The sequence below is a fragment of the Corvus hawaiiensis genome, chromosome 22, assembly GCF_020740725.1.
Source record: "Corvus hawaiiensis isolate bCorHaw1 chromosome 22, bCorHaw1.pri.cur, whole genome shotgun sequence".
In the NCBI taxonomy this organism is placed as follows: domain Eukaryota; kingdom Metazoa; phylum Chordata; class Aves; order Passeriformes; family Corvidae; genus Corvus; species Corvus hawaiiensis.
This window is the reverse complement of record NC_063234.1, coordinates 5,360,273-5,501,756: the sequence shown is the minus strand read 5'-3', so window position 1 is coordinate 5,501,756 and position 141,484 is coordinate 5,360,273. Positions and strand designations below refer to the sequence as shown.

General features: G+C 47.4%; 4 protein-coding genes and 1 long non-coding RNA gene across 12 annotated transcripts; 3 read left to right on the top strand and 2 right to left on the bottom strand.

Annotated features, from left to right (window-relative positions):
- Positions 1-32,781: 32,781 nt before the first annotated feature.
- On the top strand, positions 32,782-84,504 carry LOC125336971. Its single transcript, XR_007207898.1, has 3 exons — positions 32,782-32,919; positions 82,952-83,054; positions 84,418-84,504. It is a non-coding gene; the product is annotated as an uncharacterized LOC125336971 (long non-coding RNA).
- FBXO2 (F-box protein 2) lies at positions 65,582-111,917 on the bottom strand. 4 transcript variants are annotated; one of them, XM_048326150.1, is made up of 7 exons: positions 111,793-111,917; positions 110,056-110,325; positions 108,836-108,962; positions 108,642-108,737; positions 108,171-108,306; positions 67,066-67,099; positions 65,582-65,870 (listed from the first exon to the last, which is right to left on the bottom strand). In XM_048326150.1, exons 2-7 carry the CDS (start codon positions 110,297-110,299, stop codon positions 65,788-65,790), a joined length of 720 nt encoding a protein of 239 aa, XP_048182107.1. In that variant the 5' UTR covers positions 110,300-110,325; positions 111,793-111,917; the 3' UTR covers positions 65,582-65,787. The 4 variants fall into 4 exon arrangements, with proteins under 4 accessions (XP_048182107.1, XP_048182108.1, XP_048182109.1 ...); XM_048326151.1 differs by lacking the exons at positions 65,582-65,870; positions 67,066-67,099 and adding an exon at positions 79,914-81,786 and having other exon boundaries at positions 111,793-111,916; XM_048326152.1 differs by lacking the exons at positions 65,582-65,870; positions 67,066-67,099 and adding an exon at positions 106,252-107,522 and having other exon boundaries at positions 111,793-111,915.
- Positions 111,918-111,924: 7 nt separating this feature from the next.
- LOC125336963 (F-box only protein 44-like) lies at positions 111,925-120,308 on the top strand. 3 transcript variants are annotated; one of them, XM_048326148.1, is made up of 7 exons: positions 111,925-111,975; positions 112,234-112,547; positions 113,171-113,297; positions 114,013-114,108; positions 114,444-114,579; positions 115,275-115,429; positions 119,748-120,308. In XM_048326148.1, the coding sequence occupies exons 1-6, from the start codon at positions 111,962-111,964 to the stop codon at positions 115,419-115,421; spliced, it is 834 nt and encodes a 277-aa protein (XP_048182105.1). In that variant the 5' UTR covers positions 111,925-111,961; the 3' UTR covers positions 115,422-115,429; positions 119,748-120,308. The 3 variants fall into 3 exon arrangements, with proteins under 3 accessions (XP_048182105.1, XP_048182104.1, XP_048182103.1); XM_048326147.1 differs by having other exon boundaries at positions 118,475-120,308; XM_048326146.1 differs by lacking the exon at positions 119,748-120,308 and having other exon boundaries at positions 115,275-116,255.
- MAD2L2 (mitotic arrest deficient 2 like 2) lies at positions 116,574-123,918 on the bottom strand. 3 transcript variants are annotated; one of them, XM_048326156.1, is made up of 9 exons: positions 123,839-123,918; positions 120,737-120,788; positions 120,388-120,506; positions 119,780-119,851; positions 118,823-118,923; positions 118,613-118,707; positions 118,437-118,510; positions 117,355-117,447; positions 116,574-117,054 (listed from the first exon to the last, which is right to left on the bottom strand). In XM_048326156.1, exons 2-9 carry the CDS (start codon positions 120,774-120,776, stop codon positions 117,013-117,015), a joined length of 636 nt encoding a protein of 211 aa, XP_048182113.1. In that variant the 5' UTR covers positions 120,777-120,788; positions 123,839-123,918; the 3' UTR covers positions 116,574-117,012. The 3 variants fall into 3 exon arrangements, with proteins under 3 accessions (XP_048182113.1, XP_048182110.1, XP_048182111.1); XM_048326153.1 differs by lacking the exon at positions 123,839-123,918 and adding an exon at positions 123,686-123,704; XM_048326154.1 differs by lacking the exon at positions 123,839-123,918 and adding an exon at positions 123,166-123,205.
- DRAXIN (dorsal inhibitory axon guidance protein) lies at positions 123,771-137,723 on the top strand. Its single transcript, XM_048326145.1, has 7 exons — positions 123,771-123,925; positions 130,349-130,827; positions 132,172-132,359; positions 132,744-132,855; positions 133,211-133,300; positions 133,544-133,633; positions 136,696-137,723. The coding sequence occupies exons 2-7, from the start codon at positions 130,365-130,367 to the stop codon at positions 136,806-136,808; spliced, it is 1,056 nt and encodes a 351-aa protein (XP_048182102.1). The 5' UTR covers positions 123,771-123,925; positions 130,349-130,364; the 3' UTR covers positions 136,809-137,723.
- The last annotated feature ends 3,761 nt before the right edge of the window (positions 137,724-141,484 follow it).

The window sequence follows — 141,484 nt, the reverse complement described above, 5'->3', positions numbered from 1 at the left end:
TCTTCTGTCAACTGCCTCAGGGATTTGAGATCCTCGTTCCCACGAAGCAGGTTGAACAGAGGGGCAAGGTCCTCAGTCGTCAGTCCCAGGAGCTGCCTCACCCAGTTGATGGACCCGCAGAGTTGATGGAGTTCCTGCAGAGTCTTGGGGTTATCTTTGATTTTTAACAGTTGGGGCACCACCATCTGCTCCTCTATTTTTAGTCCTAAATATTTAAAAGATGAGGTCTTTTGGACCTTTTCGGGATGGATTTCAAATCCATCAGCCTCTAAAGCCCTGATTACCTCCCCCAGAGTCCAGTCCAGGTACTGCTGCATGGGCGCACACACCAAAACATCGTCCATGTACTGTAGGATCACAGCTCCAGCTGCTCTTTTCCGGACAAGGGACAGAATGTGAGTGACATACCACTGGCAGATGGTGGGTGAGTTTTTCATGCCTTGCGGCAGAACTCGCCAGTGGTAGCGTTGCATGGGAGCCTCTCGGTTGAGGGAAGGCACCAAGAAGGCAAACCGGGGTGCATCGTCTGGATGTAGGGGGATCTGGAAGAAGCAGTCCTTGATGTCTATGACTGCTACCTTCCACTGCCTAGGGAGCATAGAGGGTGATGGCATTCCGGGCTGCAGGGGTCCCATGTCCTCAATGACCTCATTAATTTTCCGCAGGTCGTGAAGGAGTCTCCACTTGTCTGTCCCCGGCTTCCGGATCACAAAGACCGGGGAGTTCCAAGCGCTGTTGGAAGGCTCAATGTTCCCCTTCCCCAGCTGCTCCTCCACGAGTGCAGTGAGCGCTCTCAATTGGTGTGTTTTTAAAGGCCACTGATCCACCCAGACCCTTTTATCGGTGAGCCAATTCAATTTCTGAGTGGGGCGCTCCGCAGTGGCCCCTACTAAAAATCCCGGGGTTGAGATCCCATCTCAACCCAGGCTCCCCACTGAGACATGAGTTCCTTGCCCCACAGTGTAAACCCAGAGTCAATAACAAATGGACGGACTGTTGCAATCTGCCCCTCTGGACCCTCAATCTGGACAAGAGTCCTGCTTCTCTGGGCAGCCACGGATCCTCCCAAACCTGTAACAATACCTTCCACCGGTTGCAACCCCCAGTGTGATGGCCAGTTGTTGGAGGCGATGACCGTCACATCTGCCCCCGTGTCCATCATCCCTGCTAGGCTGATGTCCGAGCCCTGGCATGAAATCTTGCAGCTTAGCATCGGCTTGTCCTCCCCTACCACCTCAGCCCAGAAGATAGATGGGTTGTAGTTTTCTGGTGAACTTCTGGGCATGAGGATGGCCTGGGCGAGAACTTGGCCAGCTGCAAGGAAGAAAGGTGGATTAATATATTGCATGTTAATTGTAAAGAGTCCTTCTGGCCCTACTTGGACGACCTCTGGTGTTATTGAGATCTCTGGTGGTGTACGCGTGGTGTCTCCTATAATAAACAAGCAGCAGTCTTTCAATCCTTCACAACTCACGAGGACTCGTTGAGGTGTGATGGAGTCCATCGTGGTTGCAGTAGCGATAGTCACAGTTTTTCTGGTCACGGCTTCTTTATTTATGTCATCACACGGGGCTGCAGATCCGCGCTGGGTCCTCAGTTTCCCGGCTGTACCTCCATGTGAGTGGGTGATGGTACTTGCCCTGGGGAAACAGCTCAGGAACTTTGATTAATCGGGGCTGGAGCTCTGAAGTTCCGGGCCATATGTCCTGGTTTGCCACATCTATGACAAGTCCAGGTTCTGTTTGTCATCCTCTTGTCCTGAGGTGCCGTTGCCTCAGCGGCACCCGCAGCTCCTACCACATTCCCCCTCATTTTTAAATTTGGTTGGTCAATTGGAACTAAGGCTGTGCAATGTCAAATCATTTGCTTTAGCGTTGGTGAAGGATCAAGCGGAAGGCTCATAATCACTCTTTTACAAGGTTCATTTGTGTCTCGGTTTTAAAAGATAGGTGTCTGCTAAGGAAGGCAGAAGCCTCCCTTGGAATGGCAGATGCAACCCCTTTCCCTCTGAGTTATTATAATTTTGAAATCAAGGGGCTTTTAGGCAAAGATGTGGGAAATAGGAATAACAGTTCTTTACTATTATATATATAACCAGTCAAACAAACAACAATAACTATGGCAGTAACAGCAAACAATCACAAACCCAGTGCCAGCCTTCTCGGCTGTCAGGCTCTTTCCCCTTGGGTGCAGTTCCGCTTGCAGTGGGCAGGGGCGCTGGGGGCTCCCGGTGAGCAGGGCAGGTGCGATGGTTCCCCCGCGGCTGCAGGAGGCACTCCGGAGCGAGCTTGGGGAGCACGCGGCACCGGTGGCCTGGGATCCCGGGGAAGGATGGAACAAAGGCTTCACAAACCCCTGGCCGGACCCTCGGGAAAAGCAGGCTGGAATGGCAGGCTGGAGCGGCAGGCTGGAGCGGCAGGGATGAACACAAATCCCAGGCGGCAGATGTGATGTATCCAAGCGGGGAACCCCCCAGAGATCTGGGCAGGCAGGGTGAGCGTGGCTACAACGTAACGAAGGCTCGAAGCAATGGCAGGGCAGGGTGGCCACAGCCCGGCCTCCAGCGGGGCAGGGAAGGTGGCTTTGGGATCCCGGTGTTGTTTCCAGCAGAAAGAAAAGCGGCCGAAAAGAACCAACAGCTCTTCTCTCTCTCTCCCCAAACGAATGCAGAGAGCAAACTGACCACACACCCAGGTGAAACAAAAGGAGCAGCCAGGTCTTTTGTTTTCTCTCAAGAACCCAGCGATTTATCATCTTAGTAACAGAATAGGGGAAAATTCCTTTAACAGAAAAAAAAAAAATTAGACCTCTTAAAACCCCAACGGATGGGTTTGTCTTTGCTCAAGGCAGAATTAACCCAAACAGTTTTTCCAAGCATACCTCTCATGTGCACCACTGGAACCTTATCCCCATCTATTGTTTGTAGGGGTTCGGATTGGGCAGGGCCTGCTCGGCTGGTGGAGCCTCAGGTGTTAACTAACCAGGTGGCTCTTGCTAAATGCACCTCCCAGTTTTTGAAAGTCCCCCCACCCAGTGCCTTCAAGGTGGTTTTAAGCAACCCATTACACCGCTCAACCTTCCCAGCTGCTGGTGCATGGTAAGGGATATGGTACACTCCCTCAATGCCATGTTCTCTAGCCCAGGTGTTTATAAGGCTGTTCTTGAAATGAGTCCCATTGATAGACTCAATTCTCTCAGGGGTGCCATGCCTCCAAAGGACTTGCTTTTCAAGGCCCAGGATGGTGTTCCGGGCAGTAGCATGAGGCACAGGGTAGGTCTCCAGCCATCCTGTGGTGGCTTCTACCATTGTGAGCATATAGCGTTTGCCTTGGCGGGTTTGAGGCAGTGTGATGTAATCAATCTGCCAGGCCTCCCCATACTTGTATTTGGACCATCGCCCACCATACCACAGAGGCTTCACCCGCTTGGCCTGCTTGATCGCAGCACATGTCTCACAATCATGGATAACCTGGGAGATACTGTCCATGGTTAGATCCACCCCTCGATCTCGTGCCCACTTATAGGTGGCATCTCTGCCCTGATGGCCTGAGGCATCATGGGCCCATCGAGCTAGGAACACCTCTCCTTTATGTTGCCAATCCAAGTCTATCTGGGACACCTCTATTTTTGCAGCCTGATCTACCTGTTTGCTGTTACGATGTTCTTCGTTAGCCCGGCTCTTGGGGACATGAGCATCTACATGACGGACCTTCACAGATAGCTTCTCTACCCGAGTGGCAATGCCTTTCCACTCCTCAGCAGCCCAGATTGGTTTTCCTCTGCACTGCCAATTTGCCTTCTTCCACCCTTCCAGCCAACCCCACAGAGCATTGGCTACCATCCATGAATCAGTGTAGAGGTAGAGCTTTGGCCACTTCTCTCTTTCAGCTATGTCCAGAGCTAATTGGATGGCTTTGAGTTCAGCAAATTGGCTCGATCCACCTTCTCCTTCAGCAGCCTGTACAACTTGTCGTGTGGGGCTCCATACAGCGGCTTTCCATTTCCGGCTAGCGCCTACAATTCGGCAGGAACCATCAGTGAAGAGGGCGTATTGTCTTTCACTCTCTGGTAGCTCGTTATATGGTGGGGCTTCTTTGGCACGTGTCACCTGCTCCTCTTCTTCTTCAGAAGATAACCCAAAAGTCTCACCTTCCAGCCAATTAGTAATTATTTCCAAGATCCCAGGGCGACTTTTGTTTCCAGTTCGGGCGTGCTGTGTGATGAGGGCAATCCATTTACTCCAAGTAGCGTCGGTGGCGTGATACGTGGAAGGAACCTTTCCTTTGAACATCCACCCCAGCACCGGTAGTCGGGGTGCCAGGAGGAGTTGTGCCTCTGTGCCGATTACTTCTGAGGCAGCTTGGACTCCTTCATAAGCTGCCAAGATTCCTTTCTCTGTGGGAGTGTAGTTGGCTTCAGACCCTCTGTAGCTCCAAAATCCCAGGGGTCATCCCCGAGTCTCACCAGGCACCTTCTGCCAAAGGCTCCAGGACAGACCATGGCTCCCGGCTGCAGAGTAGAGCACGTTCTTCACCTCTGGTCCTGTCCTGACTGGGCCAAGGGCTACTGTGTGAGCGATTTCCTGCTTGATTTGGGCAAAGGCTTGTTGCTGTTCTGGGCCCCAGTGGAAATTGTTCCTCTTGCAGGTAACCAGGTAGAGAGGACTCACGATTTGGCTGTACTCGGGAATGTGCATTCTCCAGAAACCTATGGCACCTAGGAAAGCTTGTGTTTCCTTCTTGCTGGTCGGTAGAGACATCGCTGTGATCTTATTGATGACCTCAGTGAAAATCTGACATCATCCGTTTTGCCACTTTACTCCTAGGAACTGGATCTCTTGGGCAGGTCCCTTGACTTTGCTCTTCTTGATGGCGAAATCAGATTCCAGGAGAATCTGGATGATTTTCTCTCCTTTCTCAAATACCTCCGATGCCATGTTCCCCCACACAATGATGTCATCAATGTACTGCAGATGTTCTGGGGCCTCACCCTTTTCCAGTGCAGCCTGGATCAGTCCATGGCAGATGGTGGGACTGTGCTTCCACCCCTGGGGCAGTCAGTTCCAGGTGTACTGCACACCCCTCCAGGTGAAAGCAAACTGAGGCCTGCACTCTGCTGCCAGAGGAATGGAGAAAAATGCATTAGCAATGTCAATAGTGGAGTACCACTTTGCTGCTTTGGACTCCAGCTCGTACTGGGGCTCCAACATGTCCGTCGCAGCAGCACTCAGCGGTGGAGTTACTTCATTCAGGCCACGATATTCCACAGTCAATCTCCATTTCCCGTCAGACTTGCGCACAGGCCAGATGGGGCTGTTGAAGGGTGACTGGGCCTTGCTGACCACCCCTTGGCTTTCCAGCTCACAGATCATCTTGTGGATGGGGATCATAGCATCTCGATTTGTCCGATACTGCCGGCGGTGCACTGTCGAGGTGGCAATTGGCACTCGTTGCTCTTCCACTTTCAGGAGCCCAACTGCAGAAGGATTCTCTGATAGTCCAGGCAGGGTGTTCAATTGCCTAATGCCTTCTGCCTCCATAGCAGCAATCCCAAATGCCCACCTGAGTCCTTTTTGGTCTTTGTAATAGCCATTCTGGAGGAAGTCTATGCCCAGAATACACAGGGCCTCTGGGCCGGTCACAATCGGATGCTTTTGCCACTCCTTCCCAGTCAGGCTCACCTCAGCTTCCAACAGGGTCAACTGCTGTGATCCCCCGGCCACCCCAGCGATAGAAACAGGTTCTGCCCCCACATGTCCCAATGGCATTAAAGTACACTGTGCCCCAGTATCAACCAATGCATCGTATTTTTGTGGCTCTGATGTGCCAGGACATCGAATCCACACTGTCCAGAAAACCCGGTTTTCCAGTACCACTTCCTGGCTAGAGGCAGGGCCCCTCTAGCCCTGCTTATCATTCTTTCCCTGGGCGTACATGCTCGAGGTACCTTCAAGGGGATCCGACATATCATCCTCCCTTCTGTAATACCTGGCAGCTTGGTCACGGGAGGCTGAGGTTACTTTCACCTTAGCGGAACCCCCTCGGTTAGTGCCTCCCTCCTTGAGTTCACGCACCCGTGCTGCCAGGACAGAGGTGGGTTTCCCATCCCACCTTCTCATGTCTTCCCCCTGCTCGCACAGAAAAAACCACAGCTCAGCTCGTGGGGTGTACCCTCTCTCTAGCTGGGGGACGACGGGCTCTGATTTGGGGGCCTGTGACTCGCACTGGTGCCACACTGATCTTCCTCATCTCCTCCCTCATCTCCTCCCTCATTTCCTTCCTCATCTCCTTCATCTCCTCTTTGAGGTCCTGGACCACAGCAGAGACATGAGCTTTCAGCGGACCATTGAGCATACTGTCGTAATTCCTGAGCTTGTTGGCGACAGAGCCCACTGTTTCTCGGTTATTCTCAGTATCAATCGTTGCAATGAAGGTGGTGTATTTGGGTGGCCCTAGCTTTGCCAGGTTCCACATCATCTGTCCTGTGCACCTGACCTTATCAGGGTCATTATCATGCTGTCCATCCCTCCCCAAGAGTACCTCTAATACTGCCACCTCTCTTAGCTGCTGGATCCCTTCCTCGAGTTCTTCCACTGCATTCTATGATGGTACTCTTGCATTCTTTCTTTGTGAATGAACCTTTCTCTCACAGTCATTAAGAGCCACTCCCAGAGAGAAAGGGGCCCTGGCTCCCTCACAAATATCTGGTCCACACCTGGGTCCTGGGTCAACGATCCCAGATACCTTGCCTCACCACTATCCAGTTGCACACCTGTGCCCATAAGGTCCCAAACCTGAAGCAGCCAGGTTGTATAAGGTTCACGCCCCCTTCACACAATGTCTTTTCGCATACCACGGAGACTGTCGTACAACAGGTACTCAGTGATGATTTCCGGCTCAGACTCTCCTGCTGGTTTGAGGGCCCTGGTTCCCCATCATCATTAACTGGTCATACTGATTTGGTCTTACACTTCTTCCTTTGCACAGGGGTGACTGCTGCTGGCTGTGATTGTCCTTGTGGTTCAGCTGGAGCCTGGACGGTTGTAACATCCGTGGGTTCCACTGCTGCACCGTTGGACTCACCCTCTTTGGGGCAGAGAGAGGGTTTTTCACTAGCTGAGGAGGTGTATTCCCTTAGCACTTGTATTTCCTGGCGCATCTCTTGCATCCCCTTCATCAGTACCCCCAGCCAGTTTGGATAGTCCATTTCTGAGGCAGGCTGTTGGGCAGTATCAGGCTGTGGGGCAGGGTCTCTAGTGTCTGGGGCTGTGTCAGGCTCTGTGGCTGAATCAGGCTCTGGGGCCGGATCTCTAGTGTCTGGGGCTGGTGTCTGGGTAGTTATCCAAGCCAATCTCAATTTATTCTTAAGTGCTAAATAGAGTAGGCCTAACAGCACCAGTTGGTTAGTACTCAGAGGAAATCTAAACCCTTCGAAAGTTGGTGGAGTGGGCCCAAAGAACTGGTTGAGGGGTTGGGAGAAAACTTCCCCTGGTGTCATTTCCTCACAGAAGGTACCACTTTTAACATAACCCCAAAAACATGCACTTACTGTGTGATAACCCTTTATCCACGTGCCCACATTCCAGAGGAATTTAAAAACCCATTAATTCCTCACCTTCTTGACCCATAGCGCAAGCTGGATAACAGCAATGGTAGCCTTAGTCAGAGGACCCATATTCAAGTAAGGAGCTGCAAAGGGGAAGAATATAGCCACGACCACGTGCCACACAAACCAGGGTAAAGTAGACCACATAGTGCTGCCTAGCAAGGTTCCTATATCCAGCACACAAAATTAAGTTATCCAGGAGCTGTTATTCCTTTTTCACCTCTCTCTCTTAATGCCCTCAGGCCCCACGGTTGGGCGCCAAGATCTGTCTCGGTTTTGAAAGATAGGTGTCTGCTAAGGAAGGCAGAAGCCTCCCTTGGAATGGCAGATGCAACCCCTTTCCCTCTGAGTTATTATAATTTTGAAATCAAGGGGCTTTTAGGCAAAGATGTGGGAAATAGGAATAACAGTTCTTTACTATTATATATATAACCAGTCAAACAAACAACAATGACTATGGCAGTAACAACAAACAATCACAAACCCAGTGCCAGCCTTCTCAGCTGTCAGGCTCTTTCTCCTTGGGTGCAGTTCCGCTTGCAGTGGGCAAGGGCGCTGGCGGCTCCCGGTGAGCGGGGTAGGTGCGATGGTTCCCCCGCGGCTGCAGGTGGCGCTCCGGAGCGAGCTTGGGGAGCACACGGCACCGGTGGCCTGGGATCCCGGGGAAGGATGGAACAAAGGCTTCACAAACCCCTGGCCGGACCCTCGGGAAAAGCAGGCTGGAATGGCAGGCTGGAGCGGCAGGCTGGAGCGGCAGGGATGAACACAAATCCCAGGTGGCAGATGTGATGTATCCAAGCGGGGAACCCCCCAGAGATCTGGGCAGGCAGGGTGAGCGTGGCTACAACGTAGCGAAGGCTCGAAGCAACGGCAGGGCAGGGTGGCCACAGCCCGGCCTCCAGCGGGGCAGGGAAGGTGGCTTTGGGATCCCGGTGTTGTTTCCAGCAGAAAGAAAAGCGGCCGAAAAGAACCAGCAGCTCTTCTCTCTCTCCCCAAACGAACGCAGAGAGCAAACTGACCACACACCCAGGTGAAACAAAAGGAGCAGCCAGGTCTTTTGTTTTCTCTCAAGAACCCAGCGATTTATCGTCTTAGTAACAGAATGGGGGAAAATTCCTTTAACAGAAAAGAAACTAGACCTCTTAAAACCCCAACAATTTGCATTAGCTTTTGCTATTTGAGTGATTATGCTTTCTCTAATTCTTGTATCTTCCACTTGTTTCTCCACCACTAATTTTAATTTGTTGATAAAATCAATAAATGGCTCATTTGGAAGTTACCGAATTTCAGTAAAATTTAGTAGAGGCGCCAATTTAGGGGGCATCATTAAAAATGCTTGCTCCGCCGCATGCTTTACAGCATTTAAGACCCGCTCTGGGGTGTTTCGGGCCTGGTCTTGTGGCTTGGCCAGCAACCTCTCACCGGTAAGGTGGTCCATGGAAACCCCTGAGTTATTAGGGTCCTGCAATAGGATTGGGAGGACCTCTCTTAGTTGCTTTCTCCACCCGTCATCCCACATCTTGAATTCGGCTGGAGAAAGCAAGCAAGAAAAATGCTTTGGAGGTCTGCTGGGACCAGCACTGTATTAGTGAGGGTGGCCCGCAGGAGATTCCGGAAATATGGACTCTCCCTCCCAAACTCCTTCTGGGCTTTACAAAGTTCTTTGAGCCCAGCAGGGTCAAAGGGTTTCCAGGTGGGGTTGACACCAGCTCGGTTATAAGTAACCGGAGCGGCGAAGGGACCGGAGGAGGCTCCCAGTTCCAGGTTCAAAATGGCGTCAGTTCTGGTTTCCACAGTGTGGGAACCGGAAGACAAGGCGTGGGAACCAGAAGGCTCCTCCCAGTAGGCAGGGGCTGAGGACAAAGAGGAGTGGCCACGGGAAAGGTGGGGACTCCCAAAGCAGGGGGTGGTACTCGACGCGAAGGAGGAGCTCACAGTCATCACATTAGGAGGGGGCGGGGCCAGGAAAGAGTGAGGAGGAGGGAGGAGAAGAGGATTGTGGGAAGAAGAAGGAAAAAAGGCGGGCTGTGCCATGCGGTCTCCATTTTGGGGGAATGCAGGAACAGCAGGGAAAGGGGGCGAAATGGTGGACGAAGAAAAGCCTTTGCTGTCATTTTGAGGGCATCAAGACTGGGAACCGCTTTTTGGGCGAACAACCGGGGAAGACGGCATAAGAGAGCGGGTTTGGGTAGAAGCTGAAACAGCTTGGCCAGGGCTACTTCGGCGGGGTGGCTGAGAGGATCGAGAAGGGTCAGGGAGACAGTGGCAACCCTGTGCTTCTGAGCATTTTACACCTCCCGATCTTCTCAGCGATGGGGTAGTGGAATGAGGAACGCGAGGGGAGGAAGGAGGGACTTGGGAAGAACTGGGGAGAACTCAGGGCTTTTCCTTTATTTTCCGATTAGCTTTGTGTATATCACTCAAGGCCCAGACCATGTAGAGAAACCTCTCTCCAGAGGGATTTCCCCGTTGGTTTAATTCCAATATTTTGTCCCCCACAAATTGCCAAAACATGGCTGACTTCAAATTAACAGGGGACATCTGGGGAAAATAAAAGAAGACCCACTCAACAAACCTTTTCAAAAACCCCTTTGATAACTGTAACCCACAACTCTTCAGGGACTCCCCAACTTGGAGATAAACCTCCCGTTGAGGCTGAGAAAGCTTAGCTCCCATCTTAAATCTCAGCCTCAACTTCACCCACCACCAGCAAAAAGGAGAGACTAAAGGTAATTTCCCAGGGGCCGGGAATCGCAAAAATACTTACACACACGAGAAGAAGACACAGGTCTCCGGTCCTGGAAACATAAAGGCTCGGTGGGGTCCTCCGGGTCAGGCTGTTCTCCTGGCAGGAGTTGGCAACCTCCTCTCGGAGTGCAACTTTTAAAACAGAGCGCACTGCCACGAGAGGCGTCGGCGGCTCTGAATCGCTGACACTCGCAGCCCCCTGGCAGTGAGGACGATGCAGGAACTCACATGTGTGTAGTCGCTGTTTGGTGCGCCAAGCTAACGCAACCGGGGGCTTGCAATCACAAGCCTCGGCATGCCCTCGGGCAGAGGGGACGCAGCGTTAGCCTCCACCGCGTCCTCGCTGGATGGCTCAGTGGAATCAGCGTGAGATGGATGCATGCGCTGGCTCCTCCTCAGAGGAAGAACGTCGGGCCGCCGATGGATTAGGCCTGCATTAGTCCGGAAGCAAAGAAGGCGGGAGGGGCCTCTGGTGTGGGTTCCAACAGGTTTATTTGCGGGAGGGTCCAGGAACCAGAAAAAGCCCCAAGAAGCATTGGGCACACCATTTTATGGGGGGGTGGAACAAGGCGGGGAAAGAGAAAACAACCAGTGGGGTACAAACAGAGGGGAGGATACAATTTTTCCGAACAAATGGGGAAAACAGGGAGGTGGGAGTCACAACAGGAAACCAATTAACAACTAAGAAAGGGAGAACTTTCTGGAACAGGGGGAGGTAACTTAAGATTGGGAGCCACCCAGGGGGAGGTAACCTAGACCTCAGTGATCTCGTCTGGTCTGCCTTCCGATCCACTGTCCTGAGTGGGGAAATCCACCCAGTGGGCGGCCCTGGTTTGACTGACATTTGATGGTTTCAGCCTGAGAGTAGGCTGAGCCACCCCAACAGTCTGCAGGAAAGGACCACTGAAAATCTCACTGGTGAGTCCAGTGGGAACTTCGGGGAATAAAACATGGCAGGATGCCCAGAGGGGGCAGTAAAGTAAAGTTGAAAAAGAGTATCAACTATAGGGATGACAATCCTGAAATACCTCCAAAGAGTCCTTTTGGAGAATGTTGAGATTGTAATAAATGGTTAAAAGGGTTTTTTTGGTTAAAAAGAAATTAAAAGTTACTTGTTATATACAGTTAATAAGTTAATTATTATTGTGACTGTACGGGTGTAATGCTGCTATGTGATCGCTAGATGGTGACACCAATGGGGGAAGAGTGGTGGGTCTATAGAAAAGAGGGGAACGTTCTGGAATGTTCTTAAGATGACTTAATAATTTATGATGCAAACATCTTGAGGAATTATTGGTTAGGGGGAAAACCAATCACTCGACGCCCCAGAGACTGACGGAGCTGAACACCAATGAGGACCCTAGCAACAAGCCATCAGAGGGAGGATCGGAGCTCCACCAATCATAACATCAGAGAGGAGAGTGTGCCTAGTGGTGTCTGGCGAACGCCATCTTAATTTTTAAGAAACTGTCAGTGTCTCAGCCATTTTAAGATCTAGGCTGCAGAGGAGAGGTGTTCGGTGGCGTCTGGCAGGAGCCATATTAATTTCTTTTGAAGAACTCCCCGGAGGAGGGAGGGTTCCCCCCCCCACTCCAACGAGGGGTGGAGTTTGAAATTGGGTCCTAGACGGGCCGGAAGAGTCTGGTGGGGTTCATCCGGTTTCCGGTTGGGCCACCATTTTGATTGTAGTTTTTGGTAGGATTCATCCGGTTTCTGGGTGGGCCACCATTTTGGTTGTAGTTTTTGGTAGGGTTCATCCGGTCTCCGGTTGGGCCGCCATCTTAATTGTAGTTTTTTTTTGATCTCCGGTTGGATCTCCCACAACCAGTATATTTTCCCACGATCCCTTTGAGGTTCCTACATATAGGTGTTTCCTTTTCTCTCCCATATTATTGAAACGCTTTGTGTTATCATTTGAGACTGGCAGTCTTATTAGGTTCCCATATTAAGGGATTAATAACTTGAATTATTTTAGTAATTTATTAAATATTTAAATTATAATTCAATTTTTATATTGAGGAATTAAAACTTGTATTATTTTAGTAATATATTAAATATTTAAATTATAATATAACTATTATATTAAGGAATTAATTTAAATATAAAACTCGAATTATTTTGGTAATTTATTAAATATTTAAATTATAATCCGATTATTATATTAATAAATATTTAAATTATAATATTAAATATTTAAATTATAATTCGATTATTATATTATTAAATAGCTAAATTATAATCCAATTTATTATTGAATCATGGGTCAGTGTGCAGGGAAGAATTCCCAGAATACAAAGAAGGAAAAGAAAGAGATAAAAGACATTCCTCCCAACAGTCCCTTAGGGGAAATGATGCAACTTTGGGATGCTGATAAAAATTTAAAGAAATTGGACAGAATTAAAATGATCAATTATAGCGTTGAAATTTGGTCAAAGGAAGTGATTCAGGAAGGGCCTGTTTATTGGCCCTGGTACGGATCTAAAGAAAAGTGGATGTGCAGGGCCTTGAACAGACATGTTAACTTAAAAGAAAACCAAAATGAGGAAGTAATATTATATGCAGCCTGCTGGCTTGAAAATGAAATCTGGGATAAGAAAATAAGAGTATACAAAATGTCAAAAGAGAAGGAAGCAAATGAGAAAGAAACACAAGAAGCAGGAGAGAAAAGTAGTTCAAAAAGATGGGACCCTCTTGAGTGTCTCCCACCCCCTTCTCTGCCAGCAGGCTCACCCTCCTGCTCCTCTGGTGCTTCCCCCTGCTCAGCCAGTGTCTCTCCCACCCCCTTCAACACCTGCTCCACACGTCTCAACCCCTTCTGCTGCACCCTATTCTATCACCCCAGACCCCATCTGCTCCATCTGCTTCCCCTACCCCTGAGCCAACTTCTCCTGTACCCCAACTAATTATTGTGGTGAAGAGGGACACACAAAGAGAAACTGCAAAAGAAGTCTGGATGAAGCAATTGCAAGAGAACGAGATATATTGGAAAAGATTCAAAAGGAAAAATGATTAGGGGTGTCAGGGGCTCTTTGCTCTGGGGAAAGGTTTTGAAAATCACACAGAGCCCTTGGTAAATCTGGAAGTTGGCCCCCAGAGCAAAGAATATGAGTTTCTGGTTGATACTGGAGCAGACAGATCATGTATATCAAAGCTTCCAGAGGGCTGGAAGATAATAACAGGTTAGAAAATTGAAAGAAAAAACTGATAACTGCTCCAGTATTGAGTTTGCCTGATTTAGAAAGGTTATTTGAGTTATTTGTGAATGTTGAAGAAGGAGTGGCTTATGGAGTGCTTGTGCAGGAGTGGTGTGGAGTGAAAAAACCTATCGCTTATGTGTCAAAGTTATTAGACCCAGTGATAAGGGGATGGCCAACCTGTCTCCAGGCTGTCGCGGCCACAGTAACTCTCGTGGAGGAGGGATATAAGTTAACTTTTGGTAACAAGATTAGAGTGTACACTCCACATGATTTGAAAAGCATACTAAGCAAGAAAGCTAGCCAATGGATCTCTGACAGCAGGCTTTTAAAATATGAACTGATTCTAAACAATATGGAAAATTTAGAGTTAACCACAACCAGAGCAATAAACCCTGCCCAATTTTTATATGGAGAACCAGACAGGGGACTTGAGCATATCTGCATCGAAACCATTGACCTGCAAACGAAAGTCAGAGAGGACTTATTGGAACACCCCTTACTGGAAGGAGAGATCCTTTTTGTGGACGGTTCGTCCAGAGTAATAGAAGGAAAACAAGTTTCGGGGTATGCAGTGATAAATGGAAAAGACATGAATATTGAAGAAAAAGGAAAACTTTCAGGACAATCGTTGGCGCAGTGCTGTGAACTTTATGCTTTATTACGAGGACTGTTGTGGCTCAGTTATCAAAAAGGAACTATTTATACTGACTCAAAATATGCATATGGAGTGGTACACACTTTTGATAAAATCTGGACTGAGAGAGGATTTGTAAATTCAAAAGGAAAAACGTTAGTGCATGAAAACTTAATAAAAGAGGTACTTGAAGCTTTAAGAGGCCCAGTAGAGATAGCCGTAGTGCATGTAAGGGGACATCAAAGAGGACACTCCCTGGAGATAAAAGGAAATAATTTGGCCGACCAGATAGCAAAGAAAGCAGCCTTAGGAGATGAAGGAACCATCCTACATTTATCAAGTTTAGAAGACAATGGCAAAGATGGAGACATCCCACACATTAGGGAGAACTGAGTGTGAGGAAATACATACAGACTGTTGCAAAGACTCTCAAAGAACTGAGAGAAAAGGGATATCTTCCCCAAACCACGCCCATTGATTTCGATATTCATAAATTCCAGCCTGGTGATTGAGTATTAATTAAAACTTGGAAAGATCAGCCATTGACCCTGAAATGGGAAGGCCCTTTTCAAATTTTGCTGACTGCAGCAACAGCAGTGAGAACTCAAGAAAAAGGATGGACTCATGTCTCCAGGGTGAGAGGACCTGTACAAGCCCCATCTGAGTGGACGGTAGTTAACTCGACCGACACCAAGCTGACACTAAAGAAGAAGCCATGAAAGGACAGATAAAGATGGAGTTTTCTTTAAGATGATTTATAGTTATTAACTGTTTTAGTGATATAAGTTTTAAGAATTTGAAATTGTTCATTGCATGATTAATACTTGTTAATGCTTAAAGTTTAAAAATAGTTACTTATTGAGGAATTTAAAAGAATTTTTTAAAATTTGTTTGATGTGTCTCATTACAGATCCAAAGAACTCTGAAGGAATAGAGCATCCTCCCACGCACCTAGCAATCAGACCCTAAAAGGAAAGAAAATAGGTTGACACAAAAGGGAGATTGTCACCGCAACAAGAGGGTAACAATAGCCAATGGGTAAGAATACTGCAAGGGGGCAAGACCAGATCAGGATACACTCTTGCCACAGAGAGTCGCGGATCCTCTAATTGGGATTAGAGGGGAGACATGGGTGGGAGAGTGCCCTGTACCAGACCCCTGCTGATATGGGTTCTCCTCATGATTAACATCCAAGCGGGAGGAGCACCATCTTGTGATAAATGTTACTACCCCTTGTATGCGGGAGACTCTCGGACGGCCATCCTAAGAACCCATTCAAATCCGAGCCCTAATTGTGCCAACTTTTTAGAGCTGCAAACTTGCATAGAGGATGGCCGAACCTATTGGCTTTTTGACAATGTAGGGACTTTTAAACAGAAATTGCTGAGAGAACGCCCTATGAAGGAGAAATGGATCTGCTGTGAGAAAGACCTGGTAAAGCAAAAAGAAAAAGCAGGAAAATGGGAGCCAGACTTGGTTAGAGAAAAGGAGGTAAAACGGGTAATTAAGAAGGGACCTGAAATCAGAATGATGGGAGGAAAGAACTTGTTCCTAGATCTGGTTGAGAAAATAAGCCATGAATGGAATATAACTGATTGCTGGATTTGTGGAGATACCCAGATGGCAGAGGTTTGGCCTTGGGAGGGGATTGCTTTGACCCCACAGGAGACCCTAAAGATAATGGAGAAGGAATCATCAGGAGCAGATGAGAGGGAGGAAGAAGAAACTTGGAGCTTGAGGTCGGGAGTCATTGGAGAAGAATGTCTATGGAGGAGAGGTCCTAAATATATAGCATATGTGGGTGAGCTTCCCTGCAAAAGGTATTTTGTAACAAATGGTACACATCAGTGGTGGATCCCTAAGGCTAAGGATTTATATTGGGCAAGAAAACAAAAACAAGGGTGTACATATGTGGAACAAGAAAAGTTATATGAATGTATTACCAGGGAACCCAACTCCTTCCAAGATGAACCAAAAATTTCAAAATTCTGGAGTAAGATTGGCATAAACAATGTAAAATTCCATAATTATTGGCAAGCACCAAAAGGACTCTTCTGGTTATGTGGGAAAATGGCCTGTGTTATGCTCCAAAAAGACTAGGCTGGAAGCTGTACCCCTAGGCATAATTAGACCCTCCTTTTTCCTACTTCCAAGAATTGAGGGGCGAAGTCTTGGAGTTCCTCTGTATGATGAACTGTCACGGAGAAAAAGGGACATCCAGATAGGAGGAACCCAGAAGTGGGGGGAGGATGAGTGGCCACCTGAGCGGATCATAGCTACCTATGGTCCTGCAACTTGGGCCCAGGACGGATCATGGGGGTACTCCAATATATATGTTAAATAGAATTATCCACCTTCAAGCATTGGTGGAAATAATATCTAATCAATCCACCCTAGCTCTGGACTTACTTTCTGCAAAATCCAGACAAATGAGAAATAGGCTGGCCCTAGATTACCTGCTAGCCAAGGAAGGTGGTGTGTGTGGAAAGTTTAATTCGTCGGAGTGCTGTGTAGAAATTGATGACCACAGTGAAGCTATCAAAAATATAACTACTAACATCAGAAAATTAGCCCATGTCCCTGTACAAAGGTGGACCCCGCTGTTTAAATCTAATTGGTGGGACAACCTACTAACCGGAGAGTGGTGGAAGAACATTGATAATTGTTGGACTCTCATTTGCTGGTTTCCTATTCCTGCCATGTTTAATCCCCTGTTTTGTTAGACTTATAACTTCTGTTGTGCAGAATATGCCCCTCATTCAGGAATTACAGACACAAAACCAGGAGAAAATTGCAAGAATTAAAGTGCTGCAAGCGGATGAATTAGAAGAGGATCAGGAAGGAAAGGAAGCCCCTGAAGCGGCGAAAGAAATTTATAAGAAATAACAAAGACTGCAAAAGATTTATAAGAATTATGAGGACACTGCCTAATTAAAAAAAAACCTGTAAAACTGTGAGATGGTTGATGTGGGCAAAAGCCCGATCAAAGTTTTAGAGGGGGGAGTTGTAATAAATGGTTAAAAGGTTTTTTTTGGTTAAAAAGAAGTTAAAAGTTACTTGTTATATACAGTTAATAAGTTAATTATTATTGTGACTGTACGGGTGTAATGCTACTATGTGATCGCTAGATGGTGACACCAATGGGGGAAGAGTGGTGGGTCTATAGAAAAGAGGGGAACGTTCTGGAATGTTCTTAAGATGACTTAATAATTTATGATGCAAACATCTTGAGGAATTACTGGTTAGGGGGAAAACCAATCACTCGACGCCCCAGAGACTGACGGAGCTGAACACCAATGAGGACCCTAGCAACAAGCCATCAGAGGGAGGATCGGAGCTCCACCAATCATAACATCAGAGAGACTATAAAACGGCCCCGGGGGCTCAGCCCCTCGCGGGGTCTTCCTGAGGAACCTGAGTCTGAAGGAACGCCCTGTGCGTCGCACTGTTGTTTTTTTTCTGGGTTGCCGAGTGGGACTCGGGCTTATCTCGAGTCTCCGCTCCTGGTTTTTCTTTTTAAATAAACGAGCAGACTTTTACTCCACCCAAAAAAGTCCAGGCTCCGTTTATAACAGCATGGTTTGCACATTCTCTCAGAGGTAGTTAAGGACATGGACACCCAGAGGGGGCAATAAGGGGAGTCGAGAAGGGGTCTCGGCAACGGTGGACAGATGGCGTTGGTTTGGGAAAGGATTGGTTGAAGGGGAGTGTGAAGGAATATGGTTAAGGCAAATAGCAGTGGGAGACTATGTGGTAAGAAAAGAAAAGAGAAACAGTGAGGATTGGGATGTTCTCTGCCTTATCTTCAAAATCTGTAGCCTAATACAGAGCTGCCTGCATGTTCTTTGTATTCTCAGCTTCCAGGATAGGGAAAACAGGGAAGTATTGTTCCTCCATCCCCCACCCCTCCCCGGGTCATTATGGAGCCAGGGTGGAGGATTTGGGTTTGTGCACTTACTGCTCAGGACTTTTGGAGGTTTCTCTATGGTGAGGAGTGCTGAGGCCAGGTGTGAGAGTGCAGGACCAGTGGCACGGGCTGGGGACCTGTGGGGGAAGTGTGGGACCAAGTCGAGGCTGTGGGAGTGCCGTGGACTCAGCGCTGGGGAGTGCCTGACCCCGCCACCCCCACAGGCAGGGGCAGCAGTGGACCCCAGGCCCCCATGAAGCTGGCGACACATCCCATCCACCTGCTTGTTGCTGTGGCGCTGCTGGCCATGGCTGCCCGCTGAGCTGCGCCAGCACCTGGTGCTTTACAGAGCTTCTGGTGCTGGGAGAGTGGCCCAGGGGCCTGGACAGGTGTGCTGGGGGGGGGATGTGTCTGGACACTGCAGCAGGACGGGGACCATGTTTGGTGTACAGTGTAAGGTACAATTTGTCACCAAAGTCTGGCCTGATACAAGAAGGGATTTTGTTTGGGTCACCAAGGAGGTGAGTTGGTTTTTCAGAAAGTTTGGTGGCTATGGGAAGGTGAGAGCCCACAAGCAGCGGGAGCAGAGGCTGGAGAGGTGGCAGAGTGGGCCCTTGCAGGAGTTGGTTAGAAAGGCACATCAGGTATATGTAAGAAGGGATGGGGAAAAGGTAAAGGTAAAGGCAAGGATAGTAGCACAGTTTTTGCAACCCCTGACGGGGGAAGAAAGTGTAAGGAGCCCCAGGACCAAAGGGAAAAGCAATGGCCACCAGGACAGTGATTGGGAAGGAATCAATGTGCCATTTGTAAAAAAAAGAGAACATTAGAAATAGATTGTTAAGGGTGTCAGGATCTCCTATTGTATCAGGGGCTCACCCCACTGGAACCCTTCATAACATGCAGGGTGGGTTTGGACCGAGAAGTGTGTTTCCTAGTAAACACGGAAGCCTCTCTGTCTAATTTGAATTTTATGCCAAAGGTTGGGCAATTGTCCAAATCTTCTTTTGACAAGTGGAAAGATGAGCAGGTGCATTTTATTCAACCACTACTGGTGAATGTGGGAATTGGGTTTGAAAAGCCTAAGTTCCTGTTTGTTCCTAGTTGTGACTATGGTTTGCTAGGAGGGGATTTGATGACTGAAGAAGGCGGGTTAGTGTTGTGGGGGTGATGGAGAGGCTAGCACTGTTGTGCTGATAAAGCTTATTCTAAAGTGAACCCAGAAGTGTGGGTAGTCCCAGGGGAATGTGGAAAGCTGGATACGGAGCTTCTCCAAATTACTCTGAGGCAACCAGGGCCAGTAGTGTCTAAAAAGCAACGCCCTCTTTCAAGGGAGGAAAGGAAGGGGTTGCAGCCTGTTGCTGAGTCTCTGCTAAAGCCAGGTCTGTTGGAGCTGTGTATGTCTCCCTATAACACTCCTATCCTGCCAGTTATCAAATCAGATTGAACCTATAGAATGGTGCAGGACCTACGAATAATAAATGAGACTATTAAACCCAGGCACTCCACAGTCCCAGATCCTTATACCATCTTGAACCAGGTTCCCTCCTCACACTGCTACTCTTCAGTACTTGATTTAAAACATACTTTCTGGGGATGCCCACTTACAGAGCATAGTAAGCAGTATTTTGCCTTTGAGTGGGAACAAGAGGGAGAAGAGAAAATAGTAAAGACATGGATGGTCCTTCCACAGCGATATACAGAAGCACTGGTCTTATTTGGGCAAGGTATTTTTTACTCCATCCCTAGGAATTACGTTATTGCAGTATGTGAATGACTTGTTCCTATCAGGAGAACGGGAGGAGGTGGTAGGGGAAGCCACTACGAAATTGCTTAATTTTCTGGCTGGAGGGGGGCTTGGAGTGTCTAAAGGGAGGGCACAGGTGATGGAGAGAAAGGTTGAATATTTGGGGCATATTTTGGCTGAAGGCTGGCAGTGTGTTGGCCCAGAGGGGATCCAGGGAATCTTGGAGGTGCCATTGCCCAGGACTGAAGAGAAGCTGTGACAAATTTTAGGATTAATAGGATATTGCAGGACCTGGATTAAGGACTTTTTATTCTGTGACCTTTTTAAAGCCAAATAGCCCCAGTATTGTGGTAGGGACATGAGAAAGAGAGCAAAACTTTAGCCAGACTTAGAAAAGAATTTGAATTATATGTGGATGTTAAACAGGGCTGTGCCAAAGGAATTCTAGTACTAAAATGTTTGACGCATTGAGAAGGGGTGGCCCCATTATTTGATACCCCTCGGCCAAATGGGGGAAAGGTGTTTATTGATGGCTGTAATGGCAACTGAGGCTTTGTTGTCTACAGAGTTGTGCAGCTTTGATGGTAACTGATGGCAGGAGGATCTCTTATTGTTAAAATTCTGGCAGCAAGCTCTAAATGGATGACCAGCACTAGATTGTTAGAGTATGAAACCTGTTTAATGGAACAGGAGGGCTTAAAACTGAGAGGTGGGGAAGGGTTTAACCCAACCTCCTGTTTAACTGGTCCTGAGGAAGGAGACCTAAAGGAAACTTGTGACTGTATCCAGGTAACAGATCTCCAGAACTGAGCTAGGGAATATTTACAGGATACCCCTCAGCCAAATTGGGGAAAGGTGTTTATTGATGGATCTTCAAGAGCAATAGGAGGAAAACAAGTTACAGGATATGCTGTAGTAAAAGGAAGGGAATTGCAAGAAGAGGGGAAGCTACCAAGCACATGATCAGCACAGACCACAGAATTGTATGCCTTAATAAAAGCCTGCAAATTGTATCAAGGAAAAGTGGTGAATATATTTACAGATTCAAAGTATGCATGTGGGGTGGTACATGCATTTGGAAAACTGGGAGGAAAGAGGTTTATTAACCACAAGGGGAAAACGTTCACTCATGAGACCTCAGTTGCCTGTTGGAGGTGGTGAATTTACCAAAAAGTAGAAATAGTACATGTTAGGGGACATCAAGCAGGGTACTCAGAAGAGACAATAGGTAATCAACTGGCCAATGGAGATGTTCAGAAAGCAGCAATTTTGCCAGAGGTCTCCAGGATCCTCCCTTTGCTCACTGTGGCTCAGCCATTGCCAGGGGGAGGGGGGAGTGGTGGTGGTGGTGGTGATGGTGCTGTCTTTTCCACCAGAGGAGTTGGAGATCATTAAAAGTGGTGAGGCAGAAGAAAGAGGGGAGAATTGATTTACATAGGACAGTAAACAGTGGATGCCAGGAGCTTTGACCTCACAAATATGAAAACAACTCCATGGGGAGAGTCATTGGAGCTTTCAAGGATTGGCAGACCTTCCTCAAGATGAACTGTCTCGAGTCTTCTTTTTTTTAGCAAAACGAGCTATTGAGGGTTGCCTAGCTAAAGTTAATAGCCAGACTACAAAGGAGATTGCAAGGCAAGGGGGTTTTTGTCCTTTTGTCCTGGCTAATTGTCCTTTCCAAGGATGCCAGGTGTATTTTGCTGAGATGCCCCAGGCAAGAAGGCTTAAATATGTTTTAGTAGTGGTATGCTGGCTGGCAGGGAGACCAGAGGCGTTTCTGGTTGCTTCAGCAACTGTTTGGGTCAATTATTAAAGTATTTTTGGAGCAAATAATTCCAGGATATGGGATTGTGGGGGTAGTGGACTCGGGTGGGAGAACTCATTTTACAGGAGGATCCTTCAAGGGATTATGGCTGCTTTGGGAATTCAGTGGGACCTCCATAGCCCTTGGCAACTTTAGAATTCAGGTCAAATAGAAAGGATGAGTGGAGAAATAAAGAAACACCTTTTGAAGCCAGTGACAGAAACTATGATGCCATGGGTAGGGCTTTTGCCATTAGCTTTGGCAAGAGTAAGATCCAAACCCCGAGGAGATAGTCAATTATTCCTCTTTGAGTTAATGTTTAGTATTCTTACTCTGTTAATTTTCAATGTGGCAGGGAGGTGAAGATGTATATTTCAACCAGTATGTGGCCAGAACACTGTGTCAATGAAATCTCTTTGACAGGAAGCCCAGTTAGCCCAGACGCTGCCCTTGGACTCTGCTGTTCATAACACCCAAACAGGACCGCAGGAACAGCAGTCAGGACAGCTGAACACAGGTGGACCCATCACACTCGAGTCAAGGTCTCTAAAACCCCTGAGAAGTCCAAATCCAGAGATTTGGACTTCTCAGCAGGAGGGAAAGGATGGGAGACCTCAGCTATCAGTAACTGCGGATCATCTACAAGGACCTCTAGTGATTAGTGGGCTAATACTGTTAGAAATAAATTCACCTTTGGATACAATTAAGTCCAGACAAAGTCTTTGAAACAAAATAAAACTGTTTATTTATACCGAAGCTAGCTGATTCAGGTGCGTGTCTCTCCCCGGAGAGGTGAACACACACCCTTCAACAAAATGGCAACATTTTATACCCTTTAGCGGCCAGGGGCAGTCCCTGTCCCCTTTCCCCTTGGATGGGTACTCAGGAATTTACACTCTCTCCCAACTGCCTACCTTTCTGTCCCCTCCCCTCTCATCTTTCTTCCTATTTTGGTCCTGTCTTCAGCCCCACCCCTCTCACAGTTCTCAACTACCCCCAGCAGATTAACCAGAACAAATCCAAACCATAGATAACAACAAATAGGGAATAGAACGAACAAATTTCATTATTTTACTCAATAATCTTTTTGGCTGTAGTAAAATATTACTACATGTCTCACAATACACCCTTTCCTTTTATTATCCTTTTTTGCTGAAGCCCTTGATTCAATTGTCCTGTCTGGCCAGCATAAACTAATTTCTTTTGCAAAGTAGTTATAAATAAGATTTAATCAGTCTTTCATTGCTACAGCGGGGATTACTGTAACATGCATATATCAAACCAGGAGTCCTGTGGAAAGGAAATATATATGGACTGATTCTTGGTAGATGTTTCAGAGATGTTTATTTCTCCAGCCTCATGGCCGGGGCTCTGCCAAGGAACTCATACAGTCATGGGACCCGAGGGTCCTTGCCCACACAGGGGAACACAAACCAACCAATGGGGAATGAGGCTGACCAGGGGCAGGGAAACCCCGTGCCTCCCCTCAGGGCCCCTCTCCCAGGGCTACATGGCAGGGGGAGGAGACCCCAACATCTCACCCGTTTTATTTTAATAAAAGGAGAATGGAAACAACTGGGTAAACATAACAAGAACAGTTTCAAGACAAAACAAGCCACCCTCCTGAGTCTTTAAATGTCCAAACAGATTCTGTGGAACATCTTAGGGCTGACAGAAGGGAGACAGAACTCTCCGGGCATGCTTTGTGGGGAAACTGAGGCAGGAGAGGGTTTAATTTCTTCCCTCCCCCTTTTCATCCCCCCCCTCGGCATCGGAGAGGAATTGTAGGGAAAGGGAATTGTATAGGGAAGCCATGGGGTGAAAAACGGATTAGGAATAAACTGGGGATGGGGTAAATTTAGGAAAGGGTTCGTATTGGGTATAGGGTAAAAGGGGAAAGTAGGCTGTGGGTAGGGAAGTTGCTGGGATGGATATTGTTTACAATTTTGTGCATAACGGCTGCCTTTGACGGGAATACCTCCAGGCCCAGTAACATTTGCTGCTTGTAAACGCTTCTTTCCTTGCACTATATCAAATTGTACAACTTCCCCATCTCCTACACTTTGCAGGTAATTTTTAGGGTTATTCCTTTTAATGGCAGTTCTATGGATGAATAAATCTTCCCCTGTATTATCTCGTATTATAAATCCATAGCTATTTTTTACATTGTACCATTTCACAGTTCCTGTGATTTTCATTGCTATAACTTCTCCTATCATGTGCTTGCGTGTTTGTCGTGGGTGCCGGTCCCGCATGGCCGCCTCCTCGCCGACTCCGATGTCTCGGCCGGGCCCTCGCGTTGCGGCTGCTCTGTGCCCTCTGAGCAGTGCTGCTCTGGCGCGTGTCTGGGCTCTGCGCGGCCCTGCGTTGCCATCGCTGCCGGCCCCATGCCCTGTGAGTGGTTCCGCTCCACCAACTCCATGCTGCTTTGAGAGCGGCCCCATTTCGGCTCAGCGCTGCGCGGCTTCTCATGTCGCTGTGGAAACCACCGCTTCTCCCTCCACAGGGCTCTCCGAGCCGTGTGCTCAGAGCGGGCTTCCACGCTGATGCCTGGTTCCTGGCTGCTCGTGGCCCACGACACCCGCGGCGCCTGCGGCATCACTCCCTCACTCGTGGTTGCGTGGCCGGGGACCCCGAGACAGGGATGGGGTCCGCGATAAGGCGCGTGCTCCCGAGGGGGCCGGACGCATCCAGCACAGGCACCTCCACTGGTACAGCTGCAGTCACGTGCTCCCGGGATGGCAGCCGCACGGTCTCGGCAACGGGATTAGTATGATCCTCTGCTTTAGGGGTAATGGGACCATATAAATGCTCCTTGAGCTTCACTGATTACAAGGGATGCACAGAGAGCTTCTATCGCTAGTCCATGTTCTGTTTGATCCCTTACCTTATCCCAGATCTCGTCCCAAAAACACCCATGACTAGTTCCAGGAGGTTCAATATCAAAAAGTAAGTCTTGAGAAATATAGAAGAAACTTTTGAAAAGCCAGTTAAAAAAATGTTCTAGATCTCCCGGTTCCAATACCTTTTTGTTTTGTTCTTCAAGGATTCCTTTAACTTCTAGATACATTTTTTTCTGTGGCTCGGAGAGCCACATTTCCCACGATTCTTCCATAGTCCAAAGAGAATATCCAAACCAAGATGAGAAGAGAGAGATCTAGAGTGGTTTTTACTCACGAGTTTTCTGTCCTTAGGGATCGGTGTCCTGCCCGCATTATCCACCATTTGCTACAGCGGGTTTTACTGTAACACGCATATATCAAACCAGGAGTCCTGTGGAAAGGAAATATATATGAACCGATTCTTGGTAGATGTTTCAGAGATGTTTATTTCTCCAGCCTCATGGCTGGGGCTCTGCTGAGGAACTCCTCCAGTCACGGGACCCGAGGGTCCTTGCCCACACAGGGGAACACAAACCAACCAATGGGGAATGAGGCTGACCAGGGGCAGGGAAACCCCGTGCCTCCCCTCAGGGCCCCTCTCCCAGGGCTACATGGCAGGGGGAGGAGACCCCAACATTTTATTATGTTTGTTTTAAATTCAGTCTATTTAAAATGTTCCTAAGTTGTCAGTTCACATTGCTGCTCATAGCTCTCCTCCAACTTGCATAAAATAAATTGTATCTCCCCCTGTTGTTCCTCCCTTTTTCTATCTCTTTTCTTCAGGATCATAATCCTTTGAGCTCCCGTTCCTTGGCAGCTGGTTGTTGCATTAGGATTGACTGGCACACTAGTTATCTGCATTCCTTCTATTACACCATTAATTAATCGAATGAAACATAGGATAAGACAGGGTAAAAATAATAATCTCGCAGTTGCACACAAGAATATAAAGCCTACCTTCTTCCACCAGGCCATTCTGAATAAATTGTCCCACCATGTAGAGTCTATCATGTACTGGTACTTGGGTAATTTTTCCTTTTTTGTCCCTCCTTGCGAAAACACACCCAAGGCTCTTCTTTAGGATAACACCATCTTCTTCAGTATCCATACCTGCTTCCTAGGTTCTGTGCAATCCAATAACTTCACATTCCTTGCTGACATTCTGCAGACTTACCAGAATAGCACACTGTGAGGATATGGAGGTGATGCATATAGGCTGTAACACTCTGTCCAGCAATTTCCAGAGTCTTAGAACATCGAGGGGTACAAGGGCCAATCAAGACAGAGCTACTTATCATTAAGATTTCAATCCCAATTATAAAAATCAGATTCTTCATTTTTCTATTCCTCTTTTTGTCAAGGTCTGGTATAACTTATATTTCCACTGCTCAACGCCTGAGGCATTGCAGCCCACAGTGGAGCAAAGATCTCTCTGGTGGCAAATAGAGGGGTCAATCCAATCTTGCCTTTGACTGTTTACTGTTAAATTATCTTTTGAAGGTTAACTTTAAAGGGTCACTTCCCTGTACCACTGTCCAAGTTTGGGGAGGAGGTTCCACTGGTCCTTTAACTTGAGAGGCATGAGACCACCCCTTTTCTGCAGTTCTGATTGCTGTTTCAGTTGTTAAAAGTACCTGAAAGGGACCTTCCCATGGTGGTGTTAAGGTGTCATCTTTCCAAGATTTTATTAGAACCCAATCTCCTGGTTTTATCTGGTGTATGTGAAAGTCTAGAGGTGATTTTTGGGGTAACAACTCTTTCCTTCTAAGATCCATGAGAGAAAGTGTGATTGCCTGCCAATAATTTCTGAGATATAAGTCATCGGTTTCAGTAATCGGCAACCCCTCCTCCTTTCCCAGATAAGGTAACCCATATAACATTTCATAGGGAGATACTCCTATATCCTTTCTTGGAGCAGTCCTAATCTGTAATAATGCTAGAGGTAAACATTTAATCCACGATAATCTGGTTTCAATCACTCATATAGTAATATGGTTCTTAAAGATAGCATTAATTCTCTCCACACATCCACAGCTTTGAGGGTGCCACAGGGTATGAAATTCCCAATTTATGTCTAATGCAACACATATAGTATGTAAAATCTTTGAGGTAAAATGCATTCCTTTATCTGAGTCTATTCTTTCCATTATCCCATATCTGGGAATAATTTGTTCTGATAGAATCTTAGCCACATTTGAGGTAGTTGCAGTTGAGGCAGGAAAGACTTCGACCCAGTGAGTAAGGTGATCAATTATTACAAGAAGGTATTTCCATCACTGTATTTTGGGGAATTCAGTGTAATCTATTTGTATATTTTGAAAGGGTCTAAGGGCTAGGTGTTCAAATAGCGTGCTCCACCTGTCAGATTAATTAATTACGAGAGATGGTACTATGCGACTAATTGGATTTATTGCTCAAAATAACAAAACACATCAGTCTCAAAGCGTGAGATTTTACAATACCTCCAAATAATGGCGAAAATCACGAGATTTAGAGTTACATCGTAATTTATAACTTTCTAATCCAATAGGCACTTAAAACGACACTTTGTTTTGACTTTATGACCTATCACCTGTGCTACTTTTCACTGCAGTGCAGTTGTGTCGTAACCAATAGCTTGTCATGTCACGTCCGCACAGAGACTTCCATTATAACATCTAAATTCTTAACTTAAACTACATAAAATTACACTATTATATTTAAAACCCTTCACCAAAAACACCCATTTACCTATAACTATAGGAACACAGGCTTGTGATCCTTTTGCTTAATGGTCTATAAATCTCTGTCAATTAAGCCAAACCTAGTCTCTTCCAGGGTTGTAAATCAAAACCTTCTTTAATTCCAGGAGTTTCTACTCCTCTGTCTTCCACAGCTAGGGCTCTTCCCCCACTAGGATGTTTTCTCATTACTTTTCTATTCACCCTTTGACAGATCAAACATCATTCTGTCACTTGCTTGGCTATTGCGTAGATTCCCATAGAACCATAAGTTCTTGAAAACTGATCACATAAAGCTTCTGTTCCCCAGTGTGTTTCCTTATGTAATCTGATTAAGACTTCTCTAGTAATTGCTTTATTCACTATTTGCCTCCCATCTGGTAAAAACTACTTGCCCTCCTGAGTTCTTTCACCTCCCAACTTTCATAACCACTCTTCTTCTTTTGTAAACACCAGGAGTTTTACCTCCTCTGCCTTTCCACTAGGTACTAGTACCAGCATCTTTATTTCCTCCTGCTCTGCAGCCTCTTTACCTGGCCTGTCAGCTAAATGATTGCCCTTTCTTTATAAAGTTCCTCCTTTCTTGTGTCCCATTATATAAACCACTGTGATTTCTTTGGGTAATCCCAGGGTTTCTAGAACTTCCAAAACCAATTGTTCATGCACTAATTCCTTCCCTCTGGAAGAAATTAGTCCACATTCTTTCGATATTTTTCCAAAAATGTATTTAGAATCAGTGTATTTAGTTCAGTTTTTTCCTCTGAGTAGTTCCAGGGCTCGTTTTAGTGCATATAATTCACATGTCGGAGCTGACCAGTTATTGGGTAATTTCCCTTTCTCTAACAGACTGCTTTGCTCACCATCCACAATAGCATAACCACTACAGTGTTTCCCATTTATAAATCGAGATGATCCATCAATAAAGACTCTTCTCCCTTCTCCTAAGGGAGTTTCTTCTAGGTCCTCTCTAACCTTTGTCTGATACTCAATAATCTCCCAGCAGTCATGTTCAGGGACTTCTGCCTTCCCATATAAAAATTGAGAAGGATTTAAACTTTTGTCTGTAATTAATGTTAAATCCTCCTTCTCCATTAGGATAGTTCCATATTTCAGAATTCTAGAATCTGTCAGCCACCTCCCAGACTTTTGATTTAAAATTGTCCTGACTGTATCCAGAGTAGCTACAATTAAAGTACCCAAAAGTTAGTTTTCTGCTCTCTTTTACTAATAAGGCAGTAGCAGTTTTCACTTGAACATAGGTGGGTCATCCTCAGGATACTGGATGTAACATTTTTGAAAGGTATGCCACAGGTCTTTTCTGCCCTCCCCATATTTGGGTTAACATTCTGTAAGCTGTCCCCTCTTTTATGTTGACATACAGATAAAGTTTTTCTAAGGAAGGGAGTGCTAAAACAGGTGCTTAGATTAATTTCTTTTCCAGATCTTCAAATTGTTGCTGATTCCTAGCCCACTCAACTTTTTCTCCTTCCTCTTATAGTTTTTTATACAAAAACTTTACATGCTGGGTAAAATTCTCAATCCATTAAAATGGCAATATCCGAGCAAACTTAAGATTTTTCTTACTTCTCGTTTGGTTTTAGGAAGGTGCATAGCAACAGTGCCAGAAATATGTTCTGGGGTTATCCTCCCTCACCCTTCACTTATCAGATGCCCAAGATATTTTACTTCTTTCTCCACAAATTGTAATTTTATCTTAGAGACCCTTAGTCCATTTTCTCCCAAAAGGTTCAATAGCTTAATTGTGACATCTCGGACTTTCTCTTTCCCTGATATCAGCAAATCATCCACATAGCGTAACAACTTTGCCTCTGGATTTAGATTAAACTCTTCAAGCACCTGTTCTAAAATTTGTCCAAGCAGATTTGGAGACTCTGTAAATCCCTGTGGTAAAGAGGTCCATCATAACTGTTGCTTTCTCTCAGTAGTGGGGTCTTCCCATTCAAAAGCAAATATATCTCTGCTGTTTTCTGCTAGTGGACATGTCCAGAATGCATCTTTTAAATCAATCACACTGAACCACACATGGTTATGGAGAATCTTACATAATAAAGTATATGGATTAGTGACTACCGGGCAGTGTACCCAAACAAGTTTATTCAATTCCCTGAAATCTTGAACAAGATTGTATGTCCCATCCGGTTTCCTGACAGGTAAAATGGGGGTATTATAAGGGAACATGAAAGGTTCTTACAATCCATCCTTTAAAAGTTGCTCAGTTATAACTTGTAATCCCCTTTTTCCTTCCAAAGTTATAAGGTATTGTTTCACACAGATGGGTTGGCTCCCTTCCTTCAATTTTACTTCCAGGGGAGAGATATTCAGCCCTTTTCTATTATCTTTAGCCACCCACACCACCAGATTTATTTCCCTCTCATCCTCTATAGTCAATTTAAATAGCTTTACCACCGTTCTACCCTCTTCTGGAATTACCCCAATCCTTAATTGCACTTGTAAATCTCTTCCTAACAAGTTGGTGCTGGCCTCTGGTATTATTACAAAACTAGATGTTATTTCCTTACCATTTCCCAAAACTTTTACTTGTTCCATTATGGGGGCATGGAATCCCTCCTCTTTCACTCCAATTATTCTGGTTTGCTTCATCCCTTTCACACAGCCACAGGGGATTTTAATTAAACTTGCTCTCTCAGTTCCTGAATCAACCATAAACACATATTCTTCTTCTTTAAAATTCTTAAATTTTATATTTATCAAGGGCTCTTCATGCTATTTGGACCCCCAAAAAATAGAGCCCCTAACACCCCTAATCCTGTGCATAAGATTCTGATTCCATCATCTGGAAGTTTTCAACCTCCCTCTGTAGTTCTGGGCATTCTCTTTTGAAATGTCTCACTTTTCCGCAATAGAAGCATTTCTTGGGGCCTGTCTGCCAAGTGGTCACCCCCTGTCCTCTTCCCTGGAGTCTCCTAATGTTAGGCTGAAGGCTTCCCTTGGTTACTCCTCTTCCTCTCCCTGGCCTTTCCAGCATGTGATTTGGTGGGAAAAAGGGATTTTATACAAGAGAGGCTGAGCCCTGCTTGAACAGAGGAAACCTGGAGTCATGGGGCACCACTACAGACAGCTGGTACTAAGGTGCCTCTCTGCAAGGTAGGTTGGGGCTCCCTCAACACCATGAGAGTATCACCACTGATCCTGGCTTGTGACAGATACCCTCACTCATGGAATTGTTTGTGAAGACATTAGTACACATATTTCCTATTAACAGGCTGAGGAAAAGGGCTTCAGCTCCATACGCTGCTGTTCCGTGTGCCTCCTTACTTGGTACTTTGAAGGAGAAGAAAAACAAACCCAAAAACTCCCCTTGCCATTAGCCTGGCTGGCTATAGTGGAACCAGAATGATAATTTTTCCCTGCATATGGAAACTGGGAAGAGGGATTTGTTTCCTCCCTGCATTGGAAACTCCCTGGGTCACAATGATCTGGCAGGCAGCACTGTTTTCTTCCAGCAGCTGCAGCAGATCACTTGGGGGATGGACCTGGGAGCACCTAGCTTCAGAAGGGCTGATAATAGACCTCCTGTTTCTAGTAGTTAGAACTTCTGTTATCATCTTCAGAGACTCTGGAGAGAGACTATGGGCCTAAGCCCACAAAAGCACTGAGGCTCGCAATTAAGGAACTCAAATGGGAGTTTGATGCCTTTGCTGGGGACAGCCTGTGATTGAAAGGCCTTGCCCCTCGATGTTATCTGTAAGTATCTGTCACTTGCTAAGCTTTTCGAGAGTGGGAGATAAAACCTCTGATTAATGCCTCCAGGGAGTTTCTGCAATATTGTTTTGCAAGCAATTGTCATTTAACATTAAGGTAAAATACCTTGCATCTATGAACTAGAAAGCCATCCTTTTGAAGACAGCGTCTTGGCTTTCCAGGCTCTCCAGCTAAAAAGTTAAAACTGTTTAATCTGCCAGTGCTGAACCAATCTGCTGGAACCCCAAGCTGGCCCTGAGCACCACGTGGTCACCTCAACAGGTCGGGTCCTGCTGCCATGGCTGGGAGACCTGAGGGGGGGGGGGGAACGGAAAGGAAGAGTTGTGCTTTTTATGCCCATTTTACCCCTCATTGGAGGAGACTGATGCTGAACTGGCACAGGCTAATGCTGGTTGGCTGGATATGTGAATGAATAGACTTTCATTGGGGATCTTGGCTATATGAAAACACCCAGGCTCAACTGTTAATACCTATGTTTTCCCTGAAGAAGTTTTCTCCCTAAACTAATAATTTACCAGACTGGTGATTTTTACTTAGGAAAGTAGCTTGATGGGGGAGACACCACTCCTAATGTTTTTCCTTCATGTCTAATTTATGCAAATCCTTTTCATTACTACTGCCTTTCTGAAAAGCTTAGCTTCCAGCTTTCCTTGGTCTCTTTGCCTCATCTGGTTCTTGCTGATTCAACCAAGCTGACTAATCTGGTAGCCAAAACTTGCAACATAATCCTTCCTGCCATTCTCTAATCTAATAAAATGTTTTTGGGGTGGTCACTGCATCATTGCAGGTGATAATGGTACCACTGTGTGCCCTGTACCCCTGTCAAGGTGGTGGCAGTTCTCTCCTATGAAGAACAACAGCCTCTCATTTTTCTAGCAATCCCCAAAAGCCAGAAGCCTTGTTCAGGCTCCTTCACAGCAATGCAATCACCATTGCATGAAAGCCACGGCTGCCCATGCTTTAACAGCATTGCAAATTACACTCATAAATTCAGAGTGCAGCTAATTGTTGTTTTATGGAGTAGATGTTTTTCTGGGGGAAAAAAAAAATTAATCTGTAAACACTCTGATGCCTTGCTGAGCAGAGGGCTATATATCTTGGGTGAGGAATAGCCTCCCAGAGCCATGTACAGTGGATCAGACTTTTCAAGGGCACTCACCTCCCCCTGATGTTGTTCTGGGCAAGTGTGATCTGCAAGAGGTTTTTTTTTTAATGTGGGGTTTCACCTGCTGCTACAGTAATATGCCCTGTGATTACAGTGTTATTACTTTTTCTGGAGACTCGTCTGGCCTGGCTGAGATCAGGGCTCCCCTGTGCTGCCCACTGCCCTTGTGAAGGGGAAGGATGCAGTTGGTTTGAAGGATTACACTCTTAAGTGGATGTGACTGGCAGGGGACAGAGGTATCCAGCTCATTCTGCAAGGGAAGTGAGATGCTGGGCAGACTCTGCTTTGTTTACCAAGATACTGTTGTGTGGCATTTGTCACCATTAGGAGGTGCTATGAGAAGGTTTCTGCTCTTCATCTATCTTGAGGATTGATGGGAGAGCCAGAAATGAGCTGCTCTGGAGACTTGGCCCAGAGCCCTGATCTTCAGTGGCCTCATCCTGCACATGGGGAAATTGGTGGTGAAGCAGCACCTCCCCCCCTCCCCCCCCCATTTGCTTGGGAGTTGTCCAGGCTTCCACCGCTGCTGGAAAGACCCAAGTTAGGTTTCAGCTCCCCACATTCAGACCCTAACGCTTGTAGGTCAGCCAAAACCTGCCAGTTCTTGTGGTGACAGTCCCACTCTCAGACACTGCTCCCGTATCCTGCCAGTACCGCGCTCTGTGTGCAAATGTAGCCTTTTAAAAAGGCTACTTTGCTGAGCCCTTGTCTCTATTCCTAACTGGATCTTCTATACTCAATTGTCTTCATCTGTGGAAATGTTATGAGGGTGAGTTTTCAGCCCTTTTTTCTTAGGTTAGTTTATTGTATTTTAGTTTTGGTTTCAGTGTGTAGTGACTTGGCAGGATATGTGATTTATCAGGAGGCAGGGAGTGGGAGGTTTTATAAATAAAAAATCTGCATCTGTTCCATCTCCCTTCACAACCAGGGGCTGATCTTTGTTGCACCAGGACAAACCTCGAAAGCTTTTCACTAAAATTTAGGGTAGCAGCAGCAATGTGTGAGTGTAGCAGAGATGAGAATCTGAGTGCATGTAAATTGTCAAGGCTGTGGCTCTTGGGGCTCTAAAGAGCCAATGTATGTGTATTTTAATTACTGTAGCCTTTACAGCAAGCACTGTTTCTGCTGAATGTGCAGAATGTAAACCTGCAATACAATAGCTGTGGTAGGTCTTGATAAACTGTTTGGACTGGGCTTTGCTTTGCCCCAGGAGGCTGTAAGGAGACTTTGGAAGATAATGATATGCTAGTGTAGAATTCAGCAAATAACAGCTTTTTAAAAGGTCCTTGTTTGGTATGGTAAGAGATATCTCTAAAAACAACACTTTCACTGGTTAGACCTACATAAGAGAATGTATTTACGCTGAACTGGGACGCTGTAGTTACAAGTAGTAACTGTGCTTTGAGCTTTGCAAATGTTCTTTATAATCAAAATGCTTTTGTCCTTTCCTTGTAGCGCTGAGGTGAAGCACATAAGGACAGGAAAATTTCCCTTGCAGTGCATGGAGACAGCTCTGAGAGCTGTGCTGAAAGTGCTGTCTTTTGCCCAAGTCCAGCTCCAGAAAAGGACTCGGATGCTGTGAGGAGCTTTGGTGTAACTGCCAAGGTTGGCATATGTCTAGTCCTCAGTGAATGCTGCTGTACAGCCTGTCTAAGATCTGATATTGTGCCAAATGGGGCCTAGTGGGAATCAGACCTTTAAGCACATAATCTGCTTTATCAGGCTCTGTCACCAGGGGGATTTCTATTGTAGCATTACTTGTTTAAAGGGGAAAAGTGAGCACAAGCATTTTGAATGTAAGGGTTGAGCCAGGCTTTCTTGTAAACAATGTGCCTTTCCCCTTCAGTGTGTGGAGGCTTGTATGGAGTGCCCACTTGGCTGACAGCCCTGGAAGAGCTGATGGTGGGGAGGTCTCCTCAGGAAGTGCAGTGCAGTCTCGCTGCTGCTGCTGCTGGAGTCTGATCCAGCTACAGGAGAAGCAGGAGCAAAGAGGAATGAGAATAATAGTGAAGCACAGGGGTGCTTTCCGAGTGCGGGCTTGGCTCTGCTGCTGGAGGACCTGGGGCCTGACCTCCTCTCGGAGGACCTGGACTGGAGCACCTCAGTTCTGCTGCTGAATCAAGGGTTGCTTTGCCACGGGGTGCAGGCAAAGGCTTCAACTGGTGCTATGCTGTGATTGCCAGGCTATGGAACATGTGTTAGTGTGAAAACTGTAATGCTGGCTCTTGGCAATCAGTCAGAATGACCTGAAGGGGAGAAAGATCTTTCATCCACTCCAACGCCAACCATTATTTAAAGGAGTCAGTGTCTTGGTTTAGAGACAAATTTAGGAGATGAAGTTCTGGAATGAGTGTTTTCTCTAAAATGAAGGGCTGCAGTATTCTCCCCTTTTCTGCCAATGAGAGACGTGAATACCAGTGGGTAAAAGTGAAAAAACCCAGTTTATTAACAAAACAAGGTACCCACAAAGAAAAGATTGAATAAATGCTAGATATTGAACTTTCAGAAGCTTACGCTCCCCCCTCCCCCCAGCAGAACAAAAAAACCTCAAAATGCCAGGGGAAGAGACAAAGACTGACTGACAGTGTGGCAAAAAAAGGGGGGCAAAATGGCAGCTGGACCCTTTGGCTCAGTGAAAGGAAAAAAAAGGAGTTCCCACAGCAGCTCGGGCAAAACAGATGGGAAACTGCTGAACCTCTGGGGTTGGTCTCATCCTCACAGCAGATGAAGCTGGTGGATTTTGGTGTCCTTTGTCTTGTTGGTTCAGCTTTTCCGAGGTCTCGAGCTGGCTGGAGCGGCCCCTGCTGGTCCCCCACAGGTCCCAGATCGACTGCCTCGGCGACCGCCTGGCTTCAGACTTAGAAACCAGGCTGAGCAGTTCAAGAGAAAACGAAACAGAAACCGCCAAAAGGATTGCTCCAGGCCAGGGGAAGGGGGGAAAAAAGGAATCTTCTTGCTTAAGCTAGCAAAAAACTAATCTAGCGAAAGCAACAATTTAATGTCAGATCTACACCGCAGCCAGCACACTCCAGAGACAGTCTCTGAAGAAAGCCCGCGCAGGAGCCCAGGGCTCGCTGCCCTTCCCCCACATTCACCTTAAAGCTAAAGCAGCCATTTCTGGACATAAAGCAGATGATTACGGAATAAAGTATCATCATAAATTCACCCCAAGATAGTCAGTATTTATTTCTGGTCTTACGTGAGCTTATTCTGTCACTGTGAGTATGCTCAGCTAAGTTTGCATGTAGTCCCTCTTGCTGCTGTATTGGGACCCCTTGGACTTCCCCTACTGCACCTCTGCAGCTGAAATCTCAGCTGTAACATATTTACATTTCTTGGCAAAAGTTTTCAAGTAGAGCACCAGGCTTTGCAGGCAGTGTGTAGGTGAATGTGAGCAAAGCCAGCAAGGTGTTCAAATTCAAGTAGGTCAAAAGAGGGAAAGAGAAAGCGGACTTTCGGCAGGGGAAGACATGCAGACAATCAATGATTGATAAAGCAAGCTTCGTTTATTAGCAATACAGAGGCACTTATATAGTATCAGTTTATATACTTGTCAGTTCTTGATTGGTTTAAGCTTACAAAAGTGCATTCTTACTTCTACATAATTAGGTTAGATAAAAGACTACATTTGGCAAGCTTCTATTATTTATGTTTTGTCTTGAGAGATCAAAGATCTTCCTCCTTTCTCATGGTCAGCACATCTTTATCAGAACAGCACTGTACTTCCTAAAAACTCCCTTTTGGTTCTCAGGCCTGTTTCTCACGCAGGCATTTTCTCATGGAGGCTTTTTCTTGTGCAGGCTTTTGCTTGTACAGTTCTGTTATTAATTTGTACCCTTTATCAATAATCCATGTCCCTGATCCTCTAACCATCCTCCAACAATTCCCCTTTTTTCTTTTTGTAAAAGCAACACTTGATTGGCTACAAATGTAGTAACTTTGTATATCATCTTTTGCAAGCATTGGCACAGGCAAGGTAAGCACACTATTATTAATAATATTACTAGTCCTACAGTAATCAAATGCTGCACGAGTGAAACTAGCCATGATCCTAAACCTAGTGACTTTAACCATCCTTCTAAGCTGAGACTATCTTCTTTCTGTAATTGTGTGGTTAATTGATGTATCTCACTTATCTACTTGTAAATTAGGACAGAAAGATTCATACAGCACATACCTTGGAACTCTTCACAGCTGTGGCTGTGAACTAATAGTAGAAAATCAATGGCTACTTAATTTTGTAATATTGTATGTCTAACACTAGTAACATCTACGCTTAACTCATCAAGCATCTGCGAAGTTATGTTTAACTTATCCCTCTCCCAGCAAGCAAGTTTATGCAAAATTGCGTAAGCCCTGGCTACTAAAGCACCGGGTAAAAACATAAATGCTAGCCAAATTGACTGCCTTCACTCGATCTAAATGGGCGGACAGCTGATTGAAAATAGCCGCTGATGCTTTTGTCTCCAGACAGTCAAAAAACTAATTCCCTACTCTATTTCTGTGTCTGATGCTATACCTAAAAATTTATGCAACTCTCCTTCTTAGTTTTGTCTTTGGAGAGGGTTCCCCAACACCCACCACAAGTCACTAGCAACTACCCAGGGCAGCTGTTACATTCGCCCCAGAGTCTCGCTATTTCTCCTGCTACGGAGAGTGGTGGATCTGGCAAGTCCTCAGCTCCTTCACTCAGCCACGTCTGCAGCCTCTCCCAAGGCTTCTCGGGACGGAGGTCTCAGAGTTCCAGCTGTTGAAGTAGTGGCGTCACTTTCCTCAGGAGCTGATGCTGACTGCGCCTTCTTGCTTCGGGGTCTTGTATGCATAGGACTGCACCACTTGCTGGGCACCCCTCTGGTCAGTGCTGCGGCAATGACTTGTCCCTGTTGTTGCAGAACATTCTGCAGTGTTGCAGTAAAAGCAGCTGTTTGAGATGACTGTTCTGCACGGGTAGCATGTACGAGCATCTCGTCTACACCTGCTCCTTGGGGCAGCATAGCAAGAATTGTCTTAGCTTGCCTATTAGCATTTTCAAAGGCAAGTGTTCAGAACATTTGCTCCTGGAGCTCTTCAGAGAGCTCAGTTGCATCCTTTAAGGCTGCTGACAAATGGTCGATGAACTGACCATATGGCTCTGACAGCCCCTGTCGGACTGCTGCATACGAGGGAGACTTCTTCTTTTCAGGTACTGACAACAAGGCTTTGTGGGCAAAAGTCTGTGACAACTGATGAATGACTACGGGCATGGTCAGCTGTGTTACTGTCGCCCCATAACCTCCGCTCCCAGTTAGCATGTCAGCTTGGCGTGCATACAGTGAGTCTTGTGTTCAGAGTCTCAGATTATATCCACGATGGGATGCTTGCTTCCTCCCTCTGGGTGGAGCATTTCACAATGGGGTAATGAGTCATGAGGCCAGGCATTGATTAGGCTCATTAACAGAAGATAGTCCGGAGGGAGTTATCTATGAGTCATGTGGCAGGACAATGATGGGCCATTAACAGAAAGATAGTCTGGGGGGGAGGAGGCAAGGAAACACTGCCCCACCTGATTTCAACAGCTCATGAGGATGGTAATAGAATACACTGCAACCCAGGACATATACATACCCTTGGGCATGTGGTCTGGGTGCTTTCTGAGCAGGACCACAATGTACAACCCCTGGTGAAGTTTATCTGTAGGAACAAAAGGGTCTTTTTCCATCCCCTGTCACTGCAGTTGCTGCAGTGTGAGTGTTACAGTGCTGTGGGGGTGGGCGGGAAAGAAGTAGGGGGAATGTGCATCTGTGTGATCACAAAATTGAATTCATTCTGTGTATCTATGTGGCAAGTGTCATTTTCTTTGCGCAAAAGAGAAAGTTCAAGAAGTAAGAGGTTTAACTGAAGTCATCAATACAAAAGAAATGCCTCGGGTTGTACCACTGTAAACAAATTAAGCTGAATGTCTCTCTAAACAACCGATAGCTCAAAGGCAAGTAAATAAAAACCATTCAGGATGTGACATTTCTTCAAGGGGACCTTAATGTTTTGATTTACCTTCACTAAGGACCCAGAACTTGCTCCAGCATGTTTTTGTGAGCACGGAGCATTGGCTCCAGGGAAAAGGGACTTTGCTGGAGCTGGCTGGTGAGGAGGCTCTGTGAAAATCGCTGCAGAGGTGGCACTGCTTCTGCCTAGCTCCCTCCACCTCTGTGCATCCTTCCTGGGACCTTTCAGGGTTTGGCAGGTTCCTGTGGATGCTGTGGCATTGCACGCAACTTGAAGAGCACAGCTGCATTGCCATTATTGAGAGTCTGTGTGCAGAGAGGAGCAGCTGTAGGTGTAGCTGAACATTGGCACAAAGATGGGATGTGCCCAGTCGCACGGTGGGAGTGAGGCTGAGACAGGCACAGGAATTGGAGGGCTGAAAAACGTGCTGGGAGCCCTCAACCTGGTTTCATCCATGGCAGCACTCTGGTTACCTCATGGAAAAAGGTTTTGGCTGACTATCTGTGAAGGCACACATGGACAGGATTGTCAGGGCAGTGTCTGTCTGCTCCATGAGCAGGGACTGGGAAATGCAGGTATTACCGCAGGCCTAGGCCCTAGGGTATATCACTGTGTCCCGCAGCCACAGGGAGGAGGAGGAGAGAAGATCCAGCAGGCAGGAATTGTGCAGCAAGATTGATTTATTTAATTATTTTACAAACTCTTCTATAGACTTTTTTCTTCATAGTCTAACTGGACAAGGATCAGCCACCCCTTGGGGGTGATTGGCTAAAGTCCTAAAACATCCATTGTCAAAATATTTTTCTACTGTACCATAAACAAGACTTTTCAAGGTTGCAGGTGGTTTGGTTGTTTACATAACTCTGCTACCTCTTCTGTGAGAGAGAAAAGTCTCTCACGGACTTAGAAAATAGCAAGAAAATCCTTGCCAGCAGCATTTTTGTATCTACATGCAGGGAGCTGAAAAACCAAGTGCCTCTTTGACATTTCCTTATCGTCCCTCCTCAGGCACTGAAAGTGCTGGTTTATGGCTATGAATGGCAGGAAGCACGGGAACCATTTCTCCTTTGACGTTTAAACTACAGGCAACAGTTCCAATTAAATTTCTCCGGTTTTTTAACTAGATGTTGGTTTAGATGTATTAGCCTCTTTATTACTGTTGTTATCTGTCATTGAGGCTGGTCTAGCGATGCAGAATTTGCTGACATTTTGGCAGAAAGACTTCAGAAAGCATTGTCTGCTCTTAACCTTTGGGAATGTGTGAGACTCTGCTGTTGGGCATCTTGCCAAAGCCATGGCCATCTTAAAAGCTCTACGAAGGATCTGCAACCCCAGCAAATTCAACACATTTTGGAAATCCCAGGGCATCTCTGCCTAGCCCTTGGCTATGGCTTATATGCTCTCTGTCCAGGTAGAAAGATGGTGGGGCCTCTGGGAAGGATGCACAGGGAAACCCCAGACCCACTCATGGAACTGCCTCCCAGAAAGGTAGAGATAGAGCTGAGCCCAAATATTTCCTAATGGTTTATCTTTTAATCTGTTTCATTCTGCTGGCTAGATAAAGGTTTTCTTATCTTAAGGAGAGATGTTCTTTGTCAGGGTTCTTAATCTCTAAGGCTGTGCAGATAAAACTACAGACCTGGAAAGACAGGCAAGAAGGAGGATGTGGATAGTCAGGGAGAGAGGAGGATACTGAAGATGGAGCAGTGGGAGGAAAGAGAGGAGGGGGAGAGAGGTTAGGAGAGGGTAAGCTGTGTCACATTTTTAATTTGTATTACTTGTCCTATTCTTCCAAGATGTTGTGAATTGGAACAGAGTCAGCAGAAATTTGGTCTCTCAGCAGAAGCATCATGAGATAGCGTACAGGAATTTAGCCATATGATGCTTTTATTATTATTTTATTTTACAGTGCACTGTGGCTGGGCTTTAGCTTGGAATAGCTTTTTTAAGACACCTGCAAGGCAACAGTCGTAGCATTACCCAGAGTGCGCAGGAGCTGCGCTGGGATCAGCTGTGTGGCTGTTTCAGACTTTAGAAGTATATTGCAGGGATTTTGCTTTGTGGAGAGCTGTGTAGTTAAATCCTCTTCAGCTATTTTATAACTGGTGCTGCTCATGTAAGTTACTTTCTCTTCTGATAGCTATGGTCCTTGTGTTACAGGAAAGGAATGCCCATAGCTTCACAAGGTGCTGAGGGCTAAGGCAGCTACCTTTTCTGGTTATTCTGAAGGCATTTGGCTTGCAGGATGAAATGGGCTTGGCTGCCTCTTACCAGAGTGCCAACAGCAGTGGTAGTGGTCTGGATCTGAACTGGAAGAGCTGATCTCCAGTTCCTGGCAGGTCCAGAGGCTGTGTGCTAGGTGGGTATGTGGGAAGATACGTTTTGAGGCTCCTTAATCATGCTCACTCCTTACTGATCCAGGGTGAAGGGTAATTGAGAGCAGCACTGCTCCCCAGTGACTCTCTTAGCAGAGCATGCATGGGACTGTGTGACTTCCAGCAGGAGAGGTTTGGAGCTTGTTGGGGTTTTAGGAGCTCTCCTGGTTTTTTTTCTGTTAAAGGAATTTTGCCCATACATGTTGCCAGGGGGACAAATGGCTAGGTACTTAAGAAAAACAAAAGAGCTGGCTGCTCTTTTTTGTTTCACCTGGGTGTGTGGGCAGTTTGGCCTCCAGCGTTCAGACAGAGAGGGAGTCTGTTTTCTTTGGCTGCTTTCCTTCTGCTGGAGAAACCCCGGGATCCCAAGCCCGCCTTCCCTGCCGCACTCGGAGCCGGGCCGTGGCCGCCCTGCCCCACCGCTGCTCTGAGACTTCGCTACGTTGTAGCCATGCTCACCCTGCCTCCCCAGACATCCGGGGGGGTTCCCCGTTTGGATACATCTCATCTGCCACCTGGGATTTGTGCTCATCCCTGCCGTTCCAGCCTGCTGTTCCAGCCTGCGATTCCTGAGGGTCCAGCTGGACACCGGGATCAGCTGCCCAGGGGTTTGCGAAGCTTCTTTGTTCCATCCCTTCCTGGGATCCCAGGGCACCAGCACCGCGTGTTCCCCGAGTTTGCTCCGGAGTGCCCCCTGCAGCCGCGGGGAAACCATTGCACCTGCCCTGCTCACCGGGAGCCCCCAGCGCCCCTGCTGGCTGCGAGCGGAACTGCACCCAAGGGGAAAGGGCCTGACAGCCAAGAAGGCTGGGACTGGGTTTGTGATTGTTTGCTGTTAATGCCATAGTTATTGTTGTTTGTTTCACTTGTTATACGCATATAGATATATAATATAAAGAACTGTTATTTCTATTTCCCACATCTGTGCCTAAAACCACCTTGATTTCAAAATTATAATAACTTGGAGGGAAAGGGGTTGCATCTGCCATTCCAACAGAGGCGTCTGCCTTCCTTAGCAGACATCTGTTTTTCAAACCAAGACAGAGCTTGATATGTGTAGCAAGAATTAAATACTATTTATGAGAGCATAGATTTAAATGAATAGGTTCACTGTCTTGGTTTGAAAGACAGGTGTCTGCCAAGGAAGGCAGGAGTCTCCCTTGAAATGAAAAAAAATGCAACCCCCCTCCCTCTGAATTATTATAATTTTGAAATTAAGGAGCTTTCAGGCAAAGATATGAGGAACAGGAATAACAGTTCTTTACTATTATATATCTATATGTGTATAACAAGTCAAACAAACAACAATAACTATGGCAGTAACAGCAAACAATCACAAACCCAGTGCCAGCCTTCTCGGCTGTCAGGCCCTTTCCCCTTGGGTGCAGTTCCGCTCGCAGCCGGCAGGGGCGCTGGTGGCACCCGGTGAGCAGGGCAGGTGCGATGGTTCCCCCGCGGCTGCAGGGGGCACTCCGGAGCGAGCTTGGGGAGCACATGGCGCTGGTGCCCTGGGATCCCGGGAAGAGGTGGAACAAAGGCTTCGCAAACCCCCTGGGCAGCCGATCCCAGTGTCCGGCTGGACCATCGGGAACAGCAGGCTGGAACAGCAGGGACGAGCACAAATCCCAGGGCGCAGACGAGATACATCAAATTCTGGAGCTGCAGTGGGAACCCCTAGAGGTCTCAGCAGGCAGGACATGCAGGGCTACAGAGTAGCGAAGGCTCAAAGCAACGGCAGGGGCAGGGCGGCCGCAGCCTGGCTCCCAGCAGGGCAGGGAAAGGCGGGCTTGGGAATCCCGGGGTTTCTCTGGTAGAAGGAAGGAAGGCAGCCGAAAAAGCAGAAGCCTGCCGTGCTGAAAAATTCCTTCCAGCCTCTAGCTCCGTCCAGACTGGGAACTAACAGCGCACAAGCCCAAGTGAAAGAGAGTAGCCAGATGGACCCCTCCTGCTGTGGCCAGGTCTTTTGTTTTTCTTAAGCACCCAGTAATTTGTCCCCCTGGCAACATGTATGGGGAAAATTCTTTAAGAGAAAAAGAAAACAGAAGGAGAACTCCGAAAACCCCAACATTATCAACCCCGAATTTTTTCCCATACTAACATGTTACATGAAACTTAACTGTTTTAACCATATACATACATGCATCACCCAAATTATATACATATATACATGCTGATACTGATACAAGTACAGAGCCATGGGTTGTTCACCCTAAAACAAGGTCCCCTTGCGGTATGCATCGGGTCTCTCCATCCCTTTGCATCACCCACCAGGTGCAACCTGGTCCCTGAGCGAAGACAACCCCACAGATGGGTTTGTCTTTGCTCAAGGCAGAATTAACCCAAACAGTTTTTCCAAGCATACCTCTCATGTGTGCCACTGGAACCTTATCTCCGTCTGTTGTTTGTAGGGGTTCGGATTGGGCAGGGCCTGCTCGGCTGGTGGAGCCTCGGGTGTTAACTAACCAGGTGGCTCTTGCTAAATGCACCTCCCAGTTTTTGAAAATTCCCCCACCCAGTGCCTTCAAGGTGGTTTTAAGCAATCCATTACACCGCTCAACCTTCCCAGCTGCTGGTGCATGGTAAGGGATATGGTACACCCACTCAATGCCATGTTCTCTAGCCCAGGTGTTTATAAGGTTGTTCTTGAAATGAGTCCCATTGTCAGACTCGATTCTCTCAGGCGTACCATGTCTCCAAAGGACCTGCTTTTCAAGGCCCAGGATGGTGTTCCGGGCAGTAGCATGAGGCACAGGGTAGGTCTCCAGCCATCCTGTGGTGGCTTCTACCATTGTGAGCACATAGCGCTTGCCTTGGCGGGTTTGAGGCAGTGTGATGTAATCAATCTGCCAGGCCTCCCCATACTTGTATTTGGACCACCGCCCACCGTACCACAGGGGCTTCACCTGCTTGGCCTGCTTGATTGCAGCACATATCTCACAGTCATGGTGTGAGGAATGAGACAATTCTTGGTTCTTAATTGAAATAATTGAGAACAATTTATTAAAAGAACAATCAGCAAAAAAAAAAAAAAGCAAGTACAAAATAATTATAAAGCCAAAAAACCCCCTGGGTCTGCAGTGATTAGAGACCTTGTTGGTCGAACCAGCTCAAAACTCCCAAGGCAGAGACCTTCCAATGCTGGGGTGACTTCAGCTAGCCCAAAGTCAGAATGGTTAAATTGCCTTTTGAAAGAGGTAGAGTGTTACAGTGGGGATGCTGTAACACGCGTATCAAACAATGAGGAAAAGAAATATATATGGACTGATTCCTGATAGATGTTTCAGAGAGATGTTTATTTTCCCAGCTGCATGGCTGGAGCTTAGCCGAGGAACAGTTCAATCATGGGACCCGAGGGTCCTTGTCCGTGCAGGGGAACACAAAACAACCAATGGGGAACGAGGCTGACCAGGGGCTACGGAAACCCCGTGCCTCCCCCCCAGGGCCCCTCTCCCAGGACTACATGGCAGGGGGGAGGGCCCCAACAGTAGAGGCCTGTGCTCCCAGCATCAGGCTTCACCAGCAGCTAATCTGAAGTGAAAATGGCACCTCTGATCTGGTGTCCAGCAGTTTTATAGAGTCTGGGTCCCGCCCATGACTGCCCACTGTCCAGCCTCCATGGTCCTGGATGATTGGTGGTATCTTGATGTGAGGTAATCTCAGTCTGCCAATGCCTCGCTGTTGTCTAGGGGAAAAATTGTCATTGGCTCCAAAGGCAGAAAAAGTCCTCATTAAAACTCCAGGTTGCCATGGTGCTGAGTTGCAGGCCAACAGCTAGGTTCTAAAAATAGCTCTCTGTCAGTTAGAAGGCCTGCTTTTTGGCAAAGCTTAAAACTGATTCAAAACTTAAAAAGGTTAAGAACACTTGGTAAAAGGTCTAAAACTGGGCTATAAGTATTTCAGAGAACTCTTAAAAACAGGGTAATTAACTTGGACACATACAGGAATTAAGACATTGTGGGTTTTTACACTTTTTAGGGACTAAAGAGGGGAACAAACTTGTGGAACTTTATTAACAAGGGATTTTTAATGAGGAATTATGTAAAACACTCTTTAATCAACTAATCAGGGGAATAACTTTGGAACTTAATAACTCTCAACTGGGTTGATGGGTCATTTGAATAAGCAATAATTAAACAATCAACAATTAAAAGTTGAAACACTTAATATGCAAAGGCCAACACTCCATTTCATATATGACAATGGATAACCTGGGAGATACTGTCCATGGTTAGATCCACCCCTCGATCTCGTGCCCACTTATAGGTGGCATCTCTGCCCTGATGGCCTGAGGCATCATGGGCCCATCAAGCTAGGAACACCTCTCCTTTATGTTGCCAATCCAAGTCTATCTGGGACACCTCTATTTTCGCAGCCTGATCTACCTGTTGTTACAATGTTCTTCATTAGCCTGACTCTTGGGGACATGAGCATCTACGTGGAGGACTATGTATGCTAAAAGGCAGGAGCAGAGGAATTTTCCAGCTGCTGAAGCATTTGTGAAGATTTTCCTTTCTCATGCTTTACCTGAGAAACAGAGAAATCCAGCTTCTCACAGCTTCTCTGTGAAAGCTTTCGTTCTCATGCAAACTGGATGGACAACAGTTTGAGAGAATGTAAATCATTTCTACACCTGCAGGCTGTTGTGAGAACTGTGGAATTGTTTTCAGTCTTGTGAGAACATTATTTTGAAATGGGTGGTTATACCGCTCAGCCACTCACTGTGGTGGGTGCCTAGCCAAAGGGCCAATCATGTAATTACTCTTTTGCGATCCATGCTATAAAAGATGGGGTTTTGGCATTAAAGGAGGCTTAGCTCTGCTTTGGCCATATCATCTGACCTGGACTTAGGTCATGATTTTGCCATGTCTCTGGGGATAACAGCAACAGCGGACTTTCACAGGTAGCTTCTCTACCTGAGTGGCAATGCCTTTCCACTCATCAGCAGCCCAGATTGGTTTTCATCTATGCTGCCAGTTGGCATTATTCCACCTTTCCAGCAAACCCCATAGAGCATTGGCTACCATCCATGAATCAGTGTAGAGGTAGAGCTTTGGCCACTTCTCTCTTTCAGCTATGTCCAGAGCTGAACAAAGCTGGACGGCTTTTGAGTTCAGCAAATTGGTTCGATCCACCTTCTCCTTCAGTAGCCTGTACAACTTGTCGTGTGGGGCTCCATACAGCGGCTTTCCATTTCCGGCTAGCGCCTACAATTCGGCAGGAACCATCAGTGAAGAGGGCATATTGTCTTTCACTCTCTGGTAGCTCGTTATATGGTGGGGCTTCTTTGGCACGTGTCACCTGCTCCTCTTCTTCTTCAGAAGATAACCCAAAAGTCTCACCTTCCGGCCAATTAGTAATTATTTCCAAGATCCCAGGGCGACTTGGGTGTCCAATTCAGGAGTGCTGCGTGATGAGGGCGATCCATTTGCTCCAAGTAGCATTGGGTTAGGGAACTTTTCCTTTGAACATCCACCCCAGCACCGGTAGTCGGGGTGCCAGGAGGAGTTGTGCCTCTGTGCCGATTACTTCTGAGGCAGCTTGGACTCCTTCATAAGCTGCCAAGATTCCTTTCTCTGTGGGAGTGTAGTTGGCTTCAGACCCTCTGTAGCTCCAAAATCCCAGTGGTCAACCCCGAGTCTCACCAGGCACCTTCTGCCAAAGGTTCCAGGACAGACCATGGCTCCCGGCTGCAGAGTAGAGCACGTTCTTCACCTCTGGTCCTGTCATGACTGGGCCAAGGGCTACTGCGTGAGCGATTTCCTGCTTGATTTGGGCAAAGGCTTGTTGCTGTTCAGGGCCCCAGTGGAAATTGTTCCTCTTGCAGGTAACCAGGTAGAGAGGGGTCACGATTTGGCTGTACTCGGGAATGCGCATTCTCCAGAAACCTATGGCACCTAGGAAAGCTTGTGTTTCCTTCTTGCTGGTCGGTGGAGACATCGCAGCGATCTTATTGATGACCTCAGTGAAAATCTGACATCATCCGTTTTGCCACTTTACTCCTAGGAACTGGATCTCTTGGGCAGGTCCCTTGACTTTGCTCTTCTTGATGGCGAAATCAGATTCCAGGAGAATCTGGATGATTTTCTCTCCTTTCTCAAATACCTCCGATGCCATGTTCCCCCACACAATGATGTCATCAATGTACTGCAGATGTTCTGGGGCCTCACCCTTTTCCAGTGCAGCCTGGATCAGTCCATGGCAGATGGTGGGATTGTGCTTCCACCCCTGGGGCAGTCAGTTCCAGGTGTACTGCACACCCCTCCAGGTGAAAGCAAACTGAGGCCTGCACTCTGCTGCCAGAGGAATGGAGAAAAATGCATTAGCAATGTCAATAGTGGAGTACCACTTTGCTGCTTTGGACTCCAGCTCGTACTGGGGCTCCAACATGTCCGTCGCAGCAGCACTCAGCGGTGGAGTTACTTCATTCAGGCCACGATATTCCACAGTCAATCTCCATTTCCCGTCAGACTTGCGCACAGGCCAGATGGGGCTGTTGAAGGGTGACTGGGCCTTGCTGACCACCCCTTGGCTTTCCAGCTCACAGATCATCTTGTGGATGGGGATCACAGCATCTCGATTTGTCCGATACTGCCGGCGGTGCACTGTCGAGGTGGCAATTGGCACTCGTTGCTCTTCCATTTTCAGGAGCCCAACTGCAGAAGGATTCTCTGATAGTCCAGGCAGGGTGCTCAGTTGCCTAATGCCTTCTGCCTCCACAGCAGCTATTCCAAACACCCACCTGAGTCCTTTTTGGTCTTTGTAATAGCCATTCTGGAGGAAGTCTATGCCCAGAATACACGGAGCCTCTGGGCCAGTCACAATCAGATGCTTTTGCCACTCCTTCCCAGTCAGGCTCACCTCAGCTTCCAACAGGGTCAACTGCTGTGATCCCCCCCAGTCACTCCAGCGATAGAAACAGGTTCTGCCCCCACATGTCCCAATGGCATTAAAGTACACTATGCCCCAGTATCAACCCATGCATCATATTTTTGTGGCTCTGATGTGCCAGGACATCGAATCCACACTATCCAAAAAACCCAGTTCTCCTGTGCTTCTTCCTGGCTAGAGGCAGGGCCCCTCTAGCCCTGGTTATCTTTCTTTCCCTGGGCGTACATGCTCGAGGTACCTTCAAGGGGATCCGACATATCATCCTCCCTTCTGTAATACCTGGCAGCTTGGTCACGGGAGGCTGAGGCTACTTTCACCTTAGCGGAACCCCCTCGGTTAGTGCCTCCCTCCTTGAGTTCACGCACCCGTGCTGCCAGGACAGAGGTGGGTTTCCCATCCCACCTTCTCATGTCTTCCCCCTGCTCGCACAGAAAAAACCACAGCACAGCTCATGGGGTGTACCCTCTCTAGCTGGGGGACGTCGGGCTCTGACTTGGGGGCCTGTGACTCGCACTGGTGCCACACTGGTCTTCCTCATCTCCTCCCTCATCTCCCTAATCTCCTCTTTAAATTCCTCTTTGAGGTCCTTAACCACGGCAGAGACATGAGCTTTCAGCAGACCATTGATCATACTCTCATAATTTCTGAGCTTCTTGGTGACAGAGCCCACTGTTTCTCGGTTGTCCTCGGCATTAATTGTTGCAATGAAGGTGGTGTATTTGGGTGGCCCGAGCTTTGCCAGGTTCCACAACATCTGACCTGTGCGCTTGACCTTGTCGGGGTGTTATCATGCTGTCCATCCCTCCCGAAGAGTACCTCTAATACCGCCACTTCTCTTAGCTGTTTGATCCCTTCCTCAAGTGTCTTCCATTGCATTCTATGATGGTACTCTTGCATTCTTTCTTCGTGAATGAACCTTTCTCTCACACTCATTAAAAGCCGCTCCCAGAGAGAAAGGGGCCCTGGCTCCCTCACAAATATCTGATCCACACCTGGGTCCTGGGTCAATGATCCCAGATACCTTGCCTTGCCATTATCCAGTTGTGCACCTGTGCCCATAAGGTCCCAAACCTGAAGCAGCCAGGTTGTATAAGGCTCACGCCCCCTTCGCACAATGTCTTTTCGCATACCATGGAGACTGTCGTACGACAGGTACTCAGTGATGATTTCAGGTTCTGACTCCCCTGCTGGTTGCGAGGGCCCTGGTTCCCCATCATCATTAACTGGTCGTACACTTCCTCCTCTGCACAGGGGTGACTGCTGCTGCTGGCTGTGATTGCCCTTGTGGTTCAGCTGGAGCCTGGACGGTTGTAACATCTGTGGGTTCCGCTGCTGCACCATCAGACTCTCCCCCTTCGGGGCAGGGAGAGGGTTTTTCACTAGCTGAGGAGGTGTATTCCCTCAGCACCTGGCACATCTCACGCACCTCCTTCACCAGTGCCCCCACTTAATCTGGGTGGTTCATTTCTGAGGTGGGCTGTTGGGCAGTATCAGGCTGTGGGGCTGGATCTCTAGTCTCTGGAGCCATGTCAGGTTGTGGGACAGGATCAGTCTCTGGGGTAGGACCTCTAGTCTCTGGGACCGGTGTCTGGGTAGTTATCCAAACCAATCTCAACTTACCTCTGTGTGCTAAATAGAGTAGGCCTATCAGCACCACTTGGTTAGTATCCAGAGGGAATCTAAACCCTTCGAAAGTTGGTGGAGTGGGCCCAAAGAACTGGTTGAGGGGTTGGGAGAAAACTTCCCCTGGTGTCATTTCCTCACAGAAGGTACCATTTTTAACATAACCCCAAAAACATGCACTTAGTGTGTGATAGCCCTTTATCCACGTGCCCACATTCCGGAGGAAGTTAAAAGCCCATTAATTCCTCACCTTCTTGACCCATAGCGCAAACTGGATAACAGCAATGGTAGCCTTAGTCAGAGGACCCATGTTTAGGTAAGGAGCTGCAAAGGGGAAGAATATAGCCACGACCACGTGCCACACAAACCAGGGTAAACTAGACCAGATCGTGCTGCCTAACAAGGTTCCTATATCCAGCACACAAAATTAAGTTACTCAGGAGCTGTTATTCCTTTTTCACCCCTTTCTCTTAATGCCCTCAGGTGGCCCACTGGGCGCCAAGATCTGTCTTGGTTTGAGACACAGGTGTCTGCCAAGGAAGGCAGGAGTCTCCCTTGAAATGAAAAAAAAATTCAACACCCCCCCCCCCCGAATTATTATAATTTTGAAATTAAGGGGCTTTCAGGCAACGATATGAGGAACAGGAATAACAGTTCTTTATATTATATATTTATATGTGTATAACAAGTCAAACAAACAACAATAACTATGGCAGTAACAGCAAACAATCACAAACCCAGTGCCAGCCTTCTCGGCTGTCGGGCCCTTTCCCCTCGGGTGCAGTTCCGCTCGCAGCCGGCAGGGGCGCTGGCGGCTCCCGGTGAGCAGGGCAGGTGCGATGGTTCCCCCGCGGCTGCAGGTGGCGCTCCGGAGCGAGCTCGGGGAGCACGTGGCACTGGTGGCCTGGGATCCCGGGAAGAGGTGGAACAAAGGCTTCACAAAACCCCTGGGCAGCCGATCCCAGTGTCCGGCCGGACCGTCGGGAACAGCAGCCTGGAACGGCAGGCTGGAACAGCAGGGACGAGCACAAATCCCAGGGCGCAGATGAGATGTATCGAATTCCGGAGCTGCAGTGGGAACCCCCGGAGGTCTCAGCAGGCAGGACATGCAGGGCTACAGAGTAGCGAAGGCTCAAAGCAACGGCAGGGGCAGGGCAGCCGCAGCCTGGCTCCCAGCAGGGCAGGGAAAGGCGGGCTTGGGAATCCCGGGGTTTCTCTGGTAGAAGGAAGGAAGGCAGCCGAAAAAGCGGAAGTTTTCAGTGCTGACGAATTCCTTCCAGCTTCTCTCTCCATCCAAACTCTGGGAACTAACAGCGCACAAGCCCAAGTGAAAGAGAGTAGCCAGATGGACCCCTCCTGCTGTGGCCAGGTCTTTTGTTTTTCTTAAGCACCCAGTAATTTGTCCCCCTGGCAACATGTATGGGGAAAATTCTTTAAGAGAAAAAGAAAACAGAAGAACTCCGAAAACCCAAACATTCATTTATAAAACCAACTCCTTCAGGCTATTTAGCTTTTTGATGTCTCACCAGTGTTTAATTGTCTTAACTTGGTCTTAAAATAATTTTTAGGTTTTATATCTCTGTAGATCTTGATTTATTTCCCAGCTCTCAGTTTATTAGCCTGTGGCAACACTTTTGCTTAGCTTTGATTTGGGGGGAGGGAAGTTATTAGACCAGCAAGTTTGTTCTGCATTAGTAAAGGGAACAGTTCTTAACCAAATCATCTATGTTTTGTGATGTAGGTTAAGCAGAACTATGGCAATACTTACCACACTGGATGCACTGGATGTTATCTTGATGAGTTAATTATTCTCCTTTCCCATCTTGGAATGACCTCTGTCCCTCAATATTGCATATCTGAGTCTGAGGAAAAAAACCTTTTTCAAGCATACCTGTGAAATGAACTTTTGAGCCAAAGCTGATGACAGGAGGGTGAAGTGAGGCAGGAAGATAATTATTTTAAGTTTCAGAATTTGTGTTTTTCTGAAATGCTTAAGTATGTTTTAAAACAAAGTCTTTATTTTTGTTCTGTTTGATACAAACCAGGATTTTCTGGACTTGAACCAAGAGGAAATTTCACTATTCACATCTTTTTTGGTCAATTACTAAGTTAAAGAAAACAAAGAAATGTAGTCACTAATCAAGTCCTTCCCCAGGCTGCCAAGGTTTTGGCTGAGAAAGGAGAGATTGGTTCCTTATCCTTGGGGATTCTGCTTTTTAGAGAGGAGGGTGGCCAGCAGCAGATTGGAGAAGGCATCTTGGCACACCAATGAATTTAGCTCAAAATAACAGCTGGGGTCAGTGACAGCTCTGTCTGTAGCTGATAAGTAAAAGACCAAGCTCAGAACTGCAGGTCAAGAAACAGCAGCTGTTATTACCTTAGAAGCCCTGATAACATAATCCTTTAATAATACCGACATAATACCAGCAGCTGAGGGCAGGGGAGGGAGGGGAATGCTAGGAACCCTGGCCCTGCATTTGGTGTGGATTGACATGAGAGAGGACAGTGTGTGCCCAAATGGCTGGGGCACACTACGGGTGAAGGTGGGTCTCTCTGAGCACAGGAGGTGGCTTTACTAGGAAGGATGCATGCCTCATAATTGCTGTTGGTTTTAACTTTTTCCCCCCTCCAAAGACAGCAGTAAGACTTGCTCCTATTCATGCCCTGAACTAACGCTGCAGATGCCTGCTGGGAGAGGAGGAATCCCCTTTGGAGCTGGGGATCTTCATACTTGAAGACCTTGGGATGAGAGGGCTGTGGTGAATCTTTGCAGAGGAGGGCCGTGTCCTCAGGCATTGCAGCTTTTCAGAAGTGAGGATTTTGTGCAGAACACTGAAAATAATGCAAAAAGTGTAGCTTGGCTCTTATGGGATGTGTTGTCCCTCTGCCCCCACTTAAGAAAATATTGCCCTCCAAATTCAATTCTGTAGCCCATTATTCATGAGGTCATTACTGTTTAATTTAATCACCAAATGTCAGCTGAATCCCATTTGTTCTGCCAGCTCACTAGAGATTTACCTATTTATTTTACATTTCAAATGAATTACTCATTATTCTGTCATTCTGAAATTTTATTTTGTAATTTATTTTGTGGGCCCTGACAAGTTGAAAATGAACCCTGGTTCTCTCCTGTCTTGCATGTTAATTTTCAAGTCCATGGTTCAACTGTTTGCTTGCAGGACAGAGGAACCTGACCCAGTATTCAGGGAGGGAGGGGAGCCAGGCTGTGTAATCCCACAGCTACTGGTGGTGATTCAACTGTGATAAAAAGGAAACACTTTTACTCTTTCCTCCCCCCCACGCCTCTTGGGTCAATGTCAAAGGACAAGTTATCCTGTGCAACTTGCCGCTGAAATACATCACGGCAAATCAAAGGTGTGTAGTGTCCTTTATGGTGTATGGGCATGGGTGCGGGTGTGTCATTGAAGTCCTGAGAGCAAAGGCCGTAAAAAGAAATGTTGGAGAGAAAGCAACATTTGGGGTATAAATCCCAATCTTCTTTTAATGAGGTTAGGGTGAAATGGTCCTCAGTAAGAGACAGTCCTTACACTAGCTATTTCTAGCTGCAGTTTTCTCTTCTTTGCTCTTGTTTTTGGCTAGTGTTGGTGCTGGAGAAGACAGAACAGTGCTCTGTTCCAGCCAGCCAGGTCTCAGCCTCCTGTGGTGCCCCTTCACCTGGATGAATTCTGGCTTTCTCTGGTAGTTCCAAGCTCACAGATCAGCTCCTTGTAGACAGGTTGTGCTTGTGTGTTTGATGGCTGTCCTAGGTTACAATGTAAGATGTGCCCACAAGCATGTATTCTATCACCATCTTCATGAGCTGTTAAAACCAGGTGGGGCAGTGCTCCCTGCCTCCTCCCTCAAGACTATGTCCTGTTAATGGCCCATCAGTGCCTTATCTCATGACTCATCATTCCATTGTGAGATGCTCCACCCAGAGGGAGAAACCAAGCATCCCATCCTGGATATAAACTGCGATTTTTGAAGACCACAGGCAGCCTTTCCCACTGGATTTCCAGGGGACAAGAGCTACATACCTACCACTGGACCTTCTGAGGAAGACCAGAGCTTTCTACACAGGATCACTGCTTCAACAGAACCACATCCATTCACTTCAGGAGGACTGCAGCCACCACCTTATCGGACTGCTACTGCTACCCTGACTAACAGGGTCAGGTCATATCTGACTCTGTCAGTTTAAATCAGTTTTTTCCCCTGCCTTGTTTATATATATATATATATATATATATATATATATATATATGTGTGTGTAACGAACTGTTATTCCTGTTTCCCATATCTTTGCCTGAAAGCCCTTTGGGAGGCTCTTGCCTTCCTTAGGCAGACACCTGTCTTTCAAACCAAGACAATGGTATATACCATGATTGCTGTATACAATCTGAGCCCCATCTAGCCTCTTTTCGTTTTCCTTTTGCAGAATGCACAATATTATGGAAAACCAATTTTCTGTCGGGATTAGTTCTTTATCTGCCAATTGAGTGATCTGTGCTTTTTCTCAGTTGCCCTGTAAGCTGCTGGTACCTATGGGCCCTGCAATTTGCCCCTTTATTATCCAGTTGAAGAGCAGCTCTTCTGTGTTGGAGAGGAGACTTGTTAAGAAAATTCACAAAAGGCCAAAGACACTGGCATGCACTAGAAAGAGAAGGAGGAGGAATTTGGAGGATATGAAGGGGGATTTCAATCTTCAGGCTCCTTTCTTGGTGGGATATAAACTGAGCATGGTCTCAGTTTGATTTGAGCAAATAGCTGAGAAAAAGTAAAAATCCATTGCATTTGTCTTTGATGCTTTCCCTGTCGCTGACACAAATCCCAAGCATCTCATTGATTTTCTGCTTTGCCCAACCTGAGATCAGTAGTGTGACATTGCTCCTGTTTGCTGGGCTGAGTTACTGCCTGCTGCTTCTAGTGAACTTCCCTGGCAGGTTGTGAGAGCTGGATGAAGTAAACCTGTTTGGCTGTTCTTCTGAGATGTTCTTGGACATGGTATTTTCCCACCCCACGCAGCCTGGGCAATCAAGGGCATGTTTTGGAAGTCAGTGTTTACAGGACTGGAAAAAGCTTTCTTGCATCTGCCTCACTGTCTCTGTGAAGTAAGCCAGTGCTCCTGTAGCCCTGCTAGGAAACCTAAGGTACTGTTAGTAGCTCAGAGTGACCGTAGTCAAACTGTGCTTCCTTTCCTGCATGTCTCCACTGCTCAGTGTGTCTCTTCTGGTGTACTGATATCCAGGGCAGTGGCTAATGGATATTTTGGGGCAGGTGGCTCTGCAAGCCAGGCTGGTCCAGCTGGGGTCTTCCATGGTCCCACTGTCTCTGTGCAGATCTGTGCTGGCTGTGGGGTGGGTGAGTGACGAGAACAAGCTCTCTGCCTCCTGATGTGCACTCGTGGTCTAAGCTGCTGCAAGCAAGGAGCACTTTTCAGTCCCACTCTGCAGGAGCAGGGGCTGAAACAGGGCCTTTTGGACATGGCTGGGGTATGAGCAATTGCAAAACACACATATTTTATATGTGTGACTTGCTCAGGTGTTGTTTCCTGGGTTTCTTCCCTCTTCCTGTGCTCTGGTTTGACCTGTGTCTTCACTGGGGAGGAAGCCTCCCAGCTGATGGGTAGGGAATTGCCTGGCTTGCACTTGCTCAGTGCAGGGAGGAATGGGGTGGCCAAGTGCTCAGTTCTTGCTCTTGTGAACAATGGCTCAGAAAGCATAATTGTCTATCCAGATGTCAGGCATGTTCATTTCGGGATACTTAAGTACTCTTGACTTGGCCCTAACTGAATTTGTGTCCTAGCATTTTTCTTAATTGGGTTCTCTGATTCCTCTATGTCAGTGTTTAATTTGAGTTTAATTGGGAAAAACAGCAGTACACATCCTGCTAGGGTAAATGGATCATCTGCCTGTCTCCTCCATGCTCCTGGCAGGCTCTGGGGAGGATCCTAGCTAAATTTTGGCCTGTCCTCCCCTTTCAAGGTTATGGTCTCCTCTGCTTCCCTCTCTGTTGCCTTGCTGATGCCAGGGAGGATTTCTGAGTCTCTGGATTGGTAGCAGTCCTGAGTGGGGTGGCTGTGCTGAGAAAGGTGACGGGCTGAGCAGGCTCTCCCGTAAGTCCCTGCAGCTTGGCTCTTTGGGGTGTGATGGGGAGGGGTGTTAGATCATCAGTAGGTGTTTGGTGGAAGCCCTGCCTGGTTGGATCCTGGCAGACGAAAGACTCTGGAGCACTGCTGAGCACTCCTGGCTCTGCCTTCAGTTGAGCACAGGATGATGAATAGAGGTTATTGCTGCAAATGCTCTTTCCACCCATTAACAAGCAGTTAATAGTACAGAGATGCAGTAACAATCCCTCAGACTGGCTCCAGAGCTTGTATGGCAGTGTCCCTGCCAAACAGCATCTCTTTGTTTGTCCTGTGTCTGGGAGAGCAGTGAAGGGGATGAGGGAACCACGAGGAGAAGCTTGAGCTCCTCACTGCCTTCAGAAGGTGAGTGTAACCGTGACTGACACAGATGTAGGGGCTGGTGGTGTCTCTGGTAGCCAGGGAATGCAGGTCTCAATCACTGACAGTGCTGCAGGCAAACACTTGTTTTCAGCTCATTTTCCCCACAGCTCAGTGTTCCCAGAGAGTTCAGGGAAGGCAAGGAGAAATCTGCTCAATTCAGTAGGCTGTGCATGGGTTGGGGTGGCTGTTTGATGTTGCAGAGCTCCTTGTACCTTTTAACTGTAAAAACTCTGCTGCTTTTGAAGCTGCATAAGCAATCCTATTACTGAGAGTACTAAGTAGAAAATAAGAGCCCCCTCCAACATCTTCCCCACCGGTAAGACATTGCAAAACACTTCCTTTCCTTTAAAAAGGAGCGAAGAGTCTTGCTTTACTGTCAATAGAAGATGAATTTCTCTGGCAAATGGCATAAAATAAATCTATTTAAATACAGGTAATTTGGTGCAAAGGAATCAATTTTGCCATCATGGTATGTTGGATAACGTAATTTCTTCTTTTTTTTTTTTAATCAAAAGACTGTGGGGCAGATCCATAGTTTGTTCCTGTGCACAGCTATATAGCTGTTTCCCTCCATGTTTTTGCAGACTGTCTCAGAGGGTTGTTGCTATGTGTCCCTCCTGACAGGTTTTGTTTTTCTGTCCCATTTAGCGTGAGAAATTCCTGGCTAGTTAGTCCAGCCCCATACTCCAGAAATGCTCATCTTGAGGGATCCCATTTCTAGAGGAGATGGAGGGTAGTATAGAAATGGCAGTAGTAAGCCTTTAGACACACATTAATTCTTGGCAAAAGATGGAGGGGTTTAGACCATCTGGTAATTGCTCCACTGGTTACCTGCAGCTGGGCACTAAATATGAGATGTCTAAGGAAAATAGATATTTGGTCAGCTTAGGCTGTTGAGCTGTAGAATTGGCTCATTTTGTCTCAGCTCTTTCCCTCTTTATCAATAGGGTGCTGCCATGGTTTAACCCCAGCTGCAACCTAAGCACCACCCAGCCACTCACTGTGGCATCATCCCTCCAGTGAGATGGGGGAAGAATCAGAAAAGGTAAAGCCTGTGGATTGAGATAAGAACAGTTTAATAATTGAAATAAGGCAAAATACCATAATAATTGAAGTGAAAAGAGAAAAAAAAATACTAAGAGAAAGAGAAATAAACCCCAGGAAAACCAAGTGATGCACAATACAGTTGCTAAATTCCCAGCCCATCTCTGGGCAGCAATCAGCCCTTCCCAGCTTGGGCAAGAGGCTTTCTCTTTTGCCTCAATGGACACTGTCTGGAGTGAGGGTGCAGAGAGCAGAGCCCTGGCAGGTGTTGAGCAATGGGGATAGTGGGTAGGGATGGAGCTGACTCGAGGTTTCTCCTTTCCTTGTTGCCTGTCAGTCATAGCATCCATCAGACTTTTAAGGGTAGGGGTAAGATGTGAAGGGGAGGATTGAATTATGGCAGGAAAACCACCAGATTTCTCAGTTTTTATCTGGAAACTTATGTTCAGATTTACCTTTGTGGCCTGGGTAGTCTAATAATGAATTGATTTCTCTGTGCCTTGGCACAAATTACAGAAACCCTGTCAATATAACGCACTTGATTTAATCAATAAAAAATGGGCTGGGGACTTCAGTCTCTAATTTAATCATTGCAACATTTCTGGTGACATTTCAAGTGACAGATTCCCTGTGGAAACCCAGAATGCAGAGAATACTTCTCTGTCTGTTTTGAAGGGTTCTACCCCCTGGACAACACTGGTTTTGACCTTTGTCAAAAATTGCCTACCCTCTGGGAAGAATTAGAATCTACAGTGGTCTGAATTAGGTGATAGAATACTACGTAAGATTGTCACAGGGTGAAAAATTTAGAGGTTTTGGGTTTATTAATATAGTAAGTAGATAAAAGCAAAAAACATCAAAATGGAGAATTGTTGTTGTTCTCCAGACCTTCTTCTTCTTCTTCATCTACTCCGTATTCTGCAGTAGAAGTAGTCTGGGATGATTGGATAAAGAATTCTGCAGTTCCTGTCTGCGTGACTAGATAACTTATTAAACATTGGTAGAAAAGTGAAAATATCTTTCATTTTAAGTTTTCATTGGGCGATTTACCTTTAAAAGGCTGTGTAATCTTGATAATTTGGCTTTTCTTGCATTCTCCACTTCATGCTATGTCTCGGTCACGTCAGTGGCTTGTATTTCTCTGATAAGACTTAATAAACAACTACAGAAGAAAGAGAAGGTTAAAAGTCCCGTTCATCTCTGACTCCTGGAAAAGACTCTAAAAAGCCTCCCCCATCAGGGGAGACACAATTAAGGGGGTGGTTTGTGTCAATTCCCCATTAACTTGGGGTATCCTGTTCAGCTTGTTCCTGCAGTGTCCTCTGATCAGCTGATGTTTGGGGGGAAAGCCCTGCACTGACACTACTGTTTGTGAGGGAGCTGAGCAGTGATGGGGAAGAGTGAGACTCCAGACTGGGATGGTGTTGCTGCCTTAGCAGATGTGCCGCTGGCTCTGTACTTACATCCCACTGTTGTGCTGCAAACTTAATAATGTTTGGCAGCAATTAATTAACACTGTAATGAATCAGGGGAAGAGGGGGAAGCAGAGGTTAAATGATTTCCTAAGAAGCTGTTTGTTAAAAGCAATGCATACAGCTTGCTCAACACTTATTGTGCCTACCAAAGCAGAATGAGAAGATATAAGACTATTGATAAAGGGAAGGAATCTTGACCAAACATCCTGTTTTCGAACCTAAAACTAACTTAAACCAGCCTTAAAGTTTGGACTTGGGCCAGGGACATAAAGAGCATGTGCAGGGAAGCAAGGTGAAAAGTTCAGAATGAGGAAGACCCTTTACTTCATCTCAGCGACCCCTGCCCATGACGACCAGACGACACTGTGCAAGCACAGCACAGATGTAAATGACTTTTGGGCTCATTGTAATACGAGGTGAGACTAGGCAGGGCTAGGTAATGAATATATATAGGTGTATTGGGAAACTTAATGAATATGGAGCTTGTAACCCGATATATACCAAGCTGAATGCAGCTGTTGGCATGCATCCCTTTGGAGGAACTATCCCCCATGCGTTCCAGCACTGGAATAAACTTACCTACTTTACTACTTATTCCAGTAGTGGAGCCTTTTCCGTGTATCAGTAACAACTATTTTCTGCCAGGAAATTGCACAGGTGCTGCAGATCAGGATGCTCTGCCCTGCTGGTGGGAGGCTGGGGCCAAGATGGGACATGGGACTTTGACCCCAGTTTCCAGTAACAGCAATGCTGCTATGCACCCCCAAAGCTGAGGGAAGAACTCTCCTTGCTTCTGAGGAAAGGTCACTGCTTGCAGAGGGTACAGCCTGTAGCCACAATGGAGAGTTGTCAGATACGGAAAGATAAGTGAACTGTCTCTTTCCCTTGCTCACGTTTTTCAGAAGCACTGCATTGTGAGACACTGTTGGTCAGAATTTAGTGTATTCTCTGTATGTGGCCAGTGTGCTGTCTGCATATGGGGTGGTTATGACCTGTCCAACTGCATCTTAGTTCTGGTAGAAATGCTGTTCGGGCTGGGGTTGATTTGTACTTGGAGGCGGAACATAGTTCTGCAGAGTTAGTAGCTGTTCTGCAGTGGTGGATCTCCTGCCAAGCCGGTGAAGTCTATGGAAACCTGAGACGACAGGAGGCTCTGGAGTGTGAGGGTGTCCAGGAAACCACACTTCTCCATCTCCCGTCAGAGCCAAAGGGGTTTGAGGCATTGAGATTGTCCCCGCAAGGACATGTAGCTTCCCTTGTTATGTCATCTGGGTAGGGAGCTGTTGCTTGCTTCACTTCATCAGTGGTATTTCCCTCAGACTTGAGGCTGCCTCTGTGAGGCTCAGTCCAGACCCTATTCCCCATGCTGTCACTGTGCACTGTTCCCTTGGCTGCTGTGGGAAGAGATCACTCTTCGTTGCTCCAGTGGAGCTGAAATGCTGCCAGCTCCTCCTGGGCCTGGAGCAGCAGTTGCTGACAGCTCTGTCTTTCACAAGAGCCCTTTCTTCTCAGCAGGGCAGATGGAAAACACATGACCCCCTCTGCTGGCAGTCATCTCCCATTGAAATATAATTTCAAGCCAATACAAAATTCATTCACATTATCACTGTGAAATGAAAAGGCAAGGGGTTTCCTTGCTTTTCCCATTAAGAATAAATCTGCCCTCTGAGACAGCCTGCTTACAGCCTTAAATGAGCCTCCCTGTCTGAAGTAGGATCACTACCTGCTCTGCAGGATGAGTCATGCTTGCTGAGCACCCTCTTGTCATACTGTTCCTCCTGCTTGTAGGGCTGCTTGATGCCATGAAGATTTTTGCCTTTTCTTTTATACCCCTGTTATACCTTTTTACAGCTTCTGTATTCCTAGTGCTTTTTGCCTACATTCTTGGACTTGTTTGTTAAGCTAAGAGACTAAACATTTTAGAAGCTTCGTAGCTAGGGATCAGTGTGCCCCAGACCCCAAGGTCCTCTCCAGAACATATTCTGTAAACCAAGATAGAACCATCCAGGGGAAGATTCCTTGGGGAGGGGGGGCTCACTTGAGCCTCTCATTGGGGAATCTTTGATAGATATGCTAATTAGTAAAGCCTATAATGTTATACCCAATGTTGGGGGGAGGGGGAGAAGAAAGACAGAGACACAGGGAAAGACTCGGTAGGGTACATCTTGATGCATATGACCTGGACGTGTACACCTAAGGATCCTTAAAAATAAATACCAAGGTAAAATCCCTTTTCCCCTTCTAACCGTGTATGCCTCTTGATTTTAAGGGAAAAGGCATCATGCTGGGACTCCCTCCCTGGGACTGGCAGTATTTCAGCCCTGCTGCTGACACTGGGAGTTTTGTCTGGCTGGGGCAGGCAGATGGTGCCAGGACATAGTGTTGAGACTACCTGAAACTTCAGAAAGAATTTTTGTTGTTGTTGTTTTAGTGAAGAAGGTTATTCTGCTAATTTAATTGAGGGCTCTCAAGGCTATGGGTTGAACTAATCTGTATGTTAGCTGAGGCAGAGACAGCCGGTGGTATGGGGTCTGACATAGGAGCACTTGCATGGGACAAGCTGCAAGACAGTAAAACACTTCTCATCCCTCAGGAGGCCCTGAGCAAAGAGGGTGATGCTGTGGAGCCTTCCTTGGGTCAAGGCTCGGAGGTATTATGATTTGGTCTGGGCTGGCACAGGCAGTTCTGTCAGTTTCACTGTTCAGTGTTCACCATGAAATGCAGAGCCTGCTTGGGTTGACTTTGATGGGTTCTTGTGATATGAAGGGCTTACACTCGAGACAACCAGAGATTGTCTAAATGGCCTCTTCCCTGCCTCACCTGTGCTGGATGGAGGCTCTGCAGAGCTTGGTGTGCAGCAAACTGACAGTCAGCAACTGGCTCTGCAATCTGTGCCTGCCCAGGGCATATCCTGAGGGAGCAGCCCAGTGCTTAGCCCAGGTTTTTTGGGTATGCTAACAAGCACAAGCCACTTTGTGCTTACACTCATATAACATTGTTGAAGGAAACCACTCCCCTTGCTGAGGTGATTTTCCAAGCATGGTCAGTAGGGATGGCCAGTCCTTATCTCCTCCTATCCTAACAGTGAGCTGAAGTTTCACAAGTCTGAAAGCTGCTTATTATCTGTTTGTGCTCCTTGGCATTGCCAGGAGAACAAAGGCCTTGTGGTCAGTAAAGTTGTTTCATCTTTGCTCTATGCTATGTTCTCCCTTTAAACCAGTTCCCTGAGACTGGAAATTACCTGGTCACTGATTATATGGGCTATACAAATTTTCCCTTCTTTGCTAGCACTCAAAGATTCTGTCACAGCCAATCCCGGCAAGAGGCAGAGGGTACTTGTAGGTAACTGGTAGAACTGGAAGAAATGGGGATCTGGGCATGCAACATGTGATGAGATAATCTTCATCCTGTGCTCAGGTCAGAGCTGGAGGAGACAAAGGAGCAAAGGGCTCTGCTCAGCAAACTGCTGGGTAAAAGCAGTGTACATTTTGCTGCCTATGGAAACTGGATAATATCCTGAGCTGGCACTGCTCGGCTGTAAAACACTCTTCTTTGACTTGGCCTGGATTATGAAGGAGGGTGATGCATGTTTATATATCAGCTGTGCTGCTGACCTAGTAACTAGGAAGTAGGGGTTTTGTTTGGTGGGGGGGTTTTGTTGGTTGGTTGGTTGGGGTTTTGTTGTGGTTAAAGGATGGAATTGGTCCAGTTTGGGCTGTACAAAGCAGCTTTTTAAAGCTGGTCCTGCTGTGTGAGTTGAAAAAGTGTTGAAATAAAAAGAAACAACAGCACCTTCATAAAGAGGAGATCTTGAAGACTTTATCCTAATCATATGGATGCTTTCTGCATTAAAGCATTACCATAATGAAAATGTATTAAAGGCTTTTCTGGAAAAGCCATTCAAACAGATTAGTGCATCTATCTGCACCATATAAAAGTCCTTTTAGTAGGACTGCCCATAATTCCAGCTGCCACAAACAAGAGACTCCTGAAATGCCCTGTGAGCAGCCATTAAAACTGGGGAAGACTCAGCCACATGATCTTGTTTTGATTGGTTTCAGTGCAAAAAGTACTTTGACCTTTGGGCTGTCATTGCTGGGGAACCTCTGCCTAGAGGAATTAATGAACCCTCATTATACCAAGATAATAGTCACCTCATTTTCCAGCCAGCTGTGGGGAGGAGGATGAGGGCAGTGCTATGGGATGTGCTGTATCATGTGGCTTTCCCTTGGTTCCCTGACCTGTCCCCACCTCCCTGAACACAAATGTGAGCTGGTCAGACAAAGGCTGATGTGACTCAGGGCCTGAGAGGGGCAAGCTCCAGCAAAGCTGGGGAAAAGGAGCTTGCAGAGATCCACATAGAATCAGGGACACTAGTCAAGGTGGGATGAGAAACTTTGGAGCTGTAACAATCAGAACATGATTTTTCACTGGAACAACTTTGATGTCTATCCACATCCCCACCTCTAACAAATACCTGTGTTTTCTAAAAATAACCTCCTCCCCCACCTCTGAGACTTTGGCTTAGGTGAAGTTACATTTTCACATGAAAAATATGATGAGGAGAAATATCTTGCCGCATTGGCCATGGTTTCTTCCTCATCCCCAATGAAGTAATGGAGATAAAAGGACAGATGCACAGGGCTAAAGGAGCTGGGGAGTATATGAGAGACCAGAGGCAGGATTATATTAGCATGAATGCATTTGAGTTTCTGTCCTAGTAACAATGCAGACACCAATCCCCAGATCCTTGTTTTGATCCTTTTGAGCTGGGAATATAAAAGGAGTGCTCTTCCATATTCAACAGATGCATCTGAAGAAGGAACAAAGGGGAGAGAAAGTGCCAGATCCTTTAAGTTCTTTGAGAAACTTATTTTAAGGGGGGAGGGGGAAGGAAATTAGCAGGGTTTAAAAATACAAGAAAGAGAGGGAGGGGAGGAAAATCATAATTTTAACCTGTAACTGTCCTCTCTGCTCCTTTCCTTTGCTGAAGCCCCAGGTTGTGTGTCAGATAAAGGTATTTGGGATGATATCTGTCTCTCCATTGTTTAACAGATGTTTATGCCATCTGAAAAATATACATTTCATTCCCAAGCAAATCGCCATGGCTTTTGATGAGTGAAGAGGGGCAACTGTGTTTGGGGGCATCTGTGATCTTGTGATAATAGCTGCTGGTTTAGCAGTGAGACTACATTTTTCTTCAGTGGTTTGACTGTATATATAAATTATAGTCCAGTTTTCTCCATCAAGATTTGTTGGGGAATTCTGTTTTTGTTTATCCATTCTTTTAATGATGGGGTAGGAGGGTGAGTAGCTTTTATAGTACATGCAGCTATGGAAGTGGACACTTAGCAGCAACAAGGTTTGCAAGGGGTCAGATTGTTTTAACAGAGATGCAAATTACTGTTGTTCTTGTATTGAATCCCAGAGCGGGTGGAATCCTTTCTTCCTCAAGAGAAAATGCCAAGAAAAGTCACATCATGGCTTTACTATTACTGCAGAGCACTGAGCAGTGACTGTAAAATGCTGCTGCATTTTATTTGTTTCCATTTACAGTCAATTGGCTGACCTGCACTCTCCAGGAACAGCCATGGGATTAGAATTTAATGAGTCGGTGGCAGGGAGGAGAGAGACAGGTGTCTGTCTCCTCTAAGCATGGGTGAAAGGCCCATTTATGTGTCTTATGAATTATGTTAAAATCGATGGCACTAGATAACATCCAAAGTACACTGGCATTTAAAAGTGTTCTGTGGCTGTTAATGGTCACCCAGACAGGCACCTTGTAGGCCCTCTGGGGCTGATGCATGTGCTCTGAGGGCTCAGTCCCAGTGGGCAGCTGGTGTCCTGGCACAGGTGGGAGGAAGCTGCTTAGGTTTGTCCTGTTTCTGTACCAAAACAGCTTGTGCATATACAGTGATCTGCTGTGGAGTGATTCCAGAGGGACTATTCCAAGGGCAGAAGGCACTGCCACAGACATATCGTGTGGTTTATGCCTGTGACAGCTTTGTTTGTGAAGTGTGGAGCTGTGCATTACTTCCAGGCTGCCTCTGTTTGGGGAAAAAGCACCAGGTACCAGTCCTTCAGAGGCAATTCACTTTCACAGGACATCCTGCATAGGCACAGTGCCAGGCTGAGGGCTCAGAGCACCCCCATCTCATCCTTGCTAGAACCAGCCTTGTAAGGACCTGCACAGCCCAGATCTGAGAGTGATCCCCTTGGTACAGCTGCTTTGTAACATAAAATAAAAATAAGCCATTTTCTATATGTAGAAGCCTGCAAGGTAATTAATATCCTAGCCATTAAATTCCACTGCAGTATATTCAGTGTTAATAAGCTAGCTAAGAGCTCTGCTTGAAATTAATAAGTTGCAAATGACCTAAGGGCCACTGCTTCGTGCTTGCTTTTTTCCCTGTGTACCCACCCAAAATTACAGAATTTAAATAGAAAGACAATTTTCATTTATGAGCTAGTACCATTATTCATAACTGGAGAGTTTTAAGGAATAAAAAGCCTTTCTGGTTAATTAGAAACTTCTGCATCTCAGGGAAACTAGGAAGGGAATAAAATCTGGGTTTGACTGAGGTGCACAAATATAAAGCACAAATCAAATGGAAGGGTAATGTAATTTCTGCAGAATTTTTAAATGCGTGATCCTAGGGGTCCAGTTGTCTGTGCAGAGAATATGAAGCACGCCAGAGGTACAGTTGCCACATTTCCAGAGTATTTCCCCAACTCCTGGCTGCTTTCAGGAGAGGAAGATGAGGGATGTGCTCCAAGGAGGAAAGGGGGAGAGGAACAGTCTGATCAGTTTCTGATCTGAAAGATCAAGTCCCTTTTGCTCATCCAGCCATGCAGCTCTGGAGCTCTTCTGGCACTGACCTGCTTGGTTTGCCTTTAGCTGAGCTGCTTGGGAGACATGAGAGAGGTGCTCAAAAGGAACAGGAGCAGAACTGGGCAATTGCCCTTGCAGTCACAAAGCTGAGATGACTGGGACAAAATCTCCTCTCCCCTTCAAAAAAGGGGCCATGGTGGGAGAAACTTGGAATGCTTTTATGTATAACTGGCTTTTTTTCTTGCTCACAGAATGGTCAGTCTGCTGTCACCTAACAGCAGCAGAATCTCCAATAAAAACAAATTAGGACAAGAAGACCTAGAAGTATAGCAGTGCTCTGCTAATTATATGGCTTGTTTAGCAGGAGAGCTGGACTGTGGTTTTGTTCCTGTCTTTTCTAAGAGAAGGTGGCATTGCTCAGAGATGCTGAGGAAAGGGAGAGAACAGCCTTGGAAACTCGGGTTATTTGTATCTGTCTTGGTTTGAAAGACAGGTGCCTGCCAAGGAAGGCAGGAACTTCCTTTAGAATGGAGAATATGACCCCCCCTCCCACCAAATTATTATAACTTTGAAATTAAGGGGGGTTTTAGGCAAAGATATGAGAAAAGGAGTAACAGTTCTTTACTAGTATGTATGTGTGTAACAAGGCAAACAAACAACAATGGTAACAACAATTGCAAACAAGAACAGCAAACCCAATAAACCGTTTCTTCTCACTCCTTGAATGATTTCCCCTCGGTGCAGTTCCGGTCACGGCTGGCAGGGGCGCTGGTGGCTCCCGGCCGGGCAGGGCAGGTGCGGTGATTCCCCCCCGGCTGCAGGGGGCGCTGTGGCGTGAGTTCGGCTGTCTCTGTCTCCACATGGCAATGGCAGACGCAGCCGGCAGGAAGGGATGGAAAAGGGGCTTCCTTTACCAACCCGCAGTGGCAGCCGATCCCAGTGCCCCCTCTGGATAGTGAAAGGAGCTGTAGCAGGGACCTCGGAAGCAGCAAGCTGGAACGGCAGGGACGAGCAAAATCCCAGAGTGGTAAACGAGATGCATCAGAAACTCTGCAGCTATAGCTGGAACAGCGGGGCATCCCGGCAGGCAGGGGGTGTGGGGTTACAGTGTAGCAAAAAACTTGAAGCAGTAGCAGAGACACAGTGGGGCTGGGCAGTGGCAGCCCGGCTCCTGGACATGGCAGGGTGAGGCTCCGTTGGAGAGGGAAAGGGCTCGGGGTCCTGCGGTTTCCCCTGAGACACCCGAGCAGATGGTGAAAGTCTTTTCTTAGTAAGATAGGGTGTTAATAAGGTCCCCGTTCAGTGGTTGCTCTCACGAGCAAAAGCTCACCCCACGGCAGAAGAAACAGGACTGGGCTGGGCTCTAGAGGCAGCAGCAAATTCCACCCCCCAGGCAGCAGCTCCGACCGTCTTATTCCGAAGCCAAGAGCCAGAGAGAGGTAGGAGCTGCACCCAATTCTTTTTCCCCAGCCCAGTTCTCACAGTATCTCTGCCCTTCCCAGAGAAAACCCCAGGTAAAAAGAGAGAGTAGCCAGCTGCACCCCTCCCCTGAGCTGTGGCCACTCCTTTTGTCTCTCTTAAGTACCCGATCGTTATTGTTTCTTAGCAACACATATGGGAGAAAATTCTTTGAGGGAAAGAAACAAAAGGAAAACACCTAATTTTCAACAGTATTCCTTATATGTGTGTGGATTGCCTCTGTGCCAAGATACCGGCATGATTCCTGTTTTCCTGTTTTTTAAGCAGTTCTTTCCACACTCTGGAAACTGGGTGCTTCTACTGTGCCGCTGTGTCCAGAAGCATCACTAATGTGTACAATGTCCCTGTAGCTCCAGGTGCTCATCTTTTCTTCCATCCCCACCCTATCTCTTAGGCGCAATTAGGGAAGAGCTTCTAAATTCATAATTGTGGACCTTCTCAAACCTAGATTAGTTCCTCCAGTCTATCAGATGAATACATATTTATAAGTGTTCTTAAAAATGCACTATCCTTCACTCGATGAGGTGTAATGAATGCATCATGTAAATACATGCTCGGGTGCAGAATGGAAAAATCCTTAGGGTATTTTTTAGGATTAATAGAAAGATGTTCTTTGAATAGCTTGGCTTTTTTCAAAAGTGATAATAAAAGTGAATTAACTATATACAGTGCACAGTAGTAAGTTAAAAGAGCTTAAGGAATAACTCACCTATGCTGCTGAGATCAGACTCTGAAGAGTGCACCTTCCCATTATAAAACAAAAAAAAAAATCAGTTATTGATACAAGAAATTGTGTTTGGCATATATGAATCTGAAATTTCTTGTTATCTAGTCCATTTTCTGCTATAGTAAGACTTAACCATTTTTGCATTTCTAGTTTTCTATGGAACATGTAGTAAAGACTTTCTGAGGATGCTGAGCTAGTAGAAGTTTTCCCAGTGCTCTCAGTAGGGACATGAATACCTGATGCTAGAGTCTTCTGTGTCTCAGGTAATGCTTGAGGCATGGCAGGTAAAGCTAGGTGTGTTCAGGAGCCTGCTGACCAGCAGAGACAATTTGGTTGTGGCAGGGTGAGAGGAGCAATGTCATCTGGCGCATGGTAGCAGCTGTGGCCTGGTGTCCTAGGTTACAGTGTAAGATGAAACCAAAAGCATGTATTCTATTATCATCTTCACAAGCTGTTAAAGCAGGTGGAGCAGTGCTCGTTATCTCCTACCATGACTCATCCCTGATAACTCCCTCCGGGAGCTATCTCTGTTTAATGGACAATCAAGGACCCACCACATGACTCATAGAATTACATCAGCCCATTCTGAGATGCTCCGCCCGGGGCAAGGAGCCAAGCATTCCCACCTGGATACAATCTGGGGTTTGGAACAGCACGAGCGGCTTTTACCATGGGACTACCAGAGGACATGAGCTACACCACTGGACCTTCAGGTGAAGACCAGACCCTGTTCTACAGGATCACCGCTTCAACAGGACCACTTCATCTGGACTGCTACCACCACCCTGACTAGCAGGATGTCAGGTTGTATCCTGACTCTGTCAGTGTTCTTGTACTATTACATTTATTTTAAGATTCCTATTAAATTATAATTCTGACTTGAGATCTCCCACTGGTTTGTTTTCAAACTAGCACACCTGGTGGGGCTAAAGGAGGATATGTGAATCCAGAGTACGTTTACTCATCTGAGCTCCACAAGTCATGTACTGTGTGACTGGGGGGAAACCGCTACTTCTCTGTGCCTTAGTTTCTCTGGTAGAAATCCAGGTCCGTGAACTACACAGGGAATATTGGCTGTGGAATTGGTGAGTCTTACTGGGCTCTGATGAGTGCACTCTTGGCAACATTTTAGACCTCCCTGGGTCTGATGTGATTCGTGTTGTTTCTGTCTTTGGAGAAGGTGGTACTTGAGAGGGCTGAGGCTGTGGAGGAGAGTTTATAGTGATTGCTGCAAAGGGGGGCTTGCAGTGAGGGTTGGGGTTTGTGACTGTTCCGCTGCTCAGTAAGATTTTTCTTTCTTCCTCCATGTGAGCACTTCTGAGCTCTGCTGTGGGAGACGACAGTGGATGAGTCACCTCTGTCCTAAGGCAGGTGTTGGGTCTGGTCTGATTGGGAGCAGGCTGAGGAGAAAGCTCTGGGGAGATGTCATTGCAGCCTTCCAGGACTTAAAAATGGCTTATAAAAAAGGAGGGAGAGTGGCTTTATGTTGGGGTGGCTCAGCCCACTCATGAGCTGAAATTGTTAAATGCCACTCAAGCCAGGGCCATCCATTGGGTGGATTTCCCCGCCCAAGACACACCCGTGGGTCAGAGAGTGGATCATGGGACGGCTCGGAGGTCTAAGCCAGATTCCCCTGGGTGGTTCCCAGGCCCAAGTTACCTCCCTCTGTTCTGGAAAGTTCTCTTTTGCTCGGTTGTTCATTGGTTCCCTGTTGTGACTCCTGCCTCCCTGTCTCCCTTATTGGTTCTTGTTAAATTGTATCCTCCCCCTTGGCTGTACCCCATTGGTTGCTTCCCTTTTCCCCACCTTGTTCCACCCCCCTATAAAAAGGCGTGCACAACCCTCCTTGGGGCCCTTCTGGTCCCTGGACCCTCTGGCAATAAACCTGTTGGAACCCACACCAGAGGCCCCTCTCTGTTCCTTTACCTCTGGGTTGACGCAAGCCCAGACATTGGCTGCCTGTCGTGCCTCCTCTGAGGAGGAAGCAGCATGCGTGTTCAGTTTGTGCCCTGCCTTTCCACCGAAGGCATTCCTTGAGGACATCGTGGAGGTGACGCTGCATTCCCTCTGACCGAGGCCACACCAGAGCTCGGCCTATCGAGCCAGCTCGCGTCAGCTTTATACATGGGCAGATAGTGATAGGACAAGGAGGAACGCTTTTAAACTAAAATAGGAGAGCTTTAGATTAGATGTTAGGAAGAAGTTCTTTACTCAGAGCAGGGTACAGGCCCTGGCACAGGTTTCCCAGAGAAGTTGTGGTTGCCCCATCCCTGGAAATGTTCATGACCAGGTTGAAAGGGGCCCTGAGCAACCTGATCTAGTGGAAGATGTCCCTGGCCATGGCAGGGAGGTTGGAACTAGATGGTCTTTAAGGGCTCTTCCAGCCCAGGCCTTTCTATCATTTTGATTTGTGTGCCCATCATTGTCACACAAAGTGGTGCTGACTCATGGGTAGCCTTAGACAACCATGTCTGTTTTCTTTCCTTGTACTGCAATTTCTCTGTCTGCAGAATCAGCTTTTATTACAGTTTTGAGTATTTAGTTTAGCATTTTTCTACTCACAAATATATAGTAGTGAATCTTAAAATAACACCAGGGCATGTCTCTGGGACATACCTGTGATTACAGTTAATCAGGGCTGTAAGTGCTTCATTGGACTGATGCCAGGGTACTCAAGCACACTCAGAGTCAAGCTTGCCTCTCAAATCCTTCTGCTGTGAGGCAGAAGAACACGCTTCCTCCAGGTTACTGTGTGCCAGGGAAGGGAAAATTCAGTATTACAACTGGAAGTGAGCTTTCCTCATCTCAGGTTAGGAAAACTTGCAGACTCTTATCCTGCTCCTAATTAATAGAATCTATTCTACTTTCATTGCATGAAACCTAACTCCTTAGAAAGGAGAAGACAATTATTTTGGAGCATTAACAACTTTCCTAATTTAATGTTGCATGGAATAGCTGATGCAGAAAGAAACCTGAGATTTTATGTCTACAACTCTCCAAAGTCTGCCTACCCAAAGGGAAAAGGCTTTTTTACCTAGGACAAGGGGAGGAATGAGTCAAGAAATAGATAAAGGGCAAAACATTTTTCTTCTATGTCTCTTTTCCCACAGATTCATTAATTCCTATGTGCCAGAAGACAGCAGTTGGTCCTTGTCATACTAGCAGGGGGAAAATTGTACCCTCAGCCCAGATATTTGCAGGTGAATCCTGTGCATGTGGTAGCCTTTGATGCTGAGTTACCTCTATGCCATGATATAATTTACTACAAACCTAGAGATGCTACAGACAAAAAGTTGTGCATACCTTAGGGAAACTTTGCATGTTCTAGTCCAGACTGAGTTGTGTGAGTAGTCCTCTCATGTAATCCATGAGGAATTGGGTAGGTGCTGCATGTTACCAGTTGCCACTAGTCATAGGTCTCAGAGGCTTAAAAATAAAAAAACCTGGTGACCTACCCAAGCATGGGACTGCTGGTCAGAACAGAAATCAGTGTGCAGAGTACCTCCTTTCTTGCTGGCATACTTTTTCTCCTAAACAATATACCTGTCTGTTGGTTCTCTGTTTTAAGCCAGCTTGATGGTGCTGTGGTTCTCCTACAAGGCTCTGATACTCCCCCGCTGAGCTCTGATACAGAGAATTACTATTAAATGCCTTTCTAAACTTTGATTGATTGTAAGCACTTGTGGGACTGTGTATTTGGGATGCTAAAGCTGAGGCACTGCTAGGTGGAGGTGTTCCAGCTGTTCAGGTGTGGCCTTTCCAAGGGCCCTGTGCCTATTTTGGTGAGACTGGGGTGCAAAGCACCTGTAGAGGGTCCAATCCCTGCCCACCTTGTGCTCCTGGGAAACTGCCAAGACTGTCACTGGGGATTGGCATGTTGCTGATGGATAAGATCAGCTCCTTGGCACTGACTGCCAGCAGATCCTTCCCCACTGATCTCTTTTCTCCTGTAGTGTCCTTTTACGTTTTTCTTTAAACCATTTCTAATGTTACAGCCTAAAGATATTGTTTAACGCAGTACTTGTGCTCGAGGCACGAGCTCTGGCGAGCCCCTGGTCAGAGAGGGTCCAGCTGCGTTACTTCTGTGTGTCGCTGAAGCGACTTCGGCATCAGAAAAAGCGCTGCTGACTGAGCTAGCTAGCTGGCATCTTTGCAGAGGGAGACACGGCAGAAGCCGATGATATCGGCTCACGTTAGCTCGGAGACAAAGGAAGAGAGAGGCTGTTCTGGTCTGACGCCGAACAGGTTTATTGTTAGAAGTATCGCAACCCGAACAAGCTCGGAAGGGATGGAATGCGATGGGATGCTCTCCCGAGGCTTGTCCTCAGTTTTACAGAGAGCTTGAAAACCCGTAGTGAAAGGGGAAAACAACCAATGAGTTACAAGCCAGGGGGAGGATACAATTTAACAAGACCACTGGGGGAAACCGAGAGGCGGGAGTTATAACAAAGAACCAATGAACAACCGAGTAACCGAGAATTTTCCCAGACCAGGGGAGGTGGCTTGTAGCCGGGCACCGCCTGGGGGGTGTGGCTTAGGCTTCTGAGCCGCCCATCGACCCACCCTCTGAGTCTGCCTCTTCAGGAAACTCGATCCAGGGGATGGGCTGGGATTGATTGGCATCATGCTGCCCCAGACCCACAGTGGGCTGGGTCACAGCAACATGGGACCAGATGGGATCCATCCTAGGGGGATGAGGGAGCTGGAGGAAGAGCTCACCAAGCCACTCTCCATTATTTACCATCAGTCCTGGCTCATTGGGGAGGTCTCAGAGGACTGGAATCTGCCCAATGTGACCCCATCCACAAGAAGGGCTGGAAGGAAGATCCAGGAAATTACAGGCCTGTCAGCCTGATCTCAGTGCCTGGCAAGATTATGGAACAGATCATCCCGAGTGCCATCACATGGCACCAACAGGATGGCCAGGGGATCAGATCCAGGCAGCATGGATTTAGGAGGGGCACGTCTTGCCTGACCAACCTTTTCTCCTTTTATGACCAGGTGACCTGCCTAGGGAATGAGGCAAGGGCTTTAGATGTCTACCTGGACTGCAGCAAAGCCTTTGACACAGTCTCTCACAGCATCCTCCTGGAAAAGCTGGCAGCCCATAGCTTAGACAGGTACATCTTCACTGGGTGAAGATGAACTGGCTGATAGCCAGGCCCATAGAGTGGTGGTGAATGGTGCTGCATCCAGTTGGTGGCCAGTCACTAATGGTGTCCCCCAGGGATCAGTGCTGGGCCTAGTCCTGTTTGATATCTTTACTGATGATCTGGATGAGGTTGAGTCCACAATCAGCAAATTTTCAGATAACACCAAGATGGGAGTGTGTGTCAATCTGGTGGAGGATAGAGGGGCTCTGCAGAGGGACCTGGACAGGCTGGATCCAGGGGCAGAATCCAACAGTATGAGGTTTAACAAGACCAAGTGCTGAGTCCTGCTGCCCTTTGGCCACAACAATCTCTGCAGCACTACAGGCTGGGGACAGAGCGGCTGGACAGCGGCCAGGCAGAAAGGGACCTGGGGGTACTGATGGACAGCAGCTGGACATGAGCTGGCTGTGCCCACATGGCCAAGAAGGCCAATGGCACATGTATCAGGAATAGTGTGGCCAGCAGGACCAGGGAAGTCATTCTCCCCCTGTAATGGGCACTGTTGAGGCTGCACCTTGAGTGCTGTGTTTGATTCTGGGTCCCCCAGTTTAGGAAGGATGTTGAGGGGCTGGAGTGTGTCCAGAGAAGGGCAACAAGGCTGGTGAGGGGTCTGGAACACAAGTGCTGTGAGGAGCATCTGAGGGAGCTGGGGCTGTTGAGCCTGGAAGAAGGGAGGCTCAGGGGAGCCCTCATCACTCTGTACAACTCCCTGACAGGAGGGGACAGCCAGCTGGGGGTCGGGCTCTGCTCCCAGGACACAGCGACAGGACAAGACACAGCCTTAAGCTGTACCAGGGGAAGTTTAGGTTGGACATTAGGAAGAAATTCTTCACAAAGGGTGACTGGGCATTGGAATGGGCTGCCCAGGGAGGTGGTGGAGTCGTCGTCCCTGGAGTGTTTAAGGGGAGACTGGATGTGACACTCAGTGCCATGGTCTGGTTGACAAGGTGGTGTTGGGTCATACATTGGACTTGATGATCTCAAAGGTCTTTTCCAACCTAGCCCATTCTGTGTGAAATTACTCTCTATAGCCCCTTTCATTCCCACAGCCCAGAATGCTTTAAGCTTCCCAAGAAGTATAAATGAGGTAATTAAATGACATTGCTCCTTGGAGGTGAGAGAAGGGTATTAAGAGATCTCCTCAGACCCCAGTGAAATAGATTCACCTCTAGATGGAATTAGGAGCTGGGAGTACAACAAAACAGTTATGCAGACACATTTTGCTTCCTAAGACTCCTCTAAGTTTTGACTCAGGACTTTCTCAAATTATGGTATTTGAAATTAAGTTTCCACCATAAATACTATGAACAATTTTTGTAATGTGACTGCAGGAATTAGAACTCCTTGCTATTCTGATGGCAGGTAGGAAGCAACTTTCTAAGTCCTGGGACTTAGATCCACCACAGCTCATAGATGTTAGTAGAGCTGGTATTCTCATCCTGGCTTCATATTGTTCACTTCATTGCATGTCCCTATAGGTCAGCTCATCCCCCCACAAAGTTAAAAATCAAAGCAGTGTTCTGGATATTTAACGCAACTGGGGGCTTGTAATCACAAGCCTCGGCATGCCCTCGGGCAGAGGGGACGCAGCGTTAGCCTCCACAGCGTCCTCGCTGGATGGCTCAGTGGAATCGGCGTGGGATGGATGTGTGCGCTGGCTCCTCCTCAGAGGAAGCACGTCGGGCAGCCGATGGATCAGGCCTGCGTTAGTCCGGAGGCAAAGAAGGCGGGAGGGGCTTCTGGTGTGAGTTCCAACAGGTTTATTTGCAGGAGGGTCCAGGGACCAGAGAAGCCTCGAGAAGAAGTGGGCTTGCCCCTTTATGGGGGGGTGGAGCAAGGCAGGGAGAGAGAAAACAACCGATGGGGTACAAGCAGAGGGGAGGATACAATTTTTCAGAACAAATGGGGAAAACGGGGAGGCAGGAGTCATAACAGGGAACCAATTAATAACTACAAAAGGGAGAACTTTCTGGAACAGGGGGAGGTAATTTAGGATTGGGAGCCACCCACGGGGAGGTAACCTAGATCTCTTCTGGTCCACCTTCTGATCCACTGTCCTGGGTGGGGAAATCCACCCAGTGGGCGGCCCTGGTTTGACTGACATTTGATGGTTTCAGCCTGAGAGCAGGCTGAGCCACCCCAACAGATATTAAAATTCACCACTACCAAAGTTGTTCACGTGTTTTTCTACACCAAGCTAGTTGCTCAGGAACATACCTCATAGGGGATAACTTCACAGTTTGCTCCTCTTCCTCCTGGCCCCCTTGTCCACTCATATCATGTCTCAGCGTACATCTGCACATGCCAGCAGGGTGTGAGGGACTGGGACACTCAGGCAGGCAGTGCCTCCCCTCCCCTCATCACCCTCTCCCCTTTCTTCTGGAACAACTGCAGGCAAATTTGGCTCACCATTTGCCACAAATCAGGGAGCCAGGACAGACAGCAGGCAATAGGGATGTTCTGGAGCCCAGCTGTTAGGGTCAGCCCAGCCCCTGTGCCATGGAAAGCATCAGCCTTTCAATGGAAATGATCAACTGTGCAAAGCAGTTTCCACAGGGAAGGGGGAAATTAATTCCTCCCTGATCCCCCTTCTGAGCTCAGCTTATCTCTGAAGCATGAGATTCAATTACCCTTATCATTATGGTAGTTTGCCTTGCTAGAAATGTTATTAGCGGTGATGAAATTATCCAGCCCTGTTTTACGCTGGAAAGAAATGCAGAAGGCTCCTCACGACAGCTACAAGGGAGCGAGTGCTCTCTTCAGCAGAAGGGGAAAGGCTCTTCTCTAGGTGCCATAGCAGCCCCTCCAAAGGAAGGACCAGGACCTTGGTCTCAATTTATGCAACACACTACTGTCACTAGCTAAGGACCACAAGCATATGATGGCCAAGTTGTCCTGAATTACACCCTCAGAGAGCTGTGACATCCAGGCCTGTTATGTAAACCCAGGTATTGACATTGCAATTCCCTTTTTGAGCTCTGGCCCAGGCGGGACATTCCCAAATTGTATTACTTGAATTGGGCTTCCTTCAGTATCACAAGTGATACTTGACCTGAAGTTGTGCTGGGCAGAGCTCCAGATGTTTCACCTGGGTATGGAGGTAACAGGAGATGCTTCTGACCTAAGGGACTGTGAGCTCTGCCACAGAGGACTGGAAACACACACATCTCAAGAAAATTCAGGCAGGGTTTCACCCATGGAGATCAGGAAGTGATCTGGAAGATGCAGCCCTGTAGCTTTGTCTTGGGTTATCTTTGTGCCCACAGGCCACTGCAATTCAGAGGGCCAGGCAACACAGGCTTTGGAGAGCAGCATTTCTCCCAGATGTACAACACAACTGGGACACTGCTTCCCTTCCTCTACTGCTCCCTGCCTTCTCTTGGGAGAGACCTGGAGGCAGGGCACTTCTCAGCACAGGCAGACCCTAGCAACAGCAGCTCCCAGGGCCCATAAGGACATGCAAACAAAGCTCAGTGTATCACCAACCAGCACATCCAGTAACTAATAGGGAAAGCAAGGTAGAGCCAGCAGGGAGACAATTTTGAACCAAATCAGTAATTCCCACCATGTTCTTTATAGTCCTGTTAAGTTTGTTTTTAAACAGAGGTGGAATCAGCCTCAGCCTTGCTTGGAAAAAGCAAGCAGTAAACATTGAGAGCTCATGAGTGTAAGGGGATTTGGGGTGCCCTGGTAAAGTGGGAACATAGATGTGTAAAGGGATAGGAAGGACAAGTGTGGGCCTGTGTGGAGCAAAGGAGTGCAGGCAGGCAGGCATGCACACAGGTAGCTGGTCAGCCACAGAACACACAGGGTGCTCAAGTCCAGCTGTCACTCTGTTTGGAAGCAACCGAGTTGTGACTGCATGTCCATGCATGTAGGCACACAAAATGACACCTGAGAGCAGCAACATGATGAGCACCCTGTGCACAAATCTGTGCTGGGGGAGTTTAACATTCACTCAGTCTCTGGCTTCCCCCTGCCTGCTCAGCAATCCCTGAAGGGGCTTTCCATTTTTCAGCCAGCTCTAATCCCTTCTTGGTTTCTTCTCCCTTTAGAGCAAGTTTTAAATTCATCACTGCTTTTAAGGAAACACTTAAAGAACAAAGCAGAACTGATAGCTAAATTAAACCTGCTGAGAGTGCTTGTTTAATTGAAAATGCCATCTGTAATTTAAATGTCAGGGCTGGGGTGGTTATTAAAACCCTCCTTGATTACTGCACCTCATTTCAGAGTTTCAAAACAGACAAGAAAAAGCTGCAAGTGGGTCATGTAAAGCAGAATCACCAAGCAATGAATAAGCCTCCCCAACACACACCAGTGGGGCCAGGCCAGCTTGTCCTCCATGGCAAGGCTGGCTCTTGCCTCTGTCCAGCACAGGCTGTTGGGATATCATCTTCCAGCTGCAGCAGATCATCTTTTCTCTTGGAGGGTGCACAGGAGAGCCAGACAGACCAAGCAGTTCAACTCTTCCAGGCCCAGCGGGCAGGAAGCTCTTGGAACACTGGGCAGAGTAGAGTCCCCTCCAGAGGCTCAGCTGCTGACTGGAGAGGCAGCTCTGTGTCCCTGCACTGGCTCTGCCCAGCTGCCAGGCATGTGCTGTTTGCTGCCTGCTCCCCGTTCCTTCCCTCAGCAAAACCACTGGCACTCATGGGGCGCTACCCAGCTGTCCCCAGTCACTTACCCAGGGTTTTCCTGCTTCTCTATGCAGTGCTCTCTGCCCTATATCTAGCTCTTCCCAAGGCAAGAGGGAGAGCAGGTGGCTGGTGGAGTGGGAGGAAAAGGAGAAAGCTCATGCTGAGATCAAGGTCAGAGAAATCACTGCCTTGTCCTGATCCCAGCAGGCTCTGATGCAGGGGAGGGAAGAAAACAAATCAGCAGCTGCTGAGGTAGCAGCACCAAAGGCAGGCTTGCATTAAAGAAGTGCCATCCATCATTCCAAGACTACAGTTTATTAACCATGGGGCCTCAGTAAACTACAGGAGGAGCCAGAGGAGCATGCAGGCCACCATAAGCACAGGCTGCAAGCCATCCCCTTCCTGCTCTCCTGGGGCAGATGAGCTGCCAATATCCCCCCCACTGCTTGCTGCCAGGGAGGAAACTTGTCCCAGCAGAGCTGGATTCACTGACACCCAAACTTGGGTACAACAGCACACCTGACTCCTTAGCCACTGGTCAGGCTGGGGGTGTCCTCGTGCCAGCAGGGCACCTGCATGCTATGCACCCTTTTTTGTATGGGTACTGTATGCCATGGCAAGGCTGGTTAAATTAATCAGTACTGCAGTGGGGGCACTGGGAGCCATTAATTAGTTATTAATGGTCATTGTTAGAGTTGGAGGAGATTTTAATGAGTACTTGGCCATGGGAACTAAAGCCAGGTGCCTCTTTTCATCTCCTCTACTCTCTCACTTTACCTCTAGGTTTAGTCAGTGGTTGACGTTAGGGCATGAAATCCATCACTCCTCTGACATCAGGAGCAGGGAAGAGAACAGGGATCAGTTGAACCAGTGCAGAGTTCTGTGCCCCAGCCCTGGATTCCGTGCTGCAGCAACAGAGCAGTAAAGAATTGCAGTTGATGAGGTTTTGCACACAACTCCCCCCACCCCAAACCTTGATCTTCCTGGTTGCTTTTAATTTACTCATTCGCTTCACAATGCAAAGAATGTAAAAAGAAATAATTGAGACATTAGAAAATGTATCAAGAGATGAGCTAGGACAAAGGGTAATTAATATTGCCCCTCAGCTACCTCCATGAAGTCCACTGCAATTGGATGGTAAAGCAGTCTGCTTTATGTAATGAAAAAAAGGAAGAACAGACTTGCATTCCAGAAATCTCAGCCCAAATTTAAAATTACAGTAATCAAAGCCATAATGAGCTGTAACATTTCGTGAAACTTTTCAACAATTGTTGCTGTAACCCAGCCCACTGTGGGTCTGGGGCAGCATGATGCCAATCAATCCCAGCCCATCCCCTGGATCGAGTTTCCTGAAGAGGCAGACTCAGAGGGTGGGTCGATGGGCGGCTCAGAAGCCTAAGCCACACCCCCCAGGCGGGGCCCGGCTACAAGCCACCTCCCCTGGTCTGGGAAAATTCTCGGTTACTCGGTTGTTCATTGGTTCTTTGTTATAACTCCCGCCTCTCGGTTTCCCCCAGTGGTCTTGTTAAATTGTATCCTCCCCCTGGCTTGTAACTCATTGGTTGTTTTCCCCTTTCACTACGGGTTTTCAAGCTCTCTGTAAAACTGAGGACAAGCCTCGGGAGAGCATCCCATCGCATTCCATCCCTTCCGAGCTTGTTCGGGTTGCGAAACTTCTAACAATAAACCTGTTCGGCGTCAGACCAGAACAGCCTCTCTCTTCCTTTGTCTCCGAGCTAACGTGAGCCGATATCATCGGCTTCTGCCGTGTCTCCCTCTGCAAAGATGCCAGCTAGCTAGCTCAGTCAGCAGCGCTTTTCCTGATGCCGAAGTCGCTTCAGCGACACACAGAAGAACGCAGCTGGACCCTCTCTGACCTGGGGCACACCAGAGCTCGTGCCACGAGCACAAGTACTGCATTAGTCCCACAGATTTGTGAGCATCTAAGTGCTTCCCCCTGGATTACAGGGGGGCTATTCTGCTCCCTGTCCCCATCTCCTAGCTCAGGAGGCCAGTTGTATTGAGGATGACCTGTCTTACTGTTGAAAACTAAGGCAAAGAAAGTCTCCGAGACCTTCTTTGTTAAGTAGCTCAGCCTTTTCTTCATCTTCGGTAACTTTTTTATTTGTTAAGAATGAACCACAGAGTGATGCAGCTCAGCCATAACGAGTTTTCAGACCTTTTTGACAGGGTGGGAGCTCCCACTAGAAAGACCTGGCTGACTGAGCTGGAGAGAGCAGATGTCTGGCACACAGTGGGAGAAAAATGTCAGCAGACATCTGCTGTGGGAGACAGAGGAGTAGAAACTCCTGCAATTAAAGGAGGCTTTGATTTACAACCCTGGAAGAGACTAGGTCTGGCTTAATTGACAGAGATTTATAGACTTTAAGCAAAAGGATTACAAGCTTGTATTCCTATAGTTATAAATAAAATTGTACACTGGGTGTTTTGGTGGAGGGTTTTAAAATACAATAGTGTGATTTTATATAGTTTAAGTTAAGAATGTAGATGGTATAATAGAGACATCTGTGTGTACGTGACATGAGAAGTTATTGGTCAAGATACCGCTGCATTGCAGTGGGAAGTGCCACAGGTGATAGGTCATAAATCTAAAACAAAGTGTCATTTTAAGTGTCTATTGGATTAGAAAGTTATAAATTACGATGTTACCCTAAATCTTGGGACTAGTCGCCATTACTCGGAGGTGTTGTAAAATCTCACGCCTGGACTGATGCCTTTGTTATTTTAAACAATAAATTTGTGTAATTGCATAGTCCCATCCCTTAAAGTTATTTTCCTCCGACACATGAAAGCACAAGAAACGGACAATCTCCCCTAGTCCTCTCACTGTACTTCATGACTATGCCTTTAAATGGATTTATTTCCCCCAGTGCTTGATTTGGATAGGAACAGGTGGTAGAGTTGTTTCAAGGTCTGTAAGTGGGCATCCGAGACCTTGAAAGTGAATTGACATGTTCAAGAGCTATGCAGGGAAACCATGCAGAACAACTTTTTTTTTCTTTTTAATTTTTATTTATTTATTTATTTACTTCTAGGAGAGAAACCCCTATGCTCAGCTATGCTAGTCCTGGAGGATGGTGTGGTGCGGGCACAGGGGAAGGGGCTGGAGGCAGGAAAGCATTTCTATTCATTTTTTTCCTTGTAGCAAGTGTGAATTATTCATGGAGCTCCACTGACTTAGTGCAGGGAAAAAGATTTCCTGTTCATTATTCACTGATCTCTTCAGGAACGTGACATCTTTTCTTTTTTTTTTAAACCTGGAATCTCTCTAGGAACAGGAGAAGTTTGGCCCCCTGGACTTTCAAGGAGTCCTTTGTCATGTACCTTAGTTATTTATTCTTTATAATGAAGGTGCTAGAATTAATTCCTAAGGAAGAGAGTGTAAAGAAACATCCCTGTCATTAAACAGTCTTCAGAGCTGTGGTTAAAAGATTTCCAAGTGGCAAATAAATGCCCCAGTGGACTCTATGTCAATTAACTCATTATGTGATTGATGGTGTCTAGTCTTGAATTGAAGCTGTCCTTGATGTCTATCACCTGGTTCCTTCTCTGGCTGTGAACATGGGATGAGAAGACTGCAGTGGGATACACAAAATTCCTGGTGACCATGCTGGGAAGAAGTCCAGCAGCTCAGCCTGGGACTAGATCTATTTGAGGTTACCAATCCCCAAAGTACCAAGGATATTGAAGTAGTACCATCAGATTTTTTGGCATTCACTTGCATTCCTGCACATGCCAGGAAGAACTCTGAGTTTGCTTTTCACTGGAGTTTTGCTCTTTTATCTCTTTTTCTGGCCCTAGCACTCTGTACAAACACAGGTGTTGCAAGCCCTGCATGTTGTTTCTTTATGGGACATTTGCTGTTTTCTAAAGGTTCTGTTCATCCTTTTCTAGTAATTTGCAGTTACATACAGGGTAATTTCTCTCCAGATCTCTTTCCAGGCAGGACTGTGATAGTATCAAGTATTTAATTGGGCTATGTGGTCTCTGAGACCAACCTCAGACTCCTGATTCCCTGTGCAGGTGAGACAGGTGCTGCTGTGCATATTGATGAAGAAGAGCTTTCTGTGGGAGCAGGCCAGGATGGGTTGGGATGATGAGCAAGGAAGAAAAGACCCAGAGAAAGGAGTGATTGCTGGTGTCATGATCAGGATAGGTCAGAGGGTGGGACTTGCACAGCGGGCATCGCTGCAGATGTGGCTGTGAAACAGATGCTATGTAGCACTGCTCTGGCAAGCAGGGCAGTGTCTGGAGCAGAGCCCTCTCTCTGGGACACTTAAGAGTGGAGAGGAGACACTGTGGCTCTCTGTGTGGGTCTCTATATATGTCTCTATTGGTATGCTCAGGCTGTTGTAAGTTACATCCCATTATTGTGCTCTATCTACTTTGTTTTGTGCTTGCTGTGCAAGCTCTGCCTGCAAGAACAGGACAGCAGGACTTGTTCCCAGGAAGTCTTCGTAAGGACTTTTGAAAGACCAGAGAAGCAAAGTGAATTGAGGCATGAAGCATATGTTCACGGTCCAAAGGAAGGTATCAGTTCATCTGGACAGGAATTGCTTCCAGCTTGGCTATCCCATCTTCTCCTATCTGACATCATTCATGATTAGTGATTAGACTTATGAAGGAGTGAATGCAAAGAAGGGGTTTGAAAGCAGCCTGGTAGAGCTTGGCTGGGGTCATGGCATACAAGTCATTAGGAAAATAGCAGCACTTCTGCCTCTTGGTTGGCTCTAATGCTCTCTGGAGATGCAGGTGAGCTGCCTGGCCAGGCTGCATAGTAGGGAGGACAGGAAAATGGCCATAATTCAGTTATTCAGGCGGGTCAAAGGTCTCTGCAGGCAGCTGCTCCTCATGTATGTGTAGGGGAAGATTGTAGCATTGCTGATGAGTGTCACCTGTAAGGAAGGAAACTCAGAGTGTGTGGCTGAAACCTGGTGGTTCTGGGCCCAGGGTGCTCATTGGCACTGAGCCAGGGGCTGGGCAGTGCAGGATGGGCTTCCAGTGTCTATCCAGACAAGTCCCTAGCCAGCACTGCACTGCTCTCTGACAACAGGCAGTGTGGTCTCCTTTTTTTGCTTCATGTGGCAGACACTGTCCAGACACCCCTGGGTACTTCCTGGCTGTTTCTCTGCCTGCTGGACATAACAACCCTTTCAGAACTTTCTGCCACACAGGGGTGTGCAGCAGGATGTGCTCAGGGAGTGAGAGCTTGTGTGCATTCCCATCTGCCGGGAATTGTTATTGAGGGAGGTAGACCTTGACACTGGAGATATCATGGAAATTACTTGGAAATGAGATGAAACGTCGTTCATTTTGCATGCAGGCAAAAAACACAGTAAATGAAAGGATTAGATGGAGTATGCACAAAGGGAGAGCTCTTGTCCTGATCAATAATTTAAACTTCCCAGACAAGTAAGTGTTAGGGCTTGCATGTACAAAACAGTTGAACAGACTTTCCAAGAAATTATGAAAAAGACTAGTTTATTCAGATTTACTGGTTGCAGTTGAGCTGAAGGTCAGAGCTAAATCTAGCTGAAACTTATGCATGTATAGTAATTCATAGTTCTTTCTATTCAAAGTGCCTTAAACTCTGTCCTTAGCATGGTGGCAGGAGAGAGAATAAAAAACTGAATTAGCCCTGTCTGCTTAGAATTGTCTCTGTCGTACTTAAGTCATAACAGTTGAAATACTTTTTCTGAATGTGTGCTGACTGTGACCAAACTTCCATTCCAAGTGGCCTTGTACTGTGTTGGAGGCTGTACAAAGCAGTGAGCGAGGCTTGAATGGGGAGGCAATGTGGTTCAGGAAACAGGTCTGTGGGCATGGAGGTGTTGCTGTACTCAAAGACTTCCTGTGTGTGACAGGCTTATGTCTCTGCCATCCCTGTTCTTAAATAGGGATAATGGCTCATGGAAGGTAATAAAATGTGTTAATAGTTCAGAAGCACATAGGTATTTCATGTCTCACATTCTTGGAGCATGCACTGTCTAGGTATAGATCAGGGGTTAACGCATCCCTTGTGGTTTTCTTTCTTTTAATAAATATGATCTTCCCTTTTAGGCTTATGTGTCTGTATCCAAGCCCCTTTTGTCACCTTTTTTTCATCCATACTGAATTCCAAACTCTCTGCTAAGAACAGAAGCACTGACTTTCGTGACTGTCTGTGAGTAGCATCTCCTCTTTAATGAATGTGTCATACCATGAGTACTGCAGCTTCTCATTTCTTTGAGCTGAAGCACTCAGTGGCAACAAATCAGTATAATTTCCTTTGTTTCATCTAGTTTTCCTCATAAATAGTACCACTAAAATCCAGAGGAATCCTTTGCTTCTTCAAATGTGCCATGTTTTCAGCACCCCCTGCCCCAGGTGGTGTAGTAAATCAGAGTGCATCAGGAAGGATTAGTGTTCCCTGCCCTCTGTGAAAGGCTGATTTGAAGGGTCTTATCTTAGATATTCCAGGGAACAGCTCCCTGAGGTGTCATCGAGGAGCTGGTTTTGCCTCTGGGGATCCCCAGACCCAGGTCTGCCAGTTAACGCCCCCAAAGAAAGTGTCAGAGCTTCCATAGTAAGAAAGAAGGGTCAGCTAGTGTGTGCTGGTCCAGATCCCGCCCAGACAGGGTGCCATCCTGCAGGCTTGGCCCAAGACAGGACACAAGGAGGAGTGTTTTCATATTTATTTTGGTGATTTTGGATCAGCGAGTCATCCCCCTGCCTCTGTCCACTCCTGCCACTCTCACACCCGAGTGCTGTGTTTCATGATGTGGCCATGGTGTTGTTTGCTTACCAGCAAGAGTTACCTTGGACAGATCATTCTCCATCTGGCACTGCTGGGTGCCCTTGAATCTGATGTGGTCCCTGAAGGCACAGTGGGAAGCGTGGGCTGGAGTTGTGCTCTCGGCTCTGCCCAGCCCACTGATAGTGGGTGACTGAGTGCTGTGCAGTATGGGGGACATGAGCATCTTACAAGGGTGACTGGGGATGCTGCCTGATTTCTTAAAATGTTGCCTAGAAACCAAACTCAGTATTGCTGAACTCCACCAGGTCTGCAGTGCAGAACTTGCTGCACAGGGAAAAGGATTTTTTATTTTTATTATTATTTTCTACTTTTTTTTTCTCTCTTATGAGAAATAACTCACTTTTCAACTGTTGGAGAAGGTAGTAACTCATCTAGAGCTTTGCAGTTTGCCTTCCAGAATGGTTTTATTCTTAATGTAGGAATAAAATTCTGTTAGGTCAAATACACAGCAATAAATACAAGAAGCACATTAACTCTAATATATTGGATTATTCCACTTAGTGGTGACGGGGAAAAAACCGAGATTTAATTCCCCTGACAATGCAGGCAAAGAAAATCGCTTTCCCTGCCTGTGTTTTTTTCTGTTAAGTCATTTTTGTCTGTCAATGCTGGTGCTGCAGGCTTTGGTGGGGTTTAATTTTACTGGGTTTTTTTTAACCTAGTGTGAAAGTAAGAAGTATTTTCTCCAAGTAAATTGTTCACAAATTCTCTCAATGCCTTTCATTTCTAGCTGTTGCAGACTCCTTCCCTAGTGACATGCGTGGAGCTCTTGGTACTGTCAGAAGAGGTGGGATTGTCATGACCTGGCAAGGCAAGGGTGAGTTTTAGCTTCACTCTGCTATAGGAGTGGGGCAGTGAGTTCAGCACAGGTGTTCTCCTTTTTCCAGGCATTCTGGTGTTGGTTTCTCTTCCTGCCCTGAAGCTTCTCAGCTAAAACTAGGATTTTCTTTTCCATGCCGACTATTTTTGTGATGTACCACTACCCTTCAATGACACAACATCTATTGCACCTTTCCTTGTGTCCCACACTCCAGTGCTGGTTTTGGGCCCCCATACAGTGTATGTACATGTACATGTACATGTACATATACATACAGAATGTACCCAGCAGTGCATTAATGAATCCCAAGTGATATTCCTTGCAGTGCTGAAGTCTTTCATCAAGTCTCATAGTCAGTCCTTGTGCTAAGCCTTCCCTCATTTTTCTGGGAGAGCAGTGACATTAGAAACTTTTCCCACAATCCTTGCCTTTTCACAGGTTTCTGTTTTATATTGGGAAAAGGACAGATGAGATGAGAAGAGGCAGGAATTACTTCCTTGCTTGTCATCATGGCAGACAGGTGGCTCTGCTGTGGACCAGGCAAATAGCAGAAAGACTGCAACAGGGATTTTGTCTGGGTGAGAGAGGAAACATCTCAGCATGGAGGAGGACTGTAACAAAGGATTTGCAGGGGTAAAGCCTTTCTAGACAGAAAGCTTTGAAAAAAGGCTGGAGGAATCTCTGTCAGGAGAGATGTACAGGTGGGAAGGGATCTGAGTTAGACAGGAGAAGGAAATGTGGAGCAGGCAGGCTTAGGTTGTATGGCTGGAAGTGTATGTGTTGGTTCCAAAGCATCTCTCTCCTGTGTGCAAGTTGGCAGGAGAGACTGAGGAAAGGCAAGGTAGGAGTGTCTGTGTGGGTAACTGAGTCTTTGCGGTGTTTTTATCTGTCTAGGCAGAGTTACCAATACACCGGCCTCCTGCACCAGCACACAGACTCCATCTGATTGTATTTGTCTGAGAGAAGAAAGACTTCATGATAATCCTGCTGACAATTAATTGGCTTTTGTTCAGCAAGAGTGAACAAGATCTCATCTTAATCTGTTCCATTATTTCGCCTTGTATAGCACAGTCAACACAAGATTAGGTTTAATTTACAAAAAAATGCAAAGTCATTACTCATATCTAGATCAGGATTTTATCTGCTTCATTTTGCAGAGCGTCATGTGTCAATATTAATGAGAGGAGCTGCACTATGTGTGGTGAGGTAGAAATAGCACTTCTTGACTTCAGGACCTTTTGCAAGGATTGAAAGTAGCAGAGCTCTAATACCATCCTTACTCTACTCTCTACTCCTCCCTCAGCTCTTCAGAGAAGAAGCTTTGTGCTCAGGGAAACTTGGGTATATATACCCCAGTGCATTTCAGTGCTTCTGAACATGGTACATCTGCAATGTGCTCTGTGGGAGGCATGTTGCTGCCAAAGCTTCCTCCCCTCCCTGTCAGCGCCCAGCCCGTTCCTGCTGCAGTGAGATGTGTTTCCCCATGATCCGTCAGTCCAACGAGTGCTCTTATGGCTTTATTGGAGCCTCTCTGGGAGCACTGATTGCACTGTGATTAATGGGTCTGCACAGATACCAGCTTCAGATGAGTTGCTCTGAGTGACTGCAAAGGAGGTCAGCCAAGGCCATGTGTGATGTGTCTGGGGCTCCTGCCTGGTTAGGGAGGGCTGCAGAGCTCTGCATGCAGAGGAGGTAGGCAGAGAGGCTGTGAGTGCCTGGGTATGGTGTACCAGGAGACACAGACAGCCCTGCTGCTCTGGTGAGACTCTTCTGAGTCTTGTGGGCTGCATTAAGGTTAGAAAATACTCTGCAAGGAAAGGTGTGTTACTAATTTGAGTGATACTTCAATGCTTTAGGATAGTGTTGAGCAAATTGTGCTGCTTCCACTTGAATTTGAAAGGCCTTGATCTATGTTCAGACAGCTTTCACTGCTCTGATTACTCATTGCAGTTTAAAAGGCTGCCTGCATCCAAGAGAGGTGTGTTGTGTCTGCTGCCCAAGAGACAACAATCCTTCCAGAATGTGTATGGGTGTCCTGGATGGCAGAGATAAGCATTAGGGTCTGTGCAGCAAAGGCTGCACTGCAAACCATGCCTGCAGGCACTGCAACAGGACAAGAAGAAAACACTCATTCGAGCCTAAGCTTCAGCCAGAAGAAACAAGGTGCAGTGCTCAGAAACAGACTCAAAATGCAACATCCAGAGCGGTACAATTACATCTCTTGTGCATCGCTTGGCATGGAGAGAGCCGGCAACCCCAGCAGCTCCTGCCTGCAGCCTGAGTGCCCTCTGCTGTCACCTCCCAGGGACCAGGCTTGGGGAGGGTGACACATCCCCCAGCTGTACCTGCCTGGCTGTGCCTGGCTTCTCTGTTCCTGTGACATCTCTTCCTCAAGTGTCAGTCTTGACCATGAGTATCTTGTTCTGGTTGTCTGTGAACCTTTGCTTTACACACAGGCTGCTGTGTAAGGAGCTCAGCCCTCTCAGGCAGTCCTTGTGCTTGCCAGCTTCTGTGAGACTTTCCAGCTGAACTCACTGTAGCTGTTCCCCCTGTAATTCCAGAGTGGCTCCCCAGTAGCAAAGCATCTTTGGGTCCTTATTTCCCTACTAGGTAAGGAGACTGAGGCCAGGGAAGTCACTGCCTGTTCCGGTTTGGCCGAATTTAGAAATATATCCTCTGAGGGAAGGCACAACCACCCCTCCCCCACCAGGTTCAGGAAAAAAAAAAAATTTCCTCGAAGGAAAGTGAAGGAGATAAAACTATTTATTTAACAAACACATGGGAAAAGGAAAATAATGCTAAATAATAAAATCTCTCGCTGTGGAGAAAAACCTGGGAAAGTGTTAGAGTCCTCCCTTTGGTTGCCTCAGAGCTGGGGCTTGGCCCAGGGCCAGGCCCTCTGTGCCCGGTGGAAAGTCCTCCTGATGTGTTCTGATATTGAAGCAGTCCAGTGGAAAAGGGAGAAAATCCAAAATTCCAGGGAAGGAAAAAAAAAATTCAACTCTCAGTCTCTCTCTGGAGAAAAAGAAGCTGAACCACTGGCCAAAATCTGACTCTGAAAAAAGCCCAGCAAGCTGGGTGCCTCCTCCCTCCCCCGCCGCAGCTGGAAAAAAAAACCTATCTCTGTGTGACCTTGAACAAGCTGCAAACTGCTTTGAAAAAGTTTTGCTCGGTTTTTTCCTTCCCCCTCTCAGGCTCAGTTTAGAGGCATAGAAAGGCACAGAAATTAATTTCTGGGCATAGGCAGCGATATGGGATACACATCATAAGGTCACCCCAAGACATTCCACCCCTTATCCCATATTGTTGGCTCAATGCCCAAACTAAGATATTCTAATTCTACACACACATTAATACATATATATACACACAGCTATATACGAACAGTGACAGTGACAATCAGCAAGCAGGGGTATACAAGCATTTCACACTACAGGTGGTTCTCATAAAATAATCAGATCTCCCTGTGGTACACAACATGTTGTTCCATCTTTCTGCATTACCCACCATGTGCAACCAGGTCCCTGAGCAAAGACAATCCCGTGGATGGGTTTGTCTGTACTTGAGGCAGAATTCATCCACACAGTCTTTCCTAACAGACCTCTGACATGCACTACTGGGACCTTATCTCCATCTACTGTATGCAGGGATTCAGATTGGGCTGGACCAGCTCTATTGGTGGAACCTCACGTGTTAACTAACCAGATGGCCTTTGCTAGATGCTGTTCCCAATTTTTGAAAGTTCCCCCACCTAGTGCCTTCAAAGTGGTTTTCAACAATCCATTGCACCGTTCCACTTTGCCTGCAGCTGGTGCATGGTAAGGGATATGGTACACCAACTCAATGCCATGTTCTCTAGCCCAGGTATTAATAAGGCTATTCTTAAAATGAGTCCCATTGTCAGACTCGATTCTCTCAGGGGTGCCATGCCTCCAAAGGACTTGCTTTTCAAGGCCCAGGATGGTGTTCCGGGCAGTAGCATGAGGCACAGGGTAGGTCTCCAGCCATCCTGTGGTGGCTTCTACCATTGTGAGCACATAGCGCTTGCCTTGGCGGGTTTGAGGCAGTGTGATGTAATCAATCTGCCAGGCCTCCCCATACTTGTATTTGGACCACCGCCCACCGTACCACAGGGGCTTCACCCGCTTGGCCTGCTTGATAGCAGCGCATGTCTCACAATCATGGATGACCTGGGAGATACTATCCATGGTTAGATCCACCCCTCGATCTCGTGCCCACTTATAGGTGGCATCTCTGCCTCGATGACCTGAGGCATCATGGGCCCATTGAGCTAGGAACAACTCTCCCTTGTGTTTCCTGTCCAAGCCTACCTGTGACACTTCTATCTTTGCAGCCTGATCTACCTGCTTGTTGTTTTGGTGTTCTTCATTAGCCCTACTCTTGGGGACATGGGCATCTACATAGCAGACTTTCACAACCAGCTTTCTTACTCAGGCATTGATGTTTTTCCACTCTTCAGCAGCCCAGATTGGTTTTCCCCGGTGGGGTATGCCCAGCCCCTGCCCTGGAGGGATCTCTGCTGAGATAAGAGGTTTCGTAATCGCCCAGCAGGACTCCCTGGAAAGGCAACCATTTTCTTTGGTCACGGCGAGAAAAGACAGACCCACAATCCTTTAGGAGACACTATGCAGATCCTTTGTGACCCATTGGTCTTTACCCATCCCAGATCCTCTGTAACCCATTGGTCCTTTACCAATCCCCTGTATCCCTATAAAAGCAAGCCCTCTGGCCCCTGTGGTGCAGAGAGGGTTCTCATCCCTGGCTTTCCCCTTCGCCAGAGGGGACCAACAATAAAGCTACCTTCATGCGGAACCAGCCACACGAGCCTTCTCGTCTCTCTCTCTGGTCTGGCTTGGCCTGGAGGCCGCCCTGCAGAGCTGAGCTGGAATCACGAGCTGATAATCACTAAAGAGCTGACAGTCTCTGCAAGGGCCCTCCTGCCAGCAGCTGAGGGAAGACACGGGGCCTCGGGAAGGCGATTCCTTTCAGGACCATCTCCCCAGACTGGTCACCTCTTCCTTGGTCAGAGCTGCTGAACCCCATCACCAGCTGTAATAACTGGCGCCCGAACAGCCTTGGACCCCGGACCCCGGACCTGGCCTGAGCTGCGTCTTGACACGCCAAGACAGAACCAGCCGTTCGTGTGCTGATCCTCTGAAGATAGACCTACGTTTTAGCAGGCCTTTTGGATGGGGACCGTTCGAGACCCTTGCCTCCCACCTAGGACTGAAGTCCCTGAGGATCGAACTGCCAGACCATCCCCCCAGCAGACCTTTCTAGGAGCCAGCCTCACCAGAAAACGGGATTTGTAAGTTTTAACTTGAGGCTTTCCTCCTCTTTCTTGTGCGCAACTTTAAGTAATTTTGGGTTTTTTTCTCTTTTTTCTGCTGAGGGAGGAACTAAGATGGGACATAGGCAAGCTAAACCCAGCCTTTCCCAATCTGAGAGAGACCTATACCCCTTTCTCCTAACCCTTCTCTTAAAATCTGACTTTAAATTCTGTAAAGGTGCTCTTTCTAAGAAAAATCTCAAGTCTTTCAGCAATTGGATATCTCAAAATTTTCCTGATGCTACCACAGACTCTGTCCTTTCTGATCCGTTCTGGGACAGAGTGGGGAACAAACTGTATTCCTCTCAAGCCTCGGGAAACTTCTCTGTTTCCAAATTCATTCCTTTATTTCATTTATTGGTTAAAATGTGTCGTGTGAAAACCCACCCTCAGCCAAACCCCTTCTCTGCCCTTCCCCCCTCCAACTTCCCCTCTCCGCCTCCGGCAATGGCCAGCCAGAGCACGGACCCCGCCAGCCACTCCGGCCCTGGCCCGGCTGGGGCGCCGGCCACCCCACTTCCCTACCCCGATCCCCTATTCCCGGCAGTCCTCCCATACCCAACCCCCCCGCTCGCCCCCTCGGTTCCGCTGCCACCCCCCAGGCAGCGCACGCGGGATCCATCCCAGACCCATCCCCCCTCCCCGGGATGGATACCTCTGAGCCGCCCCCAGCCCCATCTCCCTGTGCCCCTCTTATTTTGCAACCCTTCGTGCATGACACCGCCCTTCCCCCTCTCGCCTCTGACCCCCCTACCCCACCGTGTCCCAGCTTCCTGCTGCATCCCTGCTCCATGCGGCCCTGCCCCCCCACCCCAGTGCGGCGGCCCCTTCCCAGCAAGCCGCCCCGCCGCCGCTGCCCCTCCCCGCACCCACGGAACTGGCATGGTACAACACGGGACCGGTCCCGCAGAGCCCCGCGCATGCACTGTGGGGCACGGAACAAGCGTCTGCCCCTCTCACCGCTGGCGGGACGCAGCTATCCGCGGCACTGCCCCAGGCTACCGCCCGAGGAGTGGAATCTCCCTCCTCCCTCCCCCCACCGCCAATGGCCCTGGCACCCTGGCAGGTGCCGGCACACCCGCTCTCTCCCCTCCCAGCTGCATCTTGTGCAATCCCTGCTGATGATCCCCCTCTCCCTGCACCCCCCCCTCCCCCTACCACGGGTTCTTGTGCAATCCCCATCTCTTCTGCTCCTGCCTTAAAGCCCACCGCCCCCCACACCCTCCTACAGCCCATCCCGACTCCACACGGAATTGTGAAACCGGCACTACCTGCAACCCGACCTCCCCCCAAATGACCTGCTGCTGTACAACCTCTCCACCCCCATGCTGCCACAACAGACCCCCTTCCCACCCCTCAAACCACCCCCGACCCCCCACTATCCCTGCCCTGGATAAAGGAAAGCCGGCATTTCAAAGATGCTGCGCTACGCCCCCTGTATCCCAGCCCCGCCCTGCCACAGCCTATCCCTCCTTTTCAGATGACAGTAGCAGCAGCTCTGACTCTGAATCTGAGGACCGATGGGCACAGACACTCAGGGAAGCGAACCGGGAGGGAAACTGGGAGTTAGCCCAGAAAATCTCAGCCTTTCCAGTCATTATAGGGAAAAGGAGGAGGGGTGGTCCATCATCTACAAAAACATGGGAACCTATCCCATACAAAGAAGTCAAAGAGCTTTGCAAGGCAGCAAAAGAACATGGGAGAGGGTCACATTTCTTTAGAAACTTATTGGAAGCCACTTTCTCTGCCTATACATTAGTACCACATGATATTAAAAACATTATTAACTGCATCCTTTCCCCTGCCAAATATATGTTATGGGAAAGGCATTGGAAAAGACATTTAAACACACTGTCTGACACTTATGCTAAAGATGCAAATCAGACAGATTGGACAATAGAACAACTGGCTGGAGAAGGTGACCTCCAAAAACCCTTAGATCAAGCTACAACCTTACCTGAAGTAGCATTACAAGACATAGCTATTGCAGCTAAGACATCGCTGCTCCTTACTCCTGATGATTCTGTTCCTACACAATATTCCTCTAACATCAAGCAGTCAGAAAATGAAAGCTTCATTCAGTTTGTTGATCGTTTAAAAGCTAGCTTAGAGAAACAGACAAAGAGTCCGGATGGACGAAAAGAACTTTTGGGTAAACTTGCCATGGTAAATGCTAACGAACAATGTCAGAATATCTTGAGGGCCCTACCCATGGACACAGAACCCGCAATAGAACAAATGACAGAGAGCTGTACACGGCACACATCTGCAGAACACCCAATGACCCAAGCAGTTGTAAAAGGCATCACAGAGGGAGTTTCCGGTGCATTTGCTGCAACAGTCTCTAAGGAGAATGCCCGCTGTTTCTATTATGGCGAACTTGGACACTTTATAAAGGACTGCCCACAAAGGTCACCCACCCAGGACCATCGTGCCACCTACCAAAGGCACCAGAGACAGCAACAGCACCAGCAGTGTCCAAAAAACTTCTGTCGGAGTGCAGTGTCAAGGCCCCGTGCTCAGACAACAAATCAAAGGCCATACTACCCCGCCCCAGCTGTGAACTCCACATCGGACCACTGAGAGCAGACAACTGGACCTCACCTGGCACCATCACCCCAGGCGATCCCAGAACACGTGAGAAGGATCCAACACACAGAGTACTACCGATGGGAACCAGACGCCAACTGGTAACATCACTGCCATTTAACTTTGTTGACAAGCGTTTTTATCATATTCCCACAGAAAAGTATGGACCGCATGACGGCCCATGGGACATTCTTATCCTAAGCGATACCCTCCATGGTCCAGAACAACTCTTTGTATTACCTGAGATACAAACAGTGCACCCTGGACAAGAGATTCTTGTCCAGCTTTGCTGCATGGACACACCTTTCTTTCTCCCACAGGGAACACCGATCGCTCAAGCTTTTTTACTTCCACAGAACCGCCCAGAACAGCTTCCTCTCAATCCTACACCAATGTGGATAGAGATTGTGGGCTCAAACACACCGACCATCGAGTGCAGCTTGTTCTGTAAAGGAGAGAGGGTCTACCGCCCAGAGATGCTGGACACCGGAGCAGATGTGACCATCATCGCCCGCTCTGAGTGGCCAGGGAATTGGGAACTGGAGCCAGTGGCAGGTATGATCTCCGGGATTGGTGGAGTTGCAGTATCCATGAGAAGCAAACGAAATGTTGTCATTGAAGGACCCGAAGGCAAGATAGCCACCACCCGACCATTCGTGGTAAGAGCCCCCATCACCCTATGGGGCAGAGACCTTCTATCCCAGTGGGGTGCCACCCTTACCATTCCCAGCCAGGATTTCTGACTGAGGCCACTGAGAAATGTGTGCTGCCATCTACTCCCCCGCTCACCTGGAAGACTGACAACCCAAAATGGACAAGGCCGTGGCCCCTCAAAAAAGAAAAACTCAGCACACTGGAAGCCCTGGTGGAAGAGCAACTCGCCAAGGGTCATATCACCAAAACCACAAGCCCTTGGAATTCCCCTGTCTTTGTACTGAAAAAGCCCGGCAAGGACAAATGGAGACTACTCCAGGACCTACGAAAGATTAATGAGGTCATTGAAGACATGGGCCCCCTCCAACCCGGCCTGCCATCACCATCAATGCTTCCCCGAGACTGGCTGCTTGCCATCATAGACATTAAAGACTGTTTCTTTAACATCCCACTCCATCCTCAGGACGCACCACGGTTCACCTTCTCCGTCCCCTCTCTTAATGAACAAGCCCCACTCAGAAGATACCATTGGCTCGTCCTCCCACAAGGCATGAAGAACAGCCCGACCATCTGCCAGTGGTACGTCGCCCACATTCTGTCCCCCATCAGGAGTCTGTTCCCAGAAGCAATCATTTACCACTATATGGATGACATACTAATCTGTGCATCAGAAAAAACTTACTTGGACAGAACTCTTAAAAAGACAATTGAAGCCATAGAAGAAGCAAGGTTCGAGATCCATGAGGACAAAGTGCAGCACTCCAGCCCATGGACTTACCTCGGCCTCCAGATCCGTGATAGAACCATCGTACCCCAGCAACTCGCCATCAAAGAGGATCCCAAAACCTTAAGGGACTTACACAGCCTGTGCGGATCCATAAATTGGATACGCCCCCTACTGGGAGTCACAACAGAAGACCTCACTCCCCTCTTCAACCTCCTCCGCGGCAGCGGAGACTTGGACTCTCCATGCGCCCTCACGCCTGAAGCCCGAGATACCATCACCAAAGTCCAGGAAGCCCTGTCTTCACGCCAAGCTCATCGCGTTGAACCCAGCCTGCCTCTCCAGTTTGCAGTTTTGGGTAAGGCTCCCCGTTTACACGGACTGATCTTCCAATGGGACCCTAAACTCAGAGACCCTTTGCTGATACTTGAATGGGTCTTCACAAGCCATCAACCTGCAAAGACATTAACCACCTTCCAAGAAGTAATGGCACATTTAATAAAAAAGGCCAGAACTCGTCTCCGCTCTCTTGCAGGGTGTGAGTTCACATGCATATACTTGCCATTGACCACTGAAGATCTAAAGCAGTTGCTCCAGACCAATGAGAGCCTCCAGTTAGCCCTAGATAGCTACACAGGCCAAATTTCCATTCACATGCCAAAACATAGATTTTCCTACCGTGATGCAGCTTTTAAATTGATTCCAAAATTAATCCAAAGTAAAAAACCTCTCAAAGCTCTGACCATCTTTACCGATGGGTCTGGCTTGTCACATCGGTCTGTCATGACATGGAGGCAACCCAATACCCTGAAATGGGAATCTGATATCTAAATAGTAGAGGGATCTCCACAGATTGCTGAGTTAGCAGCTGTTGTCAGAGCCTTTGAGAAGTTTAAAGATGAACCTTTTAATTTGGTCACAGATTTGGCTTATGTCGCTGGCATAGCTATGAGGGCTGAACATGCTTTTCTAAAGGACGTCTCCAGCCAAAAATCATACCAATTGGTTTCTACATTAATTCATTTAATCTCCCACAGAAAACAGCCTTACTACATTATGCATGTGAGGTCACACACTGACCTCCCTGGTCCCATTGCTGAAGGGAACAGGAGAGCAGATGCACTGGCCATGCCAGCAGAGACTGCAAACGTCCCTGACATCTTTGCCCAGGCGAAGTTGTCACATGCATTTTTTCACCAAAACATTCCTGCCCTCGTCAGAATGTTCAAGCTTTCAAAAGATCAAGCAAGAGCTATCATTGCAACATGCCCGAACTGCCAGAACTACCAAATACCATCTATGGGTACCGGAGTCAACCCCTGTGGTCTGAACAGCTGCCAATTGTGGCAAACTGACGTAACCCACTTCCCATCCTTTGGGAGATCCAAATACGTGCACATGTCAGTTGACACATTTTCTGGGGCAGTGTTTGCATCAGCCCATGCAGGAGAAAATGCCATCCACGTCATCAAGCATTTTCTCCTTGCCTTCACCACCCTGGGAGTCCCTGAAGAAATCAAAACAGATAATGGGCCTGCCTACACCTCTCGTAAATTAAAAGATTTCTTCAACCAATGGGGAATAAAACACAAGACAGGCATACCTAGAAATCCCACAGGACAATCCATCGTAGAAAAGACCCACCAAACCCTCAAAAGAGTCCTCATCCAGCAACGGAGAGAAACGGAAATCTTGTCTCCTGTTGAAAGACTCTGTAAGGCTCTCTATGTCATTAACTTCCTAAATGGTACATCATCAGAGCCTGAACCCCCAGTACTCCGCCACTTCTCAAATTCAACCCAAGCTAAACTCACAGAGAAGCCACCAGTGCTGGTGAAGGACCCAGAATCACACCAGGTCTCTGGGCCTTTCCAATTGATTACCTGGGGGAGAGGCTACACCTGTGTCCAGCTACCATCTGGCCCGAAGTGGTTCCCAGGAAAAAGTATAAAACCATACTTAGGCCCTACGAACACTGCTTCCACAAACACCAAGAACTCTCCTGAGACAAATACAGGACCTCCCCAAAACCAGACCAGCTCTGCATGGAGACGAAAACGTCGCCGGATGCCCACCAACCAGGAAAAAGATGGTCCCACCACACGGCAGCAGACGAAACAGAAAGCTGAACAAGAAGCTACAGCAAAAAGTCAAGCCGTAGGCCAGACACAGCCTGAAAAAACTGATCCTTAGTTTATATGTTATCACCCCTTGCTACCCCAAAATATCCCCTTCCCTCAACCCTTGTCAAACCTCCCTAAACCCCAAAACCTCCCCTCTCACCACAAAGCTAACAAATCTCGCTTATATTCCCTCTCAGAAGCCCCATCCCTGCCCAAAGATGAAGTGTATCTATGTTGATGCTGTCCTCACCGCTGCCTCGATGTTCTTCGCCGTACCACATGCCTTCAGCTGGCTTGTCCCACAGCCTAGCCATAATGTTTGGGTGACCCTAGCAAAGACACTCAATCAAGACAATCTGTGCCTGTCCATGGGCAGCGTAGACAACCCACTCTCTACGTGCCTGGTAGGAATTCCTTCAGTAGCAGATGATTGGCCCATCACTAACTCAGAGCTCCTCCGCACCACAGGTAAGAGGCCTAAGCCGGTAGACACTTGGGATGAGTGGACAAAGATTCTGCCAAATGCTCGAGATGAACCCCAAGAATTAAACCTGCTGGGGTCCTCCAAAGCAACATATTGTGTCAAATTTTATTTTAGACTGCAAAGCCAACACTGGCCAGGGATTGACCAAGCAAAAAACACATAGAGAAAAGACATATCACCATTTAACAAAGCCTATAATAGTCAAGATTGGTGCAATTACACCAGCCACGTACTCTCTGTGTCCACTCTCCACCCAAAAGTGTTACCCCGGGGAGTGTTTCTTGTCTGTGGTGACAGAGTATGGGCCGGGATCCTCTCATGCCTCCAAGGAGGCCCCTGTAGCCTTGGCAAGCTTTCTACTCTCACCCCAAATATTACATTGTTACATAATTGGAGACAAACAGACACATCAACACATCAAAAGAGATCCTTTGCTGAGTTTGACGAAAGTTGTGACAGCCACATTTACAATTGGAATAAGGCAGGACAAGTTGCAGCTTCCGTGTTCACCCCTTGGTTAGCTGCACTCAAGGCCCTTGGGGATATCAATCACCTAGGGTGTTGCCTAAGCAAACAGGCCAATGCGACATCTGCCACCTTGAGCGATCTTTTAAGAGATGAGGAGACTACCAGACACGCAACCCTACAGAACTGAGCAGCAATAGACTACCTACTGCTTGCCCACGGACATGGCTGCCAAGACTTTGAAGGGATGTGCTGCTTCAATCTTTCTTCGCACTCAACATCCATCCAGGGGAACATCCAGAAACTACAAGAACTAGTAAAAGACCTAAAAGTAGATAAGAGCCTAGACTGGGTCAATGACCTTTTTGGACGATGGGGAATAACGGGATGGATTGCATCTTTGATTAAGGGAGCTTTGTGGGTATTCATTGTAATTATTACTGTGTTACTTATGTTCTCTTGCCTCCTACGTTGCTGCAGAAAGGCTGCTGGGAATGCCTTTTTAATAAATACAGAAGGGGGAGTTGTGGGGTATGCCCAGCCCCTGCCCTGGAGGGATCTCTGCTGAGATAAGAGGTTTCGTAATCGCCCAGCAGGACTCCCTGGAAAGGCAACCACTTCTTTGGTCACGGCGAGAAAAGACAGACCCACAATCCTTTAGGAGACACTATGCAGATCCTTTGTGACCCATTGGTCTTTACCCATCCCAGATCCTCTGTAACCCATTGGTCCTTTACCAATCCCCTGTATCCCTATAAAAGCAAGCCCTCTGGCCCCTGTGGCGCAGAGAGGGTTCTCATCCCTGGCTTTCCCCTTCGCCAGAGGGGACCAACAATAAAGCTACCTTCATGCGGAACCAGCCACACGAGCCTTCTCGTCTCTCTCTCTGGTCTGGCTTGGCCTGGAGGCTGCCCTGCAAAGCTGAGCTGGAATCACAAGCTGATAATCACTAAAGAGCTGACAGTCTCTGCAAGGGCCCTCCTGCCAGCAGCTGAGGGAAGACACGGGGCCTCGGGAAGGCGATTCCTTTCAGGACCATCTCCCCAGACTGGTCACCTCTTCCTTGGTCAGAGCTGCTGAACCCCATCACCAGCTGTAATATTCCCCTACGCTGCCAATTAGCTTTTTCCCACTTGTCCAGCCATTCCCACAGAGCATTGGCTACCATCCATGAATCAATGTAGAGGTAGAGCTTTGGCCACTTCTCCCTTTCAGCAATATCCAGGGCTAGTTGAACAGCTTTGAGTTCAGCGAGTTGGCTTGAGCCACCTTCTCCTTCAGTAGCTTCTGCAACTCATCGTGTGGGACTACATACGGCTGCTTTCCACTTTCGTTTCATCCCTACGATGCGACAAGGACTGTCAGTGAAAAGAGCGTAGCGTGTGTCTTCTAATGGCAGTTGGTTGTACGGTGGAGCTTCTTCAGCACGTGTCACTTGTTCTTCTTCATCAGCGAAACCAAAGTTTTCACCTCCAGGCCAGTTTGTGATTGTTTCCAAAATCCCAGGGCGATTCAGTTTTCCGATACAGGCGCGCTGTGTGATGAGAGCAATCCATTTGCTCCATGTGGCATTGGTGGCGTGGTGGGTAGAGGGAACCTCTGCTTTGAACATCCACCTCAGCACCGGTAGTCAGGGTGCCAGGAGGAGTTGTGCCTCAGTGCCAATTACCTCTGAGGCGGCTTGGATTCCTTCATAGGCTGCCAAGATTTCTGTTGCAATTATTAAAGGATCCGGGACATGGATCATTGATAGAATTATGGGATCGATAAAAGAACTATACAAGCAATAGGCCTGGAAGCAAAAGGCCTGTGTGTGAGAAAAAACTCTCCATGAGAAAATTCTTGTGTGAAGAAAACAAGCAGGGCTGGGAACAAGAAGGGAGTTTTGAGAAGGTACAGCTACGTAGATAAGACCGAGAGAGAAGGAGGATAAACTCTGAATTCTTTTAATCATTACATAACTGTAGAAGCTTGCCAATGTAAGTCCAATTATGTAGAAGTAGAAATGTGCTTTGATAAGCTTTAAGCCACTTAAGAGTTAACAAGCTGGTATACTATATAAGTGCCTTTGGATTGCTAATAAACGGAGTTTTGCTCTTATCAACCATATTGGCTGGTCTGCAAGGTTCTCCCCCTGCCGGAGCCGGGCCTCTCGCTTCTTTTTACAATTCCAACAGATTTCCTTCTCTGTTGGGGTGTAGTTGGCTTCAGATCCTCTGTAGCTTCGGCTCCAAAATCCCAGTGGTCGACTTCGAGTCTCACCAGACACCTTCTGCCAAAGGCTCCAGGACAGGCCATGGCTCCCAGCTGCAGAGTAGAGCACATTCTTCACCTCTGGTCCTGTCCTGACTGGGCCAAGGACTACAGCATGAGTGATTTCCTGCTTGATTTGGGCGAAGGCTTGTTGCTGTTCGGGGCCCCAATGGAAATTGTTCTTCTTGCGGGTAACCAGGTAAAGAGGACTCACAATCTGGCTGTACTCAGGAATAGGCATCCTCCAAAAGCCTATAGCACCTAGGAAAGCTTGTGTTTCCTTCTTGTTGGTTTGTGGAGACATTGCTGTGATCTTATTGATGACCTCAGTGGGAATCTGATGCCGTCCATCTTGCCATTTCACTCCCAGGAACTGGATCTCTTGAGCAGGTCCCTTGACTTCGCTCTTCTTGATGGCAAAACCAGCTTCCAGGAGAATCCGGATAATTTTCTCTCCTTTCTCAAACACTTCTGTTGCAGTGTTCCCCCACACAATGATGTCATCAATGTACTGCAAATGTTCTGGAGCCTCACCCTTTTCTAGTGCAGTCTGGATCAGTCCATGACAGATGGTGGGACTGTGCTTCCACCCCTGGGGCAGTCGGTTCCAGGTGTACTGCACGCCCCTCCAGGTGAAAGCAAACTGAGGCCTGCACTCTGCTGCCAGAGGAATGGAGAAGAATGCATTGGCAATGTCAATAGTGGCGTACCACTTCGCTGCTTTGGACTCCAGCTCATACTGGAGCTCCAACATGTCTGGCACAGCAGCGCTCAATGGTGGAGTCACTTCATTCAAGGCACGATAGTCCACAGTCAATCTCCATTCTCCTTCAGACTTGCGCACAGGCCAGATGGGACTATTGAAGGGTGAGTGGGTTTTGCTGACCACCCCTTGGCTCTCTAGCTCACAGATCTTGTGGATGGGAATCACAGCATCTCGAGTTGTCCGGTACTGTCGGCAATGCACTGTGATGGGTTCTCTGATAGCCCAGGCAAAGTGTTCAATTGCTTAATGCCCTCTGTCTCCACAGGAGCCATTCCAAAAGCCCACTTGAGTCCCTTTGTGTCTCTAAAACACCCGTTCCGGAGGAAGTCTATGCCCAAAATGCACAGGGCCTCTGGGCCAGTCACAATGAGATGTTTCTTCTACTCAGTTCCAGTCAGGCTCACCTCAGCTTCCACCAAGGTCAAATTTTGTGATCCACCTGTTACACTAGAAATAGATTCTATCCCACATGCTGCGATGGGATTATTGCACACTGCGCACCAGTGTCAACTAAAGCATCATATTTTTGTGGTTCTGATGTACCAGGCCAACAAATCCACACAGTCCAAAAAACACGGTTTTCCCTGACCTCTACCTGGCTAGAGGCAGGGCCCCTCTATGCCTGGTTATCTTTCTTTCCCTGGGCCTGCATCTTAGAGGTTTCTTCATGGGAATCAGACATGCCATCGTCTTTTCCATCATTTCCAGCAGTTTGGCTACAGGCAACTGGAGCTACTTCCTTTTTGGTAGAACTTCCTTTCGGAAACTTGCGTTCTTTCAATTCACGCACTTGTGCTGCCAGAGCAAAGGTGGGTTGTCCATCCCACCTCTTCACGTCTTCCTCACTGTCACACAGGAATTTCCACAGCTCACTTTGTGGGATGTTCCTTCTCTCTGGGGAATGTCCGCTTTTGGTATCAGAATCTCCAATCTGTACTGTTGAGATTTGGAGAAGGCACTCTTTAATCTCCTGGAGACTCTTCTCCATCTTATCTTCCATTTTCTGCACACGTGTTTCCACAGCTGTGATTCTTGCATGTGTTGGGCCATGCACAGAGTCTGCATACACTCGGAGCTTCACTGCCATATCGTGCACGGTCTCATTCGCACCGTAGTCTGGTTTCATTATTGCTAAAGCAGAAGCATATTCTTGTGGTCCAAGTCGTATGAGTTTTCGCCACATATATGGAATAACTCTGGCCTGGTCTGGACACCTCAATCCTGGGTCATTTGTGAAGACAACCTCTACCACCCCTAGTTCTCTCAGGCGTTGGATCCCTTGTTCTATGGTCTTCCACGGGGTTTGCTGCATGTAGAGATCATCTCCACACATATATCTTTCACCCACGCCTGTCAAGACCCGTCTCCAGACACGCAGAGTCAGCCCCCCTTATCATCACTTGGTCGATCACTGGATCACATGACAGGGATCCCAAATGCCTCGCTTCAGCACCGTCCAGCATCACATCATCACCTGCAGCATCCCAAATATGGACCATCCAACTTATTATGGATTCATCAGACCGTCGGGTGTAATCCTTTCTTAGGCTGTGAAGGTCCTTTATGGACATGGACTCAGTAATGGTTTCTGTGCCTGAGTCAGTTGGTGGTTTTGAGGTTCCTTCCCCTGCATCCTTTGAGGTTCCTTCCCCTGCATTATCCTCATCTTTCACTGGGTGATCAGTTTTGGTTGTGTGTTTTTTCCTCGTGACAGGAGCCACTATCAGTGGCTTAGACTCTCCATCTGGTTTGGGCTTGCTGTCTGGTTTGGCTGCAGTCTGAGTGACTGCAGGGGTGTCTGCAGGCTTTGCTGATTTATATTCCTGCCCCTCTACCATTACCTGCTGCAGTGTGCGACAGGCATATGCCAAAGCCCAACATATTGCAAGGAGCTTGTTCTCATTGGAATTGTCATTGTATTTCTCTTTCAGATATTTTGCCATCTCAGCTGGTTTCTGAACTTGTTCAGGGGGAAAATTGCAAACCATTGGGTCAGAGAATTTCTTTAGGGTTTGGCCTATATCCTCCCATTCCCCACACCACTCAGGATGTTCCACCTCTGGGTCAGGTGTCTCGGCAGTTGCCCGGGAAATCTGAGCTCTCATTCTAGACAAGCTGCGAACCACATAGAGGAAGCTTACGAGATAAAATACCAGGAAGGTGGTCTCTTTAACATCCAGGGGAAACTGAACACTCTCAAAAGATAACCTATCAAATTTAAAGGGAAGGGAAACCCTGTCTCCTCCTCCTCTAACAATCTGGGTGCAATAAATTCCCAAAACAGGCTACCGAAGCTAGGACTGGGGTTAGGACGGAGAAACCACATACCATACACACCTCGAACAGCTGCCTGTACCTCCGTCAACTTCTTATAAATCATTATCACCGAGCACAGCAAGATAGAAATCCTGATTTGTCTCCCTTCTCTGTAAAATTTACATATCAGGGACAAGATTGAAGCAAGTTGTGGATAGGCAAACAACCCTAGGGACCAAAAAAGCACTAGTACCTCAATGAAGCCTAAGGACCAGAAAGACATGAGTACATCGAGCCAGAGAGACATTATGAACTCAACCAGCATGGTGACTACTTTACCCCAACACAGAATAAGTAAATTCAAAACAAAATGTAATTACTACAGGTTTTTTCACTTTCCTTCGAGCCATGCAGTCGGGTGCCACTAAATTTGTTCCGGTTTGGCCAAATTTAGAAATATATCCTCTGAGGGAAGGCACAACCACCCCTCCCCCACCAGGTTCGGGAAAAAAAAAAAATTTCCTCGAAGGAAAGTGAAGGAGATAAAACTATTTATTTAACAAACACATGGGAAAAGGAAAATAATGCTAAATAATAAAATCTCTCGCTGTGGAGAAAAACCTGGGAAAGTGTTAGAGTCCTCCCTTTGGTTGCCTCAGAGCTGGGGCTTGGCCCACGGCCAGGCCCTCTGCGCTCAGTGGAAAGTCCTCCCGATGAGTTCTGATATTGAAGCAGTCCAGTGGAAAAGGGAGAAAATCCGAAATTCCAGGGAAGGAAAAAAAAAATTCAACTCTCAGTCTCTCTCTGGAGAAAAAGAAGCTGAACCACTGGCCAAAATCTGACTCTGAAAAAAACCCAGTAAGCTGGGTGCCTCCTCCCTCCCCCGCCGCAGCTGGAAAAAAAAACCTATCTCTGTGTGACCTTGAACAAGCTGCAAACTGCTTTGAAAAAGTTTTGCTCGGTTTTTTCCTTCCCCCTCTCAGGCTCAGTTTAGAGGCACAGAAAGGCACAGAAATTAATTTCTGGGCATAGGCAGCGATATGGGATACACATCATAAGGTCACCCCAAGACACTGCCTTAAGGACATCAGAAGGAACTAATTGGATGGAAGGAGAAGCAGGGATCAGGTTAGCTCAATGTCAAGGCTGCTGACATGTGGACTACTTTGTCCCCTAAGGTATCTGTATGATGTGGGACAGCAGTGAAGGAGGTGTGAGAGCAGCTGCAAAGGGAGATGTATGCCCCAGCGAATGTTTCTTCACTAGTCCAATGCTTTCCAGTTCTCGGGAAGGTTTCTGTTCTTGACAGGCAAGGATAAGTCTCTGGTTTTCCATCCCACTACCTGTGACCTTACTGATATCTGACTCTGAGATTATCTCATTTGGTTAGAGAGCATGGTGCTAATAACACTTAACACCAAGGTTGTGGGTTCAATCCCTGTATGGGCCATTTACATAAGAGTTGGAGTCAGTGATCATTTTGGGTCCCTTCCAACTCAGAATAATCTGTCAATCTGTGAATCTCTGCTGCAGCTTTTGGGTTAATGCTCTGCTATCCTGTCTTTCAGAAAGTGTCATTCCCAGCTTCTGTAAGCTGATGTAGAAGGAACTGAGCTCCTAAACTACCCTCCCTTTTACAACTAGAACAGCTGGGCTGCAAGCAACAGGGAATTGTCAGATAGATTACTTTTATTTTCTCCCCCAACTGTCCCATCCCGAGTCTTGAATTGCCTAGTGGGGGAGAAAACTCCTCAATCTGTCCACAACCCCCCAGGTGGGTAATAATAGATGCTTCATATAGAAAAATTCAATTAGACTTGACAAGAGATGTACGATAGTACTTCCTTGCCAGGACCCCATATTGCTCGGTTCTGTTCCTCTGCAGGAGACTTGCTGTAGAAGTTAATACGAAAAAAAACCAACCAACCAACAACCCAACAAACCACAACACCGACCCCCCCCAAAACAAAACCAAAACCAAACCCCTTCCCCAATCCCCCCCGCCCCCAAAACAAAAACAAAACCCCAAGGGAAAAGAAAAAAACCCAAAAAACAAACCCCTTTTAACTATAATGGCATTTATATCCAGGATGAACTGTGGTGGGCTTTGCAGGAAAGGAAATTACAGTGGTATCTTGTACAACTGCAGACACCAAGTCCAATCAGCTACCCAGGACATCAGGTCCCAGCTGGTAAGAACAGGACAGGGCTGTTGTGCTGTACTAGGGCTTCTCTTGGTGCCTCTGAGTAGTATTAAAGCAGCCGGGGTAAGAGGTGTTCATGTAGTGTCTTGGCAAAGAGTGAAAGGTTCCTGTCTTAAACTCTCTAGTCCCATCACCCACCTGTTCCATTCCATTGTGGGTGTTAGGAAAACACTTCTGTGTTCGGTGTAGTTCAGCACTGCTGGGGTGCCTTGTGGGCATGATGTGCAAAGGAACACGAGCCCTTTCTGCAGCACTTGTTGCCACGTTTGAGACTGGGAGGGGACCCTTTTACGTGGTTTTGGCTTTTTGGTGTTTTTTTTTCTCCAGCATTAATGTTTCAGCAACACTCAGTCTTTGTGTTTTAATGCTCAGATCTCTAAATACTCTGAGTCTGGGGGATGAAAATATCTGATATAAATTACTTGGGCAGACCTCTTTCTGTCTGTACAGCACATGTCTGCATTGGTCACCCATGTTCCCAGAAGCTACTGTGTAGTGTCACACAGCTGCTTGCTGGTGTTGGCAGAGCAGAAAGCAGAAGGAAGTTGCATTGAAGTGGTCGGCGACAGACCCCTATAGCAGCTGGGCCTGCAGCAGCATCTAAGGCCTTTTGCCACAGTTACACTTAGTTTCTGTAATCCTGTGAAATTGCATCATCTCAATTTCCATGAAGTCTGTAAGGTGTGAGAAGACACTGCCCTCCTGCACTCTGTCTCTGATGGGTGAATTGCATTGCCTTGGAATTGGGTGTATGTGTATGGTGCAGTGTGTTCAGACTTATGATGTTTGATCAAAATTCAAAAGACATTTGGAACAAAATATTTATAATGAGAGCAAGACTTCCTCCCCCCCCCCCCCCCATGTACCCAGATACTCACTTGCTTTGGGAGTCTAGTACTGACATGGTTGAATGCAAGGAGTAATTGCTTCTGAGGTCAGCAGTGGCTTTTGTGAGCAGCTCTGTGAAGTAGAGGTGGCTATTCTCTGCAGTGAGGCTGCAGGCACTGAGTGTCTTGGAAAACACCTCTCAGAGGGGAGTGGGAAGGTCAGAACAAGCTTTGCAGGATGCCCCTGACAGTCAATGTGAAAATGGGGTGTACTGGCATAAAGAGGGGGAGTGCAGGGAGAAAAGGCCTCAGGCAGCTGCTTTCATTGTAACAGAGCTGCTGGGGAGGCTGTCTGCGTTTAATGCTTCAGCCTAGATAAAGTGGGGACCATGATCCTACCCTGTATGTACAAGGGCCACAATATCTGAAGGCTTAATCCTGGAGTTTGTCCTGACTGTAAGATGGTGACTTAGGAAAAGCTCAGTTTAACAATTGCATTGAGATGTGAAATATTGATCCCCTCACTATACTGATTCCTTAGGGACAGACAAAGGGATTGTTTCTTCTGTGGGGCAGAGAACTAGCAGTGAGCTAAATATTAACTAACAGCTGCATTAAAGACTAAGGGTGGGTAAATCAGCACTGCATGACAGTGTGTGCAGGGGTAAGGGAGGGGAAACAATTAAATTCTGAACCGATTCTGTTGCCTCCTGGGTCAGAACTAAGGTTGAGCTCACAGTAGAGCCCAAATGACCTGGGCAGCAGGGCTGGACTCTGTAGACTTCATGTACTTCTCTGTGCCTTGAATGAATTCCCACTATGTTTGAAGTGCACTTCTGCTTGCTGTCACTGCAGACCCATTGCACATTAAGTGCTGCCCGTGGGGCCAGGGTGCTGGGGAACAGAGCATATATCTCTTTCAGGGACACCCATGGTAGTATACAAGGTACAGTGACTCCTGCTTTTGGACCAGACTGGCTGACATACTCTGCATAATCAGAAGAGGATGCTTGAGCACAGGGGATGAATACCCAGTATACAAGAGGAAATCCACACAGAACTGTGTCACTTTATTATATTTGCGTGGACTCTGGCATAGCTGTGGTTTGGGAGTCCCATGTGCCCATGGCACCCAGGTGCAGCTGTGCAGGAAGCCTGAAGAAGTAGCCTGCACAGTGCCCAGGTGGGAAGCTCTTTCCTTTAGCTGCAGGCAGTAGCAGTCACTGCACATGTAAGGGGGCACTTTAATTGGGCAGCCCAGGGAGGGAAGACAGACAGATGGACACAAAAATATAAGTACCTTCTGTAGGCAACACCAGCTCTGCTGGGGGATGCTCTTCTGAGTGGAATAACTGGCAGGGACAGTCTTAGTTCAGGGAAGCTTAGGGTTTGTTCAGGATGAGGCTCACAGCCCTGAGTGATATCAAGAAGCAAGAGTGGGAGAGTGAAGTGCTGTCTTGTCAGCAAGCATGTGGCAGAGACAGACCTGTACTTCTTGCAGACACTTGTCAGTAGAGATGGAGTGACGCCAACAGCTTTCTGTGTCCTGCTAGCAGAGTCACACTGGATGACCAGGATGCTTGGTACATGAAGCATGCAGAGGCCAGGAAGGGGTAAATGAGTTTGTTTTCATTTGTTCCTGGACCCTATCCCCAACTTTTTCTAACCCATTTCCCTAAGTTGTTGTCATCTCTTTCTCTCCCCCAGCAATTACTCTCAGATGCCATCTATCTGAGGGAGCCAAATGAAGCCCCAGAGTTGGACACCAGACAGGTTTCTGTTCCAGTCACTTCCCTTGATAAATGGGTGCTGGAAATGGTGTAAAAGGATCCAATTGCTCTTGCTTTGCATCATCACTAAAAATTAAACTAATAGCACTTGACAGCCAAGCTAGAGCCCCTCTGTGGTAAACAATGCTACCTGTTTATAAATGGGAGAAGCCAAGGTTCTCACTGCAGTTCATGGGAACAGTTGGGGACAGGGCTCTGGGTTTCCCTGCTATGTTTTGAGACACAGGTTTTCTTTATTCTTTTCTTCCCACTCTTTCAACTTCCAGAAAATAAAGTACCCCTTAAAGTTAAGGAGTGCCCAAGTCTGGGAAGCAGGCAGAAGAGATACCTGATTCAGGCTGGGTGCTAGGGATTAGAGGCTTAAGAGAGGAGGTCTGCAGGATTTTTAGGTGATCTCCTGTCTGATGGAGAATATCAGTGCAAGTGGTGAGGCTGAGTCTTGTGGTGCATTCACAAATTCATTCACATTCTTTGCATAGTTCTCTTGAGGAAGGATGGGTGGTAGCTCCTGGCATCTTGCATGCATGTTCCTATACAGAAAGGCCATATGCTCTACCAGCCAGAAGCAGCACCATGCAGAAACCATCCAAAGGCCATGGGATGCCCTGAGGGAAGTCAGCTCCAGCATGCAGATCCTGGTTCAGCATAGCTATGGCTCCACTGTCACACTGCTGTTGGTGACACGGACACCATACCATCCCTTCCAGAAGAGCGTGTCCTGGCCACCATGTTCAAAGTGGACAAAACGGACCCCAGGCCCGTAGTTGGAAAAGGTGTGGGAGATCTTTGGGACAAGAGACAAAATAGCTGTTAGTAAGTGTCAAACCACCACAAACCTACCGTTGTTCAGTGCACAGAGCCTTCAGCCCCACTGGCCACAGTCAGACCTACCAGGCTGGGTAACAGTGGGGACATTTACAGTGGGAGAAGCTTTGAACCCATTGTTCCGAGGCCACTTAATCACTCCCAGTTGGACATCTCCTTCACCTTACGGCTGCTAGTGGTGACTCAGCAAGTTTCCTGTAAGGCAGCCTCCCTTTTTCCTTGTTCTGTCATAGGGCCATGGCTCCAGAGAACACATGACAGAGCCTTCTCCTTCCCTTGGAGAATTCTGCTTAAAAATATTCCTGACTCATGTGGGTTGGGTGTCACCTGCTGAGCCCATAGCTGTAACTCACCTCAGTCCAATTGGCATCACTGTCCTGTGGGATGGTGACAGTCTCACTTTTGTACTCAGCCAGCACATCCTCATTCTCAGAGAGCAGCTTCACGCACAGCTCATAGAGGCAGCCAGCATCACTGCGTCCTGCATACCTACAAGGAGATCCAAGCTGTTGGCATTACCCGTAAGAACTCTGCAAAGGCTCTACTCTCATCAAGTTACTGGGGCCTTGGTTTGAGATGGAAATCTGCAATAGTTCTTAGCTCAGCCCACCGCCTCCCCTCATTCACCACAGGAACTTGGGCTTTGGAGTTCATGTGCTCCAACAGTTTAAAGCTTGTGGGAGCTGCCTGTGAGCCCTGTCTCACATCCAGAATCCTGGCAGCTGAGATTTTAAGGCCCAGTATATATGAGATATATGCTCTCCCTGCTCTTCCTTATCTTTCTTAACCCTCTCCCTGTCCTCGGAGCCTTCCTTAATACTTACCAGTCTCTTACCATGATTTTAGGCTGGGTTGTATCCATCAGCTCTTCCCAGTAGCCCTCAGCCTTAAGGTCAATGACTTGAGCCTTTCGACACCATCTGAAACACAAGACGTTAATTGGTATCACAGTCTCTCCTGGGACTGGGGGAACCAAAAATTCCCCCTTTCCTGAATAAGAGAAGAAAAGCAGCCTTACTCATAAGATGTAACAAAGTATTTATGGACTTCTTCACTAGGAAATTCTTTGCCAAAGTCCCCTGGGAGCTCTTCAATTTTCCAGCCATCACCTCCATTCTCTACCTCTCCCCAGTGCTCCAAGTCTTCTACAAATGGCAGAAAAGAGACTTGTGTAAGTCCTGTGAGTGTGGGGAACCTGACCATCTTCCCCCGGAACCTTCCTCTGGCTTGTGAGAGTTTTATATTAGACATCACTGATTTTATATGTGGACTATGGATATGTTTGTTAAGTAAAGGTCAGGCAAAAACCTTTAGTCTGACTGAGTCTAACCACACCAAACTTTAACACTCTACAGCAAAACTGCTGTGTAGGTGTGGGTTTAAGAAACTGCTCCAGGGAAAGAACTTAGGTATTCCGAATAGTGTGTCCGCATTTTCCGTGTCACAGCACCAAAGGACCCTGGGGGGAGATGCTGATTGCTTTATTTCTAAGTTTTCTAAATCACTAAGTGGTATTTTTTGAAGCAGCAAGACCTTAAACATTGGGCTTTTTGAGAGGGAAACCTGGATGTTGGAAAAGCTTGCAGAAGCTCATCTGTAAACAAAATGGGGAAGCTGTGTTGATACTGCTTTGGTCTATATGTGTGAAATTGTTGCTGCTTGGGTTGTGAGGCTTGGTTAATGCTGCTTATTACTAAGCAGCTTATAGTTCTGGCAAGTGAAGTTAATAGATTCAGAATAATGGCACATGGGGTGTGTGCCCAGCCTCTAATACGGGCTGTGGTGAGGAGGGCAAAAACATGATTGGCCTGAGCTGCTCCACAGAAAGAAGCCTGAAGGGCCTGGTGAGCTGAGGGCAGGCTGGCCCCTGGGAAGGGAAAGGCTTCATCTCTCCTGTCATGGCTTGGCAAGAAGCAATGCAGAAACAAACGCCATGGGACATTACTGTGTTGGATGGTTTCTGCAAAGGACATCTTTGTATCTCAAACATGATTTAGATCCCTGCAGAGGTTATATAAAGTTAATGTCATGTAAAGCCCTTTGCAAAGGCTGATAATCAAAGGCCTTTGTGCCCATTAAATGATTTGGCTGCATGGATTGAGTGACTTGACTCTTGGGCAAGGAGAAAATTCTGCAACCTGACAGCAACTAAGATCTATTTTCAAAGACTATAGATACGCAATTCTCAGTGACTGGACATCTCTCTGACACCTTGACGCTTCTTGTGGTATCTCTCACCTTCACCACATGGGTTCTTGATGAGATTCTTCCTTTTCTTACTCAGGAAATAGAAGTTTTGCCAGTTCTCTGTATCTGACTCTGCTCTGGTGAGGCCTTCCTCCTGACACTTCAGGATCCAAAGTGCAGCTCCATCAACCAGGTTCTTCCACTGGCAGCAGACGAGGCGGCACACCAGCACCAGATCCACCGCAGGTATGGAAGCCAGGATTCGGATCAGGACTCCTTCAGGGAGGGACTCCATTCCTGAGGCAGGCTGGGTGGAGCTGTCTGAGAGAGAGGGTGGAAAAGAGTGTTGAGGGCTTCCCACCCTCAGCAATGTCAGATACCGATGCAGTAGAAAAAATGGGGAAATAAGTACATTATCTGAAGGCATGATTTTGCTTCCTAGCCTCAAGGTCTCCTGTTCCTTATTAAGTTAATATCATGAAGTAGATTAATATCTTTATATTCTAAGTAAAAGCCCTGAATTAAATCTGCCCACAAAATGTATGTATTTGACAACTGCAATTGTGGGCAGTTTGTTCATTTTCCAGGCTGAAATCATTCCTTCCAGAATCTCTGCTGCTGCAAAAATCAGCTTCTTAGTAATGATTTCCTCTGCAGAGGGAGGCACATGGGTGCTTGTTCTGCCTTTAAGAACATCCCTGATAACAAATACTGCAAAGCAGTACTCAAATATCAGCATTAAGCATCTCGCCAGCCACCTTTGCTGTGGTTCATTCTATGTCTGACAGGCTTTCCCTCAGAGGGCTGGCACTTAATCTCCTTAGTCAGGTGCCTGTATAAAATAAAGGTCTGAGCATAACTGAAAATAACTCAGCTGATATTCTCCAATATTCTATTTTCTATGGCCTTGTAACTGGAGGAATTAAATCAGAAGTGTTTACTCTAACTTCATGTGCTAATTCTGGACTCCAAACAGCTCTCTGCTGCCCTGAGTTGCAGGTCCAGGTGCTGCAGGACTATGGAAAGGTGAATGTGCAGGTTCATAGCCCATGTCATCAGTGAGTGATGCACTGTGACACTGCTTTTATGTCAGCTGAGTCCCAGTGCTGGGAAGCTGCTAAGATTGCAGCAAACTGCATGGATACAGCCAAACTCCTCAGGAATGACTCATTAAGCCTGGAAGAGTACTAAGAATAGAGGTGAAATACCCTGGCATGCAACTTAACGAAATATAGCAGTGCCAAACCTGGCAAGGCAGGGAAGAACAGGGAATCACTGCTGTAACAGCATCCTAAATCTAGACGTTCAGATACAGAGCATCATGCGTCCTCTATCTGCACTGCACCCAGCAGGGGCACTGTCATTTAAAATGCCCTGGCTTTTATGGAGACAGCATTAGTGATTTCCCATTCTCCCCACACTTCCAACCCTCAACCACAGTCTCGAAGGCTAAAATGTAATTTTTAAAAAGTAGACAAGAGTAGGGATCATGCTGGTTTCATCTCGTACAGGAATTTCAGAAGTCTCTCCTGCTCCCTGCCTGCTGATGGAGCACTGTTAGCCAAGCTGCCTCACGCACTCGAGAGAGGGGTGGAAGTACCTTTCCTTTCCCACCCCGGTTAAGCATCCAAGCTGTGAACGGCTTTGCATCACGGACGTGCTCCCGGGCAGCGCCCACCCCTTGCCGTGCTCAGAGCATAGGCGTGTCCCTCCTCTCTCCCCGGAGCTGCCCAGGAGACACCCCGGAAAAGCCGCAGGGGCTCGGGGGAAGGCACCGAGCGCTCTTACCTAGGCCACTGCTGAGCGGGCGGGCTGAGGCCGAGCCGATCTGCCCTGCTCAAGGTCCGTGTGTCTGGGGAGGGCGGGCCGGGCTCTGATGATAAAGGACCGCAGCCCCGCCCTCGCCCCGCCCCGCGGAAGGGCTGCGGCCCCGCACATCCGTGTCCGGGAGCCGCAGATGGGCGGAGCTAGGTGGGGCCGGGGCCGGGGCCGGGGCCGGGGCCGGGGCCGGGGCCGGGGCCGGGGCCGGGGCCGGGGCCGGGGCCGGGGCCGGGGCCGGGGCCGGGGCCGGGGCCGGGGCCGGGGCCGGGGCCGGGGCCGGGGCCGGGGCCGGGGCCGGGGCCGGGGGCACTGCGGGGAGCGGGCCTGGGCCTGGGCCCGGGCCCGGGCCCGGGCGGGCTGTCCGTGGGTCTGTCCGTAACGAGGGGAAACCGCCTTCGCTTCCGACAGCTCGGCTCGTCGTGCCGGGGATTCCTCATCGTGCTCCTGCGGCCCGCGGTCCGCCATGACAACCATCGGCGACCTCCCCGAGGACGTGCTGGTGGAGCTGCTGTCGCTACTGCCCGTCCGGGACCTGCTCCGCACCTGCCGGCTGGTGTGCACGCAGTGGCGGTATGTGGTGGACCTGACCACCCTGTGGAAGCGCAAGTGCCAGCGCGACGGGTTTTATCGTCAGAGCTTGGACAGAAGCATCTCTGACTGGAGGATCTTCTATATGCTCTGCCACTTGAAGAGAAACTTAATCAAGAACCCTTGTGCTGAAGGTTTGTTTCATTATTTATAATGAAGGACTAAGAGTTTCCGAACAGTCAGAATGAGTCAGTGTCCTGCATGCCTCAACTACTGCTGATGCTGTGGGACTACCCAGCTACTGGGTGGAGCTCTGCTGGGTCAGATTCACAGCTCAACTCCTGCAATAAAACTGCTCTAGGTAGATAGGTTGTATTTACCAATAGTTTGTGGTTTCAGCTAGAAAAATCTGGAGTCATAAGGCCCCAGTACTGCAGGCAGTGACAATTAATTTGCACTGCAAGTACAATGTGGTAGTGAAATGATCAGGTATTGGGATTAAACATCTGGGCAACTGGAGAACTTTTGTTACCAAAGACCTGATTTATATGACTACAGTAATTCTACTTTATTGCTCCTGCTGATATTCTGATGAGGTCAGAAATCTGCTGCCTACTGTCCTAGATGTTGACAGCCACATTAAAGGTAATGGCAGCATAATGACAGGAGTCACTTACAGCTGTAGGAAAAATACAGTGGATCTGAAAACACCAAGTAGCTTCCTAGAATTCTCCTGCTGTGATTCTAACAAAAGCTGAGATCCGGCTGGTAGCTGCAGTGAGGTCCTAACCCTCACCTTGGACACCTGTGTTTGTAGAGAGCTTCCAGCACTGGACACTTGATGATAACGAAGGAGATAAGTGGAAAATTGAGGATCTGCCTGGAGCTCATGGAAATGATATGCCAGACCCCACAGTACACAAATACTTTGTCACTTCATATGGGTAAGAACTGGATTCCAGTAATCTGGAACTGGGAAACCTGCTTCCTCCCATCTGTCTGAAATGGCACCGTGGTTAGAAGGCTGGTGGCAGGTTACTGAACCTTAGATCACCTGTGGGAAAAGGAAGGAACTTCATTAACCCTTTATGCCAATTCATTTGAAGAGATGGGTACTGCTGAGAGAATTGAGAATTGCTGAGAGAATTTAGCAGGTGCTAAATTTCTCTGCCTACCAGGAACTTCCTGTAACTTTTATAGGTAAGATAATCTACATGCGAGTCCTGCTTCTCCTCTCCCAAACGTGGTAGGGAATAGCTAAGGGTCTGGCAAACTTTATCAACTGCACTTAGATGACAAGGTCAAAAGCTCTCTAACCTCCAGGAGTGGTAGGTGTGTCACACTAACAACTTGTAATAAAAGCTGTTACCAGAGGAGGATCAACAGCTTTTACATGCCCTAGGCACTGGTTTCCTGTTACCAATATGTAAGCGCAGGGACTCCTCTTAATCCAGCTTGTACGTAACTATTCCTTTTATCTTGGGGTGAAGCTAATTCAGTTCACTTCCTTGTCGGGTTCTGGCTATGGATAAGGCAGGGTTTAGCTGGATCAGCTTTGTGGGCCTTCAGGATTTGGGGTGGGTATGAAAGCTGTCAGGGAAAGGACAGTGAGAGGGAGGAGATGTGTTGTGTAGAACTGTATTTCTATGTCTGTTTCAGGCCATGCTTCAAGTCTCAACTCATTACCCTGAAGAAAGAAGGCTACTGGAATCAGCTGATGGATGAGAAACGGCCTGAAATTACAGTCAAGGACTGGTAAGTGGAAGCACTGAAAATAAGAATTTCTGGCACTGGTCTAGAGGCAAGCTAGGCTTCTGGAGGTTTTCATGCTGTAAAATCAATTTTTTATTCTTTGGGGTTGTAGTTCTTGCATGAAGAATAAGCTAAATCTAAACTTACTCAGTGGATTACAAGGTGGCAATCCTGTTAAGGGCGGGATAGCTGTACGTTCTAGAACTTCTCTATAGCTATGGGGATGACATTCCTTTTCCTCTGCAAACAGGGATTTCCTTGGAGACTGCTTTTGAAAAATAAATAAAACTGAATGCTGTCTATAGAGCTCTGCTCCTTGATTCCTCCTGCCTCTCTAGGTATGCTGCTAGGTTTGACTGTGGGTGCCGCTATGAGCTCACGGTGAGGCTGCTCTCGAAGGATTACATCGTCCTGGAGGAGTTCCACCCTGAGCCAGTGGTCATTGAACAGTGGAGTGATGCCAAGTGGAGAGAGGTGAGCAGCAGCTCCAGAGGCAGGAGCTTTACAGCAGTGTTGTGACACGTGTGTTGCCAGTCTTACTTGGCCAAAAGTGCCAGTGGACTTTTCTCTGCTCTTTAGCCTCCTCTACTCTGTACAGAAGGTGAGTCCTTGCTATTGACAATGCTGAAGAAGCACTAGTGTCCTGAATGAGACAGGTGCTATTTTTAGGTGCCCAGCATTTTCTAGAGAGTATCCTGTGGGCTTCTGTGTTGTTTTAGTGCAGTCTTAATTGTTTCCTGGTTTTATGTAAGATTCTGTCTAAATAATTAAGTAACAAGAACACATTTTGGGGTTTTTTTGGATCAAAAAGCTGTTCTAAAACTACTGCATGGATAGCCAAGTATTGCAGACTTAACTTTTCTTAAACTGTTACAGGTGTTTAACTGGTTTGATTTGCTGAATGTACAGCATTAGATGTTACTTATACATGCACTTAATTATCAAGCTTAATGTCAGTTTAACTCAGAGAGGATTTTGAGGAGAAGGCTGAGTGAGAAAGGTTCCCCCCTCCCCCCCCCCCCAACAGGGTATGGTGCACTTTCATTGAAAGATACCTGGTCTCAGGAAAAGCTCATTCTAAGACTCACACACTGTAGTTTTCTGAGCTTCTAGGTGAGTGGTGGTTTATTTGGGCAAATTAAGAGGAATTATCTTTCTGTTCTCTCTAGATTTCTTACACCTTCCAGAATTACCCAGCAGGAGTTCGTTACATCTGGTTTCAGCACGGAGGCCAGGACACCCAGTTCTGGGCAGGATGGTACGGGATCCGTGTGACAAACAGCAGCATCACCATCGGGCCCCAGACATCATTATGAAGCACAATGTAAGGATTTGCTTTTACCTCAGGACTGTAAGCAAGTGGCCTCAGGTGCACTTTTTGCCTGTACTCTGTGGGTGTGTCCTAGCTTTGTCTTTCAGCTCTTGTTCACAGCAGGACTTCTGCAGGCCCAGCCCTTTGGAAGGGCTTCTGTCTTCATCTTCCATCCTCTTCTACCATGGATGCTATTCCAATTACTGGTGCCCTTCCAGAGAAAAACTGGGACAATTAAATATGAGATCTATCTTTTCTAGTTAATACATTCTTATGCTAACACACAGTCTAAAAGACACTTTCTTGTTTGTGGAACTTAAGAAAGGTAAGGCGAAATTATTTAATTTCAGATTACCAATGCTATCTACAAGGACTCTGCTACAGATTGTTTTGTATGGTATTTTCTTTTTCCTGTTTCAGCATCAGACCCTTCATAGCATCAGGAAACTGTCACCCCTTGTTCCTAAGTGCTGTGTCACTGGTAGTGAATTCCTTACCCTTTCTCTAAGTGTGTATAATCAAAATGGTACCTGCCTTCCTATCCAAAACGGTCCCTTGGTGTTTGAATAAACAGGTAGAGAAAAAGGAGGTAAGGAGTCCCTTCAGGCAGCTGCCTAACAACACAAGTACCTTTTGATTGTGCTGGGCTTTTCCCACATCACCTCTGTGCTTTCAAAGGACTTGGTTTGTACTGAGCAGTGTAACCCAATATAAAATGTTAAAGCAATGCCCAGCCTTGATCTATAGTGTTCCTACATTTGATACCTGGAGGAAGCAGGAGGTGCTGGACAGGCTGTTGTACCAAATTCTCTGACAAACAAGCTCAGCTCACTATGAACTGTGTCTGCCACCCTTATATACCCAGAACCAATGCTAAGGCCATGTTCCATCTCCTCTGACAGGCATAGGATTAACAGTGCTTTCCTTGCCTGATCTCTGTTAGGAGTAGATACTTGGCAGGTGTCCTTGCTGGACAGACAAATTCCACATTGCTAATGCCACCTCTGGGTGAAAGGGAAGAGAACAAGGTTGTACAGACTTTCATAGGAATTGGCAGAGTCCACATATGGGCCAGAAAAGCAATGGAAGCTCCACAGAAAATAAAAATACTTCCTCATTGAAGAAGGGAGCCTGGTTTTGACAGAACTCAGCCCAGTTCAATGGGGGTAAAACTTAGTATTTATTGAAGACTACTTGGTCACAGTGGACAGACACTACATAAGGCCTCACTCCCCCTTAACACAAGTGTTGCTCTCGTGGATCGTGTGACAGCTCCCTGCTGTCAATCACTGCCTGTGTGCAATGGAGCTGCCCTGTTCCAGTGAGAACTGGCCTGGTAATAAAGCACTGACTCCCCAGGGATGCACTGTAACAACACCTGTACTCTCACATGAGTCCACATGGGAACAGGCTCTGGCTCCCCATTCCAAGTCAGTTCTATATACAGTGGTAAGAGCACTTGAAATAAAGAGGCAGCAGCTGCTCTACATTCACCCAGAAGGCCAGCTGAAGAGATGGTTATCAAGATATGGTTTGTGAGAGATCTTACTCCGCTGGAAGATCAGATGAAGCTTGAAGGCAAGGAAAGTTTGAAATCAGGTGCCTTTGTGAGCTCGCTCTTCTACATAGAGCTGCATCTGGAGAAAGAAACAAGCATCAGTCTTCTTGGTATACAGGTGGGTGAATGGAAAAAAAAAAAAGCCTGCAACAGGCTGAAGAGGAAGTGCTTATACCTTCCCCCATAACCAAGTTTCCTATTTTACTATGAGGAGTCTTGCCCTGCCTTGATTACTGGCACAGACATCTGCAAGACTAAGCTCCTGCTCAGCAGTATTTAAAGTTGTTACACCACAGAAAACTGCAGAGCTGGTGTCAGAGCAGACAAAGTTCTGAACTGCAGCAGGTTCAGCACCTCTCGGTCAAAATGCTCTGCCCACCTTTAAGATGTCAGATGTCATGGTTTTCAGGGGAATAAGCCGGGGGTCATGCATGTGCATATCTTGCTCATCAGCGAGGATCCACGGGAAATCCTGGGGGCAGGAACACAAGATGTTACTGGCAGAACCCAGCAGTGGTGTAAGGTGAGCTCCTCCTCAGCACTTGTTTTGGGTTAAGTTGAAAGAGAGACAGAGGGAAGGAACAGGTAATTCAGACTTTTCACAACAAAACACTTACACACCTGTCCCTGACACTCAGCATAATTATCTTCAGTTACAGCATCAAACTATGAGGTCAGTCCATTTCACTTACTGCAAATGTGACATCTCACTTCTTTAAAAGATAACGCTCTCAGCTGTCCTTAGTTACCACGCCCAGTTCATTACACCAGCATTTAACTGCAACACCAGAACGCTTAGGGCATGGGTTTCCGTCCTGCCTTGGAAACCTAAAGGTGGGTCTACTACACCACAAGTTTCCATTACTAAGCAGTGCAGAACAGAATTCCATTTTGAAACAATTTTATACTTCACTAGCTTTATTTGTTGTGCCTTAGGACACTTAAAATAAATTGGCTCAGGAAAAAAGTTTCCGTGTATCTAAGCAAGGATTCTTCAAAAATAATCTTGTTTTAGAAAGTGTTTCCTCTAAGATAAAATGTATTTGTGCCCCCAAACCTACTTGTTACTTGAATTTTAGTCTGTCTTGCTCTTTGTACAAAATCAGCCATCTACACAGTGGATGGTGGGTGAAGGCTGCTTTTTTGCTTGATTAAATTCAAGTACCTATTCTACACACCTGAGTATTTCTAAGTGAGCAAGCACTGGGCAGTGATTATTGTTACAATCTATTTCAAGACTTGAAGCTGTCTGCAGGTGTGGCTGTGTGTGGCGAATGTGCTGTCAGCTCACCAGCATAAACCATTTCACCACATTTGAAGTACAGTTATGATGTGCCTCATGTGACACCAACCTACATGTTCAAATTATCTCTCAACCTTAGAGATGCCAAAACTCTGCACTGCCCAGTCTTTGCTCTGCAGCTTCTCACACAGAATCAGGTGCCCAAGGACATCACTTACCTTTATCACCTGGATCTTTTCCATGTTGCGTGTGGCAGCCTCCCGTGTGTGAACCAGAACTGTGAAGGTGCAACCTAAGAGAAGTGTCAGGTTCCAGCTCAGGGGACAGCTCCCAGAGGATCAGCCAAGCCAAGCAATGCCAGGCATTAGGCTGTTTGGATCCAAGTGACATTTACCTGGGGGGTTGTTGTCCAGCACAGCATCACAGACGCTGATTTTCAGGATGAAGGCACGCAGTAACTGCTCGACATGGGACAGCAGGGACTCAGAACTGTGGAGGAGACAGCAGTTGTTACTGGCATGCAGCAAAGGCCTGAAGTTGCTCCCAGAATATGTCCCAGGGCTGGCTGTTGGATGCCATGGGCAAGCAGGAGTGGAAATCTCACCTAATAGAAAGAAGAGGTGGCTGGGTGATCTCAAAGACAAATCTTTCCACGGGGTGGTGCTCTTTATCCAGGATTACAACCACAACTTTCTCCACATCGTTCTGCAGGAACCAAGACAGAAAAATCCCTTCCTTAATATGAGCTGTCTGCTGCCCAGTGTGCTTCACATACTTTGATGCAGTGGGAGTACACTCAGTTGTTGGAGCTCACAGCACAAGCCCTCATCCAAAACCTGAGTTCAGATTATTCTTTGCAATCAGAAAAAATGCTTTTGCAAAGCAATTTCTTGCTGAGTGTTAAGCTGCCAGCTTGTGGCTAAGGCTGAGGGTTATGAAGTGTGCTAAACTGTACGTTCCTCTAGATCCCGTTTAGGAACAAAGGAGGAAATGCACAGCCATCTCACTGCATCACTCTGGGATGGATACCAATGAAGTTAAGATACATTCAGACCATTGCCCAAACAGAGCAGCTTTGTACAACCACAATGTAAAACTGACCTAATTCCATTTTCTTCATGTGCATTAAAACTGTCTGTAAAGAGCAAGGCATACAAAACCTGCCAGCAGCCTCCTAGAATGCTTCTTTGGTCACACCTTTCTCTCGCAAAACCTGGAGTCCAGACCTACCTTTGCTTGCTGGCTCACAGCAAAGCATTCAAACTGTTCTGCCACAGCAGGTGCTTAAACTGGGATAGATTGTAAAGCAGAATGGTAGGATGATGTAATTGGAAGTATACAGACATATGTCCTTGTGTGGTATATGAGACAAGCAAGGCAGGGTTTTAACTGCCAGGAAAGGTTATGATATTTTTAGTTTTGTTAGAAACTTTTATCAGCTAGTATATTTTATATGGTAAATTTGTAAACAAATGTTGCAATTAAGGTAATATTTATGTTCTCTTATTTTCTATCAAATCCACTTCCAGTACCTTTGCCCAGGTCCCTGGTCTGAGCTCACCTTCTCCAGCAGCGGCTTTACACAGTGCAGTGTGTCCTGGATGTACTGGTTCAGCTCTGGGTGGCAGGACATCTGTAGCAAACACAGGGAAGAGTCAGAGCTGTGTTTGATATGAGCCAGGACAATGCTGAAAGGGAAGATTTAAACAGAAGTACCAGTGTGTACAAGGAATTCAAGTCATGCTTCAAATAGTGCTGAAAAATGCTGAGCTGCCCATTCAAACCAGCAATTCTTTCAGGGAAGGGTTAATCAGCAGATCACTGCACCCACACAGTTGTATATCAGGAATGTATACCCACAACAGCATATTTGGAATAGCATATTCCAGCCATCTTTACTTCCTAGGAAACATGCTTTCCTGTTACCTCACTGCACAGAGCTGGGGCAGCCTTCTACTACTGTTGTCCATGACCTGCTTGTTCCATGAGCATTTGCTGTATCCTCAGCTATGGGGCTGTTCTGTCATGACAGGAACTAAGTTCTCCTCAAAAATAAGGCTGTACATTAAACAACCACTTCCAGAGTGTAAGTTTTTTCTGGTGAGTGTTGACTGATCCTTCCTATTTTGCTTGTCCATGTGGCTGTCAGCTTCCAGGAGAATCTCCTACCTGGACAGGTACATTGTACTTTTTCCTCTTCTGAAAGATCCCAATAGGGTAAACTTCTCTGACGTACAAGATGAGGTGAACAGCCACTTCCAGGAATTCTGAAAGAACATCTGCAACAACTGAAAAACAGAAGTAAAGGATGCTGGAATAGGGTGGGGGGAAGCAGAGCAATACCACAGACTCAGGGGAATTTTTTTTTCAGGTATTTTTTTCTGCATAAATTTCACCTGCATCCTCTTAGTTGCAGGAACTTTAGGGATAGAGCAACCCTACAATAACACTCCCCCAAGCTCAGTCCTAAGGAGGAGCCTCACAAGGACACCAGTTGCAGCTTAGTACAACACATTACCTTGCCCAAAGTTAAGGTCCTGCCGTGTGAGAGTGGTCATCTTCCCCAGGCCCTGGAAGTAACCACAAAAGGGATGGTTATTCTCTGGCTCATTGTAGATACAAAAATGCTGCTGGCAAGGATTTTCTTGCTATTTTCTAAGTCCGTGAGAGACTTTTCTCTCTCACAGAAGAGGTAGCAGTTATGTTAACAACCAAACCACCTGCAACCTTGAAAAGTCTTGTTTATGGTATAGTAGAAAAATATTTTGACAATGGATGTTTTAGGATTTTAGCCAATCACTCCCAAGGGGTGGCTGATCCTTGTCCAATTAGACTATGAAGAAAAAAGTCTATAGAAGAGTTTGTAAAATAAATAAATAAATCAATCTTGCTGCACAATTCCTGCCTGCTGGATCTTCTCTCCTCCTCCTCCCTATGGCTGTGAGACACGGTGATATACCCTAGGGCCTAGGCCTGCAGTAATAATTCATCTAGTCAGTTCATGAAGCCATACACCACAAGACTCTGTGAGCCCACAGTGAGAAGTGTGAGCACCCCCCATAAGCACAGCACATCCTCAGGGATTACCAGCAGTGCACAAACCAGTGCTCACACCTCAGGATGAGAGATTATTCATAATTTAATTGCTGGGGTTTTCAGTCTCCCTTTCTGCGATACAGGAAAGTTCAGACAAATACTTTTTAGTAACACAAGAAACACTGTTTTGTAAAAGCTTCATAGTACTTGCCTTTTCTAAGCCCTATCTCCTACTATAACACAAGAACTTCTCGGGTCTTTGGGTTAATTCTAACACCACTGTGAACCACTGCTTGTCCAGGCTTGGAGCTCCATCTTCCACGGACACACCATCACACAGGTTCTCATTTGCTGCCACTGCCAACAGCTTCTAAGTTTCTCTCTGCAGTCCCAAGGAACCCAAACTCTGCAGAGCTACATAATTAAGTCAACATGGACTTCGTCACACGGGATTATGGAATACCTCAGGTTAGAAGGGACCCATAAGGATCATGGAGTTCAACTCCCTGCTCCTCGCAGGACCACCTAAAGCTAAACTATGTGACTTAGAGCATCATTCAGCTGCTCCTTGAACTCTGACAGGCTTGGGCCATGACTACATCCCTGAGGAGCCTGAAATTTGTGAGCTACAACGGGCAGCACATTATTGTGACAAATTGAGTTTCACATGCCCACAATCAAACAGCAGACACTGGAGTTCAGCTTCCAAACAGCTTTCCCGGCATAGTAGACTCCATGCCTTACACAATTTAAGCCACAGTGTACATAATTATCTATTAGAAATTTTGTTTCATTATTTTATCCACACTCTGCATGTAAGCAAATTCTAACCACTAACAGCAGCACTGTTCATGAACTGTAGAGGTCTTTAAATGCCTCTGGAGCATCCACCAGTAACTCAGGTGTCCTACAAAGACTTTTGATGAACCACAGATGTTCCAATCAGCTCTTTAGACACTGATTTTCAAGATGTTTCGGCTGCAACAAAACATGTCTTTCAGACCTACAAAGAATTTGTTCAGCCTTCACAAAACAGGGAGCTACTCTCACCCCCATTTTTTAAATCAGTTATACCACTGTATATATACAAAGACTTCCTGGAATATTAGTGATCTGCTTGCTACACTAAATAAAACTAAGATAGTTTAGCATCCCAGTCACAGTGACTCTCAAATTAGTACAAAAGATCTACAGAGTATCATAAACAATCTGTGTTTTTAGAGGTTTAGGTTCACATCATCACAAAGTTGGAACTAAGCACCACACGCTCAAGGACTCTGCAGGCTGGGAGATAATGGAATCACAGAACAGTTTGGGCTGGAAGGGACCTTAAAGCTCATCTCATTACAACACCCTGCCAGAGGCAGGGCCACCTTCCACTATCCCAGGTTGGTACAAACTCCATCCTTTGGACACTTCCAGGGATGGGGCATATAATGCAACTGTAATCCACCATCCTCCCCATGGCTATCACCAGAGCTCCCGCACTAGCCCTGAACAGCCGGCACAAGCCACCCCAGCAGCCCGGACGTGCCCTGCCTGCGCCTGGGCTCCCAGAGTCACCGCCGCTCCCTCGCCCACTCCGGTGTCTCAACCGCCCGAGCAGAAGGGAGGGCGGACGGGGATGGATCCCTCGAGCGCCCCGGTCTCGCTCAACGCACGACATCGCCTTCCTCAGTATTCCCGAGCCCTGGAACCGCCCGTTCACCACTGCTCCCTCACGAAACGGGGCTTCTCGCACGGCCCGCCGCCCCCCACTGCCGCCCAGGGCACCCGCCGACCGGCCCCGCCTCAGCACGGCCACCTGCCGCCGTGTCTCCCCCAGTCCCCGTGTCCGCCCAATGCTTACCCCCTCCCCGGTGTCCCCCTCCCCGTGTCCTCTCTCGACCCGGTGTCCCCCCCGGTCCCTACCGGGCCCGCCGCGCGTCACACCCCCCAAGCTCGGGGAGTGGTGGCGGCGCGTGCGGGTGACGTCAGGGTGGGAACGGCGGGCGCCTCCCGGCGGGCGGGAGGAGCAGGCGCAGGGCCGATCCCGCTGCCCCCGCGGGGTCCCGGCACCCCCGCAGCTCCCCCGTCACGGCGCGGCCGGGGGCTCGGTTCAGGGAGCGGGGCACACTGAGCCCCCAGCAGGTCTCCCTCCCCGTGACCATAACGCGGGGAAACCCCGCGGGAGCGGGGAGCCCGCCCCGCCGCGCAGGTGAGCGGAGCTCACCCGCCGCCGCCTCCTCCCCCCGGGCTGCCACGCCTTTGTCTCCGGCCTTTGTCTGTCCCGTCCGTGCCCGGGGCAGGGACTGCTGCTGCCACCAGTACCCTGCGCTATCGCACCCACCTCCTCCTTCGCGCCGGGCACCCCAGCACCACGCACCCCTGGCATACCCATGCACTCCCCCTGTGCCCCCCGCCGCACACCCCGAGCCCCTCCCAGCCCCACCTCCTTCCGCACCATGCACCCCAGTCCCTCGGGATTTCCGACGTCCCCGGTTCCTCTCCACATTCCCCCACTGCCTTCCCACTGTCTCCTCCTCCTCCCCCTCCTCCTGCCCCTCCTGCTCTCGGGTTTAGACACCCCTTGCCCCCCGCAGACCTGTCTCCCCTCCGCCGCTCGCACAGCTCTGCCCTGCCCTGCCTTGCCCTGCCTGCCGGGCTCCGCCAGATCGGGACCTCCGGACAGGTAGGCAGCGCTGCTCGTGCCGTGCTCACCCCGCCCCGGGGTTGGGGGTGGATGCTCCGCCGAGCTGATTCCCCTCTGCTGTCGCAGGGACTCGGGAGGAGTAGGGGACAATTTCCCACTTTCCGTGCGCCCCGGAGGAGACAAAGACATGGGGTGATGGGGGACCCCCGGTCCTGCCGCCGTCGGGATGCGCGCAGAGCTCCGGTCACGGCGGTATCGCTAAGCGGTGCGAGCGAGCACCGAGCTCGGACAGCGCCGGTGCCGGGGCGCGGTGCCTTCGGCCAGACCTATTGTCACCCGTGTTGGGGAGCGGGCTCCGGGCTCTACCGCTCCCGCCGCGGTTCTGCCACCCGGGTCGCCTCTGTGCCCTGCGCCGTGTGCCTCGCAGGGATGTGCGGTACGGGCTCTGGGGCTCACGTCCCACTGCCCCACTGCGGGTCACTCCTGCGAGCTCCCTCCCCAGATCGCTCTCCCCTTCCTTGGAAGCAAGGTCGCCTCGGACAGAGGCACCGTCCCTCTCGCAGGGCCTGAGCCCTTCGCGCACCCCAGGGGTATGTCCCGGCTCCGAGCCAGAGATGCCGAGGAGTGACGGAAGCTTTTCCCACCGAGTCATTGTGTTTACAGAGCCGTGCGCTGCCATGCACCTAGCCCCTGGGTACCCGAGGCTTGTCCTCTGCTCTTCCTCTGTTACTAAAAGTGAGGTCTCATTTCTGAACTAAATCAATTTGGCATAATTTAATGGTTTATTACAGCTAGTAATTAATCACGTAGAATTTAAGTGACACTTACCAATTCACACCTGAAGTTTTCTGTCAACCGGAGGGTTTAATGGAAGTGGTTTTGTATTCCCGTCTCCTCTCCCTTGAAGGAGGCATTAATTCTATATGTATGGTTCAAAGTGAGAATGTCATGAAAGGAAGAATGTTGAAAGCACAGCCTGCCTAACTGTTCTGCCAGTCAGGACACATCCATGACTCTCTCCCAGCGAAGATCAGGGCAAATCTGCCCCATTCTTCCCTGTCACGCTGGCAAGTACTTTCCGGCCAGGTGAGCAATGACCTTTCCTGTTGATTGTGTCCCATTTGTCACCTGGCATTGTGCACGAAACTGAAGAGTCTTCTCTGCCATGCTGACAGAAGCAACTATATCTTGGATGCTAATCTCAGGTGCATAGCTATTTTAATCTCATTATTGGGTAGACTCTGTTTGATAGCAGGTCGCCTGTGATGGCTGTGTCAGCCACGCCGTGAAGTCCCAGAGGGAAACAGAGCAGAGGGTACTGCATATTCATTCATGGGCTCCTCTTCCCCTTCAATGCGGTGACTTGCTGGGCTGCTCTGTCCCTGGCGGATGTTGTGCTGGGAAGCTCTCAGGGCAGGTCGGGCTAGGCTCAGGAGAAAGGGTGGCGCAGCTGTGGCTAGGGGCATGTAGTGACTTGAAGGTGCCCAGTGTCGACCAAAACCTCGGTGCTGGAGCTCAGCAGGGACTCAGGCAGCTCACAAGCCTGGGCTGCAGGAGAGGGAGTTCCCTGGGTTGTGCTGTGTGAACAGATGACCTCTCTCCTGATGAGGAGGGTAGAGCACAGGCTGTCAGCCAGAGCTGATGGGTGAGGGGAGTCCCAGCTCCAGCCCTTCAACTGATGTTTAGTGCATTAAGTTTCAAGTGGTCACTGGATACAAATTGCCCCAGGGAGAGGCTGTGAAGGCACAGGGGCAGCTACAGCTACTACTAAACCCCCTGCAAGCTTGAATCCTTATGTCCTGTCTCTTGTGCCACTAATGCAATTGGTATAGTACTGAATTTGGCCCTTTCTATAGCTGGAGTGCTGTCTGGGGATGGCAAAAGTGAGAGAAAACAACACAGGTAAAGGAAACCAAATGTTTCAAAGGGCAAGGGGGGGATTCAGGTAGCCTAAATATCTGCAGAGAGGAAATGTCTTGCATCACAGTCATGAGGGACAAAGAAACTTTGGAGTCTGGTAAATATGAAAGGCAAGGTAGGAGGAATGGTGATGATGGAAACAGGAAACCTAAGAAAGCAGGACAGCTCTGAAAAGGAACACAAAAGTACTGAAGATCTGTGAGCAGGGAATTCTGCTGTTCTGTCATTCCAAGGATGTCTGGGACAGCAGCAAAAACAATTAAAATTCTTTACAAATTGAGTCTGCAAGAAGTGTTGGAAAGAATAAAAGTGTTAGTACTTTTGCCCTGGAGAGGAAAAGAGAAGGGTGAATATTACCTGCCTGCTTTGGAAGACCCTAGAAAGCTGAGATTGAGCCTTTGGAAATGGCAAAGTCTCTCGGCAGATTGTTTATGAAGCTTCCCAGCATTTGCCTCCAGAAACAGAAAAACAGATGGAAAGAGACCCAGCAGGGAAGTGAAATCTCATTTATCTGCACAATGCCATCCTCCTGGCTCCAGCCAGCTCTCTGCATGTCAGCTACCATAGAGCCTACCCCATCCATTCTGCTCCAGGCCTTCCCAAGCCCATCCATCACTCTATGGCTTCTTATTTACAAGGAGCCTGGCACATAAAGCTGGGTTTATTGTCTTGTCATCCCTGCCACACAGGCACATACACACAACACCCATGTAGATGCCTGTACACTTTGTGTATTACTGCAGGTTGGGATTGTTTGGAGTCCAGGAAATCTTTACACGTGTCTGCCAAAGTCTGAGCTTTTCAGAGCCAAAAAGAAATCTGGCCCAGCACACATGCTTGGATCCAGCTTGGTTCAGCCCTTGAGCATACTAACTGCATCAAGGATCTTGAAAGTCTCTTGGTTCAAGGGTTTTGTTCCTCTTGGCTGTGACATGAAGAACATATGTGAAAAGTTAAAGCTAGGACTGTCAGATATCATGTTTTAAATGAGATATGTGAATGAATGTAGATGATCTGATGTTCCTGCTTTGTCAAATACAAAATAAATACACCAGGGGCAGTTTTGGAGTCTATTTCAGAGCCAAGGTGACACAACTGTATTTATAGGGGAAAAACATGCGTTTATTTCTGTGTACCTGCTCAGCGCATGGCTGCCTTGCAGGATTACAAGCAGAGAAATAGCAATTTATATTAGTGAGTCCAGAGAAGGATGCTTCACACAGGGAAAGTTATCCAAGATGCAAACACCCCACCCCACCCCTCCCCCCCCATTTTCTCTTACAGGATTGTAACCATTCACTACTAACCCAAAATGGATCAGAAATAGCGGCTGGAAGACAGCACTACAATTCACTCCCCAGTCCTGAGTCTGTACTCTGGGCAGCTCTAAGCCCTTATCTTTGCTGTACAGGTGTTTTTGTGAGAGGCAGATTTGCTAACTCAGGTGGTTTGTATCCTGAGGGTCTGTAAAGGCAGTGCAGGTAGAGGGGTGGAGCAATAAGGATGTAGGTCTGGTGTTGTGAAGAACTACAGGGGCAGCTTAACCTGGCAAATACTCCATCTATTTCCCTTACTAATATATGAACCCAAAGAAGAGCATGAATTCTGGGGCTTTGTTGTAACATGTGTGTTTGTTTACAGCAATTTAGAAAAGGCAACTCCTTACAAAACCAGACTTCTTTCTGCCTGGTGTGTGTCTCAGGCAGATTTTTATCCTTTGCAGGCTGCATCAGCAGGGTGAGAACCTTGCTGTCACCTACATCAATGAGCCCAAGGCTAGCATGGGCTTCTTTTGTGGACTGTGGTCCTGCTAGAAAAGAGGGTGAAGTTTACTTTGGTGCTCAGCCATTGAGGAACCTGAGCACTGAGAGCTAGGGATGCTGTTATGTTATCTAGCTGTCTTCTGTAAGTGTGAATTCTATAGGGTAAGAAAAATTAAGGAGGTATGAAGAGGTTTCTGGAATTAAAGATAGATCAGGATATGGAAACAAGAGGTTAGGAGAAAGCTGGGGCTGCTTTGCCTCTAGCACGGCAGTGTTGAATTAACCCAAAACTTGTCCATGCACTGGTTTGGTTTAGCAAACAGCTCAGATCTCCCCTGACAACAGTGTAGTACAGGTATTTATCTGCATTATTATTGCAAGATTCCCAGTGGCACTAACGCAGCATGTTAACCTGCCCACTCTGCCAGTGCAGAGATGAGGCAATCTGTGTCTCTACCTGCATTTTCATCCTGGTTCATGCCAACAAGACAGCTGAGCAGCTTAAATAAATGTCCCCTATGCTTTGAAGCAGACCTTCTGCTTAACTACCCTGCAGCATTTAGCTGCCTCCCACCTCCCACTGAAAATCAGAATGTGTCTGTCAGGTTCACCATCAAAGGGCCATGTCTGTGAAAGTGAGATTGGAGACACCCTTGCATTCTCTTTGCACTTGTTCTCTTCTCTTGGTATTTTGCATACAGATGAAAAGGTAAGATGCTCTTTATAGCTCTTTGAGTTGTTCTGAGTGATGTCTTAATCCAGTTGGTTTGCTCTGGTTCTTAAAGAGAAAACCCTAGGCAAAAAACAAGGATCCCATGGTCTGGGGAAAAAACCAAATGACCCCATGCAGAGCTGTGTGTTGCTATTTGTTCTACCAGTTTTGAAGAAGAACTTCAAATGCTTTTTTTAGTAGATTTAGTTGTCAGCATAGTTTTTCTTTGTTCCAGGTAGTTGCCAATAAAATAGTATTTCTAGTGTTATGCCTTCAGCAAGTGAGCTTCCCAGTGCCTCCTAAATCAGTCCTCAGGGAACAGTTTTTTGCCTTTTATGGCCAGTAGAAAGACCTGCTTTTTGAAAACTGCATGAAAAGAAGGTCCCTGTGCTGCCTGCCTCTTTCCAGAGAATGGCTGAACTGAAAACTTGTTCCCAGGCTATGAGCAGCAGCAGAGAGGAATCTTGGAAAGTCAGGATTAGCTAGTGGATGCATTAGCAGGCTTTTTTCAATTAACAGGATGAAGGCATCTCTCTCTAAACTCCAGGATGCTGGGCTGCTGTGATGGCAGAGTTTTCACTGACTCAAAATTCTCCACATCTGTCTCTCAGGCTGAAAGAAAAGAGGAAAGGAAGAGCCAAGGCTACTCCTAGGGTATCTTCTGTCAACTCCACAAAAACTGGAGTCAGAATTGGCCTCAAAGGCTGTTACCTGCTGCCCTTCACAGGTGACAATGGCTGGTAAAGCAGAAAATCACCTGGAGGAGGGAGTATGAGCCCTTGTAATTAAGCAGCAAAGTGGTTCTCCTGGTGAACAGATGGAAATCAGGTGCAGCCAAGGGCTAACGTGCAGGAAAGACTGGGATGAGGTTGAGTGAAAAGCTGTGGCTGTAACCCTGTGACTGTATTTCTCAAATGTAAGCATAGGCCTGGTTTTCTGGCAGTCAGTATCCCAGGGAACTCTGTTTTTAAGCATGTCTTCATGCTGCCCAGAGAAAGAGGGACAGTCTGGAAAAGCTGCACTAGAAATACTGCAAATCCCTTTCCCCATTTTGTGGGAAAGGGCAGGGGAGATTGACTTAATTAGAGAATGCTCTGGCTTGTGCAACATCCCAAGCACATGTCTTGTAACACAAGCACATGTAACACAATCAAAAGGATGAAAGAAGACCCTCAAAAATATGACAGTGAAGCACAATGAATGAGAATAGTCTGCAGCCACTGTGCTGGTGGACTCAATGAAACTTGGTCTCAGTGTTCTTGGGACTTAAATTACCCTCCCAGTGACAGCCCTGCCTGGTGACCTGTGCAGGATCAAGGAAGGAAAGTGGGACAAGCTAAAGAAACCTCAGATTGCCTCTCTGCCCCTTGGTCCTTAGGCCAGCATCCCCTGCTCTGCTGACAGCCTTTTTATTTCCCTGCTATGCCATGAGATATCAGCACAAAATTTCTAGTGTTTTTTCTTCCTTTGACCAATTTCAGTCACCCTGAAGCAGTATGCAAGCATGTGTAGAAGTCTCTGTCTTGAGCTGCTCAGGGCTGTTGCTGGTCCTGTGAGGCCATCATTTGCCCCCAGTTCTGTTCATTTTGACATTTTCATTGCAAGGAAACCAGCTGTGAGGAGGGGCCAGTGCCCCTGGCCCAGGATGCCAACCTGGCAGCAGACAGCCCTAGCTGGGCAGCTGGTGTTGTGCCAGGCTCAGGAGCTGTGGGCAGGAGCCAGCCCCCCCAGACCCTCAGATGGTGGCTGTGAATAGGAGGGTAGGGGGGCTAGTGAGGAATCAAAGGGAAGTGTCCTACTGATTAATGGCCTCATTTGCACATGAAACTGGGACCTCTCAGCCCTGCAGGCCCTGCACGCCCTGCACATGTGTCTCAGCCCTGCACATGTGTCTCAGCTGCCGTAACCAGGGCCCCGGAAAAGAGGAGATAAGCAAAGAGAGAGTAACTTGCTTCCAGCTCAGGACACCATAATGGTTTTCATCTAAGTGTCCTAGGATTGAATCTTGATGGCCTTTACAGGTCGTAAGTGTTGGTTGCTTATTTTTTTTTCTTTTTTTAATTGCAGGTGAGACAGAGCACCCATGATTATGGAAACTTCTTCCACCTTCTATTCTTTCCTTTTCCTGTGTGTGCTGGTTCTTTCTAACATCAGTCTTGCAGTCTCCCTCAACCCTGGCGCAAAGCTCAAAAATGCCCCAGAGAAGAACAACCACCTTCAAAACCAAGAGATGTGGCTGCAGCAGCCTAGAACTGGGCACCATCACAGGCAAGGCTTGGCCAAGAAGCAGAGGGTCCATGCCATTCCTTCAGGAGGGCAGCTGGCTGGGGAACAGACCCTCAAGATGGGCAGTGGAGCTTCAGCTGTGGAAGAGCTGGTGGCAGAGAGACAGCCAGCAGCCCTGAAACAAAATAAGGATGTGTTCCTGGGGTTTGAATTGCCATATCCTGAGAGGGAAAACCAGTCCCCGGGCTCTGAGAAAGGAAAGAAGCAGAACCGAGAGCATCGTCGACATAGTCGCAGGGACAGGCTCAAACACCACCGAGGTATTTGAGCTCCAAGGGAAGCTGGGGCTGTTGTGTCACTGGGAAATGCGTGTCTCTTGTGTGAGGGCAAGAAGATGCAGATGTGGTGGAGCCACATGGGTGTGTGGAGGGTGTGGGGTGTGTGCCTGCTCTAGGGAGACATCTGCCAAACAAAAGAGGCACAAGAAGAAAGGGGAACTGGAGAACCAGAGAACTTTAGTGCTGGCTGCAATTTTGTTAAAATGACCTGGTTTGTCTTACAGGGGGAGTTCTGAGAGTCCCTAAAGCTTGAGGGGTTGTTTTGGGGTGGCCTGCTTTGTTGGTTTTTTTTTTTTTTTTCCTTTTTAGCAAATGGCCCGGTTTAGGAACAAGTATTTCCAAGCCATGCTCAATCTCTCCACTGACTTCAAAAAATGACCAGAATTAGAAAGAACACAAACACCTTATTTTGCTTTGAAGACAAGTTTCTTCTCACCAGAGCTTGTATTCTTCTATGTTTATGCTGAACTACAAAAAAAAATCAGATTTTGCGTATGTGAAATCGCACTGATAACTTTAAAATGTTGCTTGTGTTTGACTGGGACTGCTTTCCTTTGCAGGTCAGGTTGCGGGTGTGTCTCTGTGGTATGAGCTCAGTGTGGTAAACCTTGAGTTCTGTTAAAGCGAGGCAATTTGTGTCAATCAACACTATGTGACAAGTTGGGTGTCACATCCTTGAGTTTCATCTATCACTCCTCCCTGCCTCAGTAAGAAGAGCTCTATTGCTTTTTCAGGGGACTGGCTAAACAGCTTGTGTTAGCAATATAGGAGAGTATACAACAAAGCTGGTTTGAAGCAATATTTGCAGACTACAAACAGGGCTTGTTTCTTGAGGTTAACTTAAGGTCTATATTTAAATTAATACTTATGAAGAAGAGGGATATATCTGTGAAGATAATAATTTCAAGTTAGGTAAGTCCTGACTTGAGATAAATTGAAATAACTCACTACTAAAATCAAATAAGAATATATTCACAGGTATTTGCAACAGCTTAATCCATTGGTTTAAAAATGGTTAAACAGGTATATTTTGTACTCTTGAGACCAGAAAAAGACATCTTTTGCTTCTTAAGCAAGAGATAGACATATCTTCAGGAAGGTGTGATTACGTATGTCTCAAACGTAAAAATCAAGCTGCATATACTCTGGACCCGATTTATCACTGCAATAGCTCATTACTCTGTTTTACAGTGGTCTAAACAGCATCTCAGGGTCATGGAACAGTGGTTAGCGACTGGATAAAATGTGAATTTCTTTGACTCGAATCTGTCACACAGAGAAAAGGAATGAGAAAGGTAATGCCACTGTACCTGTTGCCCTCTGCAGGGAAGACTCCTGATGCTATGCCAAGCTCCCTGTACAAGAAACCCAAAAGCTTTGAAGAACAGTTTCAAAATCTTAGGGAAGAGGAAGCTACAAGTCTGACTCCCACCATGCTCCTCATTGCTGCACTGGACACAGCTGTTTCCACAGAAGAGCCTCCTGTTCTTCCAGCCACTTCACCACGGTCACAGGTAAAGAGACAGCTAGGAACTGTTCTGTACCTCCAAGCCTTGCCTCTCCCTCATCTATCCAACTTCACTGAGCTTCAAGGACCAGAGAGACAGTAGGAGCCCTTGGCTGAAGAGCCAGCATGTCCTAATGCTCACTGCTCACCTTTTGTTCTCACACAGAAGCAGTGGAAACTTCCCTCTTGGCTTCAGCCTCAACAAGGGAAAACTCTTCCCTTTTGAAAATGAGATGCTAGGAATCCCCAGTGGATAAGACAAGAGTGGAGGAGGGAGGGGGAATCATAAAGCCTTTTTAATGTCTAAAAGCACCATGAAAATTTGCAACGACTTCAGTGTCTCTACAGAAGTGTAATCCGTTGCCTGTCTGGTTTTTTTTGTGGTTTGCAGGCCCACCTCAGGCAAGATGGGGATGTGATGCCCACCTTAGATATGGCACTCTTTGACTGGACTGATTATGAGGATCTCAAACCAGAAATGTGGCCATCTGCTAAAAAGAAAGGTGCTAAACCTCCCTGTCCTCTTCCCCAAAAGTCATCCTGTAAGGCTCGTCTACAGGTAGTATTCACAGATGTGCTGAAGGACATGAGATCATAGTGGTGGGGAAAGACGGAAGCAGCATAATGCTGACTGTGTTTTGTGCTCAGTTTCAGAATGTTTCTCATTTTGGATGCATAGTTGGAGGGCAGAGGAAAACTGATAAATGGAGAGTTGAGAAATAAGGAGGAGATCAGACTATGAAAGTTTAGAGTTCAAACTCTTGAAATTTGAGGCTGTTTCTACCCTGGAACAATACACTCTCCAAAATGAAAACACTAGCATGACATTTTCTATCAGCATCTTTTTTTTTTCCATAGAAAAGCACCGCAGTAAGAGCCCCAATGGTGGAAATGAAACCATGACAGCTGAAGGAGAGCCATGTGATCACCACCTTGACTGCCTCCCAGGTCAGGATCAGCTTGGCAGAGTCATTTCTCCAAACATGACGTGTTTGAAATCATGCCCAGGTTTTAAGACATGCATCCTGATTTCTACTACTGATAGGAAGTGGTATGCATGGGAAGGGCAGAGGCTCTCTAGGTGTGTTGTGAGACCAGGTGATGTCTATACGATGGAGCTGTCATGGGTGCCAGTAGCCCTACAGGTAAGGGGATACCTGAGCTGTGCTGATCCCTGGTCCTGTGTTGCAGGCTCTTGCTGTGACTTGCGTGAACACCTCTGCAAACCACACAATCGAGGCCTTAACAACAAGTGTTATGATGACTGTATGTGCACTGAAGGTGAGTCCAGCTCTTTGCTCCCTGTCTCGGTTTAAAAGACAGGTGTCTGCCAAGGAAGGTGGAAACATCCCTTGGAATGGAAAATATGACCCCCTTCCCTCCAAATTATTCTAACTTTGAAATTACAGGGCTTTCAGGCCCTGTATAAGAGAAAAGGAATAACAGTTCTTTACTAGGATGTATAACAAGGCAAGTAACAACAACAACAGCAGCAACAACAAACAGAACCAGAGACCCAGTGCCGGCCTCTACCGGCCGCAGGCGCTTTCCCCTCGGTGCAGTTCCACTCACGGCCGGCAGGGGCGCTGGTGGCTCCCGGCCGGGCAGGGCAGGTGCGGTGATTCCCCGCGCCTGCAGGGGGCGCTGTGGCGCGAGCTCAGCTGCCTCTCCCACACATGGTAACGCCGGGCACAGCCGGCAAGAGAGAGAAAAAGGGGCTCCTGCTGCAAACTCACGGGGGGTAGCTGGTCTTAGTGCCCCTCTGGATGGCAAAATGGACTGCAGCAGGAACCTCAGAGCAGCAGGCTGGAACAGCAAAGGTGAGCAGACTCCCCACAGTGGTGAATCGAACTGTAGCACTAAGCCCCCAGCTGTGGAAAAAGCAGAAGCAGCGGGGGATCCTGGTGGATGCTGCGTGTTGGGCTGAAATGTAGCAAAAATCCTGAAGCAGTGGCAAGAAACTGCAGGGGCTGGAGGGGGGATTACTCCTTTGCACAGCTCACTGGCAAGGAGTGGCCCGGCCGGGGTCCCAGCACAGCACACCACCGGCTCTGGGCTCCCAAGCAACAGAGGAGAGAAGCAAACCAGCAAGCCCTAGTCACAGTGCCGAAGAAAAAAAAACCACGAGGGAGGGAAGAAAAGAGAAAAGCAAAAACTACAGGGCGACAGGATCTCACGTCAGACCCACTGTGCTGTGTGGCTGCCGAGCCAATCACCCCCACCGGAAGGAAGTGCAGCCCCTGGTCCCCAACCCCCGCAGGATCCTGGGCTGCCCCTCACCCATCGCAATATTCCTGGAGCCAGGGGAGGCAGTGACCATTTCAGACACAAAACAAAGACAAAACCAAACATGGTTATGGGATATAAACCATCCCCAAGACACTCCCTGACTTTGTAGTTGGCAGTGTTGACTTGGAATAGTGGTTTGTATGTGAAAGTGGGGGCCAAGCTCTGCTGTTCTTAGCCTTTCTCTGCCACTGACTCACAGTGTGACTATTGAGTCTTCTAGGATATCTTGTTTTCCTTCTTGAAAACAAAGATCCTGATGTCTACCAACCTATCAGAAGAAGCCACAATATATTAACATTTCAGTGGTGCTTTCAAGTATCACAGGCTATGAAAACAGACTGTTTTGTATGACCTTGTGCCTAACATGACTTTCCCAAGTTCATTTCAACTGAGATTGTAGCAATTTAGTAGGTGTGGGAAAGACTCAGGCTTTTGTTTCTTAAAACTATTTCTGAAGAGTCCACAGCAGCCCTTACTAGGAGGTGCATTACGAAGGTGTTAAAAGCTACTTTTCTAGTCTGAACATGTTCAGGATCAGCTCCAAGCACTGAGTCTCATCTGCCAGAACAAAGCTCTCTTTGCCAGGTTTTGTGACCTGCATTAGGTACCCAGTGATCTGACCAGGCTGTTCACCTACTTTTTACCCAGTTAAAGGGGTAGCTTTCCCGGAGTTGCAACGTTAAATGATAGTCTTCAACTTGGGCGTCTTGTGTAACACCTCAAGCTCCTAATCAGAGATGACTTTCTGATAGATTAGCCTAGAAAAGTGTTTCTGCAGTCCCTAATGAGGCTGCCCCAGGCCCTGCTTTATCTTTAAGCTAGTTATAAGTTGATAGCAAATGTGCATCCTGTGTAGCATAAAAAAGATCCCCAGAGATGGAAGATCCAGGTAAGATAGACAAGAGGCTTAGATAAGAGCAGAGCTCTGATCTTGCATGCTCTCCTTCTAGGAGGCCAGATTGCCCTGGGGTGATTGGTAATGAGGGACACAAACCCAACTTTTTAAGGGAGCTGATTGTCAATGTAGCCCAGGGACATGATTCCAAGAGACTGCTCTGTGACCTACGACATCATCTGGGTCTCCAGTGTATAATCAAGGACAGTTTTAGGCTGTCTCATTACAAAAGCTATAAATCCTCAGCCTCCCCTGCTCTGGGGATGCTGGCACTGTTGCTATCTGCTGCCTGCTCTGGAAGTTAAAAGAGCTGCAGCTTCTAGAATGATCAAATCAGCTCCTGCCAACCCCAATGACAAGATCCTGCACTACTGAAAAGCAGAGTTTTCATGAGAATTATTTACCCATAGGCTGTACCCTGTCTGGCCCAACTAGCTTTGCATTCTGGTCTAACAAAGTCAGACAAGAAACACCATAAATCAACATATTGGTACGAGAAACCAACTAGTTACCATGACCAGAGGTTCCCATTGTCTTCCACTGCCATGGGAGAATATGTACTCACGGTTTTTACAAATAAAATGCTTTTTTTTTCCCCTTCGTATTCACCAATGCTATATTAGCTAGCTTCCTTCAGACCCTGCACATTGAGCATCTAAAACAGAGAAATTAAAGGAGATGAGCAGTGGGCTTTGGATCAGACCTCCCAGTAATAACACTTCCAAGTCTCTTCCCTTCTCTCTTGAAGTTTCAGGGAAATAAATAGCAAGGGGAGGTCCCTAGTCATCGCTGCTGCACATTAAATCTATAGTAATTTCCCAATGGAGAGATCATTTAGACAGTAATGGGAAGTAATAGGGGGAAACCAAGCAAGGCTTCTATAAAATCACTGGAAACAATTGGAATAATTCATTGGTATTTCAAGAAACCAGTGAAACCTGCCTGAACCAATGAATCCCAAACCAGAACAGTGAGCGAAACAAAATGCTGGTGCCCGGAGAGCAATATACCCTGTCTGTGTGAGGCATTTCTCTGCCACCCTATTTGAGACAGCACTGGGACTGTCCCCAGTGCAGCAGGATCTGAGGCAGAGAGATAGTTGGTGTTACTGCTGTAGTGAGCCCTGGTCCCTCCTCACTTCTACATGTCTTTTCCATAGGGCTACGCTGTTATGCCAAATTCCACCGGAACCGAAGAGTGACCCGGAGGAAAGGGCGCTGTGTGGAGCCTGAATCAGCCAATGGAGAGCAGGGATCTTTCATTAATGTTTAGGAGGGTGGGACTCCTGCCTGGATGGTCAGGAGTTGGGGTCAAACTGTTTATACCTAGCAATGGAAATTAGAGAAAAAAGTTGAGCAAATGATGGAAGCTGCAGGCTCTGAACATGCCAGGTCCCAGCTAGACTGAAACACATGTTCATTATAAATAGAGTGGCATCAGCCTTTCCTAGAGTGGGACTGCACTCCCCCTCCCTTCCCTCAGTACGTTCCTGCCATTGAATTGAGTCCCCCTCTCCCAGTTAGTAAGCAATGATCATGACTCCCATTCTGATGGTCCTGCCAGGAACAGGCTCTGCAGTTTCATCTCCTTAAGAGAGGCGAGATGTGGAAGATCCTTCAGGGCAAAGGGGATATGAACTTAAACTTTACCCCTTAATTATTGTTTGAGAGTAAAGGTAGGTAGATCCTCCTTAAGGACTGGAAGTTCCTATAGGAGAGGAAATTTGTAACATCCAGGTGGAATCAAAGATGGGAAATGGATCAGCAGGAAGCTGCCTGCCTAGGTGAGAGAGGACCCACTGGAAGACCTCTTGCTCTCTCCCTTTTTCACTGCTACAGACATATTCCCTAGCTGTTACACACTACCACTTCCTACCTGTCATCTTTGGGACCATCCAGTCCCACTCCATCCTTCCCTCCTTTCTTGCTTTCAGAGAACCACCTGGTTTCTGCAAGGATGTGGCAAGACATCCCAGCCTGTAGCTCTCACTCATTTAGCTGTCCTGCCAGGTATGTTATTTTTAATGATTATTTTTAGGAGCTTTCTGGGGAAGTGATTAGTTTTCCTAGTGAGCCAAAAATAAAGTTTTTGGTAACAGGAGATAGGGACAGGCTGTTCCGTTGTAGTAAATCCTGTGACATGTTGCATGTGTGTTTCCATGATATGTAAATAAAGATATGATGGATATCCTTTGTGCAACTCTTCTGCTTTTTTGACTGCACCCAAGGATGGGGAGGAGCCAGAAAAGTCTGTAAGGAAGTTGGCCAGCAGGTAAAACTGATGACTTGAGGTGATCACACAATTGTGCCACTGGTAGAAAAATTTCTCTGCCCAAGGTTGCCTGTATTCTCACTCAAATTGCAGATAACAGTTTCTGCCTGGTGTAGCCAGCCAGATGTTTCAAACTTCTTTGTATTAATACTTAATTACTGGCTTCCGTGATATATTGTTGCAGTGGGGATCCTGCAACACGCATATATCAAACCAGGAGTCCCGTGGAAAGGAAATATATATGGACAGACAGATTCTTGCTAGCTGTTTCAGAGATGTTTATTTCTCCAGCCGCATGGCCGGAGCTCTGCCCAGGAACTGTTCCAGTCACCAGACCAAAGGTCCTTCTGCCCGCGCAGGGAACACAAACCAACCAACGGGAACGAGGCTGAGCAGGGGCAGGGAAACCCCGTGTCTGTGCCCTCAGGGCCCCTCTCCCAGGGCTACACGGCAGGGGAGGGACCCCAACAATATATTGGAGCAACAAAGGCTACCTGTGTTAACCTGGAGTAGTGGTAGCCGGTGAAGACGTTCTTTGCTACTGCAATACCCTGACTTCTGCGGGGAGGCAACTATGAAGCTTTTCATATCCCAGAGCCTGGAGATGTATAGTACTTTCTGTAGGAATAGAAATACTAGTCGTGGGGCTGTGGGCAGAATCCTCTTTACACAGCTTTCCTAAACCCCTTGTGTTCCATTTAGTTAGTCAAACCTCCATTTTGGAATCCTATTTATGCTGTGGTGCCACTTTGCATTGTGTACTCACTCAAAGACTGCGAGCATTATACTTTACATTTCTAATATAACGAGTGCCCAGTCATGGCCACAGAGAGATGCTGTGAATACAGTGTCACTTCTGACCTGCATGCACACACCTGCACTGCTAAAGGAGGAATTTGTATGGGAGGATTTAGGCAAAACCTACCACAGGGTTGGATGTAGCTGTTTAGGTTTCTGTTTACAGCATGACAGTCTTAGCCCAAAAGACAGAAGTAAAGAAAGGTGCTTTGCCTTCAGCTATCATGATTCCACAGCAGCAAGGATTCAATTTGTTAACCCAGGGAGAGCAATGCAGCCCCTCCTTCAGCCCAGATGCAGAATAGTGGGTGGTGTTGCCAGTGCCATTGTCAGTGGAAGCATAAAGGGAAAAAAGGCTCCTAATTGATCACATTCAATTGCAGAGCTCTCAGCCTCTGGTCTGTGTGACATTGATGAGAACCACATGCACGGGGACTATCAAAAGCAGCTTTGATATCACACTGCTTTTTAGTGTAGGAGCCAAGATCTGGGGGGAACAGTGCAACTGAAAGCAAGCAGGAAATTTTGCAGGGATCTTTATCCTTGGTGATGCAGGTATTCCTTGCCCCTTACACTACATATGGGATCCTTGTAGGATCATGGACAGTGTTTGGGGCAAGACTGTTGCAAATCATGTGAAATACAAGCAAGTCTGAATTTGGCAGAGCTTTTAGACTCTAAAAAGAGACTTACTCCTTCAGCTCGTGCTTTTTCAGCCTTCAATCTACTACTGACTCTGAATATAAAGAACAGATTATTCTTAATTGGTGGGATTAGTTAAATTAGTTAAGGTCAGTGAAAATTCACTTAACTATTATCAGTCAAGTCAGGGATTACTGGATTGATTGCTCACATTGGAGTTTCAGAAGGAGAGCCAGTGACCAAGTATCATTTCTGCTTAGTCAAGCTGTGGTATTGCAGATGTGGAGCAGAAAAGTGAGCAGTGGTACAGGCACATTGCTGCATAGCCACAGCAGCATGAAAAGAATCAGCCTGAATTATGGATCAGCCAGATCAACTACTGACTTCACAATTGCAGTGCAAAGGAAAGCTGTTGCGTAAATAATGTGCAAAGGTGTGGAATGCAAGAGCAGCCTGTGATATAAAACCTCAGGGCAGCATTTGTACAAGAAGTCCAACCCACTTGTGAGCACAGCAAAGCTTTTTAGTGCCGTTCTGTGCGGCATGACAGCAGCTGCAGAGCATCACCATCACTGGGTTACTTTCAGCAGCTTTCCCCTTCCTTCCCAGTATCTCATAGTCACAGTGCAGCAGTGACAGTTTTGCCTTTGGGGGCATTAGGTCTGAACAAGAGAGAGATACAAATATCAGGCAAGACTTGATTTATAGGTTCTTCTCAACTGATTAAGAAACTCAAATTAAGAATTCACACAAGCTCAGCTTCTCTGCTGCCTCCAGAGAATTTAAGTCAGATCTCTTGCAAGATTGTCTATTGTCTTGAAAGGACTTTGGACTAGGCCCAAACCAGCCATAGCAGGGTTCTGTGCAATAATTTCTAAAGTTAATTGCAGGGCACGCATGCAAGAAAGGTGAGCGACAAAATACCACCCAAAGTCCTGTTCTACAGCTACTGCTGTTAGTAACCTCCAAGAGTCCAAGGGTTATGCATCACTTTAAACTGCTTCTCCAAGGGTAAGAATCATTAAACATTGAAAAGAGAGAACAGCATGCTGATTTGACATAATCATTTCAGCACTGCCTGCTCTGCAAATGCTGTTGAATCTCAGGGATGTTGCTGGTAGTTGCCAAAATTATGACTGCAAGAGAGACAAGGAGTGGAAGCACAAATTAAAACACTTGGGAATCATTCTGTCTCAGGTCTGTAATAGTCTGCATTCATTTTCGCCTGGAGGTGTTTTATCCAAACCCTTTATCTTCCCTCCCCCCCCCCCCCCCCCCCAGTAATTATCCTGTTGTAAATCCACAGTGTGTGAAAGTGCTTCAATTTCAAACCCATGCTATACCAAATTGTTCACATCCATGCCAGTCATTCTCTGCTACATAAAGCTTGGAAGAAACATTGCTTTCATATTTTTTATCAGAAAAAAACCCGAGGGCTGTTGTTTTCTTGGAATGTTCTGAGTAAGCACATGTACTTCATAAAACCACGTCTGGTGTGTAAGTTCATTTTCTGGAGTGTCAGTGAATCTTGAAGAGTAGTCTCTTAATGTTATCTCAAAGCTTTAGTTAGATTTTAGAAAATCAGAGGAGCAGCTTGTTGCTGCTGAGATTGGGAAGGACTTCCAAGTGCATTTGTCAAGATACCACATTAGTGTGACCCTCTTCACTCCTCAAATCACCTTGCCATAGTCTGTTTCACAGTTCAATTGCTGGAGGAGGCTTCCTGCCAGCATTTCAAAATGCCTTGTTTCCCCTCCAATCCAGGTAAAGATTTTGTTTGCTGATTTCCCATTGGGATTTAAAAGGGAGTTTGTAGAGCCAGGCAGCTTCTATATGCCCTTCCTTACTACTCATTCAGAAAGGCTCTGTGGCTAATATATGTATTTGTGCTGAGCGGGTGCCTTCATTCCCCTCAGCTCCATAGCCAGGGGCAAAACTCAGAGACAGTGGTGTCAGCTGCAGTCTTTAGTTATCTTCAGACTAAACCCCTAGAGAGGGGAAGAAGGGCAGAACTATGAGTGGCGAGCTTGTCTCCACCCCCATGGGCCAGACAAGGGCAGCAGGAGCAATTGTATTACCTCCTTTACCTTCCTAGGGAATTGCTATCACCTTACCCACCAAGGGTACAGTGTCCTGAAAATGCAAAGGAAAGCATTTCTGCCTTATTAGCCTCACTTTTATGCTGTCAGGAGGGGATCCAGCTGTGTGTTAGGCTTTTACTCAGTCTGCACAAGGCA

Coding starts and splice junctions, on each gene's coding strand:
- DRAXIN (XM_048326145.1), top strand. CDS start 130,365: ATGATTATGGAAACTTCTTCCACCTTCTATTCTTTCCTTTTCCTGTGT. Junction 130,828..132,171: donor CAGGCTCAAACACCACCGAG/GTATTTGAGCTC, acceptor TGCCCTCTGCAG/GGAAGACTCCTGATGCTATG. Junction 132,360..132,743: donor CCACTTCACCACGGTCACAG/GTAAAGAGACAG, acceptor TGTGGTTTGCAG/GCCCACCTCAGGCAAGATGG.
- FBXO2 (XM_048326149.1), bottom strand. CDS start 110,299: ATGGAGTCCCTCCCTGAAGGAGTCCTGATCCGAATCCTGGCTTCCATA. Junction 108,738..108,835: donor TACTTTGTTACATCTTATGA/GTAAGGCTGCTT, acceptor CTTGTGTTTCAG/ATGGTGTCGAAAGGCTCAAG. Junction 107,777..108,170: donor GTGATGCCAATTGGACTGAG/GTGAGTTACAGC, acceptor CTTGTCCCAAAG/ATCTCCCACACCTTTTCCAA.
- MAD2L2 (XM_048326153.1), bottom strand. Junction 118,708..118,822: donor CCACCTCTTCTTTCTATTAG/GTGAGATTTCCA, acceptor TCTCCTCCACAG/TTCTGAGTCCCTGCTGTCCC. Junction 117,448..118,436: donor AAAAGATCCAGGTGATAAAG/GTAAGTGATGTC, acceptor TCCTGCCCCCAG/GATTTCCCGTGGATCCTCGC.
- LOC125336963 (XM_048326148.1), top strand. Junction 112,548..113,170: donor CAAGAACCCTTGTGCTGAAG/GTTTGTTTCATT, acceptor CTGTGTTTGTAG/AGAGCTTCCAGCACTGGACA. Junction 114,109..114,443: donor GAAATTACAGTCAAGGACTG/GTAAGTGGAAGC, acceptor CTGCCTCTCTAG/GTATGCTGCTAGGTTTGACT.